The 144,179-nt window shown below is 38.4% G+C and overlaps 2 protein-coding genes and 1 long non-coding RNA gene across 15 annotated transcripts; 2 read left to right on the top strand and 1 right to left on the bottom strand.

Annotated features, from left to right (window-relative positions):
• The first annotated feature begins 24,933 nt into the window (after positions 1–24,933).
• Positions 24,934–35,043, top strand: TTC14 (tetratricopeptide repeat domain 14). Of its 5 annotated transcripts, none has more exons than XM_064279675.1 (12): positions 24,934–25,247; positions 25,806–25,930; positions 26,035–26,234; positions 27,270–27,354; positions 27,514–27,643; positions 28,006–28,161; positions 28,566–28,637; positions 29,048–29,167; positions 29,275–29,397; positions 31,607–31,724; positions 32,661–32,770; positions 33,547–35,043. In XM_064279675.1, the coding sequence occupies exons 1-12, from the start codon at positions 25,090–25,092 to the stop codon at positions 34,466–34,468; spliced, it is 2,319 nt and encodes a 772-aa protein (XP_064135745.1). In that variant the 5' UTR covers positions 24,934–25,089; the 3' UTR covers positions 34,469–35,043. The 5 variants fall into 5 exon arrangements, 3 of the variants coding, with proteins under 3 accessions (XP_064135745.1, XP_064135750.1, XP_064135756.1); XR_010321098.1 differs by having other exon boundaries at positions 24,937–25,247; positions 32,678–32,770; positions 33,547–33,659; XM_064279680.1 differs by lacking the exon at positions 26,035–26,234.
• Positions 35,044–38,345: 3,302 nt separating this feature from the next.
• On the bottom strand, positions 38,346–86,450 carry CCDC39 (coiled-coil domain 39 molecular ruler complex subunit). The gene is made up of 20 exons (XM_003412875.4): positions 86,104–86,450; positions 83,218–83,337; positions 81,083–81,229; positions 79,471–79,629; positions 78,358–78,450; positions 78,133–78,261; positions 72,220–72,411; positions 66,105–66,208; positions 65,429–65,561; positions 58,451–58,645; positions 57,392–57,556; positions 54,275–54,412; positions 52,582–52,790; positions 49,348–49,471; positions 43,631–43,790; positions 42,967–43,073; positions 41,974–42,114; positions 41,651–41,830; positions 41,420–41,505; positions 38,346–38,806 (listed from the first exon to the last, which is right to left on the bottom strand). The coding sequence occupies exons 1-20, from the start codon at positions 86,191–86,193 to the stop codon at positions 38,656–38,658; spliced, it is 2,823 nt and encodes a 940-aa protein (XP_003412923.1). The 5' UTR covers positions 86,194–86,450; the 3' UTR covers positions 38,346–38,655.
• Positions 86,388–110,577, top strand: LOC104846138 (uncharacterized). Of its 9 annotated transcripts, none has more exons than XR_010321105.1 (10): positions 86,388–86,498; positions 86,689–86,848; positions 86,954–87,061; positions 93,766–93,842; positions 96,032–96,097; positions 97,117–97,269; positions 100,517–101,829; positions 103,363–103,486; positions 104,590–104,684; positions 105,376–107,756. It is a non-coding gene; the product is annotated as an uncharacterized LOC104846138 (long non-coding RNA). The 9 variants fall into 9 exon arrangements; XR_010321103.1 differs by having other exon boundaries at positions 86,954–87,329; XR_010321106.1 differs by lacking the exons at positions 96,032–96,097; positions 97,117–97,269 and adding an exon at positions 107,763–110,577 and having other exon boundaries at positions 105,376–105,809.
• The last annotated feature ends 33,602 nt before the right edge of the window (positions 110,578–144,179 follow it).

The raw sequence follows: 144,179 nt of genomic DNA, 5'->3' as shown, positions 1-144,179 counted from the left end.
AAGAGACGGCTCATTCAAACTGGGTAATTGAGGATAATTTAATATACTAATTACGAAAGTGGAGCCCTGGTGGCACAGTGGTTAAGAGCTACAGCTGCCAATCAAAAGGTCTGTAGTTCCAGTCTACCAGCCGCTCCCTGGAAACCCTACAGGGCAGTTCTACTCTGTCCTATAGGGTCACTATGAGTTGGAACCAACTCTACCACAACGGGTTTGGTTTTGGTATAGCCTTTAAAAGAGGGAGCAGCCAGTCCACTGTGGTTCAGCAGGGAGAACCCCTGGTGAATAAGTGCTCTGACCTCACTCTCCTAGCAGTCTTGCCAGTGCTCTCCAATGGCTGGCTGAACACAACCAGAAGCAGGGTGCAAAAACAATCCTTTGATGTAGTTCATATAGGTCAGTCCCCTCAGGCACAGAGAAGGGTAGAGGACACAGAGTGAATCTGGAGGTGGAAATGGAAAATATTCAACTTAGTACTCTTTCATTCCAAGTAACAGAAAATCTAACTCAAGCATGCCTAAGCAAACAGGGAAACAAACTGGCTCATGTATCTGAAAAAGCATAGGAGTACCTCTGTTTCCAGACCCAGCTTGATCCAGTATTTCAAAGGATGTCATTGGAACTCAGTCTGTTTCCATCTCTCAGCTCTGCTATTCTCTTCTCCATGTAGACTTCACCCAGAGTCTCTATGAGGTGGCAAGGTATCTGATAGCAGGTTCAGGTTGAAGTCCAGAAAAAAACAAAAGGTCCTTTCTCTCAACAGTTTAAACAGAGTTCCTGGGCCTGATTCTCACTTTCCTCAATCAAGTCACCTGCCCACTCCCGAACCAATGAAGGAATGAAACATGATGTTGACTTGTACTGAGTGACATTACTACCCTTAGGCTCAATGGTATAGTCCACGCAAAGCACGAGTACAGAGAGGGGTAAAAAGGGTGATTCCTTGAGAGAAATTTAAAGTACTGTTACCAAAATTAGAAGAAACAGATGCTAGGCAGCCAAAAGACCTATTTGGTAATCAATTCCTTGTTCAGCTCTCAATTATCATGATGATCAGGGAAACCAGTTTTGGCTGACCAAGTAGCATTAGAAAAATACAGTAATAACTTCTATCTTTTTTCTAATTTACACGTTTTATGCCAATGAAGCCATGACATACATCTATCTACAGATATCTGTACATGTATGTATATAAAACTTCCCAACATGCAATAATTTGATTTGTTGTCCTACTAAATATTCATATAGTTTTCAAGATCTATAAGATTTACCTTGGAAATCTTAAAAAATAAGAGTCATTTCTGTTTTAACTGTTACTGCAATTTTCTCTCCCAAACAATTGGCATAGGAGAATGGATTAATAGGTCAACTTGATGATAATAATGATAAAATGACACTGGAGTACTCATCTCTGAAAAGTACCATCTTCCCTAAGATAAATGGTTTTGAAACCCAAAGAATGAGACAGTCACAGACATTTAAAGATGGAAAGACACATACAATTTTACAAATTCAGAACCAACAATGTTCAAGTAACCAAAAACTAGACAGCATTTTCAAATCAAATCTTGAGGAAATGAAAGCCTATGTCCAGAGAAATTGTCGTATAATGAAGTAATAAGAGTGAGTAGCACTGCTATGATTTACCCAGGGACACCGCATGAACTTTCAACCCATACTGAATTTTATCATGTGAGTGACAAGGGACTATTATGGCTGAGGCTGGATGCGTATTCCCCTTAAATCATCCTCAACTTTAAGGAAGAAAAGCTTTAGCCATGTAGACATAGGATTCTGTTCTCCCAGATAACATCGATACAGTAGATACCGTTTTTATTGCAGCTGTGTATACAAAGTGAAGTATGCGAGTACTTAATCATCACATCTTCTCTGAAATGATACAGAAGACCATTTATTTTTTGCTGTCTACTGTGCTTTTTTACCTTTCCTCTCAATAATGTACCTACATAAAAAAAAAAAAAACCTACGTATTAGCTTTTAAATTACTTACCTACACAAAGTGCATTAGCTTCTTGTGAGTTTGCAGGCTGGCTTCATGTTTATTCCTCTACATAAATAAGCACAACTCTAAAACTATCCAGTAACAAATAGCAAGCTAGATGCTTAGAAGAGAAATTGGGAGGAGATGATCGTTTTCTTCTAGCCTGTTTAACAGGTCGCAAACTGAGATGTACCAAAATGAAAACTCAGTACTAATTAATGTTGCTTTCCCTGGGATTCCTCCTCCCTGGGGTTCCTGCTGAGTTCAGAGATTTAAATACCATCATGACATGCAGGTAAAAGGGTTGTCCACTTTGGATCTTAACAGGTCTCATTCCTGAGCTAGTATACTTGAAGATCATGTTCCTTCATTATGTTCATCCACTGAGAGGTGGCAGTGTTCTGTTCTGATCTTCTTCCATCTTCCCTCATCCTGGCTAAGAGGCTGAGAAAACTCCTACAGGTCTGCTGAGTCTTTCTCACCTATAGTTTGTGCCCTTCCTTTCTTGTGGACACAGAGAAATGTTCTCTGCTTTTTTATATAGGTATGTCGGTAGGTACTCACTGTGCCACACCATCCTTCCAGCCATCTCTGCTCCATTGCTGAAAAGTTGGTATGGTATGACAGACCTCAGCAAGACTACCAGAGTTCCAGAGAGAAAGGGTGAGGCACAGAGAGTAAATTCATCAGAGGAAATAGAGGAGAAGGAGCTTTATCACTACTCTCTGCCTTCCCTGTATTTTCCCAGAATTCATTTTAAGAATTCATTACAGAACCACATGAACCAGAGCCTCCACCAACCTGAGCCCAGAGGAAATAGATGGTGCCCAGCTATCATCACCAACCACTCTGACAGGGATCGCAATAGAGGGTAACAGACAGAGCAGGGGAAAAATGTAGAACAAAATTCAAATTCACAAAAAAAAAAAAAAAAGACTAGACTTACTCATCTGACAGAGACTGGAGGAACCCCCAAGACTATGGCCCCCAGACACCCTGCTAACTCAGAACTGAAGTCCACCTTTCAGCCAAAGATTAGACAGGCCTATAAAACCAACAGTGCACATGAGGAACATGCTTCTTAGTTCAATCAAATATACGAGACCAAATGGGCAACACCTGCTCAAAAGCAAAGACGAGAAGGCAGAAACGGACAGGAAGGCTAGACTATTGGGCACGGAGAACCCAAGGTGGAAAGGGAGAAGAGTGCTGACACATCACAGCAATTGTAACCAATGTCACAAAAATAACTTGTGTATAAATTTTTGAATGAAAAACTAATTTGTGCTGTAAAATTTCACCTAAAACACACATAAAAATTTTAAAACAATATCTGAGCTCTATTTTCTTCCCTCCATCTCCATTTCCACTCTAAATCCTTGTACATGTTCATAAAAGCTACTTTAAAAGTCCTTGTCTCTTAATTCCATTATGTCTGTCATTTCTAGTTCTGTTTCTATTAAAAGGTTTTCAACAAGCTTCTTAGCACGTCTAGCAATTTATTAACAGATGTTGGACATGGTGGTATTATATTGTTGAGGAATTTCAATGTGTTCCTTTAAAGGGAGTTATGTTCTAGCAGACAGTTACTTGGAGATTAACTTGATCATTTTGAAGCTTCTTTTTCAGCTTTGCTAGGGCGGGTCAAGAATAGCCTTTAGTCTAGGGTAGCCATAGCCCTACTTTCTAGGGATAAAACTAAGCATTGTCTTTATGGGGTCTCTACTGAATTCTCCACTTGAGTGTTCAACAAAGTCTTTCCATCCTAGCTTTTCAGAATTCAAACATCTCCCAATCCTGTGCAAGCTCTGATACTTGTTCAGCTTATTATTCTTTTCCCAGCAGTTATTCATTTCCTAGTAGTTGTTCTTTACCTGGCTTTGTGGAGTCTCACCTATATATATGCAGTTTACTATTTAGCCAAGGAGCCCTAGTGGTGCAGTCGTAAAGCACTCAGTTGCTAACTGAAAGTTGGCAGTTTGAACCCACAAGTCTCTCTGCAGGAGAAAAATGTGGCAGTCTGCTTCTGTAAAGATAATAGCCTTAGAAACCCTATGTGGAAGTTGTACTCTATCCTACAGGTTCACACTGAGTTGAAATCGACTCAGCAGCAAAGTATTTAGCCAAATACTTAAAGGGATACCTAAGTAAATTTCTAGAGTTTTTTCTCTCCTTAGCTACCTTCTTTTTGGTACTCTGCCTCATAAATTCCAGTTGCCTAAGCCTCCCCAAATCCTTATATCTGTCTCCTCAGCTCGGCAAGACTGCCAAACTCTCTCTGAACCACTGTCCAGTAACAGCCTCCAGCCAGAAATATGGGGCAAGAGTAGCACTGACTTAGTTTGTTTCTCTTTTCTCAGATAGTTGCATCCTTCATTCCACCTGTTGTCCAATGTCTGAAAACAGTTCTTTCATATATTTCGTCCAGTTTTCTAGTTGTTTATGGTGGAAGGGTTAGCCTCGTACCAGTTAGCCATAGCTGCAAGTAGAAGTCAAGGCTTTTGATTTTCCCCAGGTCTACTAAAATTGACAGTCCCTGAAACAATGGATCTCCTTCCATAAGTACCCATCTGAGAAGAAAACTGTCATTTAATCATTTGAACCAAGAAAAAAAATTGATTAATAATCATAAATCATACTGTCATACCTAATCCCCTAATTTCCAGAGGTCTGTAAAGTAGACTGTATGGTAAAATTTTACTGCTACTATAACCACTATAATCTCGATACATGGTGTAGAGAAGTTGAGCTACAAGGCTGACTGACAGAACAGAATTTACTGAAAAAGAAGAAGATGGCTATGGGAACTGTAAGTGACTTCCTGGAGAGCAAAGGAAAGGCTATTAAGTGATTAAGTTTTCCTCTTTCTTAATAAAGAGTTTCAGATATTAATAACATGAGCCTCTGGTCAATGATAGGATAGGGTGCTGATATCTGCTCACTGCATGGCTTTTGGGGAAGTGGGACATAATGAACCGGAAGATGAAAAATGGAAGCTCAACTGGGTAACAGCATCACTAGGGGGTGCAGGGAGTGTGGACTGTACCTGGTGACACTGCCAGAACAGGTGACACCAAAATGACTGTCTATAAAATTTCTGTGCAGTGTTACAAGCAGAAATTTATCGTTTTTTATAAAAAAAAAAAAAAAATCCCTGTAGTTATAAGAACAAAAACATTTTTCTTAAACCCAGCTTACATGTATCAGTAAATCTGCAAGGCTAAAACTCTAATTTACTTTTTGAATCTTCCAATGTGTTCTAGAGCTCTGGTGGTGCAGTGGTTAAGACCTATAGCTGTTAACCAAAAGGCTGGCAGTTCAAATCCACCAGCCACTCCTTGGAAACCCTATGGGGCAGTTCTACTCTGTCCTGTAGAGTCACTATGAGTCGGAATCAACTCAATGACAGCGGGTCTGGTTTCATTTTAATGTGTTCTGGTCAGAGCTGTCGTTATTATCCAATTACAATGATGTTCGAATCACATGGTCTCATCTGCACGCCCTACAGGCACATGCTGTTGTTTTCGTTGCTGCCAGTTTTGAAATTTTCTGTTTTCAAATTTGAACTGCTCTCAAATTCTCTGGTGTTTTAGCTAAAATATTGTGATAGTATTTGTGAATCTACATCAATAACTTTTTTGAGACTGAAGTAGTAATTAAAGGAAAAGGAGGAATTACAATTTATAAGTAACGTTGGTACAAAAAACATCACTAAGGGTTCTGTGTGGTTTGGTAAGGGAGGAGGTCCATGGGGCGGGGGCGGGGTTGGCACCTTGAGTTACTGCACTGGGTGATACCAACCCTAGTGGCGCCACCGCTACTGGGAAAATCAAAGAGAATTTTTCAAAATCTAAGAGGATTTTCATGGTTCCCTCCAAAACTTAAGGTCTGATGTACAAATAGGTTTGGGAGTGAGAGGGAAAGGGAGAGGCTTTGCTTAGGAGGCACTGAGTTTATGATAACGGCTATGGAATATTTTGGAAAAGGACAGTGATAATGGTTGCACAACACGAAGAATGTAATCAGTGTCATTGAATTATACATGCAGAAACTGTTGAATTGGTGAATTTTTGATGTGTACGTTTTCACCACAATTTAAAAAAAAAGACGTTATGTGCAAGGGATACCCTTAGAGCCAAAGTGTGTCACATGCCCCAGGTGAATATGGGTCTTGCAAGGATATCAGGAGAAACTGAGATGAGCAGCTATGATACAGTTTCAGGAAAATTGGGAGGCTGTGCGACCTGTAAGGACAAAATGCCTAATGCCTAAATGCCAAATACAGGTTCTGAGAAGAGATAAGCTTTGTAAAGACTGAGATTACACAAAAAAACTCTCAGCAGCAAAGATGCTATCATCCACTTTGAATTTCCTACATTAAAAGTATTTTGCTTAATCATTTTAAATAGAATCTATCAGAAGGACTTTTATCTCACAGTTCAACTCCCTCCATGAGCACTTGGAAAAGGAATTACATCAACTCAAAATATTCCATAAACAATTTCACTGATACAGTTCTTATCCCACTAACTGCAAGGGGCCTATGCAATTGAGGAAATTATCTTTAACTTGGCCAGAAATAAGAGGCAATGGCAAATGTTTAGAAATACTTTAAATATACAAAGATAATCAATGTGATGGTATCTGTTATTACGAAATTACACTATACTATTGTGAAGTCCTTCCTCCCTACACCTTTAAATTGTAATACAGTATGAGTTCTTTTAATCTGTGAAACTGATAGAAGTTATAAAAACAATCCACTTTTTCTTTCATTTCCAAGTACACAGGTTTAGATGTAAGCAAAACATCAACAATATCTATTTATGCCACGTTTTTTTCAACGTGGATTTTTTAATAACTTGTTCATCACTGAATTTCCAGCACACAGAGCTACCTGGCACAAGTAGATATTCAATAAACATCGGATAAAGGAATTAGATAGTGTCTTAGGTACCTAGTGCTGCTATAATAGAAATACCACAAGTGGATGGCTTTAACAAACAAAAGTTTATTCTCTCACAGTATAGTAGGCTAGAAGTCAAAATTCAGGATGCCAGCTCCAGAAGAAGGCCTTCTCTCTCTGTCAGCTCTGGAAGGTCCTTGTCATCAATCTTCCCCAGTCCAGGAGCTTCTCAGTGCAGGGACCCCTGGTCCAAAGGACACAATATTCTCCTAGCTCTTGTTTCTTGGTGATCCCTATGTCTCTCTGTTCGCTTCTTTCTTTTATATCTCAAAAGAGATTGACTTAAGACACATCCCAATCTTGTAGAATGAATCCTGCCTCATTAACGTAACTGCCAATAACATCACAGAGGTAGAATTTACAACACAGAAGAAAATCATGTCAGATACAAAATGGTAGACAATCACACAATACTGGGAATCATGGACTAGCCAAGGTGACAGACATTTTGGGGGGACACAATTCAATCAATAACAGATAGATAGACTAGATAGATAGATGGATAGATAGGTACAGAGCTGCTATCAAGTTGACTCCAACTCATGGCGACCTTATATACAACAGAATGAAACGCTGCCAGGCCCTGCATCATCCTCACAATTGCCCGATTGTTTGAGTCCATTATTGCAGCTATCATACCAATCCACCTCACAGAGGATCTCCCTCACCCGCACCGGCCCTCTACTTCACCAAATACGATGTCCTTCTCCACCGACTGATCCCTCCTGGTGACATGTCCAAACCAAGTCGAACAATACTCTGTTGTGATTCATAAGGTCTTCGTTGCCTAATTTTCAGAAGTAGATCACCAAACCTTTTATCCTAACCTGTCTTAGTCCGGTAGCTCCACTGAAACCTTCAACCATGGGTGACCCTGCTGGTATCTGAAATACTGATCACACAGCTTCTAACATCACAGCAACACACAAGCCACCATAATACAGCAAACTAACAGGCACGGGGTGGAATGAATTACTCACCACTGTTAAGCTGGTCTACATGATGTCAATGAAAATGAACATACTAAATTCTAATTTTCGACAGGAATGAGTTTATTGCTGTCCTATCGGGGTGTGTGTGTGTGTGTGTGTGTGTGTGTGTGCGTGCGTGCGTGCAAAGTACCGATGTTTTCTTTGTTCCTCTTACTTCCCTGTCCTGAGTTCTTTTTGTTTGTGGATTTTCTTTTCATTTCTTTCATTATTATAGATTTTGTGTTTACTGACACTTCATGTTTTTCTTCTTTTTTATTCTGATGAGTAAGTTTGTTAACTTTCTTTGTGGTTACCTTGAAATTTACCCTTATCTTCCTAACTTTGAACCAGTCTTTTATTACTTGACTTCCTCTCCATTTGAAAGTTCTATACCTACACTGTTTATTCCCCCTTTTATTGTTTTGACGTTGTCATCATTTATAGATTGATGTCTTTGGTTCCCTGCTTTAAGTCTTTTAGCTTTGTTTTATTACTGAGAGTTCTTTTCCTAGGCTGGTATCTGGTTATGCTGTCCTTTGTACTAAACTCGAGTTTTTGTCTGATGTTGTTGGTCCTCTAACAGAAAGACTCCTTCTTTAATATTTCTTTTATGTTTGGTTTAGCTTTTATGAATTCCCGTAATTTCTGCTTATCTGGAAACATCCTAGTTTCACCATCATACTTGAGAGAGAGTTTTGCAGGATATATTATTTTCGGTTGGTGTTTTTTTTTTTTTTTCTTTCAAGGTTTTATATATGTCACCCCATTGCCTTCTTGCCTGCATAGCTTCTGCCAAATAATCAGAGTTTAGTCTTATTGTTTCCCCTTTGTAAATGACTTTTCATTTTTCTCAAGCAGCTCTCAGGATTCTTTGTCCTTGCTTTTGGCAAGTGTAATCATGCTATGTCCTGGTGACTTTCTTTTGGGATGCCTCCTACACACAGTTCATTGAGCTTCTTGGACGGTCAGCTTTTTATCTTTTATATTTAGGAAGTTTTCTGCCAGCAAATCTTCAACAATCTTCTCTGTGTTTTACATTTTCTCCCCATTCTGGAACTTCGATCACACACAAATTTTTGCTCTTGATTGTGTTCCACATAATGCTGGGGTTTTCATTTTCTTCAATCTTTTCTGTGATTTTTCCATGATGTGGTGTCCACGGATTCATCTTCAGTCTCACTGTTTTCCATTGTTCCATATTTGCTTCTAAAACCTTCTACTGAGTTGCCCATTTCTAAAATTTTGTTATCTTTTTGATTTCTCATTGCTGTTTTTGTATGATTTCTAATTATTTTGATGTTTTGTTCTTGTATTATTTTCTTCCATTGCTTTGTGTTTTCCTTGATTTTGGCTATGTTTTCGTTGGCTTTGTGTTTTCTAGGATTTTGTTTATTTTTTCCTTGGTTTTGTCTGTGTTTTCCTTGATCTCTTTCCTAATTTTCTTGGAGAGCCCTAAATATTAGTCTCTTGAATATCAGGTAGTTCCAATGCCTTTTCTGCTACCAGAAGGTTATCTGATTCTTTATTTTGAATCACTTGCTGGAGCCATCTTGTTCTGCTTCTGTATATGTCTTGATACTGTCTACTGTCCTCTGAGACACTAAGGTATTTTCTTTATTTATTGATTGCATGTTCGTTTGTTTCCTCCTTTTTTGTTTTGTTTTGATATGTGAGGGCCAGCAGGCCAGGTGTGCTTTGCTGCTTAATCATGTGTGGATACAATAGCTCTCATCACATTATCCGATGGGCAGGCAGCAGCAGGCAAGATGAGCCTACTTTGCTGTACACCAATTTGGTGAGTTGGCTGAAGGTGGACTGGGCGGGCTCTGTCTACCTCCTGATGTGAGCATATTCACAGTCCCTCGTTGGGTGGGTGGGGGTGTCAGACAGGGAGTAGTACAGGCTCACTTCCTACCATTCAGCAGCTGGTCAAGTGGCAGGAGGGGAAAGATGGTACAGGCCTGGTATGGCAACAGGCCTGAGTGCCAGGGGCACTTTAGCTACGGCAGCATGGTGGGGGCCAGCAGAAAGTGCAAGGAGGTGGCTACAGGGCTAGGTGGGAGGGAGAAAGAAAGAAACAAAGAAAAACAATGGCAGCGCAGCAAAAACCAGCAGATAGGAGCAGGGTGGGCCCAGTGCAGTGATGGGCCTGAGCACCAGCGGCTCTCTAGCCACAGTGGCACTGCCGGGGCTGGAGGGAAGTAAGGGGAGGTGGGCAACAAGGCTAGGTGGCAGGGAGAAAGAAAACGAAGGAAAAAAAAAACGGCAGCTTGGTGGGAGCTAGGGAGCGGGGGCAGGATGGACCCAGGAGCCAGTGAGAAAGGAGGGGAGGTGGCGTACAGGGCTATGTGGGAGGCAGAAAGAAAGGAAAGGAAAAAACAATGGCAGTGTGGCAGGAGCCAGTGGGAGGGGGGGAGGTGGTGTTCGAGGCTAGGTGGGAGGAAGAAAGAAAAGGAATTGAAAAAACTGTGTGGTTGGAGGGGGCAGGGCAGGCCCAGAGGGGCTCATATTGTAGACCCCAGTGGTGGGGGCTGTTGGGATAGGGTGGCATTCTTGCTTCTACTCACCAGAAGAGTGAGGAGTGGGAAAGCATGTTTCTCTGGTTACTGGTACTCTGTTTCCTGTTGGGAGCTCCATGAAGTTGCCTTTCCATACTCACTGTCCAGGCTCATTTCTGCTGTGTTTCAAGATGGCCACTCTCTACCGTATTAGTTGGCAGGGAACCTCCACTCCATATTTTTCCTCATTCTCTGTTTTCCATCAGTTTCTACTTCCATTTGATGTTTGATCTAGTTCTTTATCACTTCATTTGATGCTCAGGGTTACAGGATTGACATTTCTACATTTTACTCAGTATTTTGGGATCTCTGCTGTGGAGGGATGGCATGGTGCATCTGTTTAGGGTACCATGCAGGCTCTGCCCCCAAATACACTAAACTCTGGATCATCAGCTATTGAAAGATCTGTATCATAAAAAATAACAAAAACAACAGCAAAAAACTTTCCTAATATGATGGTGTTCTGCTTTGTTTTTTGAGGAATAGGAGGTTGAAATCTAGCCACAGAATGGGCACAAAGTGGATAACAGGGAAACCCTAGCTGCTACAAGTAGGAGCGATGTTTGATAGCTCAAAATGGGAAATCAGACGGAGTCAATGATTTATGCAAAATAGAAGATCATTTTTTATTCAGTTCTCAACATGGAAGTTATTTTGCAGAAATCATTGTGGAGAATAGGAAATATCTTTAAGTCCTAGACCTTTGCAGTGGCAAAATAGAAGCATTATGAGCTCATAAATTCTGTAGATATAGGCCCTCAACTGAAATATAAATTACTTTTTTAATATATCATCTCTTATATGTTGCATAATTTGCAAATGGCATGTGTTGCTTGCCAAACTACCTCCCAATGCCAACAGATGGTTCCATCTCCCAGAACGTTGTTGTTACATGTTGTTGCACTAGCTCTAACTCATAGCAACATTATGTATAACAGAACATTGTTGTGGCTATTATGTCAAGCCATCTCATTGAAGGTTTCCCTCATTTTCACTGACTCCCTACTTTACCAAACATAATGCCATTTTCTCCTGATGATGTGTCCAAAGTAAGCAAGCCAAAATCTCACCATCCTTACTTCTAAGGAGCATTCTGGCTGTATTTCTTCTAAGATTGTTTTGTCGATTCTTCTGGCAGTCTGTGGTATAGTCAATATTCTTCACAAACATCACAGTTAGTATGAATCAATTCTTCTTCTGTCTTCATTTTCCATTGTTCAGCTTTTGCATGCATATGAAGTGACTGAAAAGACCACGGCTTGGGTCAGGCACGCCTTAGTCATAAAGTGACATCTTTGCTTTTTAAAACTTTAAAGAGGTCTTTTGCAGCAGATTTGCCCAGTGTAATACATCGTTTGATCTCTTGACTGTAGCTTCCATAGATGTTGACTGCTGATCCATGTAGAATGAAATTGTTGACAATTTCAGTTTCTTCTTTATTTATCATGATGTTATTTATTGATTCAGTTGTGAGAATTATGGTTTTCTTCATGTTCTGGTTTAATCCATAATGAAGGCTGTAGTCTTTGACCTACATCATAAGTGCTTCAAGTCATTTTCATTTTTAACAAGCAAGGTTGTTTCATATGCATATCACAGGTTGTTAATGAATCTTCCTTCAATCCCAATCACGTTCTTTTTCACACAGTCCAGCTTCTTGAATTATCTGTTCAGCATATAGATTGAGCAAGGAAGGTGAAAGGATACAACCCTGCCACATACTTTTTCCAATTATGAACCATACTGTATCTTCTTGTTTTGTTCAAATGACTGCCTCTTGAGATATGTACCGGTTCCTCATGAGTACAATTACGAGTTCTGGAATTTCCATTCTTCAAAAAGTTATCCATAATTTATTATGATCCACACAGCCTTTCATATTTCTAGTCTTCTCTTCTTTTGGCCAGGATCCATCTGACATTAGCAATGATATCCTTCATTCCACGTCCTCTTCTGAATCCAGCTTGAACTCCTGGTAGCTCCCTGTTGATGTACTGCTCCAGTTGTTTTTGAATTATCTTCAGTACACTTTGTTGTAGCATGTGATATTAATAATAATGTTTGATAATTTCCATATTCCATTTGACTGCCTTTCTTTGGCATGGGCACAAGTATGATCTCTTCCAGTCGGCTGGCCAGGGAGCTGTCTTGAAAATTTCTTGACATAGATGAGTAAGCTACATCCAGGGCTACATTCATTTGTTGAACCATCTCAAATGGAATTCCATCAATTCCCGGAGCCTTGTTTTTCACCAATGCCTTCAGTGGAGCTTGAACTTCTTCCTTCAGTATCAGTGGTTCTTGATCATACACTAGCTCCTGAAATGGCTGAATGCCAACCAATTCTTTGTGGTAAAATGACTCTGTACATTTTCTTTTTTTTTTTGGATTCTTCCTGCAACATTCAATTTTTTACCCATAGAATCCTTCAGTGTCACAACCCAAAGCTTGAATTTTCTCTTCAGTTCTTTCAGACTGAGAATGCTGACAGTGTTCATACCTTTTGGTTTTCTAACTCCAGGTCCTTGCGCATTTCATCATAATACTTCTCAAACCATTCTTTGAAATATCGTCTGTTCGGCTCTTTTACTTCATCATTTCTTCTAGTCGTTTTATCCACTATGCATTTAAGAGTAAGTTTCAAAGTCTCATCTGACATTCATTTGGTCTTTTCATTCTTTTCTGTCTTTTTAATGATCTTTCACTTTCCTCCTGTATGATGCCTTTGATCTCTTCCCACAACCGTTCTGGTCTTCAGTCATGTTGGCCCAAATGACTGTTTTGCTCTGATTTCAAGGTCACAAACAAGTTTCTGACTAAAGATGACTTACTGTAGGAGAATATATTGATGCCAAATATGAGTCTCTGGCATTCATGACTTCTGAATCAATACCTAGTTACGTTGGTTATTGTGTATCAGTCTGCCGAGACTGGCTTTATTATTCTGCACTTGCAAAACTGAGGGCCAGTGCCCAGAATGCAAGCAATGGCTACATTAAGGACACTGAGAATCCCTAAGGGTGGCCAGCAACCTCCCCCTTCGATTTCTCTGGCTGTCCATTTTCCAACTACAACTTAAGGATCTAAAGAATCTCATTAAGAGATCAGCCACAGCAGGAACCTACACCTACCAGCAATGCAATACAGTAGGAAAAGAACTTCATAATGATTTCACAGAAAACGAGGCACCATAGCTTAAAGAGAGACATGCAGTTTTAGCATTTGGACTGTTTTTATCACAGAGCAGACGTGCTAAGAGTCAGACCTCAAAGTTCATCTCATCCAGCCCTTAGTTTTAACAGTGACAGAAGAGGCTTTTGGATATTTGATGATTTGCCCAAAAAACACGGCCAGCACTCCTGAACTAAAGTTCTTGCCACTACAACTCCATACCTCAGAGTACTAGTTGCTCACACTACAGTGTTCAGCTCTCGGTCTGTTCAAACTGGCCTAGGTTGGAACTGAAATCAGTGATCTTTCCTCTTAGAAAAAGGAACTCAAAATTACTGAGCTAATCAATACTGGACAACGTGGTAACAGTTGATTGACTTTAAAATAATACTCTCAAAACATTTACCATAACTAAAAGATGGAGATGATGGTAAAGAAACCTATCCATAAATGGCTTTAGGTCATAGTTCTCCATCCCTAAGTCCATGTTTAGTTGCCAGTACTTCTGGTAAAGGGTAGAAAATTTGATACCCACAGTGATCTTATAGCACCCTCAAGGGATTAATACTAGAATAACAATGTTTATTTTCTTGAAAAGGCATGTTGGTCTGTGATATGAAAAAGGCAAGACGGTGTAATCCTTTCAAACAAAGACTACTGGAATAAATGAGGCTGTACCAACTCTTATCAGAAGGGCTTATAGTTTAAATTATTTCTCCAATTATGGGGATGGACTTTTAGCTGATCTGGCCATACTTTCCACTTGGTATTCCTCACTCTTCCCCTACTTGCCTTTAGATAAAACTTGTGGCTTCATGAGAGGTGTGAACTTTGAATAGTGTGGACTTTGAATAGAAGGCAGTAGAAAGATGTGGCAGCCTGCTTCTGTAAAGATTTATAGCCTTGGAAACCCTATGGGGCAGTTCTTCTCTGTCCCACAGGGTCACTACAAATCAGAATCAACTAGAAGGCAGTGGGATTTGAATAGAACGAAGTGAGCTACATTATATGGTAGCAAAGCTGTAGTCTAAATTTCTTGTACCATGTGCTTACAAACAAAATCAAGTGCCCCATAATAGGAAAAAGGCTCAAGGCTATTTTAGGATGTTATCTTCTAAATAAGCTAAGTTCAGCATGGTTTCCACTGACCCTTTAAAGTGCATGCCATGGTAGACGAGTACTAGATGTACAGTAAGAAGACGTGGATTCTAGAGTCAGTTTTAGAACAAATAGCTAACCTCACCGTGTCTGCTTCTTCATTTTTAAACAGGGTATAACATCTATCTTACCTATATCACAGTGGAAAGGCAGAGGCTACTAGTTGATAGCTTCATAGTCAATTAGTCAAGACTCTTTTGGTTCCAAAAAAACAAATTTACTCAAGCTAGGTTAAGCAAAGAAACAAACAAAAAGGCAGGGAGGATTATTTTAGTACCACAAAAAAAAAAAGAGTGGGATAGGGGGACTGTCTTAGTTGCCTAGTGTTTCCATAAAAGAAATACCAGAAGTAGATGGCTTTAAAGAACAGAAATTTACTTTCCCACAGTTCAGGAGGCTAGAAGTCTAAATTTGGGAGGGGGCTGAGGAGGAGACCCTTCCTTGTCCGTAGTCCAGTAGTTTCCTGGCATTCCATGGCATTTATTTTCCCCCGTGTGTGTCTCTGTGTCTATACTGGTCTTTTTATAACTCTTAAGTGATTAGTTTTAGGATCTACCCTACGCTGACCTCGTTAATATAACAAAATAAAAAGCTTTATTTCTAAACAGGGTTATATTCATAAGCACAAGAGTTAGGATTTCAACATATATTTTGGGAGCACACAATTCAATCCATGACATTCCACCCTTTGCCCCCAAAATTCATACGCTTCCCACAGGCAAAACATATTCACCCTAGACATCAGTCCCGAAAGTCTTAATCCATTCCAGCATGGACTCTAAGTCCAATATTTCATTTTCTGAATCATCTAAATCAAATACGGGTAAGACCCTGGGTATGTTCTATCCTGGGGCAAAATTCCTTTCCATCTGTGGACCTGTGAAACCCAGAATACAAGTTATCTGCTTCCAAAGTATAATGGTAAAACAGGTAAAAGATAGACATTCCCATTACAAAAGGGAAAGATTGGAGGGAAAGAAGGGATCACGGAAACCAAGCACTCCAAAGCCCAGCAGGACAAATCTCATTACCTCTCAGGCTTGAAACTAATCCTGTGTTTTGCAGGTATAACTGGGCAATGGCTCTGCCCTCTGAACTCTGAACATTGGCCACACTCTCCCTCAGCCCCGGCCATCAGCCTGCTTTCTAGACTCACTGGGATAGTGACACCACCCCTTTGGCTCTGGGGAGTGAGGGGGTCATTCTTCTGGCCCACCAGCACAGAAGCCCTGCCCTCTCAACTTTGGGCAGGGGCCCCAGTCTCCTGGCCCACTGGAATGGCAGTTCTGCCCTGCGTAACAGAGGCAGCAGTGATCCCACCCTTTGAAGCCTAGGGGGCAGTGGCTCCACACTTTGAAACCAAGGAAGCAATAGTCCTGCTCCCCATGCTCCTTCCAACAGTTCTGTTGGTCTCTGACCTGTTCTGGGATGGGCCATTCCTCTTCTTCAAAGACTACAGATGTTCACAGTCAAGAAGCTCCATAGGCCCATTTCCCGCCTGTAGAACTCCGGGAAGCAGACAGCTTTCCTTCATTTCATGCTATCTCTCTCTGTCCGTTTCAGTCTAGCTGACAGGGTTTCTGCTGAGGTTGTTGATTACATCTACCATTCACAGGCCTAATCTCTTTATCAAAAGACCGTACAGCTACATGCTTGGGGTCAGTCCCAGGACATGCTTAGTTTTTACAACAGGATTTTCCAAATCTTTAAGTTCTGGATTCTTTTTCCACAGTTCATTTCTAAATCTCTCTCCTCCTACATTTTACTATAAAGCCACCCCTTTAAGATCTGCCTTAAAAATTTCATCAGCTAAGTTCCAAGTTCATCACTAACAAGTCCTACTTTCTGCCAAACATTTGAATGTAATTCAGACATGTTTCTTGACATTTTTTTTAACAAGGATTGCCTTTCCTCCAGTGTCCAATAAAATATCCACTGTTTTCTTTTAAAGCCTCACCACAAGCACCTTTTTTAAAAAAATAATATTTTATTGTGTTTTTGGTGAAAGTTTACACAGTAAATTAGGTTCCTATTTGACAATTTCTATACAAACTGTTCAGGGACATTAGTTACATTTTTCACAATAGGTCAACATTCTCTTTTATTGTGTTCTGTTTGTTCCATCTGCAGTACTCTAGTTTCCGTGCCCCCTGATCTTTTTGTCTTTGCTTTAGATAACTGTTGACTTTTTGGTCTAATATAGATGGTTTTTAGTAGAGCATCATACTTATGGGCAATATCCTTTATTTTGTGTGCCACGCTGATAATTCACTAAAAGGTGATCTCAGGGGATAGTTTCAGTTCAGGATTTAAAGACTATCTCAGGGCAATAGTCTCAGGGAGCCCTCTGGTCTCAACTGGTCCAGTAATGTGGACTTTTTAAGAATTTGAGTTCTGTTTTTCTCCCCTACTATTAGGATCTATCTATTGTGGCCCCAATCTGAATGGACAGTAGTAGTAGCTGGGTACCACCTAATTCTTCTGGTCTCAGGGTAGATGAGGCCATGGCTTGTGTAGGCTGTCAGCCCTGTAGACCATTTTATTCTCTGAGACTTGGGTTTCCTTCTCTCTCTTTTGCTCCTAATGAGTAGAGACCAATGGTTGTATCTTAGATCGCTGCTCATAAGCTTTTAAGACCCCAGATACTACTCACCTCACCAGGATGCAGAACATGAACTTTGTGAACTATACTATGCCAATTGACTTTGTACCATGAGACTAAGGCCCTAAGCCAGCATCACACTTAATGTCCACATTTCTAGCAATAGTTTATTCAATATGATAGCTTTCTCTACAGCTCTCAATTCTCTTAAGAATCACTCTTGATGTCCATAATTCTACCAATGCCTCTTCAAGGCAATCTACACTCTCACTACCAAGTGTATCAAATCTCCAGCCTCTATCCATTACCCAATTCCAAAATCACTTCCACATTTTAGGTATTTATTAGAATAGCACCCCAACTCTCTGATACCGAAGTCTGTCTTAATTACCTAGTGCTGCCATAACAGAAATACCACAATTGGTAGCTTTAAAGAACGGAAATGTATTTTCTCACAGTTCAGGAAACTAAATGTTGGAATTCAGGCATGGGTATAGGAGGAGGTCCTTCTTTGTCTGTAGTTCAGACATTCCTTGGAGTTCCTTGGCATTCCATGGTATTTCTTGGCATCTGCCTTCCCCAGCGTGTATGTCTGTATCTATTCTGGCCTTTTTATAACTCAGAAGTATTAGGTTTAGGATTCAGCCTACACTGGTCTGACCTCATTAACATAACAAAAAGGAAACCCCTATTTTCAAATAGAGCCATATATACAAGTACAGGGGTTATGATTTTAAAGCATCTGGCGGTGGGGGGAGGGACAAAATTCAATCTATAACAGGGGCTTTAAAGAGATGCAGAAAATTAAAAAGAGGTACTGTAAAAAAAAAAAAAACCCTAGGGTCTCATTCAGTTCTACCCTCCCTCTCCTAACACATCCACACACACCGCCTGTGGTGGAATAATTGTTCTGTGTGTGGCCTTTATAGCCATGGTCTTGTAACTCCACCCAGGTGACTGTGTGATAGGGTAATTGTGGCCTACCAAGGGGACTGGTCAGTTTTGCCTTAATTGCGAGTCAATTCCAGAGCAGAGAAGAGAACCCACCACAATCAAAAAGGAGAGACCCACAGGAGACGGCACAGTGGGCTTCCCCACCTATGCAGCGAGAAAGCTGAGTGCTTTGGGGCAGAGACTGAGGGCCAGAAAGAAGTCTACGCCTGACCCACGCATTTGGGAATTGCCAGCCTCCAAAACCTGGTGAGCCATTCTTTTATATAGTCTGTGAGTTCTATGATACATTACAAGAAATCAGAGAACCCAAAAGCAGGAGAGAGAACATTGAGATGAGAGGCAGTAGTTGATGTTAGAGATGGCAGAGTGGTACAACAGCTTGGAAAAGGTAGGCATTTGGGCCACTGAGTTATATTTCATCAGACCAAGGAACACACTTTACAGCCCACAGGATGCAGCAACAGGCCAAGAAACATCATACTAAATGGACATACCACATTGCATGAGTACAACCCTCAGAGTAACGGTTTGATAGAGAATCAGGATAGGCAATTGAAACGTTTAGTATCTAAAACAGGGAGAGATAAAGGCAGGAAGGGATGGCTCACATGTCTTCATAACTGTGTACTCACACTTACCAGAAGGAGGTTGCAAAAGGAGGGTGACCATTGGACAGATTCCTACACTGCTCTGGGGGATCTGAGGAAGCAGCAGTGGGCGAGGATGCTGGTGCCACCGTACAGTTCTTCCCCATATCACCAAATTTTTTTTTTTCCTGCTGGATGCTGCAGTTCCAGGACCAGGGGTGCAGCTGCAGGTGCCAAAAGCAGGGGTGGTCCTTAAGCAAAAGACTGTAACTATACCCCTGAACATGTGTGCCAGAATTCCCAAGGGCCTGATGGGATGGATTGTACCTTCCCCCCATCTGGCAAAACTGGGCCTGGCAGTGAATACTGTCATATTGCCTAGTGGACGAGACAGCCCACTATTGTTGTACCTATATAACCCTACCCTACCTGGCATGAACGGAATGGACTGAGGGGGGAGCACTCGCTAGTCTGGTTTTGCTACCAGCAATCTAGACTAGCACAGCAACTGAACCTGATGTTCCTTCCCAAGGTGGAAGAGTTTGGGTAAAAATAAATGACAAACAGAAGGAATGGGAAATAATAGCTGAAGGTAAAGGAATGAATACATGAGTTACGCAGACGGAAAACCTAACATTCTGCTGGTATCTAGAGAGAGTTTCAGAGCAAGGGAATGATCTCTCAGTTCAATTTTGTCAGATGCCAGAAAAGGTGAAGGCAAGATGGCTTTTGGAGAACATGACCAGATCAGATGGAAACCTGCAGCAGAGCTGAATGGTCGGTACCTGAGTAAACTCACCCTTTGGACTCTTTGTCCTATTGAAGGACTAATTGTTAATGACTGTTTTAGACTGGTAAAATAATTGTGAGGGAGAAGTTATCCTCTAAATATGAAAGAACCATGGATAGAAAAGCCTGATGGTGGCCTGCCGTGGACTAATTACTTTTGTGTGTGGCCTTTATAGCCATGGTCCTCTAACTTCCATCCAGGTGATTATGTGATAGGGTAATTGTGGCCTACCAAGGGGATTGGTCATTTCTGCCTTAATAGCGAGCCAATTCCAGAGCAAAGAGGAAAGCCCACTTCAACCAAAGAAGGAGAGACCCACAGGAGACAACACAGTGGGCTTCCCCACCCACGGAGTGAGAAAGCTGAGTGCCTTTGGCCAGACACTGAGGGCCAGAGAGAAGTCTTCACCTGACCCACGAATCTGGGACTTGCCAGCCTCCAAATCTCATGAGCCATTTCCTTTACGTGGTCCCTGAGACGTCACAAGAAATCAGAGAACCCAAAGACAGGAGGAAGGATACTGAGGCAAGACGGAGTAGTTGATGTTAGAGGTGATGGAGTGGGACAGCGGCTTGGAAAATTTAGGCATTTGGGACATTTGGGACATCCTTTAACCTTCGCCTCATAGGAACCAGCTTTCTGCCAATCCTTATAAAAGAAATTATTCATTTACCATCCTAACCCCACACGAGATGAAGCCTTGTTGAAATTATTTGAATCAAGAGCCTGTGTGCAAATATTTCTTATAAAGTCATAGGTTATGTGTACAAATCTTTCCCAAATAATAATCTGAGCATCCAGAATCTGAGAACCAGATAGACTTTATCTTTTGTAGACAGTTTCACCAGCATCTATACATATTATTTTGAATAACTCAGGCGATCCAAGAAAAGCTATACTGATAGCTGCTCCTGCCCTGCTTTATGTGGCTACTAGGCTTCAGCTAAATGTCTGTGTTCTTTGCTGTGTATGAGGGCTTTCATGATCAGGGTGCCTGGTAAATCTGAAAAGGCTGGCTTGAGGTCTGGGCCCCACCTTCTTTTTTTAAGTTTTGTTTTTTCCCTAGCCACACTTGACATTTGTACAGGCTTAACTGTGCAGCTCAGGGAATTTTTTTTTTTCTATAATTAAGCCAAAAGGAACATCAGCAGAATGCTCCGTGGGGTTGTTGCTCAGTTATCAAACTTTTTGCGTAAGATGTCCTCAAGAAATGGTTTTGCCTTAAGCCAGTTACCTTAACAACTCAGTCTCAAAAAATCTAGGCTCTCACTCCTTCCAGACCAGATGGCCAACCTTTACATTTCAGAAGACTTCAAGCTGAAAATGATCCAGTCTGCAATCAAGCACTAAACCCCTGTCGGCATACTCCTCCGCTATTATGTGCTGTATCCAATCCCCTTAGCCCATATATGCTGACTTCGTTATGTCCAGTTGAAACAGTACACCTTCGGTTCTTTGCCCTCACCCTTTAAAAAGTCTCAGCAGCTTCGCCATTTTGGGAATGCTTGTTCTACTCTGTGAGATCAGACATCTCTCCCTTCCAACTGCTTTTGAAACTTCAATAAATGTCTCCACTTTAACTTCAACAGAGTATGCACTGGTTACTCTTTAACAGCTAAGCAAATCCGGAATTTAATCTTACTGTGGGGGAGGGGAGTGCAGAGGAAGCAGGTGGGTCTATAAACCTGTTGTCCAGTCGACTCCCACTCACAGCGACCCTATAGGACAGAGTGGAACTGCCCCATAGAGTTTCCAAGGAGCCCCTGGTGGATTCAAACTGGCGACCTTTTGGTTAGCAGGCATAGCTCTTAACCACTACGCCACCAAGGGTTGTGGGGGGAGGTGGCTATAGGGGTTGTGGGGGGAGGTGGCTATAGCCTACCTGAAATGACACGCATTACTAAAATGTCCGTAACTAAAATATACCTACCTACCTCAATTTCACCCTTGCAATCTCCAGAATGTGTCTCACTTTTTTCACACTTCTACTTGTTTAAATATAACCCATCCTTAGCCTGGAATGCACAAACTTGTCTCATGTCCCCTCTCTTGACCCCATCAGCTCCCACTGTTCTACTTCCCAGTGAAGAGGGATCTAAGCAGATCTAGTAGGTGTCCACTACAATAGTACTTACCATTGTGCCATATTTATTATGTCTGCTCCTTCACTGGACTGTGAGCCACTCAAGGATTGGGTCAGGAGTGTTTTCTTCATCTTTGTATCTCCGGGGCCTAAAGAATGTTTGTTAAAATCATGTACATGTTCATTTAGAAATGGCATTTGACATCACAACAAAAATAAGCCCAGCAGCCAAACACCAAATATCTGACTACTGAATATCCTGCCTTTTCCCTCCCTGCCATCTGCACAAATTCACTTATTCACATGTTTAATCTAGAAATTTTTCTTAGAAAAGATTAATATGGTCCAAATGGTTACCAGACCATTCGAAAGAGAGAGAGAAAAAAAAGGAAACCCAGTAAACAAAATGGTAAAGCAAGAAATGGAAAGGAAAAAAAATTGTTGTCTTCCTGTGTCCACCTTAAGAGACCCCACCTGGGGCTGGTTTCTCCAAAAAGCAAACTGTGAGCAGATGATTTACTTTTCTCTTTCCCTTGAGAAGGCTGACTAGAAATGTGATCTACGTGAGAGGCATCTAACTACTAGGACTAACCCCTGATGCCTTTGTGATATTTGTCTTCTGTATCCCTGACTCCCTTTTCTGTGACTAATCTCACTTCGTCTTTTCTTGTCCCTTCCACTCTTGCTTCAAAGATTCAGTAGGCTGTTTCCTCTAAAGTCAAAGGGATTTCTGTCAGATATCCTGTCAGTGGAATGAATCCAGATACACCTGTAATTGTAAAAGGCTTTATCCCCTGGGGTGGGTGTGGTATTTCAGGCATGAAAAACAAGTTTGCCTCTGGTACCTAACTACTTTGGTTACCTGCATTTAAGGCCTACTAGCCAAATTTTTTTTTCTAGCCAAAGGCTGGGAACCCTGGTGGTGTAGAGGTTAAGTGCTATGGCTGCTAACCAAAGGGTTGGCAGTTCGAATCCGCCAGGCGTCACTATGAGTCAGAACCGACTCAATGGCACTGGGTTGGTTTGTTGGTAGCCAAAGGCTGAAACCCCAGCCTAAGTTTTAAGTACACCTGATTGAAGTTCATTATTTCCAACACTACTCTGTACATCGCAGGCATTCAGTAAATGTTACCCTTGATGAATCTGCTGCCCATACTAGCTTAAAATACATTCTTTTAAACTTGCATTCTTCGTTGCAACTTCTCAAGTCCCAGTAAAGTGTTTACCTATTTGCCTGAACTTTTCATACACTGCACTATATTCTGGGCCTGGTCTTCTAACCAGGTGTCCAAACAGTGAAGGGTAAGTTGACCTCCCTGAAGACACACAGATGGAGGGTGGCAAACCAACTGCTACCATTTATTTTCATTCAAGAAGACTATACCAAATTAATACATTTAAATGGTACAGATTTTAATACATTGGGATACGAACATAAAGAAACATCATCTCAAAATTAGTGTTAGCTGAAAGGATCCCGGCTAGCGCAATGGTTAAATGCTTGGCTACTAACCAAGAGGTTGGTGGTTCGAACCTACCAGCCATTTTTCGAGAGAAATACCTGGCGATCTGCTCGTATTAAGATTACAGCCTAGGAAACCCTATGGGGAAGTTCTACTCTGTCACACAGGGTCACTATGAGTTGGGAACAACTGGACAGCATCTAAAAATAACAATATGTCATGTTTTGTGTACACAACACTGTACAGTAGTCTAATGAACACTAAATTTTGAGAAACCACTGAGATAAACTAAAGAAATAAAAACGAATATGTAAATACTAATTAGGGATAAAATCAAAACAGGCATATGATCTATCTGTAAAATGACTTAGCTAACTCTTAAGAGTTCAGTGAAACCTAGCCCCCAGACTCTACCTTTGTTGTCTAGGGATCAACCCCTGTTATGGTTAAGAAAATAAGTTTCTTTGAGACTAGGTTAAAGAATGTGAATATCTCATGTAAATTCTTTGTTCCCAATTTCCTCCAGAGACTGACATTGAGCAAGGTAACTTTTAACAGACCACTCCTGAAAATTTCCGTCATGTCATTGCTTTGCAACGAACATGAACCGCCCTCCCCTTGACCCCATGCCTTTCAATTATGTCTTTTAGCCAATGTATTCACGTAACCAGTAATGACAAAGACTATGCTTTACCTTGTCTCACTTCTGACTGACCAAAATCACTGTAAACCAATCAGAAGATTGCGTTTTGTACTTTCTCCTCCAGCCCTATAACTGTGTGCCCCCAATTGCTCCCCCTTGGAGTTGTGTGTTCCATTTGCTGGGACCTCACCTTTCCCCACTGAGATGTTCTTTTGTGCTGCGTCTCCCTCTATTGCCTCAACAAAACTTTTTAACCAGGCTTCCTGATTTTGCTGACTGTATATATATGTACGTGTGCGTGTGTATATATATCCGCTGCCATGCAGTCGATTCTGACTCAGGCGTTCCCATGTGATGGAGAACTGCTCCATAGGGTTTTCTTGGCTGTAATCTTTATGGAAGCAGATGGCCAGGTCTCTCTTCCACGGAGCTGCTGGGCAGCATCCACCACCAACCTGGAGGTTAGCAGTTGAGCACCACCCACATATATGCAGATGCCTGGGCATTAAAGTTGTCTGGTTTTAAGGTGACACCAAAATCACTAACAGCAAATGGGGTATGAGCGGGGCATACAACTCCAGTGCTTAGTAAATGTTGGTGTCCTTCTTTTGCCCTCTAGCCTACTGGAAAATCCTCCCAGAACAACCATTTCCAGGAGGTTATGCCAGCAAGTACTCTGACGGAAGAACTCAGTGGGACTTGTTCGGGGTTCTCACTCTGGGAATGGCGCTTAGAAGAGTCCATTAAATATGTGGATGAATTATTATTTACCTAGGGTCCGGGCCAAAGGCTCTCCATAATGCTCACTGAAAGACTTTCAATAATCAGTCATTTTACCCTAACAAGGATTCCGCCGAGGCTAAAACGCAACCTCCTCACACATGACCGCCTCGACTCCCTCGTCAGCCCTCAGTTGAGGAAATGTTTCCCGCCAAACCTCGCGGCTTCCGTAGTCTCGCTCGGTCTCGCGAAACGAGGATGAGCTCTGCGGTTGCGCCATTAGGGAAGGCTGGAAGACTTCCGGGAAGCAACAATGGGAGCGAGTGTGACGGTTGCCTCCGGGGCCGCCGGACTGAAGTAGCGGGCACTGAACCGGAGGAGTTAGCAGCCGACCGGCCTTCGGCTCCAGCAAGTTCCAGCCATGGACCGGGACCTTCTGCGACAGTCGCTCAACTGCCATGGGCCGTCTCTGCTCTCCCTGCTCCGGAGTGAACAGCAGGACAATCCGCACTTCCGCAGCCTTCTGGGGTCGGCGGCGGAGCCTGCCCGGGGCCCGGCGTCCCAGCAGCTACAGGGCAGGTAACTGCACGTGGGGCTGCGGGACCGGGGCGGGACGCACCTCGGCTCCAGTGCCGAGCCGGCGCTGCTCCCGGGGGTCGCGAGCACGAGAAGTGCGGGCGGAGGGTCCGCGCTCGGGGCTGTGGAAGGGCGTGAGGCCGGTTGCCTTGTTCTCCGGCACTGCCAAATCCCTGGGCTCTCCTGCCTGGCGCTGGGGGCGTCTCTTCTTACATTTCCCGGCCCCTCCACTTCCAGCCTGGCCAGGAGATCTCTCGTTAGAACTTTTTCTCGGGGGATGAAGTTTTAGGATGGGGCCGAATAGGCAATGAAAGCCATTCTGCTGTACCCGTTGCGGTGGAGTGGATTCCGACTCAGGGACCCTGTAGGGCAGGGTGGAACTGCCCCATACGGTTTCCAAGGAGCACCTGGTGGATTCGAACTGCAGACCTTTGGGTTAGCAACCATAGCTCTTAACCGCTAGCCGTGAAGGCTTCCGTTCTGTTTTAGAACCTTGGGTATAGTAAAAGGCTTTGCAGATAAACCTGTTTTCATGAGTTTTTTTTTTCTTTTCTTTTTAAGAAAAGAGAAGAGAGCTGAAAACTTTGAAATACAAAAATTCATTTCCAAAAAAGCAGACCTCCTTTTTGCGCTTTCCTGGAAGTCAGATGCACCCGCGGTTTCTGAAGTTAATGAAGACAGTGAAGGTGAGTTTAGTCTTAAAATCTTTTGAGGATTGTGATGCAGTTTGACAGTACTTTCAGATGAGATAGAACTCAAAAATAGTGAGTGATTTTGTTATTTTTTTCAGATCAGTATGCAGTCATGCCGCCTTTAGAGCAGTTTATGGAGATACCTAGTGTGGACCGCAGAGAGCTGTTTTTCCGAGACATTGAGCGTGGTGACATAGTGATTGGAAGAATTAGTTCCATTCGGGAATTTGGGTTTTTCATGGTGTTGATCTGCTTAGGCAGTGGCATCATGAGAGATATATCTCACTTAGAAATCACAGTAAGTTAATCACTCGTCAGCTATTTGGATTACTTTTGTTTTTGATAGTCATCTGAATGCAAGAATTAAGTCTTTGCATCTAGTTGGAAATTTAAGTATTAGCCAGAGAGAAAATAGTTTCTTGTGAAAAAAATTATTATAAGTGAAAAAGTTGCACAGTGTCCTTCTCCATTTCAAAGTTTCGGGACTCTGGTAGGAGGGGGTGGAGTCCCCTTTTTTAAATGCTCAGAGAGGTGTTAGTGAACGTGGTGAGGTTTATCGGTATTCTAATTACTGGTATTCAGCTTATCTCTTCTAGCTGAAGATGTTCTTAGTATCTGGCAGTACATACTTTCATGTGGATAAGTTAGGGAAAAATTGGTGCTATATTTACAATAAACTCAGTATATTATAGTAAGATACTTTGCCAACAATGAATAGTCCTGAACTTGAAACAATAGGAACTTTAAAAGGTTTGATATTTCCTATAGTCCTTGTGGCACAATGGTTAAATGCTCAGCCACTAACAGAGAGGTTAGCAGTTCAAATTCACCAGCCCCTAGGTGGAGAAAGGTGTGGCAGTTCCACGCTGTCCTGTAGGGTCTCTATGAGTCGAAATCAACTTAATGACAATGGGTTTGGTTGTACCTATCCAGGCAGATGAGAAAGGAAGAAAAGCAGAAGCCATCACAGACTGGATAACAGACGTATGAACTTTGGGGAATTGGCATTCATTTTCATTGGGATCCTTACACTTTCTGGACAAATTTTAGTTTTTCACAAGCGCAAAATATCTTTTTGTTTCATAATCTCTACTTGTGTTTGATTCCTAAAATTAAAAGATTTCATGAGACTCTAGTTTTCAAACTGAACCAGAAAACGTGTTGTTGTGGGCACAAAAATTACTTCTAATTAAAATCCTATTTAAATTTAGACTTTAGGGTGCTGGTTGATTTTTAATGTTAGCTATTAGCTCTCATACTGAACAAGTAGGATAAAAAAGGATGCCATTCTCACAAAGAATGACCTGGTCTTTTCAAATACTTGTCATTGCAGGCTCTTTGTCCACTGAGAGACGTGCCTTCTCACAGTAACCATGGGGACCCTTTGTCTTACTACCAAACTGGTGATATCATCCGAGGTGATTAGTTTCATCATATTAATAAAATAGAAAAAATTGTCAAATTTTTGTTCTCATTAATTTGGGAAATGTAATCTGTGAGTAATGTTCAGAAAATTTTGTATTTTTTGTATTAGCTTACGTTTTCTTATTAATCAGTTTGGTTATCTTATTTTTTAGCTGGAATCAAGGATATTGACAGATACCATGAAAAGCTTGCAGTATCTCTATACAGTTCATCTCTTCCTCCACACTTATCTGGTGTTAAATTGGGTGTCATTAGTTCTGAAGAGCTTCCTTTGTACTATAGGTAATGTATCCATATTGTTTCAACAACAGTTTGTTTTTATAAGATAAAAAGCAAATTTTGTCAAACTTCAGGTAACAACTTAGAATTTAAATTTTTCTCGTTGTAAAATGTGCCCGGTTTATTTTTATAACCCTAAATGACTTCAAACTTGGTAAAGGAACCAGATAATACTGCCACACCTTCATGTACAAACATGATATGTGTATTACCATGTGGTAATGTTATTTCTTTAGTAGAAATGGGACGTGCTAATTAGCTATATTGAAGAACTATAAAAGTATTTTGTGAAGTAGAATATTCGTAACAATGGGGGAATCATGTTCTTTCTATTAGTCTTTATGTTTTTGGTTTTTTTTTTTAAGGAGGAGCGTTGAACTGAACAGCAACTCTTTGGAGTCCTATGACAATATCATGCAGAGTTCCTTGGGATTTGTTAATCCAGGAGTAGTTGAGTACCTTCTAGGAAAACTAGGAATAGATGACTCTAATCCACCATCTTTAATGAGAGGCCTGCAAAGGTATAGTGAATCAGTGTTACTCTCTTAGGTGCTGAGGGGAGTGGTGGTGTGCTCAGAAGCTACAAAGCTGAGAGGCTTACTTGACCATTCTAAGCCTGGATGCAGCACTGTGTCAAAGGTTCAGTGAACCAGGCGATCCCATGTCCTGGAGTGGAGTCTCTTACCAATGATGAGATGTAAATCATGTGACCAAGTAGACAGCTGTCTAGAAGCTTTTTATGAGGGTGTTGTATATATTTTACAGAAATAAATACTGGTGGTTCAAGCATTTTGCCCTGGAAATAGAATACAGATTTCTTGCTTGGTATTCATTCACTGAGTGTTGAGTGCCCATCTGTCAGGCAGAGTGAAGTGTAGTTTTTTTAAAAAGGTATTTACAGCTGGACTTTTATTTTCTTTCATAGTAAAAATTTCTCTGAAGATGATTATGCTTTGGCGTTAAGGAAAAAACAGTCTGCATCCTGGGCTTTAAAATGGTATGAAGACTTTGTCTTTCAGCAATTGCATCATCTAGTCTAAAGGGTTGGGGTAAGGCAAGAATTCTGTTAAGAATGTGTTTATACTAAAGATCAAATGTGTTTATAAGTGAAGTAAAATTGTTTTTTTTTATAGGTATAAGTAGCGTTATTACATTGTAAGTATAACAGACTTAAATTTTATCCACACTTTTTTAGTTTTTTTCAAAAGGTATTAGTATATTGATATCTGGATTTCATGAATATTTGTTATGAAAATATTTAAAGGCAAAAATGCTTATGTACATTGAAAGTATTGGAAACAAAGAATTTGCCAACTTTGATGACACTTGTTTTTAAATTTATTCATGCCAACATTTTATTTGGATCTTCTGTGAAATGTTGGTGATGCTTTACAAATGTCTTTCTAGTGTGAAGATTGGAGTTGATTATTTTAAGGTTGGACGCCATGTTGATGCTATGAATGAATACAATAAGGCTCTGGAAATAGACAAACAAAATGTGGAGGCTTTGGTAGCCCGCGGAGCATTGTAAGTGAATCATGGACTTTAGGGAATGTTTACAAGGTAAATGTGTACAAGATGTACATACAGCTCACAAGATAAATGCCTGTAACTTTGTTTCTTCATGTTTCTAGATACGCAACAAAAGGAAGTCTGAACAAAGCAATAGAAGATTTTGAGCTTGCATTGGAAAACTGTCCAACCCACAGGAATGCAAGAAAATACCTCTGCCAGACACTTGTAGAAAGAGGAGGGCAGTAAGTGTCAGATATTTTTAATAGTAGAGGTCTAATATTCAACCACAGGGAGTCCTGGTGGTGCAGTGATTAAGTGCTTGGCTGCTAACCAAAAGATGTGGTAATCTGCTTCCATAAAGATTACAGCCTTGGCAACCCTATGGGGGAGTCCTGCTCTGTCCTATAGGACCACTATATGTCAGAATCAACTCCACGGCAATAGGTTTGACATTCAGCCAACTACTATAAAATCTTGAATTTAGTATAAGGAAATAGCATCATTAAATCAATTCAGAACACTCAGTAGCAGTCTTGGTTGAAAATGTTTTTTAAATAATAGCTCTGCTTTTTAAATTTTCAAGTTCTTTTTTCCTGCCTTATTAGGTTACTTATGATTGGAGACATTAAGTTCATTGTCCTGAATATTCATGTATTCTCATTGCATAGGAGTATAAATGCAAAGAAACAATAAGTATTTTTTTCTTGGATATACATTGGAAGTTTTTGTTTTAATAAATAGGGATTAAATTTCTAATTCATTTCATTGTTCTAATAGTGTTATGCCAGAAATGTGAATTGAGGCTCCTGTAGTTAATTGTGAATGAAGATTCACAAGTTACATTAAGCTTATTACTCTACCCTGTCCAGTAAAATCCACAAATCCAGATTAAATGGAAGAGCAGATCCGTAAGCATAAACCGTATAACTCATGTTATATCCTCAGATGCCTGGCATGCTAGTTGCACTGTAAATATTTAATGAATTAACAGACCAGTCTAATGTACAAAGTATTTCAAAGAAACATAATACTTCATATATAAATCTGGTAACAGCCTGCTTTAATAATTGAAAGCCAGTGTATGATAGCAATAGCAACTTTTTGCTATTCTTCTGAATAGGTATGACTCTTTTCCTGTTTCATGAGTTTGCTTAATCATTCCTGTTTGTATGATCATTTCAGTTTGAATAATCACAAATTCCAAACTAATGAGATTTTGCAATACTTGGTTTTAGCTCACATGGACTTGTGGTTGGACTGAAGTGATTGGAGCAGCTTTGTACTTCCTCACTAGGTAGATAACTCATAGACAGGGTTGTCTCGTTAGCTACATGGTGGTATCTTAGCTAAGTGAATGGCAGTTCCGTCCAGTTATCCAGGCCAGAGATGTCATCTTTGACTTGTCCCTTACTCCCCACAAGTGTTCACTGACACAACAGTAATCCCATTGTAGCCACTGGTTTTTTGGGTTTTTTTTTTTTTTTTTTTTGGTTTTTTTCAAATAATTTCTTTTTTATCTTTTTAAAAACAAAAGTATTTTTCAAAATCCTTCCACTGCTCTACATACCAGCTTTCTACTGCTGATTTTTCACAGTGTAGACTTGGTGATCTTCATCTAATTATTCTCTTTATAGACTGGTTTTGATATGTATGTGTTGGTGTTTCCAAAGAACTTAAACAGTGAATTATCAGAAAAATTTTCTATAGATAGGAAAACTCTTCATAAACTGTTAGGAAAAGCCGGTGTACGTAATTCAGCGTAAATTTGCTAAGAACATTGGCTTATAATGTATTTTTAATATTACTGCTAAAATGTGCAAATTTTGGATACATAGCATGACTTTAGTTATTCATAATTGATTTTTTTTTATTTTGTTGTTGAGAATATACACAGCAAAACTTACACCAGTTCTATAGAGTCTATGTGTACAGTTCACTGACATCGATTACATTGAGTTGTGCAACCATTCTCACCCTCCTTTTCTGAATTGTTCTTCCACTATTAACAAACTCACTGCCCCCTAAGGTCCCTATCTAATCTTTCAAGTTGCTATTGCCAATTTGATCCATATAAAAAACCCAGTGCTGCCGAGTCAATTCTGACTCATAGCGACCCTATAGGGCAGAGTAGAACTGCTAAAACATCATAATGCTCAAGGCAGATATTCTTCACTAGTTAAGCTAAACTATTGTTTGGTTTTAAGAAAACTTTGGGGGATATTTTTGGTTTAAGGTTTAAAGATTATCTCAGAGCAGTAGTTTCAGGAGTTGATTTCTATACATTTTATGGGGTCCTTTTTCCACGTAAGTAAAAAGCACATGATTTAGGTATTGTTTATTTGGAAAATAATTTGCTGAACATGGTTCTTCATTAATAAGTCCTCTCATAAAAGTCTCTGATCTATACCTGCGAATTTTTATAAAAAAGCTAAATCTTCCTTTCAAATACAGGTTAGAAGAAGAAGAAAAGTTTTTAAATGCTGAAAGTTACTATAAGAAAGCTTTGGCTTTGGATGAGACCTTTAAAGACGCAGAGGATGCTTTGCAGAAGCTTCACAAATATATGCAGGTGATTCTTTATTTCCTCTTAGAAAGTTAGTGATAATTGAAATTAATGTCAGACTTAATCTCTTCTAGAGAAAACTTGTAGAATATGTAAATGATGCATTATGAAGTTTGTTTTTTTTAGATACCACTTTTACTAACTGGGTTTGACATTGACTTCATAGTGCATCTTCATGTTTACTTGTTAGTACTCAAAAGTAAGGAAAAAAAAAAAAACGCTATGAGAAAATTTTGTTGCCTAAATTTGGTATGTGTTTTGAGAACTGGTCTTTCCCAGCAGTTAACAAAAGTAGTATCAGTGTTGTTACTGTAATGAAGCTAATTACTAGCCTTTTTGAGAAGTATTTTAAATTTTTTTTCCTGTAATACTGATGATGATGTTTTCTCATGCATTTCCTCCTGAATCGGACCATTGCTGCTGTGTCTGTGACATCTGCTGCTGCTCATCCCCACCCACAAACTGGGAAATGATTTCTACGGAATCACGCATCCAACTGGGCTGTGCTCTTTGTAAAATGGTTTGTGTATGAACATGGTGACTCCTCCCTCAATTCATCTTAATGGAATTTTTTTCTTTAATTTGTAAAATCTGTCCTATTTAAATTTTTATTTATTTATTTTTAATAATTTTTCACATATTTTACTTTTTACCTATTTCTTGCACTCTGGGTCATGGGTACCAATGCAATGGCTTCCTCTTTTTTTCATGGGATACCACCTGCAATATGCTCCTCAATACTGTTCTGGCCATTCCAATGATTAATGCCAAACATCTGTATGGTTCATTTTTCATGTTAAAAAACACTTGTTTAATGGATATATGGTGGTTTGGGTATACTTAACCTGGTTGCTGGTTGGGGATTGGTTTTTTGAATACTGGGTTTTCTGTTTTCTGCTATTTTTAACGTGTGGTTTTTTCCTGATATCTGGGTTCTAAAAGAAATCTTTGGAATTAAGAGAAAAACAAGCTGAAAAGGAAGAAAAACAGAAAACAAAGAAAATAGAAACAAGTGCAGAAAAGTTGCGTAAGCTCTTAAAAGAAGAGAAAAGGTAAACTATGATTATTCAGTATTTTTTAACCTAAAGCAACTACTGAATTGAACCAAAGTGCCATAATGGAGGTAAAGTAAGTAAAAAATAATCAGAGTATTTGAAGTGATCATGGGTGTTAAGAATTCTTAGCAAGAATATGTTCTACATGTTTGTCTATAAAATGAAATTAAGCAAACTAGATTCTAAGACTAGAATTCTACAAAAAAGAGTTAATGTTAGAACTAAAATATATAATGACTTATTTTGTCAGATTTTTATGGAAAATTGTTTTAGAACTAGAGCAGTGGTTCTCACCTGGGGGCAGTTTTGCCCTCCAGGGGATGTCTATCAATGTCTGGAGACATTTGCGTTTTTCTAACTGGTGGGTTGCTTCTGGCATCTAGTGGGATGCTGCCACATGCACTACAACATGCAGGAAGGTCTCCCCCAACAAGGAATTACGGGGCTCAGAGCGTCATCAGTGCTGCAGTGCAGAAACAGGAACTAGAGCCGGCAGATAAAAAACTGGAATTTTCTCCTTCATGTGTTTTGGTAGTCTTTAAGTTTTTATGGTAGTGTTGGAAATGATGGGTTTGCTTATAGTGACACCTGCCCAAAAGTCATGCCTAATGGTAAAATTAGATCTTGTAGTTAGCAGATTATTATCATATCACTTGTCTACATCACAGTTTTAAGAAATCCTTAAAGGGAACAAAACAGTACCAAAATCTTTATGGATAATTTAGAAATGTTTTTGTACTTATCATTACTGATGAGTTGACTACATTCTTTAGGTTAAAGAAGAAAAGAAGAAAATCAACTTCTTCCTCTTCAAGTATTTCTTCTGCTGATGAGTCAGTTTCTTCATCATCCTCTTCCTCTTCCAGTCACAAAAGGCATAAGAAACGTAAGAGGAACCATTCAGAGTCTTCTCGCAGTTCCAAAAGGCATCCATCTAAGGCACCCTCAAGTCAGATGGACCAGAATAGGCAAGATGAGTACCACCCACCTCCAGTCAGTACTTCAGCATCTTTTCTTAACCAAAAACACGAAGTGGAAAAACTACTGGAAAAGCAGGATAGGTTGCCATATCAAAAGATACAGGTAAAAGAGAAAAATAAATACTCTGTCTCTTCATCTTCAGTTGAAATTCTGGATGATTTTGGAGGTAGGTCTGAAGATCCAAGAGATTTTTATAATAGCTATAAAACCCAGGCAAGTAGTAGCAAGACAGGAAAGCCATATAAGTCAGAAAGACATTTTTCCAATAGAAGAGATTCCACAGATTCCTTTTGTAGGAACTCAGAGGACAAGATAAAAAATTACGGGTCCAGGAGATCTGACAGGGATCTAGAGGGAAGAAAAGAGCACTCTAGAAGGTGGGAGTCAGGTTCTGGGAGATGCTCCACTTCACCGTCAAGCTCAGACTATTCTTGGAAGTCACTTGAAAGATATAAGAGATGTACTTATTCTGGATCACACGATTTTAGTAAACATGAGCAAAGATACCAATCAAATACAAATCAAGGACAGTATGAAAGGGAGGACAATTATGGGGAAGATATTAAAACACAGGTTCCAAAAGAAGACGGACTAAATAGCAAAGAGCAATCAGAAAGTAGAGTTAAAAAGAATTTACCTCAAAATTTACTCAATATATTTAATCAGATAGCCGAGTTTGAGAAAGAAAAAGGAAATAAGCCAAAAAATAATTAGTATGCCAAGGAAATCACCGTTACACTAAAGACTAATTGTGTGTTTTTTAGTCACAGCAGTTTAGTGCAGAAGTCTCTGCTCCTAAAATTATTTTATTTGTGGAGATTGCAAAGAGCGGAATGTTTTTGCTTTTTCTCAGATTACATTTGTTTCAGTTGCAGGTCCCCTTTTCACAGCTTGATTCTTAAACTTTTCATGTGTATGTTTATGTACAGTATTTCCTACTTTGATGATTTAACTTGTTCACCTAAAAATAATTCTCTGGAAGTATTGTTTCTTCATTTTATGATGGTGTATGAGAATTTCTAGATCCACTTTATTCTTTCTGCTAATTGAGAGAAAATGAAATTTCTTTGTTGAATACTTGGATCGTTTTTATCAAATATTATTTTCTGTTAAAAGCTGTCAGCTTTTGAAAGAGGTTGTATGTTTGAATGTTCCTTAAGTACCGTTTTACATCCATCATTTGTTTAAGTATCAAATTTTTATATAGTTGTATTATTTTAAAATGGTAGATTATCTGTCTTTTTCATTGGCCTCTAAGGCCTGATTTAATTAAACTGGATTGAGTGCCATTGGCTTCTACCCAGCTTAACTTCCCTATGAACTCCCCAGTCCTTTACTATGACAGGAACAAGGCCATGAAGTAGAGTAGAAGCTCATTTTGTTTATTTCTCCATTACTCTTTTTACCTTACTGCTACAGTTACAGCCCTCAGGAATTTTTCAACTTTAAATATTGGCAGGACCCTTAGCGACTCCTTCATTCCAGGCAAGAGTAGATCAGGATAGGAAAGCAAATAGCAGTGGCAAGAGAAGTACACTGTAAATCTGGTTTTCCTCTAGGCAAAGAAAATTAGGAAACTGCCCTAGTATCACAAAATGTCCATTTAGGAAGGCAGTGGGCATGTTTTAAAATAGCATAGAGCTGGCCTAGTGGTGTAGTGGTTAAGTGCTGTGGCTGCTAACCAGAAGGTCAGCAGTTGTATCCACCAGGCATTGTTTGGAAACCCTATGGGTGGTTCTCTTCCGTCCTGTAGGGTCACTGTGAGTTGGAATCAACTTGATGGCAATGGGTTTGGCCTTTTTTTTTTTTTTTTTTTTTGAGAGCTGGCCTACCATTTCTGCTTCTTTCCACCTTCTCTCCCCTGATGCCTCATTTTTCAGGATCTGTGAATAAATGGCTAGACAAGTCAGGCTTGATTTTTACTCAGAATAAATTCCGACAGCTAGAGCTTAAGAAGGAAAGGACTTGAATTGTAAGGATCCTTCCAAAATAATCGTTTAAGCTGTATAATATACTCCTTGGGAGATAAAGGTAGGAGTCATAGGCAGTTGGGTTTATGATGGTCTTTAGAATATTCCCAGTTTAAGATTCTAGGTGCTGTAAAGGACGATGGGCCTTTAGTACTATCATTCACAGTGACACTGGATGGGTGGGTATCCCATCTACAAAGGACTGAGAATGGTGGAGGAAGAAGAGACATTTATTCCTTGTGTTATTCTTGCCAGCAGTATAATACCGAATCTTTACTGAATGTACAGTTTTGTCCTTCAAACTCCCGTAATGGGAGTCTAATGAAAAAGCTGTAATGGAACAGCAAAAGAAACCCTAGTCTAAAGATGTAGATATTGGCAGAAAGAGGCCAGTCACTTAGGCATTAGTCTTTTTACCAAGAAACTCAAAAGGGTGTCCAATTCTATGTATCATCCTAACATAATAGTCTTCTAAAAGAGAAAAAACTCTCTTAGCATATCCCTTGACCTTTTTGAATCACTGATACAGCTTTAGAATTTTAAACATTCCGTTTTATCTAACAAATCTCTGAGCATCACTGTCACCAGCACTGTAATTGTCCAAAGCTGCTTTGTAGTTTAACATTACATTCGCACACCAAAAAACCTGGGATAGTACCTTGTCTGGGCATAGACCAATAATGTGAAGTTTGCCTCCAAAAATGGAGGGCACCAAGACTGAAGAAAGAGGTGGGTGACTCCAGTGTGGCAGCAAAGGAGTTTATATTAGACTTATATACGGGGCCAGGTCCTGGGTGGGGGCAGAACCAAAGCAGATGTCCGTGCCCCTCAGTGGGAGGGCAGAGGTTTTATATTGGTGGACGATAGTAGCTACATGCCAGGGACTTACATAATGATGACTTAGCAAACTGTAGTGAACTAGCGGACTGCATGGAGGCACTCCTGTTTGGCCTCACAAAGCGTGTTTCCCCTTCATATATTATTGAGCAGGCTGTCTTAATTTAGAAATTCCGTCTTTGCCAGAGCCACTTTCCTGGGGCATGTTAAGCAGAGTATACAAATTAATTTCTAGGAATATGTTCACAGCAAAAAACATTGAGAATTGGCATTGTCAGGAAGTCTTAAGTGATATTTTCAGCAATTTTTTTTTCTTGCATTGTGTATAGTTCATATAGTCAGGTTGTGTCTTGGTTTCCAAAAGTAAATGAGGAATGATTTTCTAAAACAACAGATAACTCCCTAAGATGCAGCTCCAGATTTGGATATACGGGGCTTGATCCCCTATGTCACCATTTAGTAGTATTACACTGAAGTTGAATCTGTTATTTAAGACTTAAATGTAGATACTGGCCTAAGAACTTAACAAAAATCTTGTGCTAGGTTTTGGGCAGTGATTCAATAGTTAAAATTGTGCAGTTACAATGTGTCAGGCCCTATGTGTTTTGTATACATTATTTCAATAAACTTATGTTTACTGAAATACAATAACTCACGGAACTTACTGTTTCCATATTGCAGATGAGGAAAAAAAAATAACTTGCCCAAGGTCACAGAGCTAATGAGATACAGCCACTGCCTTCATAAAACAGTGTTTAATATTCCATGTTCCAAGTAATTTACAAACTGACAATGTGGGGCTAAGTAAGAACTTTAGTGAACATACAAAATGACTAAGGTTAATCAGTTTTTAGACCTTATAAAATCTCATGCATTAAAATAACATTTTAGCCAAATTATATTGCCCAGCTTTTTTACTCATGCATTAGACTTGACTATGCCTGTTGTTATTTGCAAAAAAAATCCAAGTAACAATCAAGAGAAACAAGTTCACTACCTCTACTGCTTTTCAGAGGAAAGAACCACAAGACAGGTCTAAACAATGACAGTTGTCAGAGTATTTTTTCCAAAGTTGCTGGTTTGAAGGAGACAACATTGACTTAAGTACATAGGTTGTAATACATTTATTTAAAAACCAAGTTTTATAACATTGCAGTCATACTTCACACTATATTCCAAGAGCTCAAGGTGTTGGGCGCATGTTGTTACAAAGCACTAACTGGAAAATGAATCCTGAATCTGGCAGTCTACCCTCACCACCAGGGTTTCCCTACCCTCACTACATGGGGATATACGGAATTCTCACTGCAAGTCAGTCACATCCAGCTTTCCTTCAGTTATCTCTTAAGTCGAGGAAATTCCCAAAATATATTCTTACTCATTATGCTTGGTTGTCTGTGTCTTGACAGCAAATTTTTTTTTATGTGCTTGGATTTGTTAAACTGCATTTTTTTATTGACACAATGTTTCTCTTTCCTATCACTTTTTTGGGGAGAGTGAATGCGATTTTTGGGTTAAAAATTACACCAAAAGAAACTACCTTTTGTAGATGTTTTTCTTCCCCCAAAATCTGGGAAATACATTTCTTTGAATAAGGACCTAATTTGGGGGATCTTATAGACTAAATGAGCATTATAGTAGTGTTATAAACTCTAATAGTATGATGAATCTTTAAAAATTTTCTTCCTAAAACATTCTACTATATTAGAAACGTAGTTTCCTAGATAGCATGAAATAATGAAGCAGACTGTTGTCTAACAGCATCAAGATAAAAGAAAACATCATTCTGCCTGTGCTTGTACAAGATGTAGCCTCATTAAGACTGTTTCTTTTTTATCAAGAAAATAGTAGGAAAAACTAAGGAAAATAAACGTTCCTTTGGCTTACTTGAATCCAAGTTACCTGACCTTTTTTTTTTCACCTCCATCAGTGTTTTATCTTTTCCACTGGCTATCCGGTCATTTTTTATATCTAACAGTATTTCAGTAGGACTCCTTGTATGATGATACAGCACCCAAAAGAATAGGGTGGAATTTGCTATTTTAAAGTATGGGGTTTTTGTTTTTACAACTTGTTCAAAAAAGATTAAAATGTTTATTTTTTGCTTTTACCATTACTGGAGCTACTACTGGCAGTACCTGGCCCAGAAGTGCTGTCTGCTCCCAAAGGGGAGGCTGCCAAGTTCAGCTCTAATACTTTAACTGGAGCCTGAAAAGCAGAAGTACTCATGGTGCTCCTAGATGACCTAGAAGAAAAAACAATTACTGTAAATTTAAGTCCAAATTTGTTTTAGTATAGAATCCCCTCATCGGTGTAAGATACCATAATTCCATCATAATTAGATTGGAAGTATGTATTATTAAAAGTTGATAAATTGTGAAAACATGACCACTAATAGACAACAAAATTATAATTTAAAAAAGAAAGGGAAAGATGATGGACATAGAGTTTCATGCCAGTAGAAAAGTAGTTCAGTAATGAGTTTCTGCATAAGAAAGGGAGCCTGTGGGTGGTACAAATGGTTCACATGATCAGCTGCTAACCAAAAGATTAGAGTCAATCAAGTCTACCCAGAGGACTTTCCAGGAAAAAAGGCTTGGCAATTTGCTGCTGAAAAATGAGCCATTGAAACCCTCATGGAGCATAGTTCTACTCTGATGTACATGGGGGTCGCCGTGAGTTGGAGTCAACTTCACAGCAACTGGTAAATACAAGAAAAATGTTTTAAATTACAACTGATGCTTAGAGTTTTAGTCACTAAGCATTAAAGGTTTGCAAGATGGCATGACAAAGGAAGGCCACGGAAGTTGGGTGCTGGCAAGAGTGATTAAAGTGGCAGCTTATGTAATGTAAGATGAAGAGAGGAAAATGGGAGACCTGTTGACAGTAACAGAGTGATGGGGTCGGTGAACTGGACATTTCAGCAGGTTTAGAGAAGAGATGTAAGTGGGGAGAAGTGGAGCAAGTCGTCTGGTCAGAACAGCTCATGCGGATTGTGGTTTCAGAGGTGAGGTGGCTTTCTGTGGTGACTAGGCCCAGGGTGTACTGCTTTTGAAGGGGGTGACTGAGGAGTGGAGGTTGTGTCATGGGAGGTGACTGCAGAGAACTGACAGACCAGGGTCTTTAAGGTTAGAGTGAAGGTACTGTCTGTGTGAAAACAGAATTATCACTTTGTCAAGGGGAATAAAAGCAGATTGACTCCACTGTGGCCTGTGCATTTTATTAGTAGAGAAATTTCACCAATTCTAACCGGCTTTGCACGTCCTCCCCCATGTACATCACCTTGCTTAAGGGCTCCAAATTTGAAAAGCATAATTGTAGCTATATAATTCTGAAATGGTAAGTTTTTTAAGAAATATATTTGGGCAAAAGACACGAATAGACGTTTCTCCAAAGAAGATACACGGACGGCCAAGAAGCACATCATGAAAAGATGCTCAACACCATTAGTCATCAGAAAATTGGAGATCCAGACCACAAGGAGATACCACTTCACACCCACTAGGATGGTTATTATCAAAAAAGAAAGCAAGTGTTACTGACGGTTTTCAGAAATCAGAACACCTGCACATTGCTGGTGGAAATGTAAAATGGTGCAGCCACTGTGAAAAAAGGTTTGGCAGTTCCTAAAAAAGTCAAACATAGGCTTTTTGACTTTTGTGATCCAGCAATTTTACTTTTAGATATATACCCAAACAGTAGAAAACAGCAACTCAGACACATGTACACCAATGTTCAATAGCTAAAAGATGGAAACAACCGAAGTGTCTATCAATAGATGAATGGATAAATAAATCATGGCATATATACACAATGTAGTATCATTCAGCTATAAAGAAAAATGAAGTTCTGATATATGCCACCACATGGATGAACCTTGAAAACCTGCTAAATGAAATAAACCAGACACAAAAAGACAAATATTGTATGATCCACATAAATACCTGGAATAGGTAAGTCCGTCAAGACAAAAGACGATGGTTACTAGGGTGTGAGGGAAGGAGGAAATAAGGGAAAAGATCGTAGTGTCCACTTAAAATTGGAGAATTATAATTTATGTTTATCAGTCCTCAAAGATTTAAAAACTGATACTGTGAAAATAGATACAAAAGTACAGGGATGCTCAAATACAGTTTCTTAGACTTAAATAGATTGCTGCCTTTTAGGCCCTCCCCTTTTCTTTGTGCAGTGCCTACTGGGGGGAAGGGAAAGCAGCAGTTTAATAGGTGACCGGTAAATGAAAGAGGTTAGGAATTCTAAAGTTAGGATCATCATTAATTGTCTTTTGTCAGCAAAGCACGAGAGTGTTGATGAAACATCCTGATGATAGAACTCTGACTAACAGTATACTGCGTAAGGAAAGAATAGTTGCCTTTTTTAGCAAAATAAAGCATCATGAAATCCTGACTAAAATATTTTAAAAAATAATGTGGTTCTAATCACAAGAATTACACTCTACATTTCTATACATCTAAGTTGCTCTTTTAATGGTTCAAGAAATTCCCCAACTTGGGGTTCACCTTGCCAGATGAAACCCCCAAATTTTCATCCTGTTAATTTTTTATATATCCTGAAATAGTTGGTAGTAACAGAAGCCAGAGGGAAAGGATTTTGTTCTGCTGCTGGCTGTTTCTGCATCAGAGGTGCTGACACATGGAGGTAGCTAAGGATGACGTAGCTCAGAGTGAGATGGCTAAGGATGAGGTAGCTAGGGATGGATGAGGCGGTGAAGGATGAGATAGCTAAGCATGAAGAGAGCACCATCGGTGCACTGGTGGGTCCAACAGCTGAGGTGATGTGAAAGTGGCCAGATTCAGGGTAGCAGCTGTGACAAGATGCTTTCCAACCCTCCGCTTACCTTGCTGATAACAGTGATGTCTGTGAAGAAGATCTAGAACTGTGACGACTACCTTTTGTACTAGCCGTAGGTAGCTCTAAACCATTCTGAAAGAATATTCAATAGTGATCATTAGTACTGAATTTTAGAAGAAAAACACTGTAAATTAGATTTTACTCTATGATGACTGCCATTGTATTTTCTCAAGTGTTTAAGAATTGTTAATGTTTAACAGGAAATAACTGTTATTACCTGTCGAAAGCATGTTTGAAGAATAATACGGATATCAGAATTTTCTTCTGTAACATCAACTAACATTATATCAATCCTCTTGTGAAACTGTTTCACTTCACGAAGTTTGATGTCTTTTTCTTCTAGTATTTCATCAATAGTGTTTTTCATAAGACGGATTTCCTTGGTGAGCTTTGAACACTGTTGGTCAAAAATAGTTATATAAATTCTGTTTCCCAGAACATAATAATATGTTGTTAATGGATGAAGGAGGTTTTGGGTTAACCATATGGAACTTCAAAAAATGAAAATACGCAAGATCAGTTTTTAAAAGATATCAATACCTGTTTAGTTACTCTGTCGAATTTTGGCTTCTGCTCCTCAATTTCTCTACTTAGTTGAAATAAATAAGCCTGCCTCTCTGATAATTTTCCTTTGATACTATCTGTTAAATGTTCTATAACTTCTAAAGTATTTTCCATGTTCTGCAGAAAAAAAAAAATTAAAACAACATTGGTAAAAAAATAATAACTTGCCATCTGTCAAATATTTATAATTTATTTTTATATGTAATATACATTTATTGTTGGAGAAAAGTATAATGGTCTTATGGATTAAGTTTTGTATATAACTCCATTGGAAAGCATTTTTAGAATACTTGGGGAAAATATGTAAACAATGACTTGAAAGCGTGCAGTTTTCAAAGGTTCACAATTTCTATCATCTGCTCCTTCTGTTTTACCAGTAATCTGTGTTTTTATGTAGTCTGCTTACCAAGCACAGTCTTCTTTAGTAACGTGCTTTAGTAACTGCTTTCTACTGGATTATTTTTATCTTTCAATCTTTTTTTTTAATTTAAGGAGCAATCCTGAATGTGATCTTTAAGGAATTAGATAAAAGTTCATTAAATAAGGGTAGGTGGATAGATCATAATTAGCTAGCTATGATCCATTAACTAACAAGTAATTATCAGGGGTCCATTCTGTGCTTAGCACTGGGATCTTAACTAATGTACCTAATACTGTGATCATTTGTTTTCTAAACAACTGTCTTCTATATACAAGATGGAGTCCCTGGTTGGTGCAAACGATTGACACACTTGACCTCCAAGTGAAAGGTTAGAGGTTTGAGTCCACCCAGAAGCACCTCAGAAGAAAGGCCCGGTGATCTAACTCTGAAAAACAAGCCATTGAAAATCAGATGGAGCACAGTTCTTAGTTCTACTCTGCCACACATGGGGTCGCCAAGAGTCGGAGTAAGAAGAGAGTAGATGTAATAATAATAGTCGTGTTTTACTGAGGGTTCATTACTACTAAAAAAAGAGCCTTAGAATTCACCTGGATGTCTTCCTGAAGTTCTCTGATTTGTCTTTGTTTGTATCTGTACTTTTCATCAACAGCTCTTTTTTGTTCTTCTAGTTGGATTTTTAGCTCATACTCATCACCTAGAATTCAGAGAATTTTTATTTTAAATTTTCAACATACTTTGTGGAAAGTACTCAAAGTATTACATATATTAAACAATGCTAACATTTTTTGTTATGAAAGGTTAATTCCTTATGTCTACTTGTAGAGAGAAAACCCTGGTGGCGTAGTGATTAAGAGCTTAGCTGCTAACCAAGAGGTTGGCTGTTCAAATCCACCAGGTGCTTCTTGGAAACTATGGGGCAGTTCTCCTCTGTCCTGTAGGGTCACTGTATGTCGGAATTGACTCGACAGCAGTGGGTTTTGGGTTTACTTGTCAACATAAAGCAGCAATACATTGTGGTTTTTTCAGATTAGAAGTTAACTCCCACGAGAACTGACACACTGTGTACACGGGAGCTAATAATGGAAATAACCCCTTAGTAGGCCACTTACAGAAAAGGGGGGATTTGTGTTTCTGACCCAGTCAAACATGGTACATGTTTGTTTTCCATGCATCACAGTGTTTCTCTTTTTAAAACGACTGTACAGTTTTAATTGCATATATTCATAAAAGCTCTTTAATATTCTTACATACTAGATGGAGTCACTTTTTTAAAAGATTGTTTATAACTGTTGTTGCAGCTGTTCAACACTTGCAAGGTGTTTTCTAGAGCGTAGATTTCTTTTTCAGCTTTGTTGATCTTAGCATCCAAACTGTCACCTTCCCTTTGAAGTTCTTCTTTTTCTTGAGCAGCCTATGAAATACAGAACAGAGCTGAATCAAATAAGAGTATTTATCATAGGGGAAATGTCAGGTGCAGAAAATAGTTAACCTGCAGCAGATCGGTTTGCCTTGAGCTTACACATAGCACCAGGCATTTATTTCCTGCACTTGATTTAGAGGAGGAAACCAAGTCCTCAGGCCTTCAAAATATGGCACACAAGCTACAAAAACATGATGGAAATGTAACTAACCAAAGCTTAGCTGAACTATATGAAGAAGAAAGAGGCATCAGGATTGGAGGAAGACTCATTAACAACTTGCATTATGCAGATGACACAACCTTGATTGCTGAAAGTGAAAAGGACTTGAAGCACTTACTAATGAAGATCAAAGACCACAGCCTTCAGTATGGATTACACCTCAACATAAAACAAAAATCCTTACAACTGGACCAATAAGCAACATCATGATGAACGGAGAAGAGATTGAGGTTGTCAAGGATTTCACAGTCAATACCCATGGAAGCAGCAGTCAAGAAATCAAAAGACACATTGCACTGGGTAAATCAGCTGCAAAAGACCTTTAAAATGTTGAAAAGCAAGGATGTCACCTTGAGGGCTACGGTGTGCCTGACTCAAGCTGTGGTGTTTTCAGTCGCCTCATATGCATGCGAAAGTTGGACAATAAATAAGGAATACTGAAGAACTGACGCCTTCAAACTGTGGTGCTGGCGAAGAATATTGAATATACCCCGGACTGCCGAAAGGACAAATAAGTCTGTCTTGGAAGAAGCGCAGCCAGAATTGTTCCTTAGAAGCAAGGATGGCGAGACTGCATCTCATACACTTTGGACGTGTTATCAGAAGGAATCAGTCCCTGCAGAAGGACATCATGCTTGGTAAAGTAGAGAGTCAGTGGAGAAGAGGAAGGCCCTCAACAAGATGGACTGATACACTGACTGCAATAATGGGTTCAAGCACAGCAACAAATGTGAGGATGGCACAGGACAGGGCAGTATTTCATTCTGTTGTGCATAGGGTCGCTATGAGTCAGAACTGACCCAACAGCACCTAACAACAACAACCAAAGCTTACATAAAAGTCTCCAGCAAAAACTGCCACAAAATTATTGCAGGTACGAACTTTAGTGGGAAGAGAAATAGGGTGAATTAGAGGGACAAACAAATCTGTCTTAGAAGAAGTACAGCCAGAGTGCTCCTTAGAGGCAAGGATGGTGAGACTGCGTCTTACATACTTTGGACTTGTTGTCAGGAGGGATCAGTCCCTGGAGGACATCATGCTTGGCAGAGTACAGGGTCAGCGGAAAAGAGGAAGACCCTCAATGAGGCGGATTGACACAGTGACTGCATCGATGAGCTCAAGCATAACAACTATTTTAAGGATGGCTTAGGACCAGGCAGTGTTTCGTTCTGTTGTGCATAGGGTCACTATGAGTCGGAACCAACTCAATGGCACCTAACACCAACAGAGGGAGGTTTGAAACTCGGTTTTGTATCAGAAGAATGCGTGTTTCTGGCCTAAAAGAGGCGGGGAACATTTTCCCATCTTTTGAAATCTTGGAGAGGAGTGAAAGAGGTGAGCAAGGTACATCCAGAAAAACAAATGTTACTATATCCAACCCAGTCTGCTTGTTATTAGAAGTAGAATTTCAAGATCATCAAGGAGTTGAGTAATTTATTAAAATGAGAGAATATCATTGTGATAAATGTGACTAGAAAAGATGATGTCTAAGTTGCTGAAAGCCAGAAATTCCTCAGTGAGTGGACTTCCGTGACTTTTTACCAAGGTGGCTGTCAATGGACTAGACTCTTCAGAGTTGAACACAAACAGTTCCAAAGAAATCAGATTACAGGTTGACAGGGAAACCTGAATATATACATATATCAAAAACAAAAAAAAAAAAAAACCAGTGCCGTCGAGTCGATTCCGACTCATAGCGACCCTATAGGACAGAGTAGAACTGCCCCACAGAGTTTCCAAGGAGCGCCTGGTGGATTTGAACTGCCGACCCTTTGGTTAGCAGCTGTAGCACTTAACCACTGTGCAACCAGGGTTTCCATATACATATATAGCATGTAAATATACTTAAAAGTGCCAGAAAATCCATTTTTAGTCAAAATTAATAATTTTATTTTTTAATTATTCAGTCTTTAGGTTTTATGTATTTAAAACCAGAATGCAGCCAATGAGAAAGATAAGTTTTATAGGTTCTTAACATTTTCATTGGTGTTTCTATTATGCTTCAAAATATGTTACACATATTTTGTAACATATTATACAATAAAAAATAAAGCTTAGAAAAAAAGATAAAATTCTTATATAAATTATATCTAATTCCTTTAAGTTGAGCCTAGAATTGGCAACCATTTAAAATATAATAGTGTAGTAGGAGAAATAACTAGAATGAATCAAAACTGCCAGATTTTAATTGTGGATTTACTACTGATCAGTTCTGCATTTGTCAAGTGACGAAGTTGAATTTGTTTATCTTATACAAATTCTTAAGAACCTTGAAGTTCTAAAATTCTGTTATTTCATTTGATTCTAAAATTAAAGGTTATATAGTGTATACCTCTTATTTTGGATTAGAAAAGCTGATATTTGGATGAAATTCTGATGTTTAACTTTCTGTCCAACATTTTAAAGTATTTTCAAGTTATTTAATTGCACAATTTCATTAGATTGTGGTCAAAACTGGGCTGCTTATTTATAAGGACTAAGAGAAACTTGGAAATTAGATCTGAAAGATGCCAGTCCTTCATTGGTGTAATAGATTGAACTGTGTCCCCCCAAGATATGTGTTGTGAATCCTAATCTCTATGCCTGTGGTTATAATCCCGTTTTGGAATGGGATTAGTGTAGGATGTGTGTTGAGTCATTCTCATAAAATATAAAAAGGGCAGATTAGGAAAAGCAAGCAAGCAAGCAGCGATGGGGGAAGACTGATGCCAAGCCACACGGAAATCTCCAAGGAACCAGGCAAGAGAAGCTAAAGAGACAAGGACCTTCCGCAGAGCTGACAGAGAAAGCTTTCCCCTAGAACCAGTGCTCTGAATTTGGCTTCTAGTCTCCTAAAGCATGAGAAAATAAATTTGTTTGTTAAAGCCATCCACTTGTGGTATTCCTGTTATAGCAGCACCAGCTAACTAGGACAATTAGTCACTGATCATATTTTTCAGTCTGGCTCTGGAAAGTCAGAGGCTGGATGATAAAATAAAAGGCATCACATTAGCCTCCTGAGACCCAGAGGAATGAGTGGTACTAGCTCTCCTTTTGCCCCAAGTGCAGAGACAGGCATCCCCACTCCACTCACTGGTTTAGATTTAGTTAGAATATGTGTCACAGGGCTGAAACCTTGAAAATTAGGAGGAAATATGTGATTTTAGGGATGACAGAACCCAAAAAACTAGTCTGCTAATTTGATTCATCAATCTAATCTTTCAACAAACATTTCTCAGACATGGAAGGCAAGGAAGGGATACCAGCTCTACCTAGAGTGATTTGAAAAGTCCTAAAAAAAAAAAAAAATGGCAACAGATTTATGAATCAGCAACAGAGTATCTGAATTCATAGAGAGAGAGGAAAATGCCTAAGCTGATCATGTCACATGAGAAGAAAAGAGACCCTTACCATCTAAGGAAGGTGAGAAGTGTGTGTGAGGCACTCGCAAAGGAGGAGGAGATAGAAGTAGGAATAGAACTGGAAGACAAGTTTCCCAGAAACAGTTAAATTTGGTAATTGATTTTCCTGGATAACTACTGCCAGAGGGACTTATATGTAAAAGCTAGAAGGCATAAAAGTACATTACAGTGGGTTGACACATGAGGGAAGGTGAGGAGACAGGACAAATGTGGACTACTGAGTACCTTAAAAAAAAACCTTAGGCAGTAAATATTCACTATGAACAGAAGCAATAGGCTTTCTTCAGATAAGATTTTTCTCTTTTCCTGAGCAGTAGACTGATGTCCACCGTCATCATCATCATCACAGCAATATCAGGAACGATTGCTAACATTTATTGAGGTTTCATATCGTGGCATGTACTGTTCTCAGGACTTTTCATGTTTTTTCTTGTTTAATTCTCATAACAAAAGTAATGAGACATTATCATCCTCATTTTGCAGATAAGGAAACAAGTCCGAAGTGGTTAAATAACTTATTCAAGGTCACCCACTAGCCCAAGGTTGGCCCAGAATAGATCCAGACAAAGGCGGCCTACCCCAGTGACTTTAGGTAACCTATCGCAGCCCTTGTTGGTAAAGGAACTTAATTGGAATTGCAGCAGTCCTACAGAATGATGAGTAACAAGAAGGGTTTGAGAGCTGGGACTGATTTCTTCTGTAGGTTAGGTGGAGTGTTCTGAGGCAAAGTGCCAAGCAAACAGCACTTACTATGTATGTCATGACCATACTTGATGACAGGCTACAGATGGAAACTTGGGAGATTAAGCAGATAGAAATCAGAAGGAAGAGGCATCCACTGGAGGTATAAAATGGAAGGTCTCCTTCCCACCCCTATCCATATATGGTACAGGGAAGTTCAAGTTACAGTTTACATAGTGTTTTGAGTAACTTCCCAGAGCTCTCGGTAAAGAAAATCACACCAGTTCAGGGTATTCTCTACGTGGGGAAAGATGACATAGTATTCAGGAAGTAAATGGCATTCTGATCACTTAAGAACTTCTCCTTATGGTCACTAGGTAAAGATAAACATGGAATGGCAGAGAACTCTCAAGTGTGAAAACGAACAGCAGATTCATCTGATGTACCTCCACATGAGGGCAGGGGAGCAGACCTCTTCCCCTCTGGACAGCTGCCATACGAGAAGAGGATGGTAAACTGGAGCTGAAGATTTCAGAGGCGGTGCAGCTCCAGAGGAAGAGCCCTGGTGATGCAGAGGTTAGAACAGCTTGGCTGCTAATAGAAAGGTCAGCGCTTCAAACCCACCAGCTGCTCAGGTCACTATAAGTTGGAATCGACTTAATGGCAATGGTTTCTTTTTTTTTTTTTTTGGTAGTGCCAGGTAATGTGGTCCAGGGTATGGCTATGGGAGTGGGTGGCTATGGTGAAGTAAAGCTTTGAGTTTGAGGTATTTACCAGGCTGTCACATGCATGCTGAAGACACCCAGAATGACGATAGGTTTGGGATGAAAAGAGATTATGAATCCCGAATAAATGAGGGAAAATGATATGACACAGATGATGGAAAAAGAAAAAAAAAGGCGTGGGGGCGGGGAAGGGGAGTGTCAAAGAGTGGTCAAATAGAATGACCTGAATCTCCAGAGGAAGGGCTTTGGACCACGTTAGCAAGTAGGTTTTGGAAACCAGAAGGCAGCACTTCGTGGACTGGAGGAGTCTAAAGCCAATGTTTCAGTACCACCATCTAGCAACTCAGTTATGGCCCTAATAATTGGAATAGCTGCTAGAGTGCCATGAGCCAAATTTCACGGCAAAAAATAAATAAAAATTACCGTTTCGGTTGTCTTAAATCCAGAGGACTATGAAAAATGAGTTACCAAAAAAAAGTATACGTCATATTATCGCAACTGTAACTAGATTAAGATTATACCTTTATCACATAATAGGCCTGTGTTTTCTCCTCTTCTCCTTCAGGAGGCAGCATAACCACAGTAAGAATTTCATATCTGTTCTTCAGTTTATCAATTTTACTTAGCCGGTCGTGAAACTCAGCACTAATGTGAACAGAAAAAGAAAAACTAAACACCGGAAAGCAAATAAAGGACTATCGTGTAATCTTGTAAAAAATATTTGTAGTTGTGTTACTACTGAACCCAAGCAGGTTAACTGTGTTCTTTTTTTTTTTTTTCCTCCTCCATTTCATAATTCAGTATGAAGGGCCTGAAATTTCACCTAACTTGAAAGCTAACAAGTTAGCCTGCTAGTTTCATGGATGCTGGAGGAAGACAAGATTCATGGGTCAAAGACAAAAAACTTTATTACTCACAGCACGGCAAGCAGCATGAGCTTCCTGTTCACATTGGTTCCTCTTGCCCCACCAAAACCCATGGGGCAAGAAGGGGCTCAAGGATGCTACACACACAATAGGTTTCACCACTAAGGAAGCCTAAACTTAAAAAACTCATTGCTTTCCAGGCGATTCTGACTCATAGCGACCCTACAGGACAGAGTAGAACTGCCCCATAGGGTTACCAAGGAGGGGGTAGTAGATCTGAACTGCCAAACTTTTGGTTAGCATCCATAGCTCTTAACCACTGCACCACTACAAATATTTTATAATAGAAAAAAAGCAAACATGCCTAACGTCTGCTCCAGAGGGAGATGCTACCTCTAGCTTCCAAGGCTGTTCAGTATACAAACATCTTTAAAAAGATAGTCCAGAACATAACAGGTACTGTCTCTCCTGCAAGGTATGCAGAAATATGAGAAACCCATGAAGATCTACCTCCCAACATTCAGATTCTTAAATCTGCTGATTACTTTTTCCCTTTACTTCAGTAAATTAATATTTTATGAGCTATTTTTTAGAACCTATTTGTGATAAAAAATATTTTTTTATTTGTGATGGCGAAGGTTGTGTGTCAACTTGGCTGGGCCATGATTCTCAGTGGTGTGGCAGTTATGATGTAATCTGGTAGCTATGTAGTGATGTAATCACCTCCACAATGAGATCTGATGTTATGTAATCACCCCCATGATGAGATCTGCTATGAGCAGCCAGTCAGTTGAAAGGGATTTTCCTTGGGGTATGGCCTCCATACAATATATGTGAACTTTCTGGCAAAGATCACTGGCTTTTGTTCACTCTGGATCCTCATCTGACCTTTGGTTCTTGGGACTTAAGCTAGCAGCTTACCTGTTGATCTTGGGATTCGTCAGTCTCTGTAGCCTGTGAGCCAGCGACCTGTCATCTTACCTGCCAACCTTGGGATTCACAACCTGTGAGCCAGAGGCCTGCTGTCTGACCTGTTGATCTTGGGTTCACCAGTCCCTGTAACTATGTGAGTCAGGAGACACCTCCAGCCAGACCCTCGGATTTGGGACTTTCCAGCCTCTACAACCACATGAGCCATTTCCTTAATATAAGTCTCTATATATATACACACACATATATGCTTCACTGGTTTTGCTTCTCTAGAGAACCCAGCCTAAGACACTATTTTATAATAGTACTGTTGTTGGGTGCTGTCAAGTTGGTTCCAACTCACAGTGACCCAATATACAACAGAACAAAACACTGCAATGTCAAATTTTGTGAGATGAAGTTAAAGTAACATAGGGCTTTTTTAGTCCTCGAAACTGAAAATTAATGAACTAAGCGTCTACTTTAAGAAGGTAGGGGAAAAAAGCATCAAAATAAATCCACAAAACCAGAAGGCAAATAATAAAGGTGACAGCAGAAATTAGTGAAATACCAAACAAAGGCTGAAGAGAAACAATCAACAAGAGTTGATTCTTTTCAAAGACAAATTAATTAACCTCTGGCAAGACTTACCCCATGTGAAAAAGAGAAGACAAAATAACCATTATCAGGAAGAAAAAGGCCTTTCTTCCACAACACCTCTGGGTGGATTCGAACCACCAAGCTTTTGGTTAGTAGTTGAGCACAAACTGTTTGTGCCACCCAGGGAGAAAGGAAAATTGTGGGTCATGTGATAAGATGCAAGAACTGTATAAAAATATTACTTAAAAAAATCCAAGTATAATCAAAAGATAATATGTCACAGACAAGCTTAATTTATCTGAGGAATACAAGGTTGGTTTAACTTTAGTAAATCAATCAATAACATTAACAGATTGAAGGAGCTACGTCATGTCAATGAATGCAGAAAAAGCATATAATAAAAGTCAACGTCCATTTCTGATTAAACAGATTAAGACAACCTCTTAGCAAAGAATAAAAATCAGCAGGGGCTCCCCTAATATGATAAAGGATATCTCAAAAAAAAAAAAAAAAAAAACCCTACAGTACAACGAGAGCTTTCTCTTTTAAATCAAGCACAAAAGAAGAATACCTGTATCACCATTGCTATTCAGCATTGAACTGGAGGTACTGGCAAGTGCAGTAAAGCAAAGAAAAGCAAAGCTCTACAGATTGAAAAGGAAGAAACAAAATTGTTATTATTTGCAAATGATTGAATGGATAAAAGGAAATTAGAATCTAGAGATCAATTGTGAGAATTACTAAGGGTTTGCACAAGGTTGCTGGATACTTAATATACAGAAATCAACTGTCTTTCTATGTACCAACAACAAACCAAAAATGAAATGTTTAAAAAATAGTTAAGATTGACAGGAACATTAAAAAATAACATGTAGCTAGGAATAAATCTTACAAAAGATATGCAAAACCTCCATGGAAAAACTGCTTCAATAAATGCAGCTACTGAGTATCTATAAGGGAAAATGTGTCATTGGACCCTTACCACAAACCATACACAAAACTCAGCGCCAAGTGGATGATTTAAACATAAAAGGGAAAATCTAAAGAACGGGGATTACCAAAGGAAAAGGAGAGGAAAGAGCATAAATTTATACCAAGCTCTGATGGCACAGTGGTTAAGAGCTCGGCTACTAACCGAAAGGTGGGCAGTGCACATCCACCAGCTGCTCCTTGGAAACCCTGTGGGATAGTTCTACCCTGCCCTATATAAGTTGGAATCAACTCGACGGCAATGGGTTATATAGTACATTAAAAGCCGCTTCAAACCAACGAGAAAAAGATGGATATTCCGGGTGCGGGGGGGAGCAGCAGATCTCCTGACATCACCCTTATAGTTTTCTTCAGGCCTTCCATAGCAATGTTTTAAAATCTAATAACTACCTTATGTTCTGCCGTTCTTGATCAACATATCTTATTTGTGATGCAAGCATTGTTTTGTGAACCTTTATCTCCTCTGTCCGCTCTTCCATGGCTGTGTATAATTGCTGCTTTCTTTTCTCCAGAGAAAGCACTTCTTCTGCCTTACTGTGAAGCATTTCTCGAGTACGTTTCACTTCAAGTTTTAAAAGATTGTCTTCTATCATCAAATCCTATCAACATAACAAAATTGTCAAACATTTAAATAATTATTTGCATACCAAAACCAATAAAAATTTTATCGCAATAAAAATCAAACTCAAAAATACAACTTTTTGTAATTTGGCCATTGACCAAGATATTAACTCAGGTTAAATTTGGATCGCTCAGTGTCCATGCCTCTAGTTTTACCTTTTTTTTTTTTTTTTAAGAAAAAGGGCTTATGACTATTCTAAGTCTTTCAATTTTAAATTCAGACTTTACTAAAACACAAAAGGAAGAAACGTTATTCCTAAGACTGAAACTTACAACATCCAGGAAATGTATAAAGTCCTATGAATGGACATTTTTATATTCTAAACTAAATCTTATAAAATAGTGTGTAAATAAATTTTTATTTTAAAACAATTCAGTCATGAGTAGAGTACTGGCACAAGAATAAACAGATCAATTTTCAGAAAGAAGGCCCAGAAACAAACACTCCAGAATATAAGGCTTTAGTATTTCATAAAGTAGCTGTTCGAATAGGGAAAAGATTAGATCCGTACATCTCACAGGTACTAAAAATAAATTCTAGATGAATTAAAAACTGAGTGTAAAAGATGAAACCAACGCAGCTCCTAGAAACAGTAAACATTTGTCTGATTTTAACAGGACAAATTTCTAATAATAACAATTATAAAGTGGGGAAAACTAAAGATTTGATGCTAAAATTTTATGTCAAAAACACTGAAGGAAAATTTAAAGGAAAATATTGACAATATTTATGATACAGAGTTAACATTTTTACATACAAAGAGCATATGAAAGTGTTTTGAAAATATAAATGCCCCAATGGAAAAATGGGCAAAGAATATAAACTAGAAATCCAAAAGAGTGAAATTATAAATAGCTGATAAACATATGGGAAAATGTTTTAAAATGTCACCAATTAAAGAAATGCAGAATAAAACAATGAGATACCATGTTTGCCTATCAAAATGGTAACAATTTTACAAATTCGTACATCCAGCCATGGTGGTGGTGAGTAAAACAGATTGCTTACACACTGCTGGTGGAAGGCACTTTGTCTTAAAAACTGTTTTCAGACTCTGGAAATATTTATTCTTGAGCCATAGCTATACAGCTAGAAATTTATCCTAAGGAACTAATTAAGCAACTGTATAAAGAGATACATGCATTGTAGATGACAGTACTTTTTATAATAGCCAAACATTTTAAAAAGCACATATCCAACAAATAGGAGCTGATTAAATAAACTAGGGTACCTTCATGTACTAGGCTATAGGAAACCTTTAAAAATATGTTTTTAAGGAATAGTTAATGTTCAAGGAAACACATATTTAAAAAATTTTTAAATACAATATGTAAAGTCAATTTTCTTTAAAAGCTGGAATAAAATTTAAGTTTATCTTGGGTACAGTGTTTTAAGAATTTCCACAATTAATATGTAATTGTATGTTTTTTAATATTGTATATGCATGTAGTTTTACTGCACCTGTTTAAAAGCTTTGGCTTTGTTCAATTCTTTCTCTGATCTGTCCATGAAAAGGTTTAGTTCATTTATTTTGGTCTTGAGAGATTCTTTTTCAGCACAATTTTTACTGTTTGACTTCTTGATAAAGTAAAGATCATTCTGTAAAATAAGAAAGGGTCATAATATATGTTTTAACTAACAACTACATTAAATACATACTGTGTTAAGTATGTAGCCCCCCTGGTGCAGTGGTTAAGAGCTGGGCTGCTAACCAAAAAAGTTGGCAATTCAAACCCATCAGCTGCTCCTTGGAAATCCTATGGGACAGTTCTACTCTGTCCTATAGGGTCACCATGAGTCAAAATCAACTCAACAGCAACAGATTTTTTTATATTAAATATATGTTAGATGAAATTATATACGCCATTAAATATAATAATCAGATTTTTAAACTCATTTTTCATGCTCTTTTTTTAATGTGACAGACATATTTTCATCTTTACCATCTATTGATGTTTTGAATTTAGCTTGAGTTCAACAGTTCTAGGAAATACTATTTTGCATGGTCCCAGTTTAACCTGAATCATTCAGAGTAGCCCATGTGGAGGACAACTAGAAGGAGGGAGAATAAACTTTGTTACCACTCATGGTTCACCATTCCCATTCCAGAGTTCACTGATTCAAGTCCCAGATGGTAAAAACATTAACAGTCTGAGAAAATACAGGATCCTGGTCAACAGCACAGGTTCTAGAATCAGATGGCCTTGATTACATATTAGCCATCTGACCCTGGTGAGCCACCTACTCTTCCCCAGTTTCTTCATCTCTAAAATGCAGATAATGACAATGCCTGCCTCAATGATTGTGAGGATTAAAGAAGTTACTGTCAGAAAGTATGCACAACAGTGCTTAACACAGAGAAATGCCATATAAGTGTCAGCTATTATTATATAAAAATTACATCTTGCTAGAGAGGAAATGTTAGATAAGGTCTTGCTCCATCAAATGCATGATAAATGGGTCAAACATACCAGTTACTAGTTTCCTAGCTTTATTCCAGTTTGTACCCGTCCTTTTATCCAAAACTTGACAGAGTTTGTGCTCTTAGTGCCCTCTTGGTTCTTACATCAAAAACTCTCCAAGATCCACCTCTGTCTTTCCCTCTCTCTCCATCTGTCTCTCTCCACATTTCTCACTCCTTATAATTCTCTCACCTAAGGTTACATACAGCAAGATTTTTTTTTTCATAAAGATTTGATTTTATGAGATTAAATTTTGGAACAAGAGAACTGAACTTTAAAGAGATCTTTTGACCAGAAGAAATCAGTTTCTATCATGTAAAACAACAGACAGCATGGCAGGGCAGGGAGTGTGCAGAACGACTTTACAATCTGATGCTGCTACTGAGAAGGGTAAGCCTTCACTACAAGGTTCACTGGCTTTGATATTTTTTCATTCACTTGCATATCCATGAGTTTATTTCTCTCTCTGTTACGATCAGAGTTGGGGTAGACATAAGCACTGTTGGTGATGGAGAAAGCATCTAGGGTAGTTAAAAGGCAGAATGACGAGAGAACCATTCCCACACAGCTAAACAGGCACAGCCAGGCCAGGGTCAGGAAACACGTTTGGGTATGAATTACCCTCCTATGGTCCTGCAGCATTGATTTTCTCATGGTAAAGAACCAGACAGTATCATTTGCTGAGTACCTACTAAAAGCACTGTGCTAACATATACATTGCTTCTGGTTCTCCTAAATGCCCTAGAATGATATTTTTTCCACTTAACAGATGAGTAAACTAGGGCTTAAAAAAAAGAGTTAAAATACGCAGTAGTGGTATAACCTTGAGATTCAAAACTAGCTCTAATTCCAAGGCATGTATTCCTTCTACTAAACCAAGGAAACATTTAAAAAATATTTCATCAGACTACAAAGTAGCAGTCTAAATGTTTTTTTATCTTAAAAACCAAACCAAAGGTTTTGTCATCTTTAACAAAGAGGGAAAAAGAGGAGAGAAAGAGGGAGGGAGGAAGGAAAAGAAACAGCTCCTTTCTGCCTTTCCTTGTCCTCAAGGAATTTAGGACAATTCTTACTATGACCACCAGAGGACACTCATCGCTAGTCTTGCCAACCATACATGAAAACCTATTGCCGTGACTCTGTCAGGAGTCATGGCGAGACCCCACAGGTGTATACCGTTGTTGGCGCTGTTGAGTCGATTCTGACTCACAGCGATCCCATGTGACATAGTAGAACTGCCTCATAGGGTTTCCTAAAAAAAACTAATATTTCAGGAGCATATTGCCAGGTCTTTTTCCGGGGTGGGTTCGAACCACCAGCCTTTTGGTTAGCAGCCTAGTGCTTAATCACTGCACCACCAAGGCTCCTTCCACGTGTGAAAACAAGATTTAGACCTGTCATGTTCCCTCTCTCGCATTCAGGTTCACGCTCTCATTCTCTCACTCTTTCACTCTCCAGTTGAACTCTGAGAGAGAAAACCTAGTATATGTTTATATTACAATGAACATAATATACCTAAAGATGAAGAATGTTCTCACCTTCTTATTAAATGAATTAAGTAATTTGAAATACTGTGGTAACTAAGTAAATTTCTGAGTAACAACAATAGATGACTCATGAAAGAACAGCTTTTCTTTTAGATGTCATTTCAGAGACAGATAGATAAAGGGTAATCAAGCTGTTACAGCAGATGCGTAATACAAAACTGGAATTTATAAGTGTCCTGAGTGAATATACCATAAGAGTATTCTGAAGTCACATGGACCAGGGGCCAAATCCTAGCTCTCCCATGTAGTAGTTGTGTAACACTGGGAAAACTGCTTAAACCCATACAACAGGGCAATAATATCTTCCTCCCAAAGACATTTATGATAGCTAATTAAATGAAATATTAAAGGCAAATAGCACAATTATTTAGCACACAGTAAATGCTCGATAAATGGAAACACCACATTCCAATAGTCAGTGTAGGAATACGAACATTAGTTCATACATTTGTTATATATGTGAGTAGCCTGGCAATCTATCTAAAGTCAAGTCTTAGGAACATATTGTCTTAAAACCAAATAATAAATAGGATACTTTCAAGCATAAAAGGTATTTTTGGCTAAGTTACATGAAGCTTCTTGATCTGTGTTTCTAAAAGGCTGCATGTCGATTTTTTCTCTTCCAGTGTCTTTTTAAGTTCAACAATTTTTGCTTCAAGGGCCTGTTTTTCTTCAGAATTAATTTCTCCCCTTAACCGTGACATCCGCCGCTCCACTTGCTGGATGTAAAAGTCCTGTCACAGTTTTTAAAAAGAAGACGTTAGCAAGGAGAAGCAGACAGTTAAAGCCATTTCTATAAACATAAAATCACGGTAAATATTTTGTGATGAGTTTGGCCTGGATATCGTCACTCAATAAAGTCAACTTCACACTGCAGTAATTTATCAGATAAAATCCTTTCTACTCTGAGGGGGGCAACAGTGAACTATTCTTCAACAACCAGGGGGCATGACAGAGACACCACAGGAATCTTCTGAGGCTATAACAAAAAAGTCAGCTGGGGGCATTTATCACACTACCATGATGGAACCTCAGTAAAAAAAGATATCAAGTCACAAATTGTTAGCCATGAAAGGACCAAACTGGATGAACATCTTATGAATTATTTCTAAATAATTTAAGGATCTATAATTTTGAGAAATTAGGACTATATTAGATTAGGAAATTAAGACCGAGAGAGGACACTGAAAAATTAACATGAGAACAGAATATATAAATATTTATTAACAAGGAAGGAAAACATGAAAAAACAATACTTTGAATCTATTGGCCTGGGGTGGGGGGAGCATGTTTGTCCAACTAAGAAATAATACACAGTTTCTTAAGTATCAGATACCCTAACTCCTTCTGTTTTACTCCAGGTCCAACTACCTTAGGTTCCTTTAAAGCATGGATTCCCATAACTAGAGTTGTCTTTCCTCTAATCTGTTTATTTCAGATAAAGAAAAGAATTGCTTTCTAAGGCTCCCCACCCTACTACTGACCTGACAAGGTATCTCACCTTCAGCACCCATCTATCCCTCCAAGAGACTGCTTAGAAACCTTTGCTCCCTTGGGATATTGAGGCATCTTGAGTATCACAACTACCACAAATTAAAATGGAAGACATTTATAACAGTCACATCTACCTGATTGTACATAATTTCTTGCTGCTTCAAAGTTTCAAAATCCAGTTTATGTAGCTGATGGTTGAGATGCTTTAGAGAAGAACGAGTTCCTTCAATTTCTGATACAAGAGCTTTTTCTTTCATTGTCTCAGTATGTAATTCCTGAACTTTCTTAAATAGCACATCCTTCACTATGTTCAGTTGAACTTCCACTTCCTGGTGATTGGAATAATAGTGATTAATATATTACAACACCTTGAAATATCTTATTTACATGAAAATTATACTTTAGAGGCTTATTCCTAAACTCAACCCCCTAACATTTTATCGCTTGAGAATATAAGGCCCTTCCCACAATTTCAACAAATCCCTGACATTTCTTGTAGTCTACTGTTTTCTATTCCTGCACCGAGACCACCATCTTAATTCCATCTCATGTTGTTCTAGCCTCAGAACTGACCACCCTGCTGGTTCCTCAGGAAATAAAATCCACTGGAGACATCTAGCTTACAAATTCACAAAGTGTACTGCAGACTTGAAGGTGTTACAGGGAAGAAATCACATCATCCGGTCTGCCACCTTCTTTTGGGCACTATCCAGCGGTAAGTGGATAAATGTTTAACAACCAGCTCTCCTGTGGATCAGGGCATGAGGGGAGAAGCCAATTTCTGTGGTGTAAATACTCCCATTAAGGCGAATCTCAGGCTACTACTGTGACTCCAGTAAATGCAGAGTTGTGAAGAGAGACACAGTAGCAGGCTATTAACGTAGTATTTCCACCACACAGATAAGATAGATGTAAGTAACCTTAACAGCATAAATAATAGTATAAGGTAGTCAAATAACTAGGAAGTGGTAAGTTATGAGTGTTTATTATATGTATTCTTAATATAATGTATTTAATTATAAGCCTATATAATTTTTAAAAGTAGCAATGTCTAGTAATCAACTTGCAAAATTCCTGAAAATTTAATGATCAGCTGTTGTAAGCCACTAGGGGCTCATCCTGGCACACTACTGGCACTGCCCATCACTGACACTGCCTCCGGTGGCCCCCCTACCATGCAGCCCTCTAGGAAACAGGGACCAGTGCCCCATTCCCACTGCTCCTTTGTCCAGAGGCAGAACTGTCTTGATCCTCAAGGTTTCAGGATCAATGTATCCTAGGCTGCAAAAAGATTGACCAAATATGCCCAGATCTATCAAAAGTTACCATTTTTAATGCTGAAATAATTTGCCTCTCTGCTCTTATGCCCAGGTAAGCGTATTTCCCTTTGACAGTCAATTGTTATGGATTGAATTATGTCCCCCAGTGAACCTCAATATGAAACAAAAGAGGTCTGTGGCACATTTGAATCTGCCCAAACAAGGTACATAATCTAATTATCACTGCATTATTTTTCCTTTAATAGACAACTGTCACTGGGTTAACACCTTCTCAAAGACTCCCTGGCAGAATTTTTCCTGTTTTCAGTCTTGTAGCTTTATTTTATTTTTGAGAATTCTTTGTATTGGTTGGTATTTAAGTGATGTTGTCATGCATATTAACCTCAGCTTGTTATCTGATGTTGCTGATTCTCTGTACAAAGCACTCCCTTTAATATTTCTTATAAGGGTGGTCTGGTTTTTACAAATTTCCTTTATTTCTGTTTATCTGGAAATGTCCTAGTTTCACCATCATATTTGAGAGACAATTTTGCTAGATATATAATTGCTAGTTGGCAATTTTTTTCTTTTTTTTTTCTCCCCCACGTGTCTGTCAGTTTGTCGTACTATGGGGGCTTGTGTGTTGCTGTGATGCTGGAAGCTATGCCACTGGTATTCAGATACCAGCAGGGTCACCCATGGATGACAGGTTTCAGCTGAGCTTCTAGACTAAGACTAGGAAGAAGGACCTGACAGTCTACTTCTGAAAAGCATTAGCGAGTGAAAACCTTAAGAATAGCAGCAGAACACTGTCTGATATAGTGCTGGAAGATGAGCCCCCCAGGTTGGAAGGCACTCAAAAGATGACTGGGGAAGAGCTGCCTCCTCAAAGTAGAGGCAACCTTAATGAAGTGGATGGAGTAAAGCTTCCGGGACCTTCATTTGCTGATGTGGCACGACTCAAAATGAGAAGAAACAGCTGCAAACATCCATTAATAATCAGAACCTACAACGTACGAAGTATGAATCTAGGAAAATTAGAAATCGTCAAAACTAAAATGTAATGCATAAACATCAATATCCTAGGTATTAGTGAGCTGAAATGGACTGGTATTGGCCATTTTGAACCAGACAATCATATAGTCTACTATGCTGGGAATGACAACTTGAAGAGGAATGGTGTTGCATTCATTGTCAAAAAGAATGCTTCAAGATCTATCCTGAAGTACAATGCTGTAAGTGATAGGATAATATACATACGCCTATTTTTTTTTTTTTTTTTTTACAGGCAAGACCAGTTAATATGACTATTATTCAAATTTACGCACCAACCACTAGGGCCAAAGATGAAGAAATAGAAGATTGTTATCAGCTGCTACAGTCTGAAATTGATCGAACATGCAATCAAGATGCATTGATAATTACTGGCGATTGGAATGCAAAAAGTTGGAAACAAAGAAGAAGGATCAGTAGTTGGAAAATATGGCCTTGGTGATAGAAACAATGCCAGAGACAGAATGATAGAGTTTTGCAAGACCAATGACTTCTTCATTGCAAATACCTTCTTTCACCAACATAAACGGTGACTATACACATGGACCTCACCAGATGGAACACACAGAAATCAAATTGACTACATCTGTGGAAAGAGACAATGGAAAAGCTCAATATCATCAGTCAGAACAAGGCCAGGGGCTGACTGTGGAACAGACCATCAATTGCTCATATGCAAGTTCAAGCTGAAACTGAAGAAAATCAGAGCAAGTCCACGAGAGCCAAAATAGGACCTTGAGTATATCCCACCTGAATTTAGAGACCATCTCAAGAATAGATTTGACGCATTGAACACTAGTGATCGAAGACCAGACGAGTTGTGGAATGACATCAAGGACATCATCCATGAAGAAAGCAAGAGGTCACTGGAAAAACAGGAAAGAAAGAAAAGACCAAGATGGATGTCAGAGGAGACTCTGAAACTTGCTCTTGAGCATCGAGCAGCTAAAGCAAAAGGAAGAATTGATGAAGTAAAAGAACTGAACAGAAGATTTCAAAGGGCCTCTCGAGAACACAAAGAAAAGTATTATAATGACATGTGCAAAGAGCACATAGAAAACCAAAAGGGAAGAACACACTTGGCGTTTCTCAAGCTGAAAGAACTGAAAAAAAAATTCAAGCCTCGAGTTGCAATAGTGAAGGATTCCATGGGGAAAATATTAAATGACGCAGGAAACATCAAAAGAAGATTGAAGGAATACACAGAGTCATTATACCAAAAAGAACTAGTTGATGTTCAACCATTTCAAGAGGTAGCATATGATAAGGAGCCTATGGTACTGAAGGAAGAAGTCCAAGCTGCTCTGAAGGCATTGGTGAAAAACAAGGCTCCAGGAATTGAGGTGTTTCAACAAACAGATGCAGCCCTGGAGGTGCTCACTCGTCTATGCCAAGAAATATGGAAGACAGCTTCCTGGCCAACTAACTGGAAGAGATCCATATTTATGCCTATTCCCAAGAAAGGTGATCCAACCGAATGTGGAAATTATAGAACGATATCGTTAATATCACACACAAGCAAAATTTTGCTGAAGATCATTCAAAAACAGCTGCAGCAGTATATCGACAGGGAACTGCCAGAAATTCAGGCTGGTTTCAGAAGAGGACATGGAACCAGGGATATCATTGCTGATGTCAGATGGATCCTGGCTGAAAGCAGAGAATACCAGAAGGAAGTTTACCTGTGTTTTATTGACTATGCAAAGGCATTCAACTGTGTGGATCATAACAAACTATGGATAACACTGTGAAGAATGGGAATTCCGGAACACTTAATTGTGCCCATGAGGAACCTTTACATGGATCAAGAGGCAGTTGTTTGGACAGAACAAGGGGATACTGATTGGTTTAAAGTCAGGAAAGGTGTGCGTCAGGGTTGTATTCTTTCACCATACCTATTTAATCTGTATGCTGAACAAATAATCTGAGAAGCTGGACTATATGAAGAAGAACGGGGCATCAGGATTGGAGAAAGACTCATTAACAACCTGCGTTATGCAGATGATACAACCTTGCTTGCTGAAGTGAAGAGGACTTGAAGCACTTACTAATGAAGATCAAAGACCACAGCCTTCACTATGGATTACACCTCAACATAAAGAAAACAAAAATCTTCACAACTGGACCAATGAGCAACATCATGATAAACAGAGAAAAGATTGAAGTTGTCAAGGATTTCATTTTACCTGGATCCACAATCAACAGCCGCGGAAGCAGCAGTCAAGAAATCAAAACACGCATTGCATTGGGCAAATCTGCTGCAAAGGACCTCTTCAAAGTGTTGAAGAGCAAAGATGTCACCTTGAAGACTAAGGTGCGCCTGACCCAAGCCATGGTATTTTCAGTCGCATCATATGCATGTGAAAGCTGGACAATGAATAAGGAAGACCGAAGAAGAGTTGATGCCTTTGAACTGTGGTGCTGGCAAAGAATATTGAACATACCATGGACTGCCAAAAGAACAAACAAATCTGTCTTGGAAGAAGTGCAGCCAGAACGCTCCTGAGAGGCAAGGATGGCGAGACTGCATCTTACATACTTTGGACATGTTGTCAGGAGGGGTGAGTCCCTGGAGAAGGACATCATGTTTGGCAGAGTACAGGGTCAGCGGAAAAGAGGAACACCCTCAACAAGGTGGATTGACACAGTGGCTGCAACAATGAGCTCAAGCATAACAATGATTGTAAGGATGGCGCAGGACCGGGCAGTGTTTCGTTCTGTTGTGCATAGGGTCGCTATGAGTCAGAACCGACTCGACAGCACCTAACAACAACTAACAACAACAATTTTTTTCTTTCAGGGTTTTGTATATGTCATCCCATTGCTTTCTTGCCAACATGGTTTCTGCTTATTGGTTCCGTTTTGTAGGTGACAGTTTATATTTCCCGAGGGTTCTTTATCTTTGGTTTTGGCAAGTTTGATTATATGTCTTTGTGACTCTTTTGGGGTCTGTCCTGTCTGGAGGTCGTTGAGTTTTTTGGATAGATTATCTTCTTGTCTTTCATGGTATTTGGGAAGTTTTTTGCCAAAAAATCTTCAGAAATTTTCTCTGTGCTTTTTTGTTTGTTTGTTTCCTCCTGTTCTATAATTCCTATCATGCAAAAATTATTGCTCTTGATAGTGTCCCACATAACTCTTAGGCTTTCTTCATTTTCATTCTTTTTTCTGAATGTTCCTCAAACAAATTACTATTAAGGGATTTGTCCTCTATTTTGCTGACTCTGTTTTCTATTGATTCAATTCTATTCTTATGTCCTTCCATTGAGTTATCTATTTCTGAGATTTTAATGTTAATCTTCTGAATTTTTAGTTGCTGCTTTTGGGTTGTGGGGGGAGTGGACAGGTGCACATGGTCACTGCCACTCATGTCTGGCAGAATTTTAAAGTCAGTGCTTGGTGTTAAATAACAAATTACATCTCTAAAATGGATAGGTTGGGGTTTTTACCAGAAAAACAACTAAGCAAGCAAGGAAACACCAACAACAAAAAACAAAGATCATGAGCACAAGTCTACTACAACATAACAATACACATGCTGCCAATCTTATTTTTTTCTAATTCAGCGAATTTCTTCAAAAAATGTGAGGAATTTTAAGTTCTCTGTGATCGAAGGGGCTATTTCATATGAATTTCACAGTCTTTGCAGGTTTGAAATTAGTTTTAATATTGGTTCATCTCATGTGCTATAGAAAATCATACTCCTGGGGGGGGAGGGTTCAGCTTTAAAAAATATGTATGATTATCTTTCAGTCTGTTTTTTAATTTAAGAAGCAATCTTTAATGTGCTTTTTAAAGAATTAAATGAATTAAAAGTTCATTAAATAAGGTTAGGTGGATAGGTCATAATTAGCTAGCTATGATCCATCAACTAATTAAATTACAAGTAAGTGCCCGGGGTCTATCTTGTGCTTAGCACTGGGATTTTAACTAATTTATGTAATACTTTAATCATCACATTAAGGTGACTACATGATTTCATTCAGAAATTTTAGACATACAACAGCACACTGAGGAAGCTGAATCACATCCTAATATGAGTAAAATGGTACATGATATAAGCCTCACCAAATGTTGAGGGAGGAGTTGCCACCATCTTTAGGAACCCCCCTTCAAAAAAAAAAAAAGAATAAAAGCAAGAAGTAGTACCTACAATGTTCAGTCACACTTAAAAGTCATTTAAGGTTTCAAAGAGGAAATGGTGAACCAGTCTTTTCCACTTCCTCAAAAATTGACTTTAATGCTACCAACATGTCAAAGACCGGTAGTAGAAGGTAATGCCAGTAGAGTTACCAACGGGGTAGCACTTAAGAGCTCATTTTCCCGTTAAATGATGCCAGATTGTTAGGAGTTGAAAAGAAAGTGGATGAAGAAATACCAACAATGAATGTGGACCATTTGGGAGGAATCTGACCGTTACAGATAATAATCAGTTGTAAAACAAGGGTACTTCTCAAGATATGTATGTAATATCCAACACGTTTCATGGACGACCGCAGGGACATAGAAAACAGGCTTCATAGGCATTTGGGAGGAATGGAGTAGCTACTTCTAAACAAACAAATTGAAAGTTAAATACTGGAAGTGGAGCAAATGGAGAATCAGGAGCTTAAGAAGAGAGGAGGTCAGGAATGTTTTCAGAATAATACATAAAAAGAGACCCAATAACTCTAATTACAAATAGGATCACACCAGAAAGCAGAGCCTCTTAAAAGTCTTCCTAGCCCTCTGACCCGAAGGGTCTAATTAATTCACTGTTGCTAAATTTGCTTTGATTTTTTAAAAATTAAAACTAAGCTTTACCTTTACACTTTTTTCCTCCTCCCTTAACATATCTTCCATATTGGTAGCTTTCTCTTCTATAGACATGGTTTTCTCAGTTATCTGCTTTAATTTTTTTTTCAGATTCTGATTTTGATGTTTAATTTGGTTTAACCTAAAGAGAGTTTATATGGAAAACATGTTTAAAAAGTCTTTAATGCAAATAAACATAGAACAGTTTATTCTAAGATTTCTTCATATAACTTGAAGATTTCTTTTGTTGTAAACATTTTTATTATCAATATGTGTTTAAAATAATAGGCCAAAATATTGCTATTTCCTGAGCCTTTATGATGAAAAGTTAGGAAGAGACTTTTAAGTTTAATAATTTAGTAACTGTAATTTTGCAGTTAAACCAAAAACCAAACCAAACCCATTGTTGTTGAGTCAATTCTGACTCATAGCAACCCTACACAACAGAGTAGAACTGCCCCACAGGGTTTCCAGGGAGCAGCTGGTGGATTATAACTGCTGACCTTTTGGTTAGCAGCTGTATCTCTTATAACCACTGCACCATCAGGGCTCCATTCTGCAGTTATTTAACAACAACAAAAAGGCTTAAATATTTAACAGTTGTTTTAAACCAAAACCAAACCCAATGCCGTCGAGTCTAGAAGTAGTAAAAAACTATAAACATATTTAAATATCTTTTTCTTACCTTTTAGTTTCCTCAGTAAGGTCCTTCTTTACTCTGGAAATATTTTTCCTCAGAGCTTCTAAATCACTGGAACTTCTATTCACAGTGGCTTTTAAAGAATCCAGCTATTTATTAACAGACAGAAATTATGTATTTACTCTATATCTTATAAATTAATTTCATTTTCAAGAAGTTCTACTCTGTCCACTTTGAATAACTTCTAACAACCTACATTGCACCCAGTACAGTAAATCCTAAGCATCTATTGAGTTGTGCTCATTGAAGTGATATGTCGTTTTGAATGACTTGCTGTTTATAACTGGAAATTTGGCAGAAATAGCCAATTTCATTAGGCCTGCTCTGTAAGAACACATCCCAAGATTCAAGATAAATTAATCTATCAAGCACTCACAAAAACAATAAGTCTAATTGTATTTGGGCAAATCTCAAGAGACTCTAACACATTGTCCTCCTAACTAATGACACACATTTTACTGCTAATCTGAATTGCTAAAACAGAAAACCTAGGACCTGATTTCCCCTGTCCATTAAGAACACTTGCAAACTATTAAAGAGAAGTAGGGTCAACTATCTTAGCATAATAATGAGGCTGTAACATCCTGTAGTTGTAAAATCTAAAAATTTAGAAAATGATTCTCTTTCACATCAAAACTTGTACAAAAAAACTAGGGAAAAGAAATCAGATACTTGGAAACTGAACAATACCCTCCTGAAAAAAGACTGGGTTATAGAAGACATCAAGGAGGGAATAAGGAAATTCATAGAATGCAACGAGAATGAAAATACTTCCTATCAAAACCTCTGGGACCCAGCAAAAGCAGTGCTCAGAGGCCAATTTATATCGATAAATGCACACATACAAAAAGAAGAAAGAGCCAAAATCAGAGAACTGTCCCTATAACTTGAACAAATAGAAAGGGAGCAACAAAAGAATCCATCAGGCACCAGAAGAAAACAAATAATAAAAATTAGAGCTGAACTAAATGAATTAGAGAACAGAAAAACAATTGAAAGAAATAACAAAGCCAAAAGCTGGTTCTTTGAAAAAATTAACAAAATTGATAAACCATTGGCTAGACTGACTAAAGAAATACAGGAAAGGAAACAAATAACCCGAATAAGAAACGAGAAGGACCACATCACAACAGAACCAACTGAAATTAAAAGAATCATATCAGATTATTACGAAAAATTGTACTCCAACAAATCTGCAAACCTAGAAGAAATGGATGAATTCCTGGAAAAACACTACCTACCTAAACTAACACATTCAGAAGTAGAACAACTAAATAGACCCATAACAAAAAAAGAGATTGAAACGGTAATCAAAAAACTCCCAACAAAAAAAAGCCCTGGCCCAGACGGCTTCACTGCAGAGTTCTACCAAACTTCCAGAGAAGAGTTAACACCACTACTACTGAAGGTATTTCAAAGCATAGAAAATGACGGAATACTACCCAACTCATTCTACGAAGCCACCATCTCCCTGATACCAAAACCAGGTAAAGACATTACAAAAAAAGAAAATTACAGACCTATATCCCTCATGAACATAGATGCAAAAATCCTCAACAAAATTCTAGCCAATAGAATTCAACAACATATCAAAAAAAATTCACCACTATCAAGTGGGATTTATACCAGGTATGCAAGGCTGGTTTAATATCAGAAAAACCATTAATGTAATCCACCACATAAATAAAACAGAAGACAAAAACCACATGATCTTATCAATTGATGCAGAAAAGGCATTTGACAAAGTCCAACCCCCATTTATGATAAAAACTCTCACCAAAATAGGAATTGAAGGAAAATTCCTCAACATAGTAAAGGGCATCTATGCAAAGCCAACAGCCAATATCACTCTCAATGGAGAGAACCTGAAAGCATTTCCCTTGAGAACGGGAACCAGACAAGGATGCCCTTTATCACCGCTCTTATTCAACATCGTGCTAGAAGTCCTAGCCAGGGCAATTAGGCTAGACAAAGAAATAAAAGGCATCCGGATTGGCAAGGAGGAAGTAAAATTATCTCTATTTGCAGATGACATGATCTTATACACAGAAAACCCTAAGGAATCCTCCAGAAAACTACTGAAACTAATAGAAGAGTTTGGCAGAGTCTCAGGTTATAAAATAAACATACAAAAATCACTTGGATTCCTCTACATCAACAAAAAGAACATCGAAGAGGAAATAACCAAATCAATACCATTCACAGTAGCCCCCAAGAAGATAAAATACTTAGGAATAAATCTTACCAAGGATGTAAAAGACCTATACAAAGAAAACTACAAAGCTCTACTACAAGAAATTAAAAAGGACATACTTAAGTGGAAAAACATACTTTGCTCATGGATAGGAAAACTTAACATAGTAAAAATGTCTATTCTACCAAAAGCCATCTATACATAAAATGCAATTCTGATCCAAATTCCAATGTCATTTTTTAAGGTGATAGAGAAACAAATCACCAATTTCATATGGAAGGGAAAGAAGCCTCGGATAAGCAAAGCATTACTGAAAAAGAAGAAGAAAGTGGGAGGCCTCACTCTACCTGATTTCAGAACCTATTATACAGCCACAGTAGTCAAAACAGCCTGGTACTGGTACAACAGGCACATAGACCAATGGAACAGAATTGAGAACCCAGATATAATTCCATCCATGTATGAGCAGCTGATATTTGACAAAGGACCAGTGTCAGTTAATTGGGGAAAAGATAGTCTTTTTAACAAATGGTGCTGGCATAACTGGATATCCATTTGCAAAAAAATGAAACGGGACCCATACCTCCCACCATGCACAAAAACTAACTCCAAGTGGATCAAAGACCTAAACATAAAGACTAAAACGATAAAGATCATGGAAGAAAAAATAGGGACAACCCTAGGAGCCCTAATACAAGGCATAAACAGAATACAAAACATTACCAAAAATGACGAAGAGAAACCAGATAACTGGGAGCTCCTAAAAATCAAACACCTATGCTCATCTAAAGACTTCACCAAAAGAGTAAAACGACCACATACAGACTGGGAAAGAATTTTCAGCTATGACATCTCCGACCAGCGCCTGATCTCTAAAATCTACATGATTCTGTCAAAACTCAACCACAAAAAGAAAAGTGGCCAAAGGATATGAACACACACTTCACTAAAGAAGATATTCAGGCAGCTAACAGATACATGAGAAAATGCTCTCGATCATTAGCCATTAGAGAAATGCAAATTAAAACTACGATGAGATTCCATCTCACTCCAACAAGGCTGGCATTAATCCAAAAAACACAAAATAATAAATGTTGGAGAGGCTGCGGAGAGATTGTAACTCTTATACACTGCTGGTGGGAATGTAAAATGGTACAACCACTTTGGAAATCTATCTGGCGTTATCTTAAACAGTTAGAAATAGAACTACCATACAACCCAGAAATCCCACTCCTCGGCATATACCCTAGAGAAACAAGAGCCATCACACAAACAGATATATGCACACCCATGTTTATTGCAGCTCTGTTTACAATAGCAAAAAGCTGGAAGCAACCAAGGTGTCCATCAATGGATGAATGGGTAAATAAATTGTGGTATATTCACACAATGGAATACTACGCATCGATAAAGAACAGTGATGAATCTGTGAAACCTTTCATAACATGGAGGAAGCTGGAAGGCATTATGCTAAGCAAAATCAGTCAGAGGCAAAAGGACAAATATTGTATAAGACCAATATTATAAGATCTTGAGAAATAGTATAAACTGAGAAGAACACATACTTTTGTGGTTACGAGGCGGGGAGGGAGGGAGGGAGGGAGAGTGTTTTTTATTGATTAATTAGTAGATAAGAACTGCTTTAGGTGAAGGGAAGGACAACACTCAATACATGGAAGGTCAGCTCAATTGGACTGGACCAAAAGCAAAGAAGTTTCCGGGATAAAATGAATGCTTCAAAGGTCAGCGGAGCAAGGGCGGGGGTTTGGGGACCATGGTTTAAGGGGACTTCTAAGTCAATTGGCAAAATAATTCTATTATGAAAACATTCTGCATCCCACTTTGAAATGTGGCGTCTGGGGTCTTAAATGCTAACAAGCGGCCATCTAAGATGCATCAATTGGTCTCAACCCACCTGGAGCAAAGGAGAATGAAGAACACCAAGCTCACATGACAACTAAGACCCCAAGAGACAGAAAGGGCCACATGAACCAGAGACCTATATCATCCTGAGACCAGAAGAACTAGTTGGTGCCCGGCCACAATTGATGACTGCCCTGACAGGGAGCACAACAGAGAACCCCTGAGGGAGCAGGAGAACAGTGGGATGCAGACCCCAAATTCTCATAAAAAGACCATACTTAATGGTCTGACTGAGACTAGAGGAATCCCGGCAGCCATGGTCCCCAGACCTTCTGTTGGCACAGGACAGGAACCATCCCCGAAGACAACTCATCAGACATGAAAGGGACTGGACAGTGGGTAGGAGAGAGATGCTGATGAAGAGTGAGCTAATTATATCAGGTGGACACTTGAGATTGTGCTGGCATCTCCTGTCTGGAGGGGGGATGGGAGGATAGAGAGAGTTGGAAGCTGGCAAAATTGTCACGAAAGGAGAGACTGGAAGGGCTGACTCATTAGGGGGAGAGCAAGTGGGAGTACGGAGTAAGATGTACGTAAACTTATATGTGACAGACTGACTTGATTTGTGTTCACTTGAAGCTCAATAAAAGTTAATTAAAAAAAAGAAAAAACAAAAACTTGTACAAGAGTGTTCCTACAACATTATTCATAAAAGCCAAAAAGTAGAAACAACCCAAATGTCTATCAGTTGAAGAATGGATAAACAAGATACGGTATATGTAAAAATATATATATATTATTCCACATAAAAAAGGAAGTACTGATACATGCTACGACGTGTATGAAAAGCCAGCTACAAAAAGACACACATTATATGATTTCATTTATATGAAATGTACAAAACAGGCAAATTCATAGATTAGTAGTTGCCAGGAGCCGGGAGGAGGAAGAAACGGCGTGACCGCTGATGAGTATGGGGTTTTTTTGCAGGGGGAGGGGGGGTGACAAAAATATTCTAAAATTAGATAATGATGATAGCTTCACGACTCTGTGAGTATAATAAACACCACTGGATTGTACACCTTAAAAAAGTGAATTATATTCTGTGAATTATATCTCAAATAATAAAGTACGAATGAACAAATGAAGGAATGAATAAACAAATCTACATTCTCTTCTGCATTTGGTTTAAACTTTAAAATTTTTAAGAATGAGCTATCAGTGGTGATGGTTAATTTAGGCAAGAAATTCACTTATTTTTTTAGAACCTTATGTAATTATTCTCTTTGGACAGAAAAAAAACTCCTTCCTTCCCTATCAGAGATAAAAGATTAAGACCTTATAGAATTAAAATACGACATTCCAATTTCCCACCTAAACAGTGGTAACTTTAGGTAATACGACCTTAAAGCACAAATTTCATGAAGACCCCTGTCATTACTAATTCAGGGGATCTCTACTCTCCCCCTATGGCATGTATCCTGCAAAAGAAGAAAAGAACAAGGCAAGAGTTTTGTTCTCTCTCATTCTGCTTCAGGGTATTTCATCACTACATTGTCCTGCTACCAGACTGAAATATTACTCCTTAATAAGGAGAGAAACTGAACTTAAGCAGGTAGCTCCACCTAGAATCTGAGGGTTAAAACTGTACATACAAATGTAGCTCTGAAAAGACACTTCCAAGTTATCTCTGATAATACTGTATCAATATTCATCTTCACATCTGCCTGTTATCCTGTCATTATAATTCACCACTGAGACCTGTGTAGAGCCTTTGGCCTGGGGTCCTCACAGGACTCTGTGTGTGGCCATTAGGTCAGGTACTGCACAAGCCCAGAGGAGTGTGTCACACCACCTGTGATGTGAATGGTATCCCGGTACCTTCACTGTTGTAGAGCTCAATCTGAGTATCCTAAGGGTTCCAGAACATGAAGGGACATAACAAAAAGAACTAGCACGCAGTTCCTTAATCAAAGGAAAGCCTCTGTTTATTTTTTACTAATTTGTCCTGAACACACAACCCAGTCTTTTCAGTTGACATACCTCATCCTTCAGCTGAGTTCTATCAGTTTCATGGCGCTGATGTTCTATTCTACATTTTAACACTTTACGATCAGCGGCAGTAATTCTTTTCTCATACTCTGCGTTATTCCCAATCTCACTCTCCAAAAACTTGATCTTTTCCTTAACCAAATTTTCTTTTTCTCTTGTTTCCTGCTTTATCCTTGATAAGGCCTGGGATTTAAAAAAAAAACAAGTTCAATAAATACATGTTTAATATGGCAAATAAAGCTAAAATTAAATAGAATTTAGTTTTAATTTTTCTATTATAACAAACTATTTTATATCAATAAAAATATATGAATGTTGAACATTTTTCACACTGGGTTTCAATGAGATTTTCCAACCATTTCACCAGATTTCTTTTTTATCTTCTGAAAATAACATTTTAATTACTGATTTCAATAGGAGCACATTCACTCAGGCCTATTGCTAGTGTTGGGTATATGAAGATAAATAAAACACACAACGTACAGTGATTGAGATGTGGACAAATTCTACCCAAAAGGATTCATTAGAAGGCATTACCCAAGAGGCATCATTTGAGTCAGACCTACAAAAACCAGTGGAGATGCACAAACCGGCTGATGTGGTTCAAGCGTAGGATGTAAGGAAGGGCATGGCTGGGAGTGGCAGGTTAAGAAGGGGTGAGGTACAAACCAAAGGGATGAAGATGGAAAGGTGGAGGTGAGGGATGAAGATGGAAAGGCAGAGGTGAGGGCCAAACTGTGAAGAAATTCAAATGCCGTGTTTAAAGACGGTCAACTTTTATGCAATGTGGAACAAGGGAGGTATTTAAGCTGGGGAATAAAAAAGACCAGATGTGGTTTTTACGGGTGATTCACAGGGCAATAGGGTAGATGAACTGGAGGAAGAAAATTACCCTGAAATATATTTATTTCAAGTTTTCCAAAATGGAGTCTCACCAAACAACAAGTCCAGGAGATTGTGTAGTGAAGAAGGAGGCATGTATTCTGAAATCACTAAATTCTAGAAATGCTGAGGTTATACTGTACATATTAGCATATTAAATTAATAGGTATATGAGATGCTCTGCATTAAAAAATTTTGCTTAATCCAGTATTCCCATTCATTCTCTATAACAATTACGTAACATTCAATAACTGCAGCATTCTGTAGACATTGTGTACATTCAACCAAAAAACAAGTCAGAACTGTCTAAATTTACATATTTCAGATGATAATTCTAGACTTTCCTACCTTATATTGATTTTTCTCCTACTTAATCAGATGCTTTAATACCTATTTCAACATTATCGTTTTTTTTAAAATTGTGCTTTAGGTATTAAGTTTACAGTGCAGATTAGTTTCTCATTCAAAAATCTGTAGACAAATTGTTTTATGACATTGGTTGCAATCCCCACAATGTTCAGCACTCTCCCCCTTTCCATCCCAGTTTCCCTGTGTCCATTTGTCCAGTTTTCCTGTTCCCTTTCTGCCTTCTCGTCTTTGCTTTTGGGCAGCTGTTGCCAGTTTGGTCTTGTATACTTGATTGAACTAAGAAGCACGTTCCTCATGTGTGTTATTGTTTGTTTTATACGCCTGTCTAATCTTTGGCTGAAAGGTGGACTTCAGTTCTGAGTTAGCACAGTATCCAGGGGCCATAGTTTTGGGGGTTCTTCCAGTCTCTCTGAGACCAGTTAAGTCTGGTCTTGTTTTTGTTTTGCTTTGTTTAACTTGAATTTTGTTCTACATTTTTCTCCCACTCTGTCCGGGAAACTATTGTGATCCCTGTCAGAGCAGTCGGTAGTAGTGGCCAGCACCATCTAGTTTTTCTGTGCTCAGGCTGGTGGAGGCTGTGGTTCATGTGGTTCATTAGTCCTTTGGACTAATAATTTCCTTGTGTCTTTGATTTTCTTCATTCTCCTTTGCTCCAGATGGGATGAAATCAATAGATGTATCTTAGATGGCCGTTTGCAAGCTTTTAAGACTCCAGATGCTACTCACCAAAGTAGGATGTAGAACATTTTTTTTAATGAACTATGTTATGCCAATTGACCTAGATGTCCCCCAAGACTATGGTCCCAGCCCTAAGCCCCAGTAACTCAGTCCCTCCAAGTGTTTGGCTATATCTAGGAGGCTTCTATGACTTTGCCTTGGTCAAGTTGTGCTGCCTTCCCCTATACTGTGTGTTATTTTTCCTTCACCAAAGCTAACACCAGTCTGCTATCTAGTTAATGATTTCCCCTTGTCACACTTTCCTTTTCTAGGTAACCATCAAAGATTATTTTTTTCTGTGTGTAAACCTTTTCTTGAGTTTTTGTAATAGCAGTCTCATACAACATTCGTCCTTTTGTGACTGACTTATTTCATTCAGTGTAATGTCCCCAGATTCACTCATGTTGTGAGATGTTTCGTGAATTCATCAATTGTTCTTTATTGTTGCATAGTATTCCATTGTGTGTAAGTACCATAGTTTGTTTATCCATTCATCTGCTGATGGGCACATAGGCTGTTTCCATTTTTTTGCCATTGTGACTAATGCCTCAATGGATGTGCATATGTCTATTTGTGTGATGGCTCTTATTTCTCTAGGATATATTACTAGGAGTGGGATTGCTGGATCTTATGGTATTTCTATTTCTAGCTTTTTAAGGAGGTGCCATATCATTTTCCATAGTGGTTGTACCATTTTACATTCCCACCAGCAGTGTCCAAGAGTTCCGATCTCCCCACAACTTCTCCAACATTTGTTATTTTCTTTCTTTCTTTCTTTTTTAATTAGTGCCAGTAACGATAGGGTGAGATGATACCTCATTGTAGTTTTGATTTGAATTTTTTTAATGGCTAATGATCGTGAGCATTTCCTCATGTGTCTGTTAACTGCCTGAATGTCTTCTTTGGTGAAGTGTCCATATCCTTTGCCCATTTTTAATTGGGTTGTTTGCCTTTTTGTTGTTGAGGTATTGAAGTATTTTATAGATTTTAGAGATTAGACCCTTGTCAGACATGTCAGTCAAAAATTTTTTCCCAGTCTGTAGATTCTCTTTTTATACTTTCTTGGTGAAGCCTTTTGATGAGCACAAGTTTTTAATTTTTAGGAGCACCTGGTCACCTAGTTTATCTTCTGCTGTTTGTGCCTTGTTAGTTATGGTTTGTATTATATTTATGACATATAATTGGCCCCCTAGCATTATCCCTATTTTTTCCTCCACAATCTTTATTGTTTTAGGTTTTATATTTAGTTCTTTGATCCATTTTGAGTTAGTTTTTATGTATGGTGTGAGATATGGGTCCTGTTTCATTTTTTACAGATGGACATCCAATTTTGCCAGCACTATTTCTTAAAAAGACTGTCTTTTCCCCCATTTAATGGACTTTGGTCCTTTGTTCAAAGATCAGGTGACCATAGGAGGATGGATTTACATTTGAGTTCTCAATTCTGTTCCTTTGGTCTATGTGTCTGTCGTTGTACCAGTCAGTACCAGGCCGTTCTGACTACCATGGCTGTACAGTAGGCTCTGAGATCAGGTAGTGTAAGCCCTCCTACTTTGTTCTTTTTCTTCAATAATCTTTGCTTATCCAGGGCCTCTTTCCACATAAAGCTGGTGATTAGTTTTTCCATCTAGTTAAAGAATGCTGTTGGTATTTGGATCAGGATTGCATTATATTTGTAGATCATTTTGGGTAGAATTGACATTTTCGCAATGTTGAGTCTTCCTATCCAGAGTATGATATGTTTTTCCATTTATGTAGGTCTCTTTTGGTTGCCTGCAGTAGTGTTTTGTAGTTTTCTTTGTATAGGTCTTTGATGTCTCTGGTTAGATTTATTCCTAAGCATCTTTTTAGGGGCTATTATAATTGGTATTGTTTAACACTCACATTTGTGAACAGTGCTATTCACAGTTTTCACAAAGGTCAGAGCTTATTAGTGATATCCCAAAATTTCTACACTAAAATAAAAGCATAGTAGAAAAACCCCTTTCCTTTTCTAAATATTGTAAAACTTTCTTTTAAAAAGCCAATTTTAGGATCTATAACCAGAAGATCCCAGCGAAGAAGGCACTGAGAAGGCAGGAACTGTTTCTGAGGAAGAAGGACAAAAGAGTCCAATCTCAGCCTTGATCCCTTAACGGTGAGCCCGAACCAGCTCTCACAGGCTCACTGGAGAAGATCTGCACATCTCAGATTCTGTATTCAGTGGGTCATGTTGGAGCTCAAAAGCAGCCATAATAGACGTAGGTACACCACAGAAGTCAGAAATGTTACAAATCAGGTTTCTGTTTGTTTTGTACTGTTTTCAGTGTACTGGTTGCTAATCACTTGGAAGCATAAAAAAGAACCACTGCCTAAATAGAACCTCTTAGCATGCTCCCTGGTCTGACAACACAGCCAGCCTGGAGATATTAAGCTGTAAATAAGGAACCACTGTGAATATGAGTGGAGTCCCTGAGTGGTGCAAATGGCTCACATGCTTGCTGCCAACCAACAGTTTGAGTCCGCCCACAGGTGCCTCGGAAGAAAGAGCTGGTGATTTACTTTCAAAAAAGCAGCCACTGAAAACCTCATGGAGCAGGATTCTATTCTGACACCACCTGGGGCCACCATGAGTCAGAACTGATTAGACAGTAATTGGTTTGGTTGCTGAATGTAGGCAGGGGGTTGCTAGTTGTGGATTCTGCCAAATCAGCAGGCAGAGTCAATTTAGCCGTGGGGCTGTGTGAGAACGCCCACTTAATAATGACTATGGATCTGCAATTTTTGATCTGGCACATTTGATTTACACAAAGCAGGCAGTCAAAGCTTGATTTTTGAAAGTGATAGCAAGTCAGGAAAGAGACCTTAATGTCAGACAATCCCATAGATAAGACTGGTTCCCCCTTTCTCTCCTAGGAGCCATAGGTCATTGTGTTGTTAAATGTTGGTTACTTACAGAAAATTTAAAGAATCACAAGTAAACCACATCCAGATATCAGAGTTCTAAGCCCACAGTGACCTGAGCTTTGGCCTTTCCATGGAGTAGATTCAGATGGAATTTTTAACACACCTCACTTGTCATCTGTTCTCTTCAATTCCTTCTCCTTCTAAATTCCCATTAATCTTCCCACTTTTACTCCCCAGCAAACTATTATTTCATCCATTAATGTTTTCCCAAAAGAGTGCTAAATTACCACCAAAAGTAAGAGGAGATAATACTGGGTCTGTTTTAAACTCGCTGCTGTCGTATAGGTTCTGACTCATGGTGACCCTACAGGACAGGGTAGAACTGCTCCATAGGGTTTCCAAGGCTGTAAATCTTTACAGAAGCAGACTGCCACATATTTCTCCCACGGAGCAGCTGGTAGGTTCTAACTACAGACCTTTCTGTTAGTAGCCAAGCACTCAATTGCTGTACCACCTGGGCTCCAGGTCTGTGTTACCTGAGCTCTATTCCTCCTCTTGTGAGCATCTACCTCACTATCGGTGCCCCGTCTTCAAAAGTGAAACTTCACCACAACCACAGGAGTCAGGGGAGCTAACAACAGCAAAGGCTTCTTTTCAGTTCCTCCCTTGTTGTTTCCTGGCTACCTATAAGGCTCAGCTCCCTACACCCGTAGCTTACTACCAAATAGCACATAGGTTAAATCCAAGGCACCTTGGACAACCATCCGTAGGTCAGGACATTGGTTTTGGTGCAATAACATTATTTGGTGGTTTTCTTTGTTCTGCGATGCCGAGGTGGCAGGATCCCATCTTCAAGCATTATAATCTAAGTAAATAATCTTCAAAAAAAATCACATTTCTAAATAAAGTCAACTTTGAAAAACACCAAAAATACTGAAAGCCAGCAAGGTGATTTTCAAATAACAATGTGATTTACATCGGAAATAAGTAAGTTAAGTACAAAAGAGACAAATACAGGTAAATACAGCAAGGACCAAGCAGCTACCTTACCATGGCACAGTTATCTATGTCTCGGTCCCTCTTCTGCATCTGTTGTATTGTGTTCTCCCACTGTTTAATGAGTTCTTGTCTTTCATTATGTATCTTACGAAAGTCTTGTGCTGCCTTATCCAATTCTAACTGTCAAACGGACAGCATATAACATTTCAGTCAATTTAAGTGCATTTGCAAACATCATCTTGAAAATTAAGAAACAAAAATCTTCATTAAACCAACCTGTGCACTTAGAGTTTCTGTAAGTTCATTGTCAAATGCCTTTCTTTTCTGATTACATTCCAAAGTCAGTCTTTCTAATTGTAGGGCCAGTGCCTATGAAGTAGTTACACACAAAAATATTTATAATAACTTAAAAGCTGTTAAAGACCATGTCTAACATGAAGTATTATATTATTATAACATATACACATTTATTTGATATATAAAACAACTATAAAAATATGTATATTTTCCTTATCTTTTGCCCAAAGGGCTAATATGTTTGTACATAGCTACCATAGAAACTCAACTGTTTTTTAAATGACTTTTAACAGTTTATAAAGTAAACTACAAAACATTAAACTACAATTTGTCATTTCAAATAATATAAAAACCAAACCCACTGCCGTCAAGTTGACTGCGACTTACAGTGACCCTATAGGACAGAGTACCACTGCCCCATAGGGCTTCCAAGGCTATAAATCTTTATGGGAGCAGAGTGCCACATCTTTCTCCTGCAGAGAAGCTGGTGGGTTCAAATCATCAACCTTTTGGGTTACAGCCAAGTGAGTGCTTAAGCACTGCTCCACCAGTGCTCCTCTTTTAAAATAATATATTTGGCATAAAATCTACTAGAAAACAGTATGCTTCATAATACTAATTTTGCTAACATTACCAGATTTAATTATAAGTAAATTTTTAAGTGATGGTTATGATAGTACATCAAATAATAAATAATACTACAGTCTCAAATCAGCAAAAATGACATATAACATTCAAAATATTTTTGGACAAAAATAGCTAAAATATTTATAAAGAGCTCTAGTACAAAACTTTCATTTCTGAAATGCTTTCAAGGACCCCCCTAAATCAAGATTTTTAATCATGGATCCCTAAATGGTCAAAGGACTTCAGAAGTTCTATAAAACTGTCTGAAAAAATTTCTGGGTAATTGAATACAGTCATTTTTCTAAATAAAGAAATTCTCAGCTTTATTAGATTCTCAGAGGAGTTCCTGACCCAAAAAAGCTTAAGATCTACTGTTTTAAAGATTCTGAATACAAGTTTAGGAAAAAAGGTTGACACACTACAGATTCAGAGAAAGCCCAACGGTTACAATACATCATTTCTCACCCTGATTTTATTATCATCTTGCTGTGCATACTTTTGAAGAGTGAGGGCGTCACTGTCTTTATGAGCTGATTCTTCCAACCAGGCCTCCAGTGCTTGCTGGTCCCAGTTCATCTGACACTTCAAACCATCCAATTTTTGAGTACCTTTAAATATGCTGTTCTAATTTCCAAAAAGAGAGAAATTATCAAACATTATTTATTACGACTATACAAACTCACCAGTGGTTAAGAGCTCAGCTGCTAACCAAAAGGTTGGCAGTTCAAATCCACCAGCCACTCCCTGGAAACCCTATCGGGCAGTTTTACTCTATCCTATAGAGTCACTGAGACTTGACAGTACCTAACAACAAGAACATAAAAACTAAAATAAAACAAGACATTATATACTACCAAAAACCAAACCCGTTGCCATTGAGTCAATGCCAACGCATAGCGACCCTATAGAGCAGAGCAGAACTGCCCCATAAGCTTTCCAAGGCTGTAAATCTTTATGGAAGCAGGTACCACATCTTTCTCCCACGGAGCAGCTGGTGGGTTCAAATCAGCAACCCTCTGGTTAGCAGCCAAGCTCTCAACCACTTTGCCCCCAGGGCTTCATATTATATCCTATAAAAACCCATTACCATCCAGCTGATTCCAACTCATAGTGACCCTACACGACAGAGTAGAACTGCCCCATAGGATTTCCAAGGAGCTGCTGGTGATAAACTGCTGACTTTTTGGTTAGCAGCCATAGCTCTTAACCACTGCACCACCAGGGCTGCGTTATACAGAGAACATGTTAAACGGAAGAGAGCTGTCCCCGCCTTCCAGGTGTTTATAATACACCATGTTTATTTATATAACTACCTCATTTGTGCTTTAATTCCTTAGTTGTAAAATAGATGGAAGACGGTGCTACAAAGTTGAGAACACTAGTTGAGCCAAAAGCAGCTTTAAAAGGGTTTAAGAATAGCTGCCCCACAACAATCTCATTATTCACGCCCCGCAAAGCCATCTCAAATATATATGCACTTTTAGTAAAAATAATGTACTTGATATGCTACCTCAAGCCCAAGATAAATCCTCTTCAGCCTATCAAATTGCTGTCCCTAAGGCCTTGTTATATAGGAATTTTGGAAGCATCTCTAATTGAAGTAAATATAATAGTTAACCAAAACCACTGGCCGTCAAGTCGATTATTCAACACCAACTGGTTTTGGTTTAACGTTGGCATTAAAAGCTGATAGAATAATATGAAAGGTAAAATTTTTTAATGAAAAATAAAATTCAAAGCAAAAGGTGAATTTTTAAATGTGGCTTTTACAAATGTAGCACTCACTTATACAAGTTATGCCTAGTATTTCATGACAGGCGGCCACCACGGTACTCTGCACAGAGTAAGGCTCCGCAAATGGTTGGTGAATGAATAATGGCAAATAAATGTAACGTTCTATTACTGTGTCATTCAAATCACAGTTCCTTTTGCCTTTCATTGTCCCATAAAACAATGTAAGTAAATGCCAGGGAACTAATGAATACCTTTCCTGCACATTAAAAAAAAAATCAACGTTTGCTTGGTGAGGGAAGAAGGAGTTGTACCAGAAAATTTTAAGTAATGTTTCAACACATACTTCCTTATCACTTTTTTTTTCCTGTATTGAAGCCATCTCATTTTCCAGCCGATGGATTTCGTCCTTCACTCTTCCCAGTTCTCTTTCAGCAATGGCCTTAAAATGCTTTTCACTTTCAATCTCATGCTCCCTGGCTTTGCAAAGAGACTGCAGGATAATGCATAGGATAGAAAGACTTTTAAATTTTTAACATTATAAAACGTAATAATCCATTAGTTAAAAAATAAATTTCTGACAAAATTCTTGGATTAAGTATTACTAATCCCACTCCTCTCAAAGCTATACCGCATTAGACTCTGTGGTCACAGCGTGGTCATTTGTAGGAAGGGCAGTCTATGGACTGGACTAGAGCAGACTGTCACTCTCAACAGTTTTCAGATATTTTGTTGGTCTAGGGAAACTAAAGAAAACCAAAGCTTATAAAGTGAGACTTGAAAACTTTAACTCATTACTTACCTAAATTTTTTTTAATTCATTAAAAATAACTGGGAAATGGGATGATTATATGAGTTAATCACATATTGTAATTAACAGAGATAATTTTTAAGGAATTATTTAAACACGGACAGTTGAATTTCCTCAAATATATAATACTTTGTGTTATGTTTTACTTAGTAACATAACATTTGTTGACTTAAGGACGTTGTAGTGCTCAGAGTTATCATTCACAGTATTAATTTTATAGTGTTGAAGCTATGAGTATTATAGAAGGTTTATTGTCTTTTGTCTGAATTATGCTGTTTAATCAAGTTTGATTGTAATGAGATAGACATAAAGCTTCTGTGTCTCAAATCTTCAATTAAGTGGTTTAATAAACTGAGGAAAAGACATTGTTCCAAGAAGTTTAACAATTAATCAAATCAGGATTCTAGAATCCTGAGTATTGTTTTTAAAAGTTCATTATACTTTCAACTTTCTACTAAGACATGCAAACCATGAAAATAGTTAATTGTCTAAATAACTATAAATTCATATAAAAACATGACTTTGTTCATTTTAAGAACTACTTTTTCTCAGAAAGGTAAATGCTCTAAAATAAAATAGTTTAAGGTGGCAGTTAGTAAATTCTCCACTGCTGATTTGCCAAGTTTTGTGGTTTGCTGGGCATCATCAGGGAGCAAGGTGCTACACAGGAAGAGACTGTCCATAAAACAGATTACTTACTGCAGTTTACACAGATAACGCATCCATAAAAAGATTACTTACTGCAGTTTACACAGATAACGCATCCATAAAACAGATTACTTGCTGCAGTTTACACGGCTATCTCATCCATTAAACAGACCACTTATTGCATTTTACACAGATGATGCGTCCATAAAACAGATTACTTCCTGCAGTTTACGCAGATAACGCGCACCTTCTACGTCTGTCAACTGTGCCCTCTCCCCACAAGGTATTTTCATAAGCATGCTATGCTAATTTTTTTTTTATGGTGACATGTGAAAAAATGGCATAGCAGTGTTTATGAAAATACATGGCGGAGGAGGGAGTGGTTGACAAACAAACATAGAAGGCACACATTTTTGCATAAAAATACAGCAATCACTCCAAGTCTAAACTTTTATTATTTCCATTAAAAATATTTCTGAATTGTACTACCTTTCCCCTGTTATCTTAAATAAAGCCTCCTAAATATAATTTAACTTTTTATTATCTCAGGATTATCATTTTAAACGCCAGTTCTTGAACTATACTAAAATACCATGATGCCGTAGGAAGCTACTGAAGCATGTGGACTATTTGCCTCCACTCAAAATGGCCCCAGTAGGTTGTACTGAGAAATTAAAAGGCAGACAGAAAATTATGCTTATATTAGGACTGTTTCTGCTTCCAGCTGTCAGTTCTCACTGCCATCATTATTTCTTTCTCATATAATCTGTTTCCTAATAAAATAGATTGTTTGAATGGTGATTTCTCCTGTTATATTAATTTGTTTGGACTTGGCTGCAGTACGTAGTTTCTCACAACCTTTTTTTTCCTACCTACTTTAAGGTTCAAGGTTATGCTCCCAATAGTTTAGTTATACTAGCATTTCCTAGTAGATTTAAAATAAAATCACAGATGTAAATGCACTCGGAAATGTTCAATGACTATGTATGATATAATCAACATTGATTTCAATATTACTGTACCTGTGTAAAGGCAAACTCCTGGTTAACATTTTTAAAGTGAGCAGTCATAGCATTGATTCGATCTTCGTAGTCACACAGCTGATCCTGCAAGTCTGACCTTTCATTCTGAAGCTTTGACAACTGCAAATAATAAATGCTACGATTAACCAAAGTCCTACTAAGTTTTGTCATACTGAAGGATTTCAAATCACAAGAAAATTAGCGTTCATTTACTTTGCTTCTTTAAATGTCCATTTGAACTTCTAAAATCTACTTATCTTTTAAATATTATAAAACAGTGTTGCAGTTGGGAAATTACTGTGGAAAACCAGCATCATGTTGCACAGAATAGAGATGTCTCTCTGGCAGCAGTAACTAGCAGGGTCCACTACTAAAATGTACTTTTCATACAGCAGTACTGTGTTCTTAGAGGGAAAAAAGGAGGCTCTATTCCATCATTAAACCATAAGATCTCTCAGTAAGGCAAACAGCAGCACAGGAATAAGATGTAACAGAAACATAGAACATAAAGGAAAATCTAAACAGTGGCTGGACACCAGGCAAATTTCTCCTCGCTGAGCCACTATAAAACAATCCACAGATTTAGGCTAACCACAACAAAACAGAGCAACCAAGTCTCATGAGCTTAGAACTTGTTTTCTTTTCCTATGACAAAATATACATAACAAAATTTTGCCATTTCTAGTGCACAATTCAGTGGCTTTCATTAGACTCACTGTACTGTGAAGCCATCACCACTATCTACTTCCAAGACACCAAACAAAAACTCAGTACCCCTTCAACAATACTGCCTACTCTCTCCTCCCAGCTCCTGGTAACTAATAAACCTTTATCTCTATACCTTTACCTAGTCTAGATATTTCATATAAGTGGAATCATAATATTTATCCTTTTACGTCTGGCTTATTTCACTTAGCATAACATTTTCAAGGTTCATCCATGTTGTAGCATGTATCAGAACATCATTTCTCTCTATGGCTAAATAATATTCCACTGTATGGATAAACCACACTTTGTTTATCTATTCATCTGTTGATGTACACTTTGGTTGTTCCCACCTTTTAGCTACTGTGAATAATGCAGCAATGAATGCTTGTGTAACAGTATCTGTTTGAGTCCCTGCTTTCAATTTTTCTTGATATCTATGGAGGAGTAGAACTGCAGGATTACATGGCAGTTCTTTAATTTTTTGAGGAACGGCCAAACTGTTTTCCACAGCAGCTGCACTATTATATATTCCCACAAGGGTAGAAGCTGTTACTTAATGTATTTTGTGTGCCTTTGAATTTGAACCAAGTAGAAACAAAACAATATAAGTATAAAACAAACAAACCTTTACGAAATTACAAGACAGCTCCTCAGGACCATTAGAGTATGTTAGCCCTTAAAACAACATAATGTTGTTGTTAGCTGCCATAGAATTGGCTTAGACTTCCGGTGACCCGACGACAGAATGAAACATTGTCCAGTTCTGCTAATACAACAGAGGCCATAAATTCAAATGTGTACGAGGGCATATAATGCTTGTCTAATGCCATAATAGTCACCTGTATGGTCAACACTGGGTACTTTAGTGAGGGAACATCATATTTTTTATTTTATACCCTCTGTTCTGTTCGAATATCCTACACTTAAAGCAGTTTCTTTTTTAATGTCAGAGTTCATTCAGGCAAAAATATTATGACTTTAAGTTTTCTTCTTTTTACTGCTCTGCAATTTTTTTTAAATAAAATAGTGAATATATTAAAAGAGTCCTTGAGTGGCACGAACGGTTAAGCGCTCAACGACTAGCCAAATGATTGGCAGCCAGAACCCACCCAGAGGTGCCCTAGAAGACAGACCTGGAAATCTGCTTCCAGAAGGTCACAGCCTTGAAACACCTAGGGGGCAGTTCTACACTGCACACAAGGCCCGCCAAGAGTCAGCATGGGCTCCAGAGTAATGGACTCGAGGGCAACTAACAACCACCACCTAAGTAATAAAAAAAGTAATACGTACATAAAATCCTGTGAGGCAAAAAAAATCGGCATTAAATTAGACAGGAGTAAATAGGTCAGAATTTTTTGAAAAGTGTCTCTATTCTTTTCAAAAGGTAGTCCAAAGACTTTCGTTTTTCAGAGAAGAGAAAACGTTCTCTTCTGTAAAGTAGCGCGAGCATCATCCGTTCTTGGACTCTCTTCCACGCAGCTATTATCATGGGACGAACCTCAGACTGGCTGCTAAAGGTTTTTAAAAGCCTGCTGAATGGTCGCACCTTTTTTCCAACAACTTGTGAACTGGGTTCAAGTAAGTACTTCCTTACAACGTCAAATATTTTATATACATGTGTCACAACTTAATCCTCACTTTGAAAAGCGGTAAATTGCACATTTTACATTCTTACCAGAACGTACCCTTTGAAAACATCTCAAGTCATCTTTGGCCTTAAACATCATAGGCAGAAACTCACAAAGAAATGTCAACCTGAACTTCTTTTGTTGTTTATAAACATCCACAAATCACTGTTGCTATGCACACCCCAGAAGTCCATTTTCAACGAGCGCTTAATTCTAAGGAAGGAAAAAGTTCGCGCGGGAAGCAACCTTTCCTCTCCAGCCCTGGGGGCTAGAAATGAGTAAGTGGAGTTGGAGACACGAGAGGAGTGACGGTGAGGAACAACTCCCCTCCCCCTCCCCGCCCAGAAAATCAACTATTGTTTCAATGTTTTAAAAAATGACTTAGCAAGTACCGAAAGGGGCGGGGAGGGGGAGGGGAGGAGATGGGGCGGGAGTAGTGTTAGACCTCCAAGAGACGGGGTTAGAGAAGAGAGAGAAATTAAAGGGTAGGGTATTCCTGCCAGCCAGAAAACACCTCCAAACAGACCCTCCTCCTTCCCCAGATGCTCACCTGATCTTCCAGCAGCTTGTTCTCTTCGTTCGCTACCGGGATGGCGAACCCGTCCTCCCACTGAAGCTCCGCCAAGAATTCGCTACTCATAACGGTAAATGGATTGGGGGCCCCAGACAGGGTGCAGAAGAAATATTCGCCTCCTCTATCGCTGGGTGAGCAGCACTCGACTCCTCTCTAGGCTTCGGCAGAGCTCCTCCGCAGTCCCCACCAGAGCCCTAGCAACCGTCCCGCGCCCTTAGTTACCAAACAGGAAGCGCTCAGGGCGGCAGGCGGGACTTCCGGCTGAGGCCCCCTTCCCGTGAGCCACAGGAGGGAAACGAAAGACGCGGCCCTCCGGCTGTTTGAGGGGTCGCCGAGCGCTGGCGTAACCTTCTGTCAACTTGCGGCCTCAGGTCGGTCCCCACCCTCGCCCCTGGCATCTCGGAGGGTCCAGAATCTTCCCTGGAGCGCCCAGGACCACCGGGTACCTACGTGGGCTGGGCGACCGCCCACTGCTTGGTGACGGTAGCTAGTGAAGATTAACACAAAATAAATGACCAGGTTTCTTTTCAAGCGGTGTTGGTTATGTGTTTGCCCCTGTAGGCGAACACGGGCAGGTCGGAGTAACCTGGTTTTCCAAGAACAGTTCGCTCCCCAGAATCGTTGCTGGATGTTCCGTCTCGGTCCGTTTCCCCTGGATCCGCCCCGTTGCAGGTGCCCCACCTGACCGCAGGTCGCTGCCGGCAGACCTAGATCGCGCTTGGTGGGTTCCTCCCTTGCCAGGCCTACATCTTTACTTTTCTTTGCGTTTGTTTACATTTAAAATTCTGGAATTCACATAAAACTTTGTGTTTTTCTCCTTCCCTAGGGAACGATACGCTGAACCCACGTGACCAGTGTCAGTTCAGCTGAAGAGGCGCCCCCCCCCACAGACGGGCGTTCTTTCCACCCTTCACCCCACTTATGCTGGCCTTAGGTAGGAGTTCCGTCCTGAGGACTGTTATGAGTCGATTATGAACTTTAGCGTTCATTATTATTACCATTTATTACCGGTATCTATAAATCACAACACTGAACGTCTGTGAGTGAACATCTGAGAACGAAAAACCAAAAAGCTCATTTCCAGGGAGTTGATTCCGACTCACAGCGACCTGGCAGGACAGAACTGAACTGGCACATAGGGTTGCCAAGGCTGTAAATCTTTGTGGAACTGACTGCCACATCTTTATCCTGCAGAGCAGCTGGTGAGTTAGAATCTCTGACCTTTTGGTTAGCACTAGAGCACTTTAACCACTGTGCCACCAGGGCTCCTGTGAGAATGATAACAGCAAATTAGGAGATGCAGCATGATATGTACTAAATATTACTAACATAAGAGGTACCAAAAAAAAAAAAAGCACTGTCCTAAGTCCAGTTTGTGGTAACACAAATATGTCCTAAGTCGGGGACTACCTGTCTTATTTGGCCCTGATAGACATTTGAATTTATGGCCTCTGCGTTTTTTTGTTTTTTTGTTTCTTTTTTTGGTACTACAGTTGAAGGTTTACAGAACAAACTAGTTTCTCTTCAAACAATTAGTACACACATTGTTCTGACATTGGTTAACAACCCCATCACATGCCAACACTCTCATTTCTCAACCCTGGGTTCCCTATTACCAGCTGGCCTCTGTTGCATAGCAGCTCCATTCATTTCCTAGATTAAGAAACTGAGGCTCCAAGAGGTTGGCAGTTGGAATTCTCCAGGCACTCCTTGGAAACTCTATGGAGCAGTTCTACCCTGTCCTATAGGGTTACCACAAGTGGGAATCGACTCGTTAACAGTGGGTTTGGGCGGTATGCAAGGTCCCTGGCTGGCTGACATGGTTTGTGCTCAGCTCCTATGAGTCGGAATTGACTCAGCCAACAACTGAGAATCCAAAGGATGCTCTTTACAGTGAAGGATGTTCCTGGCTGGAATACTCTTTAAGCTGCTGCATCGCAGTATGGCTGGATTACTCTCTAAGCTGCTGCATCACAGTATGAACTAATTTTGTATATCCAGTAAGCAGCCACCTGCAATGTTTTTTGCCCTTTTGAATTTTATTTTACTTTGTTAAACTTTTATTATAAAAATGTAAATACGAGAATAGAAAGCAGGGTTTAAGGAACCCTATGTAGTCATCAACTCCAGTTAACATAAGTATTTTTTCATATTTACTTCATCTATATCTTTTTTTTTACTGAGTTTTTAAAAAGTAAATCACTGACATCGTGATATCTAAGTACGTAAGCATGCATCCCTAGAAGAGTATTTATTGTTTTCTAACATAAACACAGTATCATTATCACATTTAACAAAATTAACAATAATTCTTTAATAAAAAAAATATTCTTTAATATCATCTAATAATTATTCCACATTTTCTCAATTGTCCTGAAAATGTCTTTTTACAATTGGCCTATTACCTATTGTTATGGGTTGAATTGTGTACCCCCAAAATATGTGTTGTAATCTATACCCCTGGATGTAACCCTGTTTGGAAATAGGGTTTTCTTTACTATGTAAATGTGCCATGTCAGTGTCAGTTGTGTCCTAAACCTCATGTCTTCTGAGTTATAAGGAGCAGCATAGACATTGAGACAAGGCAGGGAGGGGATAGATGCCATACGTGAAGATCAGCAAGGAACTGAAGAGGAATGCTGGAGTTACAGAACCTGAGACAAGGATCTTTCCCTAAGGCCAACAGAGAGCCTTTCCCTAGAGCCACAGCCCTGAATTTGGACTTCTAACCTCCTAAATCATAAGAAAATGAACTTAACATTTGTTAAAGCCACCCACTTGTGCTATTTCTGTTACAGCACCACTAGGAAACTAAGACACCTATACTTTTGAAAGCCTCCATTAGTAGCTGTGTTTTATTTTATACCTACACCGTTGTCAAGGATTTCATTTTACTTGGATCCACAATCAACACCCATGGAAGCAGCAGTCAGGAAATCAAAAGGCACATTGAATTAAGCAAATCAGCTGCAAAAGACCTCTTTAAAGTATTGAAAAGCAAAGATGTCACCTTGAGGACTAAGATGCACCTGACTCAAGTACTTTGGACATATTATCAGGAGGTACCATTCCCTGGAGAAGAACATCATTGTGCTTGGTAGAGTAGAGGGTCAGCGGAAAAAAGGAAGACCCGCAACGAGATGGATTGACCAGTGGCTGCAACAATGAGCTCAAACAACGATTGTGAGGATGGTGCAGGACCAGGCAGTGTTTCTTCCGTTGTGCATGGAGTCGCTATGAGTTAGAAGCGACTTGGTGGCACCTAACAGTAACAACACTGTTTTCTATACATTTAATCTTTTGGGCTTAGAAATTGTATCCTCAAAGGCTAATTAGCAAAACACTTTTCTCCCTGCTTCTACTATTCTTAAATTCCAACTTGTAGAGGAATTTTTGACTTGTGTAAAATAGTGAAATTTTAGAGCTCAAATTAATAGATCATCTTGGCCAATCGCTGTATTTTATAATAGTTTAGTTATTCCTACTAGTGAAAATTTAGTATCCAGCATATGTTAAGATGATACGTAGTGTTAAAAATTAACAACTCAGAGCACTATTAACAGATGGCTATGCAGGTTTAAATAGATGACTTTATAGTTTGGCAGCACATCATTGGCCAGGAAACCAGAGCTCCGATTCATTAAGGTTTTCAGGGTACTTATATATAATCTCATCAGGGACTTCAAACAAAAAATTTTTGATTAGTTGATGATTATGTCAGAATACATAAATCTTATAAAAGAGTAAAAAAAAAAAATTTTTTTTTAAAAAAGTAGTATGTGCTAAAAACATCATAAAGAGTAGAAAAATAGAAATCTTGAAAAGACAATCATAAGATCAGTGAGCCGTAATTGTACAGACCTCTAGCATCTTAGAAACAGGACATGCTCATTAATCTTCAATTATTTTCTGAAAGAATAAGTTTCAAGTGTTTCATTGAGCCTGGTGACCTAAATACAATTATGTGAAGAACCACAAGCTGCTTCTAAGGATTGGTTACAGTTTAAGACATAACTGTAAGCTTTAAAAATTGTGTATTTAAAATATATATATATATAATTATATAAAGCACATAGGTTTCTAACATTTAATAAGATGCCCTTTAGTGTCATGGGCAAGAGAACATTCTGTGTTTTCATAAAGCAAACCGTATAATTTCACGATAGTTATTTATACTTGAAACTTGTATCAATGCTACTTTTTAAGATTACTACTGCCCATGTGTCTTAAACATTGCCTTATAATTGCCCATCCTGATTCCTAATGTGAATACTGAGGTAGCTGCCTTGGCCTGTGCCATGGGTTGATCCACCCCACTCAGCACCGGCTGTAGCTGCCATATGCATGACAGAGTCGTCTCTGGTGGGTCCTCCTCTAGGCCCCAGGGGCATGAAAGGAAGTTTGGCAGTTAAAGCCCTACATGGGGTTCCGTTTATCCTATCACAAGGGTTCTAGTTCCTGAATTTCAGGATGAAAATAACATGTTTAATTATGGAAGAAATGTCCATGCACTCTCTAAATTCTATGATTCTGCCTTAAAATGATATCTCTGCCCTTCAGCCCAGCATCCCATATCATTTAGTACCCACTGTTACAATTCTGTTATAATTTCAAGAGGAATGGTATCATGTTCATTGTCAAAAAGAACATTTCAAGACCTATCCTGAAGTACAGTGCTGTCAGTGATAGGATACTCTCCATATGCCTCCAAGGAAGACTAGTTAATACAACTAATATTCAAATTTATGCATCAACCTCTAATGCCAAAGATGAAGAAACTGAAAGTTTTTACCAAATTCTATAGTCTGAAATTGATCAAACATGCAGTCAAGATGCACTGATAATTACTGGTGATTAGAAAGCAAAACTTGGAAACAAAGAAGGATATGTAGTTGAAAAATATGGCCTTGCTGAGAGAAATGATGCCAGAGATTGGATGATAGAATTTTGCAAGACCAACAACCTATTCATTGGAAATACCATTTTTCAGCAACATAAATGGTGTCCACAATACATGTGGACCTCGACAGATGGAATACACAGGAATCAAATCGACTGCATCTGTGGAAAGGCAATGAAGCTCAATATCATCAGTAAGAACAAGGCTAGATGCTTACTGCAGAACAGACCATCAATTGCTCATATCCAAGTTCAAGTTGAAGAAAATTGAAACAAGTCCACGAGAATCAAAGTACAACCATGACTGTATCCCACATTGAATTTAGGCACCATACCAAAAATAGATTTGAGGCACTGAACACTAATAACTGAAGACCAGATGAGTTGTGGGATGACATCAAGGACATCATACATGAAGAAAGAAAAAGATCATTAAAAAGTCAAGAAAGAAATAAAAGACCAAAATGGATGTGAGAAGAGACTCTGAAACTTGCTCTTGGATATAGAGTAGCTAAAGCAAAAGGAAGAAATGAAGTAAAAGAGCTGAACAGAAGATTTCAAAGTAAGCAAAGTAAAGTATTATAATGAAATGTTCAAAGACCTGTAGTTAGAAAGCCAAAAGGGAAGAACACACTCAGCATTTCTCAACCTGAAAGAACTGAAGAAAACATTCAAGCCTCGAGTTGCAATATCAAACAATTGAACGACCCAGGAAGCATCAAAAGAAGATGGAAGAAATACACAGAATCACTGTACCAAAAAGAATTGGTGCATGTTCAAGCTGCACAGAAGGCACTGTGGAAAAACAAGGCTCCAGGAACTGACCAAACACCAACTGAGATGTTTCAACAAATGGATGCAACACTGGAAGCGCACACTCAGACCTATGCCAAAAAATTCAGAAGACAGCTACCTGGCCAACCGACTGGGAGAGATCCGTATTTGTGTCCCTCCCAATGAAAAGTGATCCAATGTAATGCCAGAATTTTAAACAACATCAATATCACATGCAAGTAAAATTTTGCTAATGATAATTCAAAAATAGTTGCAGCAGTACATCGACAGGGAACTGCCAGAAATTCAAACCAGATTCAGAAGAGGACATGGAATGAGGGATATCATTGATGACCTCATACGGTTCATGACTAAAAGTCAGAGAATACCAGAAAGATGTTTACTTGTGTTGTATTGACGATGCAAAGGCATTCAACTATGTGGATCCTAACAAATTATGGATAACGTTTCGAAGAATGGGAATTCTAGAACATTTCATTGTGCTCATGAGGAACCTGTATATAGATCAAGAGGCAGTCATTCGAACAGAACAAGGGGGTACTGCGTGGTTTAAAGTCAGGAAGGGTGTGTGTCAGGGTTGTATCCTTTCACCATACTTATTCAATATGTATGTTGAGCAAATAATCAGAGAAGCTAGACTATATGAAGAAGAACAGGGCATCAGGACTGGAGGAAGACTTAATAACAGCCTGTGATATGCAGATGACGAAAACTTGCTTGCTGAAAGTGCAGAGGACTTGAAGCACTTACTGATGAAAACCAAGACTAGGGCCTTTGGTATGGATTACACCTCAACATAAGAAAAAAAGATCCTCACAACTGGATCAGTAAGCAACATCATGTTAAACAGAGAAAAGATTGAAGTTGTCAAGGATTTCATTTTACTCGGATCCACAATCAACGCCCATGGAAGCAGCAGTTAGGAAATCAAAAGACCCAATGCATTGAGCAAATCTGCTGCAAAAGACCTCTTTAAAGTATTATAAAACAAAGATGTCACTTTAAGGACAAAGGTATGCCTGACCCAAGCATGGTATTTTCAATCACCCCATGTGCATGCAAAAGCTGGGCAATGAATAAGGAAGACTGAAGAAGAATTGACGCCTTTGAATTATGGTGTTGGCGAAGAATATTGAATATACTGTAAACTGCCAGGAGAATGAACAAATTTGTCTTGGAAGAAATACAGCCAGAATGCGCCTTAAAAGCAAGGATGGCAAGACTTCATCTCACATGCTTTGGATATGTTATCAGAAGGGACCAGTGCCTGGAGAGAGCCATCATGCTTGGTAAAGTAGAGGGTCAGTGAAAAAGAGGAAGACCCTGAACGAGATGGATTGACACAGTGCTTCCTGTGTCATTTAATACTTCCCCACAGAATCCTACAATATTGCAACTCGAGGCTTGAATGTTTTCTTCAGTACTTTTGGCTTGAGAAATGCGGATCGTGTTCCTCCCTTTTGGTTTTCTAACTCCAAGTCTATGCACATGTTATTATAATACTTTACTTTGTCTTCTGGAGTCGCCCTTTGAAATATTCTGTTCAGCTCTTCTACTTCATCATTTCTTCTGTTTCCTTTAGCTACTTATTCAGCATTCAAGAGCAAGTTTCAGAGTCTCTTCTGACATCCATTTAGGTCTTTTATTTCTTTCCCGTCTTTTTAATGACCTCTTGCTTTCTTCATGTGTAATGTCTTTGATGTCATTCCACAACTCATCTGGTCTTCAGTCGTTACTGTTCACGTGTCACATCTATTCATGAGATGGTCTCTAAATTCAGATGGGATATACTCAAGGTCGTACTTTGGCTCTTGTGGACTTGTTCTAATTTTCGTCAGCTTCAATTTGAACTTGTGTGTGAGCAATGGACAGTCTGTTCCACAATCAGCCCCTGGCCTTTTTCTGACTGATGATATTGAGCTTTTCCGTTGTCTCTTTCCACAGATGTAGTCGATTGGATTCCTGTGTATTCCATCTGGTGATGTCCACATGTATAGTCGCCATTTGTGTTCTGAGATCAGGTAGTGTGAAGCCTCCAATTTTTTATTCTTCTTCAGTAATGCTTTGCTTATACGGGGCCTCTTTCCTTTCCATATAAAGTTGGGGATTAGTTTTTCCATTTCATTAAAGAATACTGTTGGTATTCTTTCTATTCAATAATAGCTTTTGGCTAGTATTAACATTTTCACAATGTTAAGTCTTCTCATCCATGAGCATGGTATGTTTTACCACTTATGTAGGTCTCTTTTGGTTTTTTACAGTAGTGTTTTGTAGTTTTCTTTGTATAGGCTTTTTACATCCCTGGATTGATTTATTCCTAAATATTTTATCTTTTGCTGGGCTATTGTAAACGCCACTGTTTTCCTTATTTCCTTTTCAGAGTTTTCTTTGTTGGTGTAGAGTAATCCAACTGATTTTTGTATGTTGATCCTGTATCCTGCTACTTTGCTGAATCCTATTAATTCCAGTAGCTTTCTGGGGAATTTTTGGAATTTTCTATTTATAGGATCATGTTGCCTGAAAATAGGAATAGTTTTACTTCTTCCTTACCAGTTTATATGCTCTTTATTTCCTTTTTTTTTTTTTTTTTTTGCCTTAATGCTGTAGCTAGGACTTCAAGTACAATGTTGAATAAGAGTGGTGATAAAGGGAAACCTTTTCAAGGTCATATCAGATATTTGACCCTTCTGTTTCATCCTGGTAATGAAAGAGGTAGATGTAAGTCTTTACAAAGAAGCATTGACTTCACAGCCAAATATTATACAACAATTCTAAAATCACTGTTCATTTCCCTTTTGATCAGTGTTGCCGGCACTTAGCAGTTGCTTCATTATTAATACTTGTTGAATTAGTGAACGGCTTGTTCTTAAGGATATACTTCTCCTGATAACAGAGTAAGGGTGCCATAACTATATTTAAAGAAAATATTTTCTACTGCAGGAAATCAGTATAGACTTCTCAAATTAAAACCTTTCTAAATTCTCTTCTGGGAAATAGATACTCACAAAATTTATTTTGGCCATAGGAACCACTTCCTTGTAAAATTATTGGGTCATTGAGTTGCATACAGTGGTGTGTTTGTGTGTGCATGCATGTGTGTGTGTAATCAGTTGCTGTAGATACGTAACTTTGAATAACAGCTAAAAATTTTCTCGATCCCAGCACAAAGCAAGAAAGAAGAACCTCCTTAAAATGAAAATACTCTCGCCTATCAGTAAAAAATTCTCATAATCTAAAGAATTGGCTAGACCAATACTATAAGAAGATTTGATACTCATGGTTTCATACTTTTGCTAGTGGAAATACATATTTTGCTGATTTTTCTCATGCACTTAAATCCAGTAGATGGTGCTACATGTCTGCATATGTAAAGTACCGTAAATACATTTTTTTTCTGAAACCAGATGAACCCTTATCAAGGTCTACTATTATAATGAAGATCATTATTCCTGGCATCTGAGCCAAATCTCTGGACACAGCATTAGAGATATACTTAAGGAAAAAAAAAAAACAGAAATATTATGGACCAAATACAACCCAACAATCTATTAACAGTTTTGAGTTTTTTTTTCCTGAGCTTACTTTCACTCTAAAATGGCAGAGTCTTCAGTTTCACACGGACTTCTGTGTCAGCCCATTAAAAACATCCAGATGTAAAATCATAGTCCCTCTTATTCCTCTAAACACCGTTAGTTGCTTTTGTTGTGCAGCAACTATAATAATGATAATATTTAGCAGTGAAGTTTTAGGTCTTAATGGCTTAAAACAACATGTAAATCAACCATTTAAGAATATAACATACAGTTTAAAACGTTGTTAGGTGCTGTTGAGTTGGTTCCAACTCATAGCAACCCTGTGTACAAAAGAATGAAACATTGCCCAGTCCTGCATCATCCTCACAGTTGTTATGTTTGAGCCCATTGTTTGCAGCCACTGTGTCAGTTCATCTGGTTGAGGGTCTTTCTCTTTTTCACTGACCCTGTACTTTACTGAGTGTAATGTCCTTCTCCAGGGACTGGTCCCTCCTGATAACATGTCCAAAGCATGTAAGATGAAGCCTTGCCATCCTCCCTTCTAAGGAGCATTCTGGTTGTACTTCTTCCAAGACAGATTTGTTCATTCTTCTGGCAGTCCATGGTACATTAAATATTCTTCACCAATACCACAATTCAAAGGCATCAACTCTCCGGTCTTCCTTATTCATTGTCAGGTTTCACTTGCATATGAGGCGACTGAAAATACCATGACTTGGGTCAGACGCACCTTAGTCCTCAAGGTAACATCTTTGTTTTTTAATGCTTTAAGGAGGTCTTTTGCAGCAGATTTGCCCAGTGTAATACATCATTTGAATTATTGACTGCTGCTTCTATGGGTATTGATTGTGGATCCACTTAAAATGAAATCCTTGATAACTTAGGTACATAGAATTTTATAAACAGTAAGTTTGTTTTTGAATCACTGATTAAACTAACCGTACAAATTAATATTTCTTTGTGAATCAACAATAACTGAAAGCTTTAGAAAAGTAGAGGCCGTATTTAAGTATCAGCACAATAATTTCATAGCACCCAGCAATCTAGAAACAGTTGATTTATATCATTTATCATAAACACAACAACTAAACTTGACCTATAACCTGAATCAGAAGTTACTGATTTTGGTGTACTTTTGTAGATTTGTAATATGGTATTAGCTCAAATATTCAAAATGCTTTGAAAGTGTCATCAAATTGTAAATTAAGGACAAAGACGACATCAACTACTAGTATAAAAATTAAAACATTTTCATTACTGTGTTAGTTTATTGTATTCCTTTTTGATTTAGTTCACTATGATGTGTTTCACAAGTCCTTTCACATTCTATAAAAATTCTTTACACTCCTTTTATAGCATCAAAAGAAAAATGAGAGCTCAATTTACTACTCCCAAATAAGTGCTGTACAGAATGTAGGTATTTGTAATCTGCTGATCAAAAGGCTTAAAAAAATGGTTGTATTCAATGATGCAGACTCCTTTAAGGATTAGATTAAAATACAAATACGGGGAAGTTAGAACTAATCTTTGCGTTGACTATTCTGCATTTATGCTTTCCTTTGGAAACCCTGGTGGCGTAGTGGTTAAGTGCTACAGCTGCTAACCAAAAGGCTGGCAGCTTGAATCCACCAGGCACTCGTTGGAAACTTTATGGGGCAGTTCTGCTCTGTTCTGTAGGGTCACTATGAGTCAGAATCGACCTGACGCCAACGGGTTTGGGTTTTTTTTTTTTTTACTCGTATCTTCATTAACTCTTTTTCAGTCCTTGAGCAAACTCAAGGAGGCGGAATTGACTTGGTTATCCCAGATAAATTACACAACATGGAAAACCATGGTCTTAATCCAGGGAATGAGAGCTTGATGAAAAACACACAAAAGGAATTCAAATGTTCAATGATAATACAGGCAAGACAAGGTAATGGAAATCAATTTATGTATCTATTGGGAGATGAGGCCAGGGTGCTGCTAACACCTTTGTGTAACTTCATTTAACCTAGATACAGTAACATTGACCAATGACTAGGTGAGTCACAGGAGATGCAACTTTTTAGAGGATGTGGCTCTTTCTTTTTTTTTTTTCTTTTGAGGTATGATAATGAGTTCTTCACTTGCAAAAACAAACATACAGAAAATTTCATGTGTTCAAACACTGCACTAAGGCCTTAAGCCACAAAGTTGGACATGTTCGTCCTTTCTGTCAAGGAGCTGCCATCAAGTGGAGAAGCCAGCCACAGAAGATGCCTCCTAACTGATCTCCAGACCTCCATGCTTAATGTCTTTAATACCACCACCACACCTCAGCTAAGTGATTTTTCTAAACCCCAAATCTCAGCACATCACCCCTCTCCTGAAAAGCCTACCATAGCTTTTCATGGCCTCCTTAACATGGCTTATAAGGCTCCTGCAAACTGACCTCTCCAGCCCCACGCCCTGTCTTATCGCACCACTGGAAATTCTAGCTTTCACCATAGCAGCCGACTCATAGCAACCCCATAGGACAGAGTAGAACTGCCCCAATAGGGTTTCCAAAGAGCGGCTGGTGGATTTGAACTGCCGACCGTTTGGTTAGCAGCTCTAGCTCTTAACCACTGTGCCACCAGGGCTCCTGCCTAGCGTTCACCAGGGAACAAAATAGTTTTTAAAGATAATAATACCAAGAAAAAAAATAATCAATGCGAGGGAACAGAGAGTGGTAAAAACAGCAAACAAAAAACATACCTACAATGTAACTACTAAATACAAAAATGCAGGGTAACTATACAAGGAAATGTGTGTTTGTCATGATACTGTACACACCATCTGTGTGAGCACAGCACAAAAACACGGCTGGTGTGGGGCTGCAGCTTGGAATAATCATCCCTCCGTTGGGCTAAGAAACTTGGCTCTTTTTGTAGTTACGGCTTTAAGAAGCACCGCAGAGCACTGGCTTGCTTTTATTCTGGGAGCTACAGCTCTCCACATAATACAGGCCCTTTTTATCAGCTGTCATTCTGATTCTTAGCCTGCATTTGGCTACATTTCAGGTAGCCAAGGAGAAAACACGACTCCTTCTGTGGCTTTGGCCCTGGGGGAACTAATTGTTGCTATCACTGTAATGAATTATGTGTGGAGGTAATTTCTGTTCTTCCGCTGTGTTGTGTGGTATTAGTCACACAAGCCCTATGTAAAGCCAGATGTATACACCCTCTAGTCAGGTTAATCAAAAGTAGATGATGTCTGTACAGATGTGATTGAATATCTGGAAGTGGTTGTTTGAAAAAACTGTCTTACGGATGCCAAACCACGTCGAGACATCTGTGAAGGTGTATGGACTCTTTCCTCTTGGAACCTGTTCAGTGTGTCAACTCGTATTCTACCACAGACTAAGAATTTTATGCTATCCATTGTTTTTCTTCTCTACACAGTGAATGCCGCTTTTTCATTATTCCCACATCATTGTCTTACTTCCAACTCTTTTGTGAATGAGTTTCCTAAGTTTCAGTGAAATCTCTGAAGATAGCAACTATTGTATCATCTTTTTTATCTTCTTCTGGTTCTGCCTCTCACTAAGATTCATTGAAGGATGGCAAGTAATGGTAGGAAAAACAGAAAGAAGAGAGAGAGCGGGAGAGACATTAGCCAATAGTTTTCTTTTATGAACAAGAAAATTGGCCGTTTTCCTATTAGCATATGAGAAATGTCCTTGTTGTCAAGGCAACAGCTGTTCCTTGGGTGGCTGCAACAGAAAAGAAGTCTGAGAAGAAATCTCTATAGGATCAAGTCTTTCTTATCATCAAATCATAGAAAGGAGCCTTGAGACTCCAACTGGCCTATTCTCCTGCCTTTAGTTAAAGCCCACTGAAATAATCTGAACCAGTACCAAAAAAAAATTGTCCTGTTTTAAATACTTCTGAAGAGATTGCATAGCTTTCCTTAGTAATCATTTGCAATGTTTCACACTGTTAATTTTTTTCAGTCATTCTAACTTAAATCTTTCACACTGCAGCTTGAAACCCCACTTCCTATGGTTAATTCTCAGTGGAAATAAACAACTGTACACCTTACCTCTAAGACAGTCTGTCCTACGCTTGGAAAAGTATCAAATTTTTCTATCTTCCATTCTTCAGAGTGAATAATGCTAGGTGCATTTACCTTTCCATCCACTTGTAATGTAGCTCCCCTGATGATGTCCCGTATTCTGTTAAAAAAAAAAAAAAATTTTTTTTTTTTTTTTAGGCCATCTCTAATTAGGGAATCCAATTCTGCCTCTTAACTTGCAGCGAAGGCTATCCAGTGGTGCTCAAAAGGGCAGAACGCCGCTCAGTTCTCAGTCTTTCTACTCAAGTATTGCGATTCATTTCATCTTCAGAATGACATTCATTGTTAGTGTTTTGCACAGTATGACTAACGTACCTTCAGCTGCCTAATGTGAACAGTCACTCATTCTCCACCTGGCATTTGGCTGACTGATTTTACTCTCCAAGTAGACACCACTACTTTTCTTTGTAGAATCATATTTTCTTGGTTCTTTCTTTCCAAATGAAGCTCTCTCCAGACCTCACTTGCACTGGCAGGTTTGATGAGCATGTTTTCTACTCCACTGTCCAGGCTGCTGGCTAATATGCTAAGCACTGGGCACAGGAAGGCATCCTGGGAATATTTCTTTAAAGATATGAAACTGGGCAACCAGCCACACAAGAAATTCACCTAGAACCAGATGTTTCCATTCACTCACTTGATTCCCTGTGTCATTTTGACCTATTGGCTTAATGCTTCAACCAAGGAAGCCATTCCTTCTGGACCTAATTTGCATCTTTAAGATGAGAGACTGAAAACACAAATGCATAGTTAGCATTTATTGTTCCCTTGTTCTACGCCAGGAGTCCCTGGGTAGTATAAATGGTTAATGCGCTTGGCTACTAACCAAAAGTTTGGAGGTTCAAGTCCAACCAGAGGTGCCTCCGAAGAAAGGCATAACGATCTACTTCTGACAACAAAACAAAAAAACATTGAAAACCCTATGGAGCACAGTTGTACTCTGGCACACATGGGGTTGCCATGAATCAGAATAGACTCAGTGCCAACTGGTTGGTTGGCTCTATGCTAGGCATTATGCTAAGCACTTTATATCATCTCATATCATCCTCACAACAATCCTATTTACTGTCATCTTTATTTTACAGAAAGGGAAACTGAAGTTTGACATGGTCAAGTGACTTTCCCAAGATAATGACTACTGGACGGTTGATGGAGCCGGATTTTCAGCTAGGCCCGACTTCTCACACTCTTAACTGGGAGAGTATGGCTATTCCATTTATATGCTAATAATTTTTTTTTTTAATGGGTAGAATCATTCTGGAACTTAATAGTATGTATTAGAATCCTTTAAAAGCTGCATCTCCTTTGTTCCACTTGTCTTTCAGTTAACAAACATCTGTGTAGTACTTACTGTGTGCCATGTACTGCTCTAAGCATTTTTAAAATATTAAAAATGAATGTTTCTGGCAACACTATCAGGTAAGTATTTTATAGAAAAGCAAATTGAGACGTTCAGAAGCTAAGTGATTTTCCCAAAGTCACACAGCTCATCATGCATGAAGCTCGGTTGTGGCTGCAGGGTGGGTGCCCTTAATTGCTACACCATTCAGTTGTTCTAATTTTAGGAATTAGCTCTTGAGAAGTAATCATACATATGCACAAGAAGATATCATTATAGCTCTGGTGACCTAACTGAAAATGTGGAAAGAATTGTCTAATAAAGGAATTTGGAAAATCCAAATGGCACTCTGTAACCATTAAATATTTTCTAGTAGAAGTAGTAGTAGTAGTATTTTCTAGTAGAAGAAGCAAGTATTAATAACATCATATTTATGATATGCTGATTGGTAATGACAGTAAGTGAAATAATATTATAGTATATCTAATTTTTATTTTTAAAAATACACATTTACATATAGGCACAGAAAACAGACCAGGCAAATACAGGAACAATAAAAGTGAACAATGGTTTCTGGGTGATGAGGTTCTCTGTGATTTTTTTTTCTTCAACCTATCAGTAATTTCCTTTTTTGACAATGAAAGTATTTTTCTTTTATTAAATATCAGTTTTTGATTAAAAATAACCTAAAAGAATTGTAATAAAGCATCTCTGGGGTATTTTTGACAGTGGGAGATTCTTAAAGTTTGGAACAAACTTTAAGTGGAAATCCCTGGCCCATCCTTTCTGATTCAGGCTAAAAAGCAAGAAAGGTTACTTGATATGCTTTAAAGCAGATTTTGTGTGATCTTTTTTTTTTTTAGTGAACAGCCCCTAATTTATGAATTTGGAAATCATTGCCTTAGACCCATCAATATGACAAATCATTTAACTCCTCTTGGTACATCTCCAGGTTACACTGAAGATGTTTATGATTCCAGGATAGAGTGATGGTTAAGAGCCAGGTTCCCAGGATCAGACTGCTGTAGGTTCCACTTCTCAATCTGCTACTTACTCCAGGTGTGTGATCTTGAACTCTATAGGCTTCATATTCCCCATCAGTGAAATGGGGGCACTAAGAATACCAAGTATATGGGGCTTTTGAGAAAATTAACTGTGATGAGCTGTGTAAAACACGACTGTGTCAGGCACGTAGTATTGGCTCAGTAAATGATGGCAATTTTTTATTATTACTCTCTGTTACTATTCGATGTTCATTTAAAAAGTACATTTGAAGTTCCCTAGTAAAAGTTACTGTGTATTTTCTAAGTGGTATTCTAACCCCAAAGAATTTAAGTTTTTTCTTTGGCAGGGAGGTAAGAAAAAAGGAAGACATCATCTGTAACTGGATCTATTTACACTTGTTAAACTGTCAATATTTTAAGTGATCCTTGTGGTTTTCTAACACCAGTTTTCAGAGTCTTTGTGGTTAGTACCCCTATACTGATGAAGAGACAATGATTTTTATGAGCCATTCAGAACCCCCACACGATCAGTAACAATTGCTTTAACTGTGCCATGGACGGTTGGCTTTTGCGTGTTGATACACTCTCCACCCAAGATGTGGCCCCTCGCACACCCTAATCCTCACCAGACACCCATGCTACATTTTTGACTACTGGAAGTCTCTATGGGAAAGAAATTCCAGGTGAAATTCTATGTCTTATGGGCAAGAAAAATATCAGTGAGGTATCTTTATCCCATAGCACTCTATGGCTATTTGCATGAGAGACTACTTCTTCCATGTTTCCATGCCACACACACACAATTAAGTCATTTTTCAGTAAACAAAAATAAAGGAGTGGTAGTCACATCCTTCTAACACTCTTTTCTCTGAGATCAAAAGATACAGCTTCAAAAAAAGTCTTGCTGTCTTTGTGTGTGTGCGTGTGCGCGCACGCTTTAGGTGAAAGTTTACAGTCAAGTTTAATTTCTCATTCAAAAATGTATACGCATTGTTTTTTTGACATTGGTTGCAATCCCCACAATGTGACAGCACGCTCCCTCTTTCCACCTTGGTTTCCCTGTGTCCATTTGTCCAATTCCTTCCTGCCTTCTCATCCTGCTTTTGGACAGGAGCTACCCATCTGGTACTGTATATTTTCATGCTGTCTTTTGCCAATAGAGTTGTTACACCAACGTGGGATGTGGCTTTTTAACTGGATTTGGTCGCATGAGGCATAGCAGAGGTGGTGTTGTCACTGGTCGCTCTGCTTCTCCCCATTCCCCACATTAGTTGTGCCTCAGTGCTCCTCACTGTAATCCTTCCAGACCCACTCTCCACGTTGGTTGAGCCTCACTGCTCCAACAAGTAATGATCCGCTGACATAATCAGGGAATGGCAGGAGCAGTGTGGGGGAAATCAGATAATGCAGACACAAGCTTGACAGACGTGCTTCCTTTTGAGTGGCACATTATGAACTGGCCGGGTGAGACATGGAGGTCATTGTCCTGTCTTATCTGGTCATTGAATGGGGTGCAGCCTCCTCATGGAGAGGTTTTTGGCTGGTTGCCAAAGGGTTCTCACTTTAGCTGCTTTATGTATTCACCCAGAGTGCTGCCTTCTCACCTCCGTTGGAAGTTTGGGCTCTAGCCTGCTCCAGAAGGACAGACAAGTGCCTTGGGACCAGGTGACGGCTTTTGGAAGAGCAGGTTAAATGGGATTTATGAAGAACAGGTTAGTTCTGAAGTGTATGCAACTGGAGGGTAAGTTCAGGGGTTCCAAGGTCTTATCTTAAAGAGAACTCAGATTTTATAAGGTTTTCCACAACCATTCTCCCAGGGAAGTCTAAGGGATCATTATCACGTCATCTCATAGAAGAGATTATTAAAACACGCACGCACACACACACACCAAGGCCCCGCTGCAAATGGACTGTCTCAAAATCTGCGTCTATGTGAAGTGGACCCAGGACTGTTCTTTCAACAAGCTTTGCAAGTGAATCAGAGGCCCAATCTATTTGAGAGTGACTGCCCAGACCACACCTGCAGTCTCACCAAGAGACAAACACAAGGGCTAACTTTTTAAGTTTATGAGACACTCTAATAGATTAAAAAAAAAACAAAAAACAAAAAACTCTGAAGGTCAACTGCACCCCTCATTGCTGAAAATGATTAATAGTAGAATCTATATAGCACTACTTTTGATAAGACACCCATAAAGCGTGCCTAGTTTTTATTAAATGTTATAAGTAAATGACTTGATCTATCAGAACCAATAGCATAGCCCTTTTCACATCATAATTAATTCTACAAAAGAGCATCCATCCAGCCCATCATCCAGCTGTTGGTTATATGACCTTGAAGAATATTACTCGAGATAGCTGAGATTCAGTTTCGTTATGGGTAAAATGTATTCTCTATCTCAAAAAAAATTTTTAAGGATTAAAAGGCAGATAAAGAACCTACCCCAACACCCAACTGGTATAAAACAAGCACCCAAAATCATGTCAGTTCCTTCCATTACCTATTCCTGTGCATCTTTTACCAACAACTAGGCCAGAAAAGTTAATTTACCTATTGGCTCATGAAGCTAAAATAACACCTTAGTTTAAGGGCTTGGGAAAGTAATGGCATGCAATCCTAGGAATTCAAAGGTATTTATAGGAACCATTTCATTAAATCACATAATGGTCTGATGTTGAAGGAAACAAAGATTCTCATCTTCATTTTGGACATGTAAAAACACAGTTGCTTGAATTTCTTGAGGTTGTGCATTTCCAGGAAAACAACCAGTCTGTGACCAAGATGTAATTAAGACCCACGTTTTCTAATTCCCAGGCTTTGACTCCAACCTCTGAAAAAGCTTCAATTCAATGGAACTAATGGAACTTTGGTTTCTGGAATTAGATCCTGTTATCAATGACTTCCACATGGTAAGATCATTCTGAAACGTGTAATTAACCAAGAAAATGCAAATAAACCAGTTTGTACCTACTATTTTTTTTTATTTAGAGGTAAGACACAGAAATGGCTTGATTTCTATTTGAAAACGTAACGTTTTCTGCTTCAAATGTAGTTTATATCCTCCTATTGTTCACATACTTTTCCAAGAATTACATTTTCAGTGAAATATTTTAGATTAAATGTGATTCTTTTATCAGTACAGTGCTTGGAATAGAGAAATACATGTCATCACGCACAACAGGAAGAAAACCCTTTTTTCAATGACCTTTGACAGTTCAGTTCAGTAGAAAATTTTGAACCTGTGTACCAGGTGCCATGCCAAGTGGGTAAGAGTCAGGTTGACAGCCTACCACAGTAGACACATGGTAACACTGGGCAAGTGTTGCTGAATGAATTGATGAACCTAGTAGAGTAAGTAAATATTTAAGTATATCTGCTAAAAAGCAGACAGGAATCATATAACAAAAGAGGACTGTACAGATACAATCCAGAAAGGCTTCCTAGAGGAAGAAATACTTAAGCTGGTTCTGGGAAGACTATTTTTTTCAAGTGACAGGGACTCAGTTCAAAGCATTTTAATATTATGGGTCAGCGGAATGAGACTAACGGCTGGAATACCAGGAGTCTGATTTTCTGTCTCTCATCTGCTTTTCTTTGCAGTTGATCTCATCATTCCTACTGCATGTGGGCTTTCTGCTTGTGTTAGAGAACATGGTCACCAGCAGCTCTGGGCTAACATCAATCCGAATGAATGACCCAGAAAGAAAGTGTCTCTTGCCTAGCCTCAGTCTAGAAGGACTCTGATTGTCCCACCAAGGATTACTCACTTATTCCTGGGCCAATCATTGTGGCCACAAGCATGATAACTGGCCCAGTCTGGGCCATGGGGCCAGCAGTGGCACACTACTGTGATGGGCAGTGCTTCCAGAAACACACAGTTGTGGTGGAGGAGAAGCAGGTTCTCAAAGGAAGAAGGTTGTTGGGTAGACCAAAAGAAAAAATCTCGTAGTCTACCAAGACAACTATCCACAAGCTAACATGGAGAAAAGGGGCATTCCAAGCAGAAGGAAGAGATTGAACAAAGCCAAGAAGAGGTAAAACTCAGTGTGTGTTGAAGGAATGGGTGGTATGGGTGAAATATTGGCTGGGGTGAGACTGGTGTGCATATTTGAAGCCTGATAAAGAAATTGACAACTTCGTTCCCTGTAAAGAAGTTGACAAGCAAGATACTATTTTGAAAACGTTTTTAAAGTCAGATAATATGCTGTATACTTTAGAAAGATAATTCATTCTGCTTGTACTGTGGAGGATATACTGGACAGAAATGCTGGAGGCAGGGAGATTGGGCAAGAAAGATGTGGTGAGCATATTTTTGTTTGAAAGCATTCATTTCCTGGGGGGAAAAAACCGACTTTTCTATTTTGTGAAGTCTTAATGGACTGAATTGTGTCACCCCCAATTATCTGTCAACTTGGTTAAGCCATGATTCCCAGTATTGTATGATTCTCTACCATTTTATCATCTGATGTGATTTTCCTATGTGTTGTAAATCCTATCACTATGATGTAATGCGATGGATTAGTGGCAGCTATACTGATGAGATCTACAAGATTAAATAGCGTCTTAAGCCAATCTCGTTTGAAATATAAAAGAGAGAGGCAAGTAGAGAGACAGGGGAACCTCATACTACCAAGAAAACAGTGCAGGGAGCAGCGCATGTCCTTTGGACCTGGGAGCACTGAGATGCTCCCAGACTAAGGGAAGACTGATGACAAGGACCTTCCCCCAGAGCCGACAGAGAGAGAAAGCCTTCCCCTGGAGCCAGTGCCCTGAATTCGGACTTCTAGCCTACTGGACTGTGAGAGAATAAATGTCACTTTGTTAAAGCCATCTACTTGTGGTATTTCTGTTATGGCAGCACTAGATGATAAGACAGTGGAGCTGTCAATCACAGTGTCCCACACAATCACAAAGTTGGGACAATCCTAATGCTGCATTCCCTCGGACAGAGGACTGGTTCATAGGTAAGCATGTGAACAAAGCAGGGTCAATCAGGGTTCTTACCTAGGGTTTAACAAATGGATCCCTTCAGACAGTATACTCTAAGGATGTAGGCTGAGGGTTCCCAGTAGCCATCCTTCTATAACATAAAAAGAATATGTGTGAGAAATAAAGCCAACACGCGAGAAAAATAGAAGCAAAAGAAAGAAGGCAGAGTTCTATCGAAATTGCTTTAGCCCTGGTTTACCAGGTGTCTTGAAAATCCCAGTTACGTGTGTCAGTGTAGTTCCTCTATTATTCAAGCTGATTTAAATTGTGTTACTTTCACTTAACAAGTGAAAAAAGTCCTGACTAACAAAAAAGGTATCTGCCATTTATCAACACCTACTACATTCATGGTTCTAGGTACTTTATGCACATTAACGTATTAAATCTTTACAATCGCCCTGAAAATTAAATACTATGATTCTCTGTTTTACAAAGAGAAAAAGAAACGGTGAAAAAAAATGAAAATAACTTAAATGTTCTTCAATAGGGAAATGATTCAGTAAATTATAGCACTGTAGATTATTATCTAGTCAGTATAATCATGTTTTTAAAGATACAATGGCATAGGAAAATATATGCAATATAATGTTAATTTAAAAAATCAGAACATAAACACAATATGAAACCAATTCTGTGAAATATATGTACATAAAAAGACTGGAAGGAAATACAAATATTTCTCATAAACCAAATTGATTGGGTACTTGAATTCAGATAATGAGAGATGCCGGACGTTAAAATGGTAAGAGTAGCTCTCTGTGAGCGGCATTATGGCAGGCTATTTTTATTTTCTCCTTTTACAAATTCTGCACATTTTTTGAATCAATGTTTCTTTTATAATAGTAAGATAAAGATATTTCTATTTTCCCAATAAGAAAATATAAAAAGACTTTTCCTTTTAACTTCAGCTCTTAGGAAAAAAACAAGTATTCACCTACATACTCCTGACTAGATCATTTCCAATCTCAGTTAAAGCATTTTTTCTCCTTTGCTCTCAGGTGGTTAAAGAAATAACCTAAAAGAAACATGACTAAGCAGTTAGTTAAAGAAATCAGAAGAAGAAAAAAAAAAAACATGGATGACTTCAAATTCTGGTAAAGGTTAAAAAAAAAAAAAAAGGTACTCAACTGTATTAAATATAATGAGTGGTATTTTTAATGACAGAAGTTATTTTATCAATTAACCTTTATTTCATTTCTTAGTCTCTGGTCTTCAGGTTACATACTATGTATTACATAACATCGCGTGCTTTTCCATCCGTGCCGAAATGGAATTGTGGTCATCTTCCTTCTGTGTTAACAGTGGACTCGTGGCTGTTTTCCACCTGTGCTAACTCAGGGACTAGTGGGTATCATGGATTGAAGTGTGCCCCCCAAAAATATGTGTCAACTTAGTTAGGCCATGATTCCTAGTATCGTGTGGTTGTCCTCCATTTTGTGATTGTAATTTTATGTTAAAGAGGATTAGGGTGGGATTGTAACACCCTTACCCAGGTCACATCCTTGATCCAACATAAACGGAGTTTCCGTGGGGTGCGGCCTGCACCACCTTTTATTTCTCAAGAGATAAAAAGGAAAGGCAAGTGATCAGAGAGGGGAACCTCATACCACCGAAAAAGCAGTGCCAGAAGCAGAGCATGTCCTTTGGACCCAGGGTCTCTGCACGGAGAAGCTCCTAGTCTGGGGGAAGATTGATGGGAAGGCTGACAGAGAGAGAAAGCCTTCCCCTGGAGCTGAAGCCGTGAATTTGGACTTTTAGCCTGTTTTACTGTGAAGAAGTAAATTTCTCTTTGTTTAAGCCGTCCATTTGTGGTATTTCTGTTATAACAGCACTAGATGACAAAGACAGTGGATAAACCAAAACCCTTTTTATTTGGTTGAGATGCCATCATTCATTTGTCCATTTAGTCATTCCATGATATGATTGAGTCCCTACTAGACATCAGAAACTCTGCTAAGTATTGAGGCTATTGGTTTAGAGTAATATACAGTAGAGGCTATAGAAGACAAAGCACTTTTCCTCAAGGAGCTTACAGTAGTTAGGGAGAGACCAAAAGACAAACAAAAAAAGCAATCAAGCAAATAAAACATAAACAAACAAACATATCAAGAAAAAAATAGGTGTTTAAAATAAAATACATTACACCATATTCCACACCATATCTTATCATAATATACTTTATGATGCCATAAGATACAATAAGTGCTTATACTAGCATGCCATGGGAGCAACAAGTCAAAGCTGAGACCTGGTAGACAACCAGATGCTGGCTGTTCCTACACACAGAGGAAGGGGGAGAAAAACAAAAGCATCCCAGCACAAGGGCCAGAGTGTGGCATGTTCTAGGGGTTCTGCTGCAACGGTTTCCACTTGCTGGAACTTAGAATGTGACAAAGAAGCAGGAGACAGAAGGCTGGAGAAGTACGCAGCATCAGAAGGTGAGGCTCTCATAAACCGTATTGACAGTTGAGACTATCCACTGAATAGTTGGTATGGGAAGCCTCTGAAGGTTTTCCTGTGGTCAGATTTGCTCTTCCAGATGACCGCTGTACTTGCTATATGGGTCAAAAGGGGAGGGGGGCTAAAAACAGGGAGAAAAATTAAAAGGCTGTGAAATAATCTGGAGAGAGATAGTAGTGAACTGAGCTAACAGTAGATATGGTGAGGAAAAGAAGTGGACAGATAGAAGGAACATCAAAAGGGAGCATATACAGCTATGAGTGATTGACTACTTGTGTGCAGTGAGAGGAGAGAGGACTCTAGGTGTACCACACATTTGGGGCATGGGTTTTTGTTCATTGTCTTTTCCTCATAGAAGAGGTGCAATACTCCACCGCTGTGATCCACAAAAGGACATTCTACAGAACAGGTAATCCTTGATAAGTGCTGTAGAAAGAAAGGGGCCCTAGGTCAAGTAACGATGGGAGCAGTACTCAGCATTTGGGGCAAGGTATAACACAGACGGCATGGCGCATACTGAAGGCTGAGAAAAACTTAACTGTTGTAAATGGAAAAGTTTCAAACTGGAGGCACTCATGTCAGACATAGGAATGACAGGGCCACCATGCTTTCCCAGGAAGCACAAGGTCAGGATGTAAACGAATTGTTCTTGGGAGGAATGTGACACATTGTAAATGATTTGTTTCTGGAAAAAAATACGTTCATGACTGCGGTCAAGTATAACCAAACCGGCTGGCACCACTATCTAGATGGTAACTCACTCCCTCCTAGCCAAGCGGCCGAGCTTTACATTTCAAAGGACTCTAAAGCTGAAGCTGATCTTCTCTATAATCAACCATTAACCCCCTACCTTTCCTTTGTTCTCACTGCTTGAATGGCAGAGTGCTTTGTATTTTACTTAGCACTGCCTAGCTCAAGCTGTATTATTCCTCAATAAAACTTTTCTTTCACTCCTAACAGAGTACCAGATTTCTTCTTTGACACTGTCTTGAGTCCTGAATTTATCAAATTCATTTGAGCTTGCAGCCAAGTAAATACATTTTAGTAAATGCTGACATATGTGTAGAGTATGGAATTCAAAGTCAGGATACCCAACCTCAATCCCATCTAGACCACCCCCCATAAATCACTTCAGTTCCGTGAACTTCAGTTTCCCAACTTGTAAAATGAAGACGTTGGGTTAGATGGTATCAAAGGTCTCTTTCAGATCTAAAATTCCATTTTAATCATGCCAAATAATTTGTTGATCTACTTTGCATAAGAGACACTTAAGAAGAAAATAGATGTCAAAGAATTATTTAAGGTAATCACAAAGAAATGATTATCACACATACATTCTGTTTTTAAATTTTATATCACCACCTAGATGGACATTTTAGGCCTCTAAATGGACATTCGTATATCTGAAACTTATTTGATCCTCACTCATGAAAACAAAAAATAATTAATTTGGCCCTCTATGCAATGACCCTCTTAAATACATTGCACTATAGTCTTCTTTTCCTTGCTCATAAGTAACTGAAATAAAACTAATGAATATACAAGTACAAAAATATCGTAAGGTTGGGACCTCTCAGTCTGACAAAAAGCCGATTCTGCACTTACAGCATGCTGTAGACGCATCTGGTTTACTTTAGCTCACAATGGAGTAATGTGAATTGTGCTAAAAAGCACTGTTTGTGCAAATGCAAATAATATTCCATCTGCTCAGAAGTTTTTTTTCTTACATAGCTTTTGTTCCAGCGTGGTAAGAGCCTGTTTCTTTACCCTGAAGTGCTCCTGCTGATGAAAAGTGAAGTACATGACAATGAACTAAAATCCATTATCCAACAAATACACTGAGCTTTTCAGCATGTCATCACAGGGATGTTCCCTTTTTCTCTGGCATTAAGTTGAAAGCGATTTGTGCTCATGCAAATAAGACAAAATGGCGGGTTTTTAAAACACACACACACATATATACTCCATAGGCTGTAGTTTGCTTTATAAATCTTCCATTTTTATCTCTCTTGGAGGGTGGGGCAGCAGAGAAGCAGTTTGATTCCCTTATGGTTTGAGTAGTGTTAAGTTCTTCAACGGGAGAATTTCAGCTCTGCCTTATATTGTTTTGAATAACTTATTGGAAACTGATTGAAGTACTCTCCCAGCTCCTAAGAAGAACCCAGGGCAAGTTGAAAAGAAAATTAACCCTTGTGCTGCGGAAACCAATCACAGTAAATTTCAAGAGATCCAACTTCAGAATTTGCTAGTGGTGAAAATCAAAGGGTATAAATCGTCAAAGATCTATCTTAAACATTTCTGAGGACTCACAAGTTCCTTTCAGTGCACTGGGCCTTAATCTGAGGAATTTGTAAAAGTTACACTCTCCCTAAAATTAATAGGTCATTTCTCTATTTTCAGGAAAAAATATAAAGTGACGATTATACTACTACTAAACAAGGCACTGGTAAAGCCAGCTCCAGAGAACAGTGGTATTTGAGAAAATACATTCAATCTTTTTTCAGCCCACTTAACCCTCAGCTTTTCCCTTTATTTTGCTTTTTTTCCCTCTTCTCCTAAATTCTATGATTTCTATTTTGACAAAACAGGAAAACGCAAAAGAACTTGATTCTTTCTTCCTAATATCAGGGAAAAAGTGGGGCAGAAGACTATAAGTTTGTATGAACATGAAAAGAGGCTTTCATCTTACACAAAAATTGAAGACTCACTTTATACCATTTCTGATTGTTTTATTTATGCCTGATGATTTTATTCAGTTTCAAATAATCCGATGAATGTGTTTCTCTTTGTGAAATTTGAAGAATATTCATTTATGGAACAGTGTGTTTTTGGAGGTTAAGATTTCAGAGAGTATACATTTCTTATTTAGGTTTAAGATTTCTAATGCTATTTCTAGTTAACATTAGTTCATGGCTTTCAAATATAATAAACACATATAGCAATGGATGTTAAGAAGCAATGAAATAATAGATTTAAAAGCACCTGAATTATTAGGGAGAAAGTTGCTATTAACATCTCAGGTATTAATGCTGTTAAATAAGTATTTTATAATTCTGCAAAAATTGATTGACAGAAAATGAACAGTGTTTGCTTTCTAGAGTACATTGTAAACATCAGTAGACAATTATTTTCTTATAACTTACTTTCTAAACTTATATTAAGCTACCCTATAAAGTCCAAGTAAAACTTGAAATTAGGTGTTTGAGTACACAATTATGTTTTAGCAACTGTTTCTCAGGTAAAGTATTTTCAAATATTAGCATTATCCCCCTAAGACTTAATTTAACAATAAAAATATGATCTAAATTGGAATAGTAATTCAGAACGAAAGGCCACTAAACTATAGCACTTATCTTGGTACAGTGTCTATAATTATATTTACAGGCTGATAGTGTATTTTAGAGCTACCAAGAATTGTAAAGAGATAAAACAGTACTTGCCCTAATAAGGCCACTTTAATAGAAGGTGATTTCCTTTTATGTTAAGGCCGGATAACTTTTTACTCTTCCTTACTTCAATGCTATGAGTCGGAATCGACCGGACGGCACTGGGTTTGTTTTACTTCAAAGGAAAATGCATTATGCCAAATATGTTTTAAACTTTTTACACATTAAACTATTAATATACGGTTGACCAAGAAAATGACTCATTCCACTCACAATAATGTCTGACTTTAATTAGAGCCTGAAAAGTAAATGATTTAAATTCAAATCCTGGCCAACATTAATTATAGGAGTCTTAATATTGCCGCATGACCTTTACTAAGTTCCTCGGATATGTTCTCTGCTAAATAAAAAGGAAATTAGCTCCTGGGGAAAAGGAACTGGTTGCTGTAAAATGGTGTACGCACTAATATGTGGTATGTCATCCTAAAGACTTCATCTAAGATTCAAAGAAGCAAGGTAGAATTTCTTGCCTGTTCCAAAGTCCTGTCTACACTTGGGTAGAGAGCTAAAGACCTGTTGTTTCTAATGGGCCTGAATCTTGAACATTTTTTCAGCCCATTTAACGGAGAGATGACTCCCATTGCCACTCTTCTTATACCAAGGAAAACCAAACTCATTGCCGTTGAGTCGATTCCGACTCACAGCGACCCTATAGGACAGAGTAGAACTGCACCATATAGTTTCCAATGAGCGGCTGGTGGATTGGAACTGTCAACCTTTTGGCAAGCAGCTAAGATCTAAACCACTGTGCCACCAGGGTTAAGTGGAGAGTTGGTCCACCTATAGCAGCTACTGCTACTATCAGGGCCCATTTAATGGACAGTAGGAACAGGATCCTGAAGTCCCTGGGTGGTGCAAATAGTTAAAGCGCTCAGCTGCTAACTGAAAGGTTGAAAGTTCAAGTCTACTGAGAGGCACCTAGGAAGAAAGATCTGATGACCCACTTTAGAAAAATCAGCCATCGAAAGCCCTGTGGAGCACAGTTCTAGTTCTACCCTGACACACACAGGGTTGCCATGAGGCGGAATCAACTGGATGACAACTGGTGGAGACAGAGCCCAGTGGCTGAGGTTCTAGCCACTCTGCTTCTTACTTCAATTAATTATGGCTTCTGCTTCCTTATCAATCAAGCAATCAATAGGTTTTTATTAAGCACTCATCTTTCATATCAGGAGTTCTATGAACTGTACTCTGAGGTAGTATGCAGAAGGGCAAACAGCACTGGACTAGATTCCAAATTTGCCTCCTTTGTTAGTCAGTTAGTCAACATCTTAATGTGGCTCAGTCTTCTCATCTGAAAAATAATTATAATACCTGCTTCATTTACCTCTTGTGGTTGTTCTGATAATTAAACAAAGTATTGAGAGAATGCTTTGAAAATTGTAAAATGCTAAGCAGAGAGGAGGTAATAGTATTATTAAACTCCATTCTGAGCTATCAACAAATTTCTGTAATTTCTCAAAGGAAAGGTCTTAAAATAATTTCAAAATTGCAGAAAAATTCTATTGTAAAATACTATAAAAATATCAAGTGAACATAACTCTAATTTTAGTAAATGTCATTCAAATAATTTGAAAGTTATTGTGGGACGAATAAATACATTTTACTTTAACTGTTCAATATTTCATTTATTTGCCTCTCACTTTATTCTCATCAAAAATTTCGGGCAATGACACTGATTACAGAATTTAAAAAAAAAAAAAAGTCCATAGTCAATGCTTTGTATTTTGGTTTTAGATTGAAGGAATTACAAAAATTCAGAAGTATACCACTAAGTGCTTCAATGCAGAATTCCTTCCTGGAATTTCTTAAAATATTTATATGTTTTTCCAAATCCCACATCCTGAGAAAAACTAAGAAATTGGGGAAATAGGAAATATAATTACTCTGTGAGAATTAAGTTTTAGTAATCAACACAAAGACATTACAGGTTTGAAGGAAGCCATCGATGTAAGTCAAAAGCAAGAGCCCAAAACGCAGTGTGGCCAAGTCAGAACTTACCGGTTCTGAAGCCTAGGTCTCCAGCCTCCTCACCAACTTCAAAGCCAAAAAAAGAATGCCAAGTCACCAAAATATATATTATGATGCTCAGGCAGTAAAATGTACACACTTCGCTCATAGAAAAGAATTCACACCAGCAATCGAGCATTTAATGGACTTTTAACAGACGTTTCCAACTTGTTTCAAGGTCATAACTGGTTTGCAGCAACAATTTGGAAGGGAGAAAAGGATAGTGTGTAAAAGTATTTCCAGCTGACCTCAGTACATGGTGAGAAATGACCATCTGCTGTCAGACAGGCAGCTGTGTGAAGCCAGTTAAGGATGTGGCAAATGGTCTTCACACCTCATAGAAGTCCTCTATAACATTCTACGGAAAATTCTTGAAAATATTTGCTTAATTAGTACATACATTTTAGAAACTCATACTGGGATAATTTCCAGTCAGAATTATCAAAGGGCTGATAATCAAGGGTCTAATTGACAGCAACTGATTTTTTTGTTTGTTTTTTTAATCCTTATGACGAAATAAAGTTTGGCTATATTGTACAATTTATTTTCCAAGAATTCAGACTACCTGGGTGAAACTATATTTTTGCTGTATTTTTAAAAGGAGCTCAATTTTTCTAGAAATAAATGATAATATTGAGTCTATTGATGTGGAAAGAGTTAAGATGACAGTTCTGCCGTTCTGTTAAATCATGGTGCCTGTTTTTGAAAAGAATTTTTGGATTTGTACACAGGCTTTGTTAATTTCTTTTTTTATTAGCTCAACATGAAAGTATAACCAGTGGATTCCGGTGTGGGGTGTTCACGGCCAAGATGGTGTAGACTATCCAGGTGTGGTAAGAAAATGAGTTTATACTTATATTTATTTTTATCTCAAAAAGGAATAAAATTTTTACAATATCTAGAGTTAAATTGGAAGTAACCATGAAAATTTTGATACATTAGAGATTCTTGCTAGTAGTCTCCTCAAAGAATACTTAGAAGAGTGATTGAACTCAAAGACGAGTCACTTTTTTTTAAAAGCCAGCTGTTCCAAATTTGTTTATCTTTTTTGAGATGGCAAGCATTTGGCATGGTGTGTCAACCAGAAGAAATTTTTATGAAATAAATATATTTAATAATAATAATGTTAATGGGAACAAAGGGCTTTCTGTAACATAAATAAATGAACAAAACCAAATTTTTTTAAATTAGTCATTTTATCTTTATCTCTTCCTAGTTCTTTTCTAGTTTGTCAATTTTTATAATATATACAATATGTGATGTTACATATGTTATACATAATATGCATTTTATATTATATATTACATATACAAAGGAGCCCTGGTGGCACAGTGGTTAAAGCACTCAGCTGCTAACTGAAAGGTTGGCAGTTCAAATCCACCAGCCACTGCTAGGCAGAACGATATGGCAGTCTGCTTCAGTAAAGATTTATAGCCTTGGAAACCCTATAAGGCAGTTCTACTCCACCCTATGGTGTTGCAATGAGTTGGAATAGACTCGACAGCAACAGGTTAGGTTTTTGGTTTTTTGGTATTTCATGTATATGCGCAGTAATGCATCTAATAAGTAAACACACTGGTGCTGCATGCTTAAAATAATTTACTAATACTGATGCATGATCAACTAAATCATGCATAATGGTAGCAACATTTTTGTACTTAATGACATCAACCGCATATTGTCCTGTCCCTGGCAATATCCCACAGCACTTTGAAATCATACCTTTACTTGATCATCACAGTCTACCTTTAATACAGAAGATGTACCAGTCAGAATGTTTTCGGTTGCCAGTAACAATAACCTGACTCAGACTGGCTAATACAATGAAGCATTTTATTGATTTATGTAAATGGGATTCCAGACGTAGTATTGGCTTCAGGCAAAGTGATATTAGAACTTCAGGTCCCACTACATGTTATTTTCTCAGGTTCTCCTATCTTTCTGAGTCAACATCAGTTCTCAGGCAGATTTATTTCAATTTCAAGATGGTTGCCAGCAGTAGCCATGGCAACATTTTCCCTTTATTCATGTCTAAGGAGAGAGTGTGTGTGTCTGAGAGAAAAAGAATGAAGCTATCTCTGCCTACCTGTTAAGAGGAAAGAAGCTTCCTTCCAAAAAGCCCTGAGCAAGACTGTTGTCAAGTCTTCAGGGCCATATTGGCTTAGACAGGTCCTTACTGAACCAGTCTCTGTGAAGTGTGGTAAGGCTATCATAATTGGCCGCTAACCGGTTGAAGTAAATGAATATTAGGGAGTCAACCATAGTGCTCGCTAGATAATATTTTCCCCATTTTACAGATGAAAAAAAGTCCAAATGGGTTACTAAGTTACCCAAGATTCCCTAGCAATTGAGTCATTGACTTGACTGAAATAATACTTAGCATCATGATGCTCAGAATTTATCGTCATTTTTATTTTACTATTGCCAATATAGTGATAAAATAACTAAGATCTGTATTGCACAAGAGTGTGATATTAGCACATACAAAAAAAAAAATGCCTACAGATAAATAGATCCAAACAGAGCAGAGAGTCAGAAAGTGTTATAAATCAATGACTCTTACTCAATACAAGCAATTGGAAAAAAATGGCTTCCTATATGGAAAAAAGTAAAGCTAAAATCATACCTCATCCTAAATGCAAAAATAAATTTCAGATGGATTGTGTAAAATGTTAAAAATAAAACTAAAAAAATTGGGATTAATTTTAAGCAACAATTTTTGTAGTCTCTAGGAGTGAAATGTTAGTGTTTAAATTTATAATTTTAATTTATAATATTAAAAGGAAAGGACTGATTTTTTCACTATAAAAAATGTAAAATATGTGAATTTTAAAACATCATACTATTAAAAAGGCAAACAATAAATAATAGTTTATATTTTTAATACATAAGTAAACCTGTCGCTATCAAGTCAATTCTGACTTATAGCAACCCTACAGGACAGGGTAGAACTGCCCTACAGGGTTTCCAAGGCTGTAAATCTTTACAGAAGCAGACTGCCACATCTTTTTCCCACAGAGCAGCTGGTGGGTTAAAACTACCAACCTTTCAGTTAGCAACTGAGCACTTAACCACTGTACCACCTAGTACATAAATAGCTGTTTTAAATCAATAAGAAAAAGATAAACATATCAATATATAAGTGAACAAAGCCTATGAGATATTTCATCTAAGAAGACATTAAAATTCCAATAAATACAGAGAAAAGCTCAACTCGCAATAAAAAGTAAAAACAAATACCTTTTATTTTTTAAATAATTTAATAAAATACCTTGTGTTAATAATGCCCAGTGCTGATGAGGTTTACAGGAAACAGGCAATCATATACTTTTAGTAGAAATTAAAATTTTCAGTTATCAAATTCACGAAGTTTTGAAAAGTAACATGCTCAACTTTAGCAAAGGGGATTTGGGAAGGATATTCTCAGATTTTACTGGTAAGAGTATAAAGTGCTACAATTCTCTGGAGTTTGGCATTGAATTTGAAATACATTAAAAATGTTTATATTTGTTGACAACTGTGTGGTTAAGAGCTCAGCTGTAACCAAAAGGTTGCCGTCCAAGTCCACCAACTGCTCCTTGGAAACCCTACGGGGGCGGTTCTACTCTGTCCTATAGGGTCAGTACGGGACAATGAGTTTTTGGTTTATCTAACCTAAGAAGATAAGGAGAAATGCAGACAAGAACTTATGTCAATTAAATAAATTTATGTAGTAACCCTAAATCAGAAACAACCTCAACATCCAAAAATAGTAAATGGTTCTATAAATTATATAGAAGAATATTTCCCAAATAGTCTACAATGAGCATCTCAAGGATTTTCTTACTTAAGAATGCATTGAAATGCTTCATATTTTCAAAGTCCTGTTCTCTTTTGAGTAACAAGCCCTTTCCTGCTTCACTCTTGGATGTATGTGTTGAGGAGTTATGTATGGGAATCGTACAAATATACCACCCAAATATATAGGATATGAAACGCAACAACAACAACAAAAAATCATTTTATGTACCTACAGTTTTTTTTACAGTTAATTAAATGCAATGAAGAAAACCTAATGTTTATCGGGGGAGCCCTGGTGGTGCAGTGGTTAAGCACTTAGCTGTCAACTGAAAGGTCAGTGGTTTGTACCCACCAGCTGCTTGGCAGGAGAAAGAGGCAGCAGTCTGCTTCTGCAAAGGTTACAGCCTTGGAAACCCTTTAGGGCAGCTCTACTCTGTCCTATAGGATCACTATGAGTCAAAATTGACTCAATGGCAACAGGTTTTTTTGTTTTTGTTTTTTAATGTTTATTGAGCACCAACACACTCATGTCAATCTTATTTGATCTTCCCATAAGCTATGAGTAAGGAATCGTCATTCCGTTTTTATAAATGATGAGGCACAAGTGAGATTACATACCTGGCCAGAATTCTGTAGCTAGGTAATGCTGTAGCCAAGTTCAAATCTGAGTCTGTTAGATTCAAAAGTTCATAGTTTTGCACAACCCCACTTATATTGCCTCGGGCAATTTACAGAGAAACAACGGATCAATTAACTGATGAATTAATTCAAGCAAGCTTAAATTTTTGAGGAATAACATGTGATTAGCTTACTTACTAAACTTTTTTTTTTACCATAACTATCCTGATAATTTGATTCATTTTCTATTTTAAATTTAGATTTAAGTTTCGTTCTATTCTACATCTCTTAGAACTGATAGAAAGCTGTGGCTACACAATGCCAATCATACTGATACCTTAAACTATCCAAAGGAATGGGTGCCTTGTTTTTCCTGCAGGTGTTAGACTTTATGCAGATACCTGGGGAGTAATGGCACTTTGATTACTTGTCTTCCATGGGATTTCTTGGCTCAAACTATCATTGCCAAAGTCAAAACAAGACATGAAAGAAACTTCAGCTGCTTAAATATTTTATAAATAGAGAATTAACATATTATGGTCCAAGTTGTTGCCTGTTCTCAAAAATCTACGTTCTGACTTTTTGAGACATTTAACAAAGTTTTATTACCAGCAAATTTCATCTAGCAAATTTCAGAAGAGAGATTATTTTAAAGGCATCATAAAATTTTACATTGAATTTTAGAATTAATAATGCTGGATACTATCTTAAATAGTATCATTCATCCAGTGCTCTCAAAGTTTGTCATTAACCTTTGCCACAAGGGAAATAGCTTTATTTAAAGATTGCTGTGGCCCAACCTGAAAATGATACATTCCTCTGATATCTTACAGCAATATCATTTTTAGAATCATTTATATGGCTTTTGAGTTAAGTTTTGTTTTCTTGCAATTGTTTTTTGCACAATAAATTTTAAAATAGCATAAGTATATTTGTTACCTTTGTTTGAAAGATTTCCCCTGAAAAGGAAGAAAAATGGCTAGTTTAGTAGGTTCTTACTCTACCATACTTTCCCAAGACCCTTCATTCCCACCACACACACTCGTTTATAATTTTATTTGCATTAATTACTTCTACTATCAAGATGCTATTTAATAAACTTCGTTTGGTTATATACAAAGCTTACAGCATGACACCATGAAGAAGTATCTTAACCACAGAAACCAATGAGCATATTTTACCCTCTGGAATCAGGTTAAAACACTATTTGAGTATGTAGGCACCCTCCCAACACAAGCTACAAATCTCTTAAAAAAAAAATCTGTTTATACTGAAATTTTATGAAATGGTTTGGATGTGTTGTTATTTACTTTATCTTTTTCAGCATGAACTATGGTTGAAGTTCCTTTTCAAAATAATGTTTTGACAGCTTTGTGAACACCATGGCATTGAACGGCTAGAGTTTCATCAATGAAGTTTACTCAGCCTGTAAAGACATGGTCACCTGATAATTCTAACAAATTTGTGATCATAATTGAACACAGTAAAATAATTGACAGAGATTAATCTTAAGTGATTGGGAACTTTGGACTTCAAAACCCTCTAGAATGAAAACTTTTCACCTGTCCTTAAAACTAAGAGGTCAAGTATTCATCGACCAATAAAGGCCCCTGTCACCTAGAAAACACCCTTTGAAATCCAACCAACTCCTTCACTCAGATACCACCATTTTCTATTTTATCAGAAAGTTAAATTTGCCATTCTACACTCCAATAAAAGTTAAGTTGTTTTTATCTGATAATTGTAAGATGTACTGTATGTATCTTAATTTGTAAATTTGTAATGCTAAAGCTGAAGGCTGTTCAATATAACAGGAGTGCTGGAAATGAGGTACAAAATGCTGGAATTCAAATTAACCAATAAATATATTTTAAAATATATCAGCAGGACTCTAGAGGATTCCATTAATGTTGAAAAATAGAAAAGATTTAGGTTAATTTGGTAAGAAGGCAGGTCAGAACGTTTACAACAGTGGTATAGAATTGTATAGAGATGCAAAATTTTTCAAGAGAGCAGAATTTTTTCAAAAACGCTGACTCTAGCTGTCACAGCCCTGCCTTGGCTAAATCCAGTGGAGAGATAGGAGGACTTTCTAATTTGCTTTCCCTCTATTTTAATAATAGCTGTGCATAAGTAATTTATGAAAGGCCAACCAGACAGTGGGCAACAGAAAATTAAACTCATTTTATCTGAAAGCAGGTGGATTTCTATATATCATTAGCATGCATAGAATTCTCACAATGTTATTTCTCATACTGATGGAATGTAACCAAATAATATATGAGTTTTTTGCTTATGCACGAGTGAAATTTTTAGATAAAAGTGGCAGCCCCAATGGCAATTTTCTGCAAAACGAAAACTAATTCTGCCAAGCTTCTTATTACTGGAAAGGCTCGTTTGGCTTGCATTAGAGACTGACATAAGTGACTTTAGGATTTTACTAACAGATTAGATGAGATATGCCACATACTGTAATATTATTAGAGAATGTGGCAGCACTGGGATGCTTCACAGCACTTATTAATGTGACCAGCACAAGTAAATTGTTTTCCTTTATGACACGGGCTTTTGAATTTTTTTCTCTGATTAGAGTGCTTTTTTTTTAATGGGTGTTTTTTCCTGACATTTAAAACAACTTTTATTTTACACTCCCCAAAATTGCACACAAATGATGTTTTGCATGATTCAGCTCAGTGCTACTAAATGCATTACCTATGCCTTATTTCATGATTATCACCTAGGCAGAGGGTAGATATGCATTAAGAAAGCAGTTTACACAATACTAAAGTCAGAATTATTCTAACAGAATATCATTCTAACTTACAGAAAAGACTAATCTTCACGGCTCTGAGGAATTTTTACCATTAGTACCTTCCACTAACTCAATGTTTGTGTGGGTTCTACTCTTAGTTTCTAACAAAATCTTGAAATTGGATCATTAAAAATGGTTATTATAATACGAATACCTCTATTGTTCTGTTTGACCTCCATCCCCAAATTCATGCAAGTATATGAAATATTATAGTTCTTTTTATTCTGATGAATCTTCCCTTATCAAAAATTACGTATCGAGCAAAATACTTCTTGCTAAGGTAGGCAAAAATATAGGGGGAAGATGGGAACCCTTGTCACCTTATAAAAGAATCAAAAGGAAAAATGGGAGGCACTCGAGGGCGTATTTTTGCTCAATATTTTTCCTTTTCTGTGTTATCTTTTCCTGATATAAGTTTTTACCTCTTTCCGGTTATAGAGAGCTGTTTTTTCCCCCCTTTTTAAAGTCCTTTTGCACTTCATTGTCAGAGAAGGAAATTAATGGAAACTGTACACACGGAGCTACCTAGATAACTTGGCCACAGGAATGCATTTTGGAAAGTGCTATGCAGAGTCCCAATTTACACAGTGGTGCAGGTGAGGGCTGTCACATCAGACAGATGAGAGGCCAAATCCCATCCCCACCATTTTACTACCCACCAGACTGTAGGCAAATGACTCCTCCTCTCTGAGTTCTCATTTCCTTGCCTACAAAATGGGATAATGATAGCACTGACCCTGAAGGCTCTCTGTGAAGATTACATGCAACTGCATCACCTGCTGACCTATTCTACCTGTCCCTGCAGTAGAAGGGGAGGTGCCTGGAAACACAGGGAGGTCCAATGGGTTGAAAATCATTTCAGACCAGTTCCAGTAGTTGTTCTAGGTTTCTGCAATAAGAAGTCAAGAATGCTTTAGTTGAGACACAGAACACAAAATAAGTCGGTGAGATAGTCCTCCATGAAGTTTCAGGAACTAATGACTTTTCAGCCTAGGAATGAGTGAAGTCAGCCATTCCTTTCTTAAGTCACTTCTTGGCCCAGAACTTGGAGACCTTGACCCAGCAGAGTTAATCAGAATCAACTGTGTGTCCCTAACTTCAGTTTTATTAGAGCACTTATCACACTGCCAGAAACCCTGGTGGCATAATGGTTAAGAGTTCAGCTGCTAATCACAAGGTCAGCAGTTGGAATCCACAAGCCACTCCTTGGAAACTCTATGGGGCAGTTCTACTCTGTCCTACAGGATCGCTATGAGTTGGAATCAATTCAATTTCAACGGGTTTGATTTTTGGTTTATCACACTGCCTTGGTAATATTTACTTAAATACCTGTCTTCCTTCCATCTTGAACTCCTTGAGGTCAGGGACTTTGTCTTTCCAACTTTGTAATTCCAGGAACTAGCACTGGATACTAAAGTGAAGTTACTAAAATGAGTATCAATGAATTTTTCATGAACTTGTAATAACGTTTGAGACCTGAAAAGAAATATTTCCTGCAAAATAAGGAACTAAAAATAAATTAATGTGTTTAATTGAATTTCCACCAACTGTCTCATTAATGTTCTCTTCATTACCTGTGAAATTTAATATTCATAAAAGTTTCATTACATTAAAAAAGTGAAGTATATTTTCTCACCACAAAAATTCCTGAGTATGAAGGATTACCAATAAATTAGTCAGTTACCACATGCATTAACGTAGCCAAATAATTTAGGGTGTAAAAGTATTAAAATCCTTTCAAATTATTTTGATGTGTATGATTTTTTTTTTTATGATGTGGGGTAGGGCCTGTGAAGGTGGGAGGGCCCAGGCGCTAGGCAGTCCTAAACAGCCTGATACACAGGAGTGGAAGAGTAGGCCGGAATTTGAACAGGCTGGCTGAAGCATGGTGAGGGTAATCAGGAAAAGCTTCTTAGTGGAGGTTTCCTGATCTTCAGGATAAAGGTGGGGGGAGAGATGGTTTGGAGAAGGGAGTTATGCTCACCAGAACTAATCTTATAAGTAAGCAAAGTCAGAGCCTGGGAGTGTTTTCTGAGGTGCTAAACAGGACTCCCACCTCCCCCAAAAAACTTTTCCAATATATTTTTTGAGATCTAAAATCTACTAATCAAGAATAAAAACTTAGGTCAGCTAGTAAATGTACCTGAGAGATATGACCCTTTAAATAATAAGATTTACTTAGACCATAACTGTAATTTTAATTTGTCTTTCCTGAACTTAGCTTCGATAGGAAAAGAGGGTACGAGGGCACTAAATGGCCAAAGAGAGATATTCCTGGGATATAAGCCCCAGTGTCAGTGGCCAAAAATGACAGCAGTCTACTGAATTCACTGAACACTGCTCCTGTGGCTCCACTTGAGACAGCTTGCGTCTCTGATCCCAAGCCCAAGATAAACATAAATTGTGGTGAACCATCTGTTGGAGAAGTGTGAGTTGTATTTGATTCAGGAACCACTGAGGGCTGACTAGTTGCGGACCATCTAGGTTAAACAACAAGGATGGAGAATTACCTGAGGCTGAGAAAGGAACAGGGAGCATATATATCCGATGGAAGCAACCACATTCTTAGTGAGCCAATGCAACAGACAAGAAACAGATTCATCCTGAAAATACCCTAAAGGCAGAGCAGTATGTATATACCCAAACCCATTGCCATCAAGTTGATTCTAACTCATAGTGACCCTACAGGATAGAATAGACCTGCCCCATAAGGTTTCAGAAGCTGTAATCTTTATAGGAGCAGGCTGTCAAATCTTTCTCCCATGGAGTGGCTGGTGGGTTCGAACTGTGGACCTTTCGGTTAGCCACCAGTTGCTTAACTACTAAGCCACTGGGGTATGTATATATATATTTTTATATTTATATATATATTTGCTCTACATATTTAATTTACATTGTTTTCCCATATATCCCAACTAAAAACCCCAGCAACCCATATATCCCAACTAATATAGTAAAATGGTTTCTAGGAGAAAAATATTTAATGGCCACTGTGAAGTTTCATATCTGCATGACCTTTGGGTTGGCAATATCTGTGATCTTAACCCAACACTGGGGAAACATCCTACTGGGGCACCATAGGTTTAAAAGCAACTTAATTCAAGCCAACAAATAACACGTACGACATAATGCCAGGACATTGGCAGGCAAAGTGATAATTGGGACTCATATCTGTCTCAGATAACTCAGGGGAGGCATGGAAATTCTCAAGCCTCACTGTTGGGGTTGAGTAGACCAGGAGTTTATAGCAAGTCGTTGAGTTTATAACCATCTTTCTTATTAGTACCTAAATTTAATTTATTCTTCTAAGATATACTTTAAAGTAAAAACTACTTTAAGAAACCTATGCAGTAGTTGGAAGAAGAGTAGTTATTTTTACTCCATTGTTTTGTTTTATTTTATTTATCCTGTGTTTTCCATGCGTAAAAATGGTTGGTATCTGTAATGGATTGAATTGTGTCCCCCCAAAATATGTGCTCACTTGGTTAGGCCATGATTCCCAGTATTGTGTGGTTGTCTTCCATCTTGTGATTGTAATTTTATGTTAAAGAGCATTTGGGTGGGATTGTAACACCCTTACCAGGTCACATCCCTGATCCAATGTCAAGGGAGTTTCCCTGGGGTGTGGTCTGCACCACCTTTTGTCTCTCAAGAAATGAAAGGAAAGGGAAGCAAGCAGAGAATTGGGGACCTCATACTACCAAAAAAGCACTGCCGGGAATAGAGCATGTCCTTTGGACCCTGGGTCCTTGCACAGAGAAGCTCCTAGTCCAGGGAAGATGGATGAGAAGGACCTTCCTCCAGAGTCGACACAGAGAGAAAGCCTTCCCGTGGATCTGACCCCCTGAATTTGGACTTCTAATGTACCAGGCTGTGAGGAAATAACTTTCTCTTTGTTTAAGCCATCCACTTGTGGTATTTCTGTTATAGCAGCACTAGATGACTAAGATAGTACCTAAACAGTATTGATGAGTTTTCCAACTCTTCCCTCAACATTCTTTTTCTCTGTTCTCATCATAAAACACTAAATCTGATACTCTGTAATATTTAGATAATTTCAGTTCCATCAAATGAAGAAATCATAGAATGATTATGCTACAATTTGTCTCTATCTTCTAATTAGTGGAAGGGTCCACTTGGTCTTCTAATTTGGGGAGAGGGTCTGTTAATCATTAAAAGACTTTCATAAATGTTATTTTAAAAAATGGTTACCATTTATTTTGAGAAAACACATCAAGGGTCTTATTTAAAATAAATGATTTCATCCTTTCAATATCAGGGAATGAAAAAAAGGATATTTTTCTCAAAGTATGAATGCCATAAGGGTTTTTCACATTGATTCATTGCTTATAGATAAAAACAACTTAAGCTTATTTTTGTTGTTTATAGGGTAAGTATAAAATGTTCCACCAAAATAGGTAATGACATTTTTGTGTCCATAAATGTGCATGTAAGTCTAATTATGTATTTGTTGTCATTTAAACATCACCACCATTATTGAAACAGAAGTGCCAGTACTAATTCTTGCTGTCATATTTTCCAAAAATGAAAATAAAGCTTTTAAGTAAAATGCTAAGGTTTTCAATGTGAATTACTCATTCTTTGCATAGCCTTAGCTGAACACCCTCAGCAAAATAGCTAAACAAAAGCCTATCAGGGTTCTGGTTTCTAATCTGGTTAAGAAATACATTACAGGATTTTTCTTTTTTTTAACTTCACAGTTAATGGAAAAGTTTTCCTTTCCTGAAACTCAGCAAAGAGTTCAAGAAAGCTTCTCTATCTGCTGCAGCCTCCATCTAATTGAAATGCCATGAGCAGACCTTGAAAACAGTGGCATTAGTCACACAGCTAAACAAACCACCTTTGAAGATAGCCATCGACCAATCAGAACCATCCCCCAGATGATCTTTGTAGCAATAGCAATCCATTAATAATAACCGAAGCAATGATCTTTCATGCCACCTTTCTTTCAGGTAGGACCACTGCAGTGGTAATCTCTTAGAGAAACTATTAAGCTACCTCAGTGTCCTTCACAGAGGGCACTCTGCCTGCTCCAACATTCATTTCCACTATAATTTTTTTTTCTCTCCCGTTGAAGTGGCTTTTATTCTCACTGTGGCACAAGCAAGATGATAGGCTTGAAGAAAAGAAGAAATGGTTGGGAGAATAAATGAATTGAGGAGAAAAACATATTTCCCGCCACACCTAACTCTGAATTTCAAAGTTTTTAAAGAAAAGGAATGCATTAAATTATAATATCCAGTAGTGGTTCATCTACACTAGTCCTTGTCATTAAAGACAATAAATGTGTCTAAGTCACTCAAACTAATTGTAAATAAAGTTTTGCAGTATTTTCTTACTCCTGATCTTAATATAACAGGAGCCCTGGGGGCCGAGTGGTTAAAGTGCTTGGCTGCTAACCAAAATGTTGGTGGTTCAAACCCACCAGCCGTTCCATGGGAGAACAACATGGCAGTCTGCTTCCATAAAGATTACAGCCCTGGAAACCCTATGGGGCAGCTCTACTCTGTCCTATAGGGTCGCTATGAGTTGGAATTGACTCGATGGCAGTGGGTTTGGTTTTGGTTTTGATCTTAATACATATGAGTTGAAAAGGTGAGAGAATGAGAGGGTAATAGGAGGTACAGTCCAAGCTGTACCCCCAGCTGCCTACCACCCATGAGCTCCACATTGCAGTCTATGTGTTATTTGTCTTTCCGTGTCCAGTGTCTCACATGGCATAGGTGCTCAACAAATGTTTTATGAATAAAGGCTTGCCATAAAAGAACATATCAGGGGTAAAACCAATAACTATATTGCTAAATATGCTATAGTCTGCTCAATAGTTGCTTTTGTTTTTATTTTGAAACCACGTTTTATAGTTACCAACTTCTTTGAACTAGTCAGGGAAAACACTTCCTCAAGCCCACGAAATGTTTTAGCAGTTCCAAACTTTTCTCATCACTTTGCACATATCATGGTGAATAAATAACCAAAGGATATTTGGGATGTATCACTGAATACAACCAGAATGCTCCTTAGAAGCAAGGAGGGTTAAACTTCAGTTCACTTTGGACATGTCATTAAGAAAGGCCAGTTGCTAGAAAAGGACACCATATAAAGTAGAGGGTCAGTGAAAACAAGGAAAACCCTCAATGGGATTGACTGGCACAGTTGCCTCAACAATGGACTCAAACATACAAACGATCATGAGGATGGTGCAGGACTGGGCAGCATTTCATTCTGTTGTACTCTGGTAGCCATGAGTAAGAACTGTCTGGATGGCAAACAACAACAACAACATTAATGATTCTTATATTTAGTTGTTAAAATCTTTCTCTATCCAAAGTCTGAATTGACTGGTTCATTTGTGTAATAGGTTAAGACTTTGAGATATTAACAAATGTGGATGTGAATTTTAGAAATTGAAGTCCCAGCATATCTGAATTGGGTGACTTCAGACCTAAATGAAAACTCCATTCTGGATTAAACTAAGATTTTCATTTCTACTTTTCTAAAGAAACCATTCAGCCTTTTGTCAAAGTTTTACTGCTTGAAAAACAAAGAAGGCAGAAGTCAGGATTCTAACCTGGATAAAGAATTGCTTGGTGCCTGTTAAGAATATACTCACAGCTGGGCTCAGAGAAGGCACCTTGTTCAACAGGAGGGTAAGAAATAAGACTGATAATGTTAAATAAAGTTAAAACCTATAAATAACTTCATAGTCAAGATAGATATATATCAAGGCTTAGTTCCACATCCTGACACCTAAATTAATCTTCACTCAGTGGTATTTTTCCACTGTGATTCTGCTAGTTCTTTGTAAATTTGAAACTAAGTACAGACTAAGTTTGTTAAAATAAGGAGATAGATGGTAGCTGTAAAAATCTTGACTGTCTGAAACATAAAGAGTGCATAAATTCAAGCTTTAACTTATATAAATAAGCTTATTATCTTAACTGCTTTCAAGGAATTCACCCAGTGAATACCTGAGCCCTAAATCACTCCCCCTTAGCCAGATGAACGATGTTTACATTTCAAAAGGCTTCAGATTTAGAGTTGATTTAATCTTCGCTCTTTCCTAACTAATGGTCAGTTTTGCATTTCAAAGACTCCAACAAGTTTGACTCAGTCCATAATCCATCATTAACCACCCACATCAAAAATGTTTATACGTCTCACTTTAGAAATACTTAGTCAAACTGTACCAAGAATAACAGAACTGTGCTAAGCTAGAAATCAATGTTTAGAAAGTTGTAGTTTGACGACCTCTTGTAAATTTCTCATGCCTCCCCCTGCATCCTCTTTGATGTGAAACCATTTGCTTTTGTTTACTCTGCCTTTTAAATACCCCACTGTTCTACCTGCAAGGCAGGCCACACACTGCAGTCTTTTTGAATACCATGTGTTTCTCTGTTTCATGAAATAAAATTATTCCTTCAATAAAATTTTTGTTTCAGTTTCTATCAGAGCATCAGTCTAGTGTTTACACTAAGACATAAAATTTCCCCCTTTCCTAGATTTTTATTTTACTCAGTGATTCTTCTCACTTGGTCAGAAGTATGCATTATTTCAGGGAAGAAGGGATGTCCTAAAAGAAAACAGGGTGCATCATCATTCAGTTCTTGCTTCCTGACTGCCAGAAACAGCTCTTAGAACTCATAGCTTTTTAGAAAAGGTTATTATAGAAATTTCCAAACAAATACAAAAGTAGAGAGACTAATATAATGAAATCTTATATACTCTGTCCTATAGGGTCACTATGAGTTGGAATCGACTCGACGGCACTGCGTTTTATATACACAACACCCAGTTTCAACCATTATCAACTCAAGGACAGCCCTGAATTAGCTATACCATTACCCACAGCTTTTCTGCCCTGAAGTTTTGGAAGCAAATCCCAGACATCATATCATCTAACCTATAATACAATATACAAAAGATAAGGACATTTTGTGATTCCCTATTTCACACCAGTGTATATATTGTAAAGATGTATTAGCTGAAAGAGACTAATTCTTTAAAAATACATAAACCTGATATCATTATTACACCTAAAAATGTAACAATAATTCCTTAATATCATTATATATCTACTCAGTCACACTTCTCTGATCATCTCATAAATGAAACACAGTCTTTTATTTGCAAAGTCCAATATTAAAGAGTTAAAATTTAAGCTCAGATTCAGGAGATAAAGTTTATTCATTAGGGAAAAAAAAAAGTGTGAGGAGACTGGCTGAAGAGACATAGTATCTCACCCCAAAGGCAAAATAGAGGTTATTCAGATTAGGGGAGGTAAAGAAATCATGCTAGATGTTTCAAATAAACTGGAGAACGGGTCTTGCACCCACCTCTTTGAGCCAAGAAGCCCCAGAAACCCTTGGTAAGAGAGGCAGGCCATGTAACCCCTCCAGGGTTTAGATGCAAACCTAAGTTTACATTGAATTAACTGGGCTTTGAGTATCTGCCTCTCGGTGGAATGAGGGCTAGAGATAGATATTAATTTAACCTATAGAAAAATGTGACCTGTATTTTATTCTCAACCAACTTGGTGATTTATTTTTATAGGTTGGGAACTAGGACTGTGGGTTTGACCTGCTCTGCATGGCTGGCTGGCCAGATTCTTGAAGGACACAAAAATAATACTGAAACTCCCCTGGAAAAGTTGTGTTCTTAACTGGGCCCCCAAATGAAAGAATTATCACTTTTGAAAATGATTCCTTTGTGTCCTATGAAAAAGAAAGTTTCTAAATTCTCGTCCCTAGGATTATTTGGCTTCCTGTTGGTAAATTCAATACAATGTTCATTAAAAAAAAAAAACCCAGTGCCATCGAGTAACATGCAAACAATAGATAATAATAGCTACCTTGATATGTTTAAGACTCTGCTTTAAGCACTTTATATATCAAAAAAAACTATTGCCAAACTATTGCTGTCGAGTCAATTTCAACCCATAGAGACCCTATGGGGTCTCTGCTTTAAGCACTGTAAGCACTTTATATATCCAAAAAAACTATTGCCAAATTATTGCTGTCGAGTCAATTTCAACCCATAGAGACACTATAGGACAGGTAGAACTACCCCATATGGTTTCCAAGGAGCACCTAGTGGATTTGAACTGCCGACCTTTTGGTTAGCAGCCATAGCTCTTAACCACTACGCCACCAGGGTTTCCAGCACTTTATATAGGTTACCGTATTTAATTCTCATAGAAGTCCTTTGAAGTAGCTACTATTATCCCTAATCAATAGATGAGGAAGCCAAAATCACACAGCCAGTGAGTGAAAGACCCAAGAGATTAACTCAGTGTGTTACTCATCAAAGTGTGCATATCTAATCACTACACTACCTGTGTTCCTCTCCTTCTCAGGAATAGTGTCCCCAGAAGTGACATTTCCTTGAACTCTTAACTCTTCATGAGATTTTTGTCTTCAATTTTAAACCTCAAAGTATAGAAAAGGACAAAAGATATTTGAAAAAAATAAATTCTTCAGAATACTACCTCATATTGATGCTTTACTGTTTTTTTTTTAACCACAATAAGCTTTGTATTTATTATCAAACTGCTTTTTCCAAGTCACAAGTATTGAGTCTGACCTGGTATTCATAACCAGGCTTTCTGTAATTTCACGTCAGAGTTATGAAAGAAAATTATGAGACAATGGTTGATAACATCGGAAAAAAAATCCATATTTACAGAAGATTTTTCAAGTGAGTTACTATGATTTCTATTCATTGCAAAAAAGTATTTGAAAAGACAAGTGTGTAAAGAAGTTATCCTACAGTGAACAGAACAAAGGCCATTAATGACAATGATGTGAACATTCAAGGAATTATTAAAAGAAACTTTCACTTTGAAGGAAAATTAATTTACCCAGAATTTAGTGCAATTGTTGAAATAACAAAATTAGGGAGGCAAGGCAGCAGACCTTGTGGCCAAAGTTTTACCTAAAGCTGTATCAGCTCTTCTGAAGGAGAAGACGTATGGCTTTCTCTTTTACATTTTGTCAAAAACCATACTCAATGGTCTGAATGAGATTAGAGGAATCCCGGCAGTCATGGTCCCCAAACCTTCTGTTGGCACAGGACAGGAACCATTCCCGAAGACAACTCATCAGACATGAAAGGGACTGGACAGTGGGTAGGAGAGAGATGCTGATGAAGAGTGAGCTATTTATATCAGGTGGACACTTGAGACTGTGTTGGCATCTCCTGTCTGGAGGGGGGATGGGAGGATAGAGAGAGTGGGAAGCTGGCAAAATTGTCACGAAAGGAGAGACTGGAAGGGCTGACTCATTACGGGGAGAGCAAGTGGGAGTGTGGAGTAAGGTGTATATAAACTTATATGTGACAGTCTGACTTGATTTGTAAACATTCACTTGAAGCTCAATAAAAGTTAATAAAAAAAAAAAAACCACTAGAGGCATATGCACGAGTGGCTCTTTACATGCTTATTTCTTTAACATCATAGTTGTTGTTTTCTGTCAGAAATAATTAACACATCTTTGACCTCTGTTTTATCTATGCATATTTTAAAACTCATTTCCAAATTTTAGGGGAAAACAGCTTCATGTCATCTGACTGTAGTTTAAAAAATACCTGTGACTTTTCTTGACATCAGAAATATAGAGAGCCTTAAGGACTTCTCAGGAACACTTGCCTTGAAACAAAAAGATGGCCTCTGTTTGGAGCTAGCATATTGAATAGCCATTTTTGGCCATAAAAGTAGCTTCATAGCTCTAATTCTATTTAGGAGCCTCTCTCCTCAACTGACCAACTAACCCACAAGGATAAAAAAGATATTAGGCACAACCCTTGGCTTCAAATTTCATATAGTCTCACCTACTTTGGGTGAAATTGGCACTTCTTCTGTGGTCATACCACAGTTCGATTGTAACCTTGGTCTCCACTGTCCCAGGGAAGAGAGGCCACAGCCAAAATATTAGGGCAGAAAAATGTCACCAATTCTTGGTTTGTGAACTTCAGAGTGTGCAGACCCCACCCATTTAAATGATATTTTAAAAAATTTTCAGAGAGATAATTCCTATGTAAGATGCAATTCTACCGAATGAGTTTTGTGTCTAATGTTCTCTTTAGACCATATGTACCTGGTAAATTTTTTAAAAAGATGGTACTTTGGACTACAGTAGTGAGGGAAAGTTTCACACCTGGTATATATGAGATTTGAACTTCTCCTGGGAGAGCAGGTTGATATCAGATGAAAACAGAAAGAGCACAGGGGATATACTCAAGATTCAGCCATGGGGTCCCAAGAAAGTCCACCCAAGGGGGAATCCATCAGTGTGACTCCCAAGCCCGTTAGAGTCCCTTATCCCTAGTATACTAAGTGCTGACTTCTTTCATAAATGCCACTGGGTCAAGGATGGAAAATAACTCTTAATTACAGGGAAGATTTAGCCTCACTGTTTTGAGAATTTACCTCCAGGGCTTTACTCCATAAAAGGCCATGTGCTCTTAACAAATTATATGTGTGCTCCCTGCTTCTAGCTGAGGTTCTATCCTGTAGAACTCTATTCTCCTTCATCCTTCTAAGCCTTTAGATCTCAAGCAACCCTTACCTCAAGAATATGCTCAACCATAACATGAAGCCTTCCTGATACGTCAAATTCCTGAAACACTGTCCCTCTTTCACTATAAGTGGTATGTGTAACTTTATTATCACATAACCGTAATCATCTGTTTGCATATAGTTCTCTCTTACTAGTCTGTTCTTTCAGGACATAAATGACATCTTTATCTTTAGATTTTTAACTCCAATCCCAGTGCCTGACATATGTTAAATACTCAATTAAAGTTTCTTTTTTGTGTAATGGGAGAATGAATGGACTTTCATTATAAGTATCTAGGTGACCTCAATTAGGTAAATCAGAAGCCATAAAGATAAAAATAAGAACAGAAAAAGGGAATACGGAAGTCATTCCCCAGCCAAGCAGCACCAGACTAAATTGTGACTAAGGCCTTTTGACTTGGAAGCCCTCTTATCTCTATCTTAGGGACTCAATCTCCAGGACACCTGGTGACCTCATGATGTCCTTGAATGCTGTGAGCTTCTCACTTGGACTTACCCTCCCCAGGCAGGCTCCCATGTCCCATTTCTCTTCCTATTCCCTCTCCCCCAAATCCACCATTCCAGTCTCTCTTTTAGCTCAATGCTCTGTGCCAGCAAACCGAAACCTTCAGCCTGTGCAAATATGTCATTATGTTTACCAAGTATGTTCTGTAGACCCAAGCCCCTTGAGATGCTTCATAAAAAGGGAATCCCCTGCTAAATTTGGAAAATGTTGTTTACAAAACTCCCCTCTTGTAGACCCAAAATATACATTTGCATATTAAAGGCTCAGAGAAGTCGCACACTAATATGGCATTCTGGAAATGCCATAAAAAATGGAACTTTAGTAGCGGACCTTCTAGAAGCTCTATTACCCCCCTCCAAAATGGGTGTGATAAAAATACAAGCTCGCCAACCAAAAGGAGTACCCCAAACTGAAGAAATTAGAGGAAATAATCTTGCTGATATGGCAGCCAAACAAGCGTCTCTCAAGTTATTTCAGCACTTATAATAAATAAAGAAAGGAACTCCCCAAATGTGTCTATTGATAGCTCCAATCTGCATGAATGAACTTTAGAAAAACCTCTAAAACCACAACAATTAGCCCAAAAAGACAAAATTAAGGCGTGGCAAATTCTGGCTGTTGCCAAAATCTTGCCACTAAGTTGTAGACTGGGCCTAATAGGAAAACTGTCTCATCCAAATTCCTGCACATTCCTATGATGCCAGCCTTACATGAAGATTCCCACGTGGGATGAGATAAAATGATTGAGACTTTAAAAAAAAATTGCTGGGAAAATTTTCTCAAGGTTGCCAAGCATGTTGCGACCAATCCCTACATGCCCTCACTATAATCCTGGAAAACACTTCAAAGTCCTACCTGGGCAATACCCTTTACCTTCCAGGCCTATGCTTGAATGGAAGCTAGATTTTATTCAGCTTGCACCCTCAAGTGGTTATAAATGCATATTAACAATGATTTGTGGATTTTCCCCAGCCTTTGTAGCAAAGAACTTCTTGAAAATATTATACCCACCTGGAGAGCACCAAAAATTCTGTAGTGATCAGGGAACTCATTTCACTGGTCAAGTCATCCTAGAACTCCTGTCGAGTTTTTTCCATTTATCAAAGGCTACAGCACCTCTCAGTCTTCTGGTCTAGTAGAGAGAGCTAATGGAATAATAAAGACCCAAATAGCAAAGCTTTGTGAAACTTTAAATATCCTGGACAAAGGCCCTTCTCTTAGTTCTTTTAAATCTGAAGTCCATACCATTTTGGATCTCACAAAATTATCCCCTGTGTAATAATTTAAGAGCTTGGCTGCTAACAAAAAAGTCAGCAGTTTGAATCCACTAGCCACTCCTTGAAAACCTTATGGGGCAGTTCTACTCTGTCCTATAGGGTCACTATGAGTCGGAATCAACTCGACAGCACCTTTTTTTTTTTAATGTGATAAATACTGGGAGACCCAAGCTGCCCGTACTGACCCTAACATTGTTCAACCTGAATTACTGAAGTTTTGCCAGTCTTTAATCCAATATTGTAAAGACTATCTTTCACAGGTTAGAGAAGCCTTTGAAGAACAGATACTAGACTCCAGAAGTCTACCTAACATTGCCTCAGGAAATTTTTTTTTTTTTTTTGAAGAGACACCAAATAAAATACTCATTAGAACCCTGTTGGAAGGGGCAATGCTTGGGCTTCCTCACCAATCCATGTGCAACCAAATTAGAGGGAATAAAACCTTGGATTCATTTGCCACAGTTAAAAAAGATTAAGACTCCTCTTTGGACTAGCCAACCCACAGAAGAATTGAAGATTACATTTAAATGCCCTCGTGGCCAAAAGCAGGCGACATCTGAGGCAGATGGCTGACCCAAGACCCTGGACCAGGCCCGAAAATGCACATTTTTATCTTCCTTTTTACCTCTACTAATGTTTTCCTACATTGGGAGTATGCTTATGTTCACCATTTTAAAAGGTTTAATTGCTCGATACATGGTGCCCTCCCAACCTCAAGTCAGTTTGGCCTTCCCTGGTGGGCCTCTCCACTACAGGGATCTGATTGGGCCACTCTTGATCTGTGGATACAAGAACAACATCAAAATAGTTCATTACTATAGTAAATCACTATTACTAGATTTTTCAGCAATAAATGGCCTCTTTTTGGATCTGAACGGAACCCAAGCCATAACTTACCCTTTAGTCTTAACACAATCCTTATTTTACTAAATAAAGTCACCCAAAAAGAACTAGCTAAAGAATCTCCCAAATACACAAACAGTACTCTTCATATTGTATCAACAACTGTGGGATGGATTCACCTGGTTAACTCCCCAAGTGGGGAGGCTAAGTCAGGTTGCTCCCCTATGCTGGGAACAATCTAACCACACTCATATGAATCATCCAGCTGTTACCAGACCTATGGGACGGCTTCCATTGTCTGAATGTGCATCAGTTATAACCCTACAAACTACTGATTGGCCCACCACCAACTGGCTACAATGCTCAGGTATCTATTAGGTAACTGCTAATGATACCTTTCGGCTATGTGGAATCAACCTCTAGCCTGGTTCCTGTCAGGCTGGGTTGGAAGATGTACTCTGGGTCTGACCTGGACTCAAGGACATATTTTAATTTAACTCCCTTTGCTAGCTAATGTACCCATATTAAGGGCTTGATGGTCTCGATCATTGTTTCATTGGTGTGATCATTTAGTGGCAGTATTCACACCTCATAAAGGACTTGAAGATGTTACGGCACATACAGAAATATTAACCAAATACATACTCATTGCCCTAAATGACAGTGCCCACGGGTTTCAAGAGATCAATACTGAAATAGCAAGATGAAAAAAGTAGTACTCCAAAATACTTTCTCACTGCAGCTCAAGGAGGTACCTGCACCATAATAAAGTCTCATTGCCGTGTCTATATTCTTGACAATAATGCTAATATTACACTCTGTGTTAATCATATGCAATGTGTCGTATCTCACCTTAAATCCTCTGTTCCTTCCTTAATTGATGTAACAAATAATTGGTTTTCCTCTTGGTGTAGATGGTGGAAAAATTGCTACTTTATTTTAGGATCTTTATACTCTTCATTGTCTCTATTATTGTGATCGTCAAATCCTGTTTTGCTTTAGTTCAAGGCATTTTATCCATGAAATGCTGCACTTCAAAACCATTTGACCTTTCACATAAAATCATGCTGGTTTCACAGACTTTCACCAATAATTGTGTTGTTAAATCACCTCCCTTTTGTTTCCCTGGGTATGTTTCATCATTCTGGCCCGATGGAGAAATGTTCCTTGAATGCAGCCTTGTCTGTTAAGATGTTCCCCATAAAACCTACTCACCTTGAAGATGAGGCCTATTAGCTTGGCAAGGTAAAGAAAATATTTTTTATTAACCAAAGTTCTTCAAAAAAAAAACAAACAAAATCCTTGCAGAAGAAAGCCTATGCTCCATTGTAGGTGATCAGCACTCCCTAGAGGAGCTTGATCAAAAGGGGTAAATGTAAATGGAAAAGTTTCAAACTGGCGGCACTTGTGCTGACATAAGAATGATGAGGCCAGTGTGTATTTCCAGGAAGCAAAAGGTCAGGGTGCAAACCATTTGTTCATGGGACGAATGTGTCAAGATGTAAACAACTCGTTCCCAGGGAAAATATATTCATGACTGCAATCACGTATAAGGAAAACGGCTGATATCATTCACCTAGGTGGTAACTCACCCCCTCCCAGCCTGGTGGTGAACCTTTACATTTCAAAGGACTCCAAAGTTGAAGCTGAATCAATCATTAACCCCCTACCTTTCCTTTGTTCTCTATGCATAAAAACTTCTAAGTTGAGAAAGATAGTAGAGTGCTATGTATTTTTACTTAGTCCTGTCCAGCTCAAGCTCTATTATTGCTCAACAAAACTCCTTTCCTTTCATCTCTAACAGAGTACAAGCTTTTTTTCTCTGACAGCTTAATACCCTAAAATGATTAGTTCCTGGGGTTTTAATTTCAGGAATATCAGAAAAGCATTAATTCATAGTCTTCTGTTGACACAAAAACTCAGCAGATCTCATGATGAAAAATTCCGCTCCTGCTCTTTGTTCAGAAGAAGTGTACAGGATACTTAATGTAAATCAAAAGCCCTCATAAAACGTGTCTTCTGCAAGCTGACTTCCTACAGTGCTGTCTGGACTGTATTCTTGAAGAAAACTGTCTCCATAAGGGAAGCAAGTCCTTGGAGTCTTATGGTCAAGCAAAAGAAAGTTCATACCATCTCTGGGGTTTTCAAAATGTTTTTATTAGAGACCCAGTCCACGGCCAAGGACAAGGCCTGAAAATCCAAATTTCTGTGTTTGTTTTTTCTACATTCTTCAGGCCACCCTAATCAATCTGGCCTCTTGTGAAAATTGCACTGTCAGGCCCACACCACTGAAATCTTAACTACAAATAGATACTGATCCATAGAACTACAAAATGCTGGTGGTGATTTTGTAACTATTATAAACCAGTGGACCTTTGTTTTCTTCTATTTGCATAAGCATAACTTTTAAGCAAATAATGCTGGTATGAAAATAAGTAGTTTCATATTAAGGGAATAGTTGGAAAATAATTACTGTAAAAAACCTATTGCCGTATACTTACTGTAAGGACAAAAAAAAAAAAAACAGAAAAAAGTATGTTACTCTTTCTTTAAATTATCTCAATGCAAAACCTAAATTAAATTTCACCTGCAAAAATTCTAAAAAGCAAATTTTGGGGAAAAAACAGCAAAGCATCTTTAATGAAGTTAAATTAGTTTTAACTTTTCAAGTTAATCTATTTTAGTTATTAAAGTAAAATCAACTTTTTAAATGCCTTCTATATTGGTTTATTCTATCACTCAATATACTGCTCTGCCTGGCTATCAACTATAGAAGCAGGTTCCTTAAATGCTTCTCGGGAAATTCAGGAAAGGGCTCCATCTGTTCTACAGCTCATTCTAAGGTTGGTCTAGATAGGAGGACTTTAAAAATCCTAGTTCATTATCTTAGGCGCTTCATGCTCTGACCATGGGCCCCATTACTAGTAACTGGCCTCTTGTCTCTATGACGAGGCCTTTACCTTATACCATAAAACTGGGCCCTGGCTTCATGTCCTATACTGCCTTGAGACCCTGCTTGGTTCTCCCCACTCCTCCCAGGCCCTGGAGGCTTGTCCGTGTATGCCAGCCTAGAGATGGGGGCTCAGTCACCTAATTCCACTTTTAACTCATACTTCCTCCTTAATAGCCACATATTTTATACTCTGAAACCATCTACTGATCTTTAAGAAGACCTAGTTCTCTACAGGCCCCCTAATGTTGCTGTCTAACCAGACTCTCCCTTCTCTCTGGATATTGTGGTCAGTCTAGCCGGCCTCCTCAAAGCACCTACATGACTCCAAGAGGTATATAGATTTGCCAGGTCCCCTCCATCCTGTCTGGACAGACTCTAAGCTACTCTCCAACTTCCAATCCTAACACCGATTCCTTAAGATTCTGCTTTTACTATGTCCATCAGCCTGTTAATTTTAGGTTTTTGGTGTGTGCAGAAAAAAAGAAAAGCTCAGGATTCAAATGTAATATAAACAAAACAACAACAAAAAACCCAGATATTCAACGTTTATTTTAAAATTCCAGAATCTAAGAGTCAAGTAGGGATCTTACATGTGATCTTAGCTAGCTTCCTACTCATTGTACATATCCTTGACAGATGTCATCAAACCTCCCCAGGCAACCTGTCCTATTGTTAGACATTTCTTCTTTACATTGAACTGAAGTCTGTAGCACTAAGCATTCTGTGCATTTAATGAAAGATGGAAACAAAAGGGCACCTGAAACTCCTTATCATTCATTCATTCAATGAACGTTAGTTTAACTCCTACTATGTATCAGGCACTGTATTAGGCTCGGGAAAGCAAAGCCTCCTAGGAACCATTTTGAGCACCTTTTGGAGAGAGACTCACTAATAAATTCAAACTACCTTCTAGTTCCCATCAAGTCGATTATGACTTACAGCAACCCCCTGTGTGTCAGAGTAAAATTGTGCTCCACAGACTTTTCAATGGCTGATTTTTTAGTAGATCACCAGGACTTTCTTCCAAGGAGCCTCTGGGTGGACTCAGACCTCCAACCTTCCCATTAGCAGCTGAGTGCTTAACCGTTTGTGCCACCCAGCGAGACCATTTCATATTTTAATATTTCCTTATGTGTCTCTGTACCTGTTCTCAGTTTGTAAATTATCACAGAAACTATCTGTCCTTGGCGCTGAGCTAAATACGAAAGATGCAACAAGGGGGGATCGGGACTGAAACGCTAAGAGACAGGTGCCAAGGAGAGGGAGATAACCAGGGTGACCGAGGCAGAGCGCTGAGTGGGCTGGAGGCCAGGGCGGTCTGTGAACTGAAAGGAAAGCTGAGATTCACGAACAGGGAGAGAAGGCAGAGGGAGAAGAGGAGGTATTTTGAATCAGAATAGAGGCAAGGCCTGTTTTTCATTGCCCTAGGGTCTCGACTGGACGGCACTGGGGAGGGTCCCAGTAATCAGAGAGATTTCTACAGCAGGGGTCGGCATTTCACAGGAAATTTTGTAGAACTACTGATTTTTTTGTTTCTTCAATGCCAATTTCCATTGCAAATTAGTTTCTTTTTCGTTTCACAGGTGAAAAGTACTTTTTTTTTTTTTTTCTAAAATGGAGATAAAAATTGCCAATTTTTGAAGTAAAAATTATCCAACCTTCAATTTCCTCAGCTTGTAAGGAAGAGAACCAGAAGTCAGAATAATAATAATTAGGCCCAGACTCTAGTCTCAGATTTTAACTGCCTGATCCTGAACAAGCCATTTGACATCTCTGAACCAGAATTATTTTTCCGTCTGTAAAAATCAGAGGTAAAACGTCTGACTCACTACGTCGCAGACGTGTTGCGAAGCTGTGAAAACCAAAGCCGTTGTTCATTCAAACTCTGACCCCTCGTCAGACTGTGAGCTCCCATTGCTTCTTCCGTATTTCACACTTTCGATTAATCTGCAAGTTCCACTTGTAAAATAGGAACCATGATCTTCATGTCCTGGTAGAGAAACTGAGACTTCCAAAGAGGAAGCAAAATTGACCCTGGAAATTTCATCCACACACACCTGACCCGGAAACCCTGGTGGCGTAGTGGTTAAGTGCTACGGCTGCTAACCAAAGGGTCTGGAGTTCAAGTCTGCCAGGCGCTCCTTGGAAACTCTATGGGGCAGTTCTACTCTGTCCTATAGGGTCGCTATGAGTCGGAATCGACTTGATGGCAACGGGTTTGGTTTCGTTTTTATATCTGACCCAAAGCCCATTGTCTTAACCAGGTGCTAAACTGAAAAAGGGTTAGCAACTGTAACTCCATGTGAGCACGTGGAAGGAAATGTCAGTAAGAGCTCTTGTCTTCCCTGTGATAAACCTTGTTTTAGGAACGAGGCAACGGGCTTCTTGTGACTCTTATTTCCACTGCAAAAAATAAGGCAAGCCTATTGTAAACAATTCACATACAGAACTATAAAGACTAAAACTTCAAACACACATGCTCCCCGCCCTGCCATCTTCAGTCTTGTTCCACTTCCCAATGGCAACCGCTATTAATGTGGAGAGGTATCCTTCCAGAGCTTTTCCACGCAGTGTCTGGATGTGAGCATGTACATCCTGTGAGTATACAGAGAAGATTTTACATCACTAGGGTTATTCTGTGTGTATTATTCTGAGATTTCCTTTTTTTCATTAATCAAGTGAAATGGGCCTATTTCCCTCTGTAGGTTGATCTCATTCTTATTAATGGCTGCATAATATTCTACCTGGAATGTACCATAGTCAATCATCCTACTGTTGATAAACTTAGTATGCGTCTAATTTTTTGTCATTACAAGAACTGCTGTAATGAACATTTTTAGACAGGTATCTACAAACACCTTTGTAAATTATTTCTACAAGATTCTTTTTACATTTCTGGTTCAGGTAGTTTGTGCTTTTTTTGTTTTGGTAGTTGTTGCATCTATTCACATTCTTCCCCAGTGTATGAGTGTGCTGCTTTCTCCACATTCTCACCATCACTGCCCATGTTGGTGAGGAGATTCTAAATCTATGCCAATTTGATGGACAAAAAATGATAATTTGTTCTCATTTGCATTTTCCTAATTGCTAGAAAGATTAGCCATCTATATTGTATTTCCTAGTTATTTTTCTGGTTCTGAGAATGAATTATCTCTCAATATCCTTTGCTCAGGTTTTCCTTGGAATATTTTTCTTCTTCTTATTGAATTTGTAGAAGAACTTTACATATTGTGGGTAGTGTTTCCTTGAATATTATATGTATTGTAGATATTTTCTTCCAGTTTATTGCTTATCTTACAACTTTTATTATGGATTTTTTTTGACCATAGAAAATATTTTTATTCAGTTAAACCTGTCAATTCTTTCACTTATAATTTCTGAGTCTTATATTTTGCTTAGAAACTAATTCCTTGGCTAAAGATCATAATAAAATATTCTGTATTTTCTTTTAGGACTTTCATGGTGTTATAATTTTTGTTGGCATTGTTTTCTGTCTGTTTATGTCTTTGTTAGTTACATTAAATAATTAATCCTTCTGGACTGTTTTTTCAAACAATAAGGATCTAATTTCATTTCTGAAAGGGCACTCAATTGTCCCAATACACTGAAGAGTTCATCTATTCTCACTGATTTGAAATGTGCCTTTGTCATAACTTTTCCCTCGTGTATAAACCAAAAAAACCAAACCCACTACTGTCAAGTCGATTGTGACTCCTTGCGACCCTATAGGACAGAGTAGAACTGCCCCATAGAGTTTCCAGGGAGCTCCTGGTGGACTTGAACTGCTAACCTATTGGTTAGCAGCCGTAGCACTTAACCACAGCACCACTAGGGTTTCCAGCACCTAGTAAACAAAAAACCAAGGTGCCCAATAAAGTGTGGTTGTTGCCACTGTTAACTCTGTTGTATACCTTGCAAGCATAAAGCAGCTTTCTGTTTTCACAGTGCTTTTTTTTTTTTTTCAAGGGTCTTTTCTATTGTGTTCTTTTTTTTTGGATGAAATACAGGCCCAGGTCATTGAGATGGGGACCGCAGCCATTATTCAATGCTGTAGAAGGAAGCGAGGGTGAACTTGAGAAAGTGCTGGGTATTGAGGAACCTCAAGGACTCAGTTCCTCCCGTACCCGAGTCACGATGGGGGAGGCAGAGCCTCTGTGAGAGCACCTGAGTGCTAAAAATTTATGAGGTTTTCATAAGATGATCCATTTTAAATAGATCATATTTAATCCTATTTAGGATCTGGTTTAGATGAGCTTTTCCTTTCAGTATAACCATTGTAAATGAAAAGTCCTGTCAAAATTCCAGCTTCTTCTTTAATTCACATTTGCATAAAATTAGCAGGAAAATAAAGTTATATTTGCATTTCGCATCGTTTATTTGAGCCTCATTTTAGACCAATAAATTCCGTGTTAAAAATCCTCAGCCTGTCCAGCTTGCTTACCTGCTAAATCAGCCAATTGACTGTGTTATAACCTTTATTTTAGGTGCTGTTTAGGGCTAAATTTAAACATAGAGGTGGTAGTTTCATTCAAACAATGAACAACTGTATTTTTTTCAACATTATAAAGAAGTATTTACTTTCTATCCATATGCCTAGAGATTTTCCTCTGGGCGCCTCTAAAGCATTGATCAATATGCTTTGTAACGTGTGCAGTTTCACATAGAATAGAAAGGGTTATAAAGAAAAAACAGAAAAAAAACACCTCTATTTGCCCGTAATGTTGGTCATCCTGCCACCAAGAGAGAGAATATATGTCTTTTGGATGGGGGACAGTAATTATTACGGACAGTAATTATTGTGTGTTTTAAAAGCAGAATATTACTTTCTGAATTTAATGTCCAACATGGATCCTTTAGAGGCACAAGATTCTAAGAAAACTAACGTCAGATGTAGAACGTAGAGTGAATAATATATATTTCAGAAGTTTGCAGTACAGTATTTGAAATGCATTTGAATCTATCGGTACTGCGATAAAAATATAATTTTTAAGCCAATACTTAAACAGACAATGCAATAAACCACTACACCACCAGGGTTTCCAAATGCAATAATCACCTTTAAATGAAAAGAAAAATGAAGTTTTTTAAAAAATTAACAAAAAGGCCACTCAGTGCATA

The sequence above is a fragment of the Loxodonta africana genome, chromosome 1 (assembly GCF_030014295.1).
Source record: "Loxodonta africana isolate mLoxAfr1 chromosome 1, mLoxAfr1.hap2, whole genome shotgun sequence".
NCBI lineage: Eukaryota > Metazoa > Chordata > Mammalia > Proboscidea > Elephantidae > Loxodonta > Loxodonta africana.
This window is presented reverse-complemented; position numbering and strand designations above follow the sequence as displayed.

What these genes read in the sequence shown, in the direction of transcription:
- TTC14 (XM_064279675.1), top strand. Translation starts at nt 25,090, where the DNA reads ATGGACCGGGACCTTCTGCGACAGTCGCTCAACTGCCATGGGCCGTCT. An exon ending in TCCCAGCAGCTACAGGGCAG is followed by an intron (nt 25,248 to 25,805) that starts GTAACTGCACGT and finishes TTTCTTTTTAAG; the next exon opens with AAAAGAGAAGAGAGCTGAAA. An exon ending in AGCTTCACAAATATATGCAG is followed by an intron (nt 31,725 to 32,660) that starts GTGATTCTTTAT and finishes GGGTTCTAAAAG; the next exon opens with AAATCTTTGGAATTAAGAGA.
- CCDC39 (XM_003412875.4), bottom strand. Translation starts at nt 86,193, where the DNA reads ATGAGTAGCGAATTCTTGGCGGAGCTTCAGTGGGAGGACGGGTTCGCC. An exon ending in CAAGAACGGCAGAACATAAG is followed by an intron (nt 49,472 to 52,581) that starts GTAGTTATTAGA and finishes TGTTCACATTAG; the next exon opens with TGCTGAGTTTCACGACCGGC. An exon ending in TAAAAAAGTGACTCCATCTA is followed by an intron (nt 43,074 to 43,630) that starts GTATGTAAGAAT and finishes TCTGAATTCTAG; the next exon opens with GTGATGAGTATGAGCTAAAA.